Source organism: Humulus lupulus, chromosome 1 (genome assembly GCF_963169125.1).
Source record: "Humulus lupulus chromosome 1, drHumLupu1.1, whole genome shotgun sequence".
NCBI lineage: Eukaryota > Viridiplantae > Streptophyta > Magnoliopsida > Rosales > Cannabaceae > Humulus > Humulus lupulus.
The window spans coordinates 83494831-83639009 of record NC_084793.1 but is presented as its reverse complement, the minus strand read 5'-3'; the positions used below and the strand labels follow the sequence as shown (position 1 = coordinate 83639009).

General features: G+C 40.1%; 5 protein-coding genes and 2 non-coding genes across 10 annotated transcripts; 4 read left to right on the top strand and 3 right to left on the bottom strand.

Annotated features, from left to right (window-relative positions):
* Positions 1 to 53241: 53241 nt before the first annotated feature.
* On the bottom strand, positions 53242 to 53348 carry LOC133813307 (small nucleolar RNA R71). The gene has a single exon (XR_009884334.1). It is a non-coding gene; the product is annotated as a small nucleolar RNA R71 (small nucleolar RNA).
* A 1055-nt stretch (positions 53349 to 54403) lies between these two features.
* LOC133817516 (uncharacterized) lies at positions 54404 to 56482 on the top strand. The gene is made up of 4 exons (XM_062250063.1): positions 54404 to 54736; positions 54866 to 55510; positions 55748 to 55835; positions 55929 to 56482. Exons 1-4 carry the CDS (start codon positions 54404 to 54406, stop codon positions 56480 to 56482), a joined length of 1620 nt encoding a protein of 539 aa, XP_062106047.1.
* Positions 56483 to 74409: 17927 nt separating this feature from the next.
* On the bottom strand, positions 74410 to 75918 carry LOC133817500 (uncharacterized). Its single transcript, XM_062250043.1, has 2 exons — positions 75613 to 75918; positions 74410 to 75504 (listed from the first exon to the last, which is right to left on the bottom strand). The coding sequence occupies exons 1-2, from the start codon at positions 75916 to 75918 to the stop codon at positions 74410 to 74412; spliced, it is 1401 nt and encodes a 466-aa protein (XP_062106027.1).
* Positions 75902 to 76008, top strand: LOC133813066 (small nucleolar RNA R71). Its single transcript, XR_009884111.1, has one exon. It is a non-coding gene; the product is annotated as a small nucleolar RNA R71 (small nucleolar RNA).
* Positions 76009 to 91492: 15484 nt separating this feature from the next.
* On the bottom strand, positions 91493 to 102574 carry LOC133795342 (mitochondrial zinc maintenance protein 1, mitochondrial). Of its 3 annotated transcripts, none has more exons than XM_062232810.1 (3): positions 102229 to 102574; positions 101402 to 101503; positions 91493 to 91670 (listed from the first exon to the last, which is right to left on the bottom strand). In XM_062232810.1, exons 1-2 carry the CDS (start codon positions 102467 to 102469, stop codon positions 101430 to 101432), a joined length of 315 nt encoding a protein of 104 aa, XP_062088794.1. In that variant the 5' UTR covers positions 102470 to 102574; the 3' UTR covers positions 91493 to 91670; positions 101402 to 101429. The 3 variants fall into 3 exon arrangements, with proteins under 3 accessions (XP_062088794.1, XP_062088787.1, XP_062088781.1); XM_062232803.1 differs by lacking the exon at positions 91493 to 91670 and adding an exon at positions 101023 to 101213; XM_062232797.1 differs by lacking the exon at positions 91493 to 91670 and having other exon boundaries at positions 101023 to 101503; positions 102229 to 102572.
* Positions 102575 to 123934: 21360 nt separating this feature from the next.
* LOC133813210 (protein C2-DOMAIN ABA-RELATED 11-like) lies at positions 123935 to 126632 on the top strand. 2 transcript variants are annotated; one of them, XM_062246860.1, is made up of 4 exons: positions 123935 to 124111; positions 125459 to 125523; positions 126024 to 126216; positions 126556 to 126632. In XM_062246860.1, exons 1-4 carry the CDS (start codon positions 124090 to 124092, stop codon positions 126558 to 126560), a joined length of 285 nt encoding a protein of 94 aa, XP_062102844.1. In that variant the 5' UTR covers positions 123935 to 124089; the 3' UTR covers positions 126561 to 126632. The 2 variants fall into 2 exon arrangements, with proteins under 2 accessions (XP_062102844.1, XP_062102843.1); XM_062246859.1 differs by lacking the exon at positions 126556 to 126632 and having other exon boundaries at positions 126024 to 126314.
* A 299-nt stretch (positions 126633 to 126931) lies between these two features.
* Positions 126932 to 130360, top strand: LOC133817493 (acetyl-CoA acetyltransferase 1-like). The gene is made up of 5 exons (XM_062250034.1): positions 126932 to 127039; positions 127193 to 127225; positions 127561 to 127647; positions 130076 to 130174; positions 130260 to 130360. Exons 1-5 carry the CDS (start codon positions 126932 to 126934, stop codon positions 130338 to 130340), a joined length of 408 nt encoding a protein of 135 aa, XP_062106018.1. The 3' UTR covers positions 130341 to 130360.
* Positions 130361 to 144179: the final 13819 nt, after the last annotated feature.

Here is a 144179-nt window from a genome sequence, read left to right as displayed (position 1 = left end):
TAACACGTCAACTTTGCATAATCGAAACCACGAACCCTCATGTAACGCCCTAACTCCAGGGACCGTTACGGTGTGCCTTGTATACAGTGCTAAATTCGCTAATCGAGTTATTTGGCCAAAATCATGTAACTAAGTATGATTAGCGGTTTAGGGATTAAAATTTTTGGTTAAGATATAACGTTTCATTATAACATTTATTATATACATTGGGATCCCAAAAATATAATTTAAAGGTCTATTACAAGAAAATATTTACAACCAGCTGGTCTAAGCGGCAAAACAGGGTTTAACCCTAACTCCACTCCTTCAAACCTCGGTCGTGGCGGTCGAGCAGCTGCATATGTACACATCGACACCTAAGCTCTCCAACTCAAGGATGGTCCAGCTTTCTTTTGCCTTTACCTGCACCACATAGCACCCGTGAGCCGATGCCCAGCAAGAAAACTCAATATGCTCATGAACAGTAATAACATGTCATCAAATCATAAGGCACACGCCTAGCAGATATAGCCCTAATCAGGCAGGCAAAGTGATTCACATAATGATGGGTATCCAGGATAAAGAATCCTACCCTCCTGAGTGGACGACTATCAAGTCAATCTCAATCAGATAAGTGATTTATCACTGGTGGTTCCGGTAACCATACCGAGCTGATAGCCCTGAATAAAAGAGTGACAGTGGTACAAGTCACTAAGGTGGGTTCCATTCCCTTTATAAATAAGTGATCCTTTCACTAGCTTGAACATGATAGGTGCATGATGATTAGTCACCAACATAACCTTCCTCATGACCCTAGAGTCATAACTATGGAACACTATTCCCTATCCATGTGACAAGCAGTCACCTAGGCCTTAGGCCCTGGCTCTGAGTAACTAGTCCTAGACTAGCCAAGCGCTTATAATTTTCATCGACCTTCAGGTCGGTCCAGCATTAATACCCCATATGAGTCATTCAACGCTGATATCGATTAGATCTAATCTTCATTCGACCCTGCGTCCTCGATGCTTATGCCGTTTCTGACTCTCAGGTCAGTGATACGCGGCCAGTGCCGATTCTGAACAGTTGGTGCCACACACAAGCAAGCAATGCCACCAAACATATATCATATGTCAAATATCCGATTATAAGGCATTCAAAATGCTTACTTAACAACTGCTAGCATAATTAGGACCATGCATAAACACAGAGGCTCAAGCTCTGAACATTCTAATATTCAATAATCACAGCATGCCCTAATCACATGTTTCTCATGCAGCACATGCATCACATTTAATCACTTGACATGCCTCAATCATAACCATGCATGTCACATTTAATCAACCAACATGCATCAAGAATAACCATGCATATCAAATATACACAGGGTGCAGTTTTCTTACCTCAGATTCGAGCTAGAATGAATAAAAGAACGACCATTGAGAACGATCAACTTTTAGTCCTTTAGCAGTCACCTAGTCATAACCAAATACGGGACACCATCAATAAAAAAGATCAACATAGGTTTCCAAACCAATATCTAGCCTCCGGGACATCAATCCAAACTAATCCAAGTAGTAGGAACAATCCCGATGCCAAAAACTATGTTCCCGGGGCCAAAACGAACAAACGGGCTCAACCCTGCTCAAGGGCTGCGGCCCTAGCACCTTGGGCCGCGGCCCCCAGCAAAACCTGAAGCAAGGGCCGCGACGCCCAACATCAAGGACCGCGGTGCCCAGCAAGGGCAAAAACCTCCCACCTGCTTCATCGAGCTAGGGCCGCAGCCCTAACCCAAAGCCATCCCCAAACATGATTTTCAACATCCCAAAGCCTCCAAAATCATGCCTAAACATTACCAAATCATCAAATCAAAGTTCCCAAGCTTCCCAATGGTCCAAAACCATCAAAACCCAAGGCTCAATCGAACCAAAAACTCAACGATTCACAAAACCCAATTCTACGCTTAGAAACTCTAAAAGCTCAAAACTTAAACTTAGATTACCTTCGATTGGGTTGTTTTCTGTCAAATCCTTCGGTTAAGAAGCTTCTAATCTTTCCTAGGATCGCTATGTCTCAATCCTTGCTTGATTCCGACTCCTAGAACTCAAGATTTCTTCAAAAAGGCTTCGAACGGTAAAATGAACTAACAAAGGAGAGAGGAAATATTTTCTAACGTACGTTCTATCTGACAAGCTACTTCAAGCTTAAGTAACCTCAAATAAAACCTAGTGCTCGGGGTCCCGAAAACACCCCCGGGGACATTATAGTCAAAACTTCCAGAATTTCCTCCTGACCTCAAATACTCCCAATTTATCATCAAATAAACATTCTTATGACCCAATAATCGACCCCGTTATGACAAAACCGCTAACTCATAATATAAGACCGTCTCATGCCGAATAGCTCGAATATATCTCCATAATAATGAAATCTCATTCACAAATTACAATATGCACCCAAATATACAAATATGCCCTCAACAGGCCAAATTACCAAAATACCCTTATAATTGTAAATACACCCATATGCATGCATTTATCATCATATAATAATATAATTCACATAAACATGCATATAGTCATTTAATATCATAATAAATCAATTATGGTCCTCCCGGCCTCCTAATCAAGGCCCTAACCCTTATTAGGAAATTCGGGCCATTAGAACTATCCTCTCCTTATAGAAATTTCGTCCTCGAAATTTACTCAAATAGCCCGGAATAAGAATTCCGCACAACTGATCCCAGTTTCCTAGGTCATTCCTTCGAACTCACTGTTCCTGCAACATACCTTAACCCAAGGTACACTTTGTTTCTCAGAACCTTATTACTTCTGTTACAGTCTGAACTGGCTATTCCTTACCAGAACACTTAACCTTAACCTTCAGATTCTTATTACTTAACTTATGAGTTCCTTTAACCCATGTCCACTGCATGGAAGTACATAACACACTGTATACAACTGACAGTGCCAAAGATACGGCTGATCCAGAGTCAACCTAACCAGACCTATCCAGGATTCAACTGTCGAGATAATCTAGGGCTTAGCTTGCCCTAACTCCTCACCCCTTTCCATGGTGATACTTTAAAGAAGATACATTCTTCTACCTGGAATTCTACATTCATACTTTTTAATTCGGTAAAACTTTTCCATTTATTCTGAGAAGTGAGCATCCAAGCTTCAATCTCTAGCAATCTCATTAGTCCCCTGAACCACCTCAGGATTTAGATATACACTAACTCATTCATCTTATAAGATGTTCTTCCAATAATAATTGGATAACCCTCTCTCTCTGATTTACCACCAGTCTGAGAGTAGTAAACTGTACTGAATTTCCATCAGTATACTCATCGCCTTCTTAACCCTTCCAAAACCTGGAAGTCGCATTAGAGTCTTCATCTAATATGATAAACCTTGAGTTCCATGAAGGCGTTCTATCCCTCTCACAAAGAGATTTGAATACTGATCAGTTTTCCTTACTTATCCTTGCTGATAAAAGTGAGCTTACTTAGATAAACTGGTCCACAATGACCCAATGCCAATTCACGCTGACCCACTAACCTAGGCAATCCCACCGCGAAGCTCATCGCGATGTTCTCTTATTTCCATTATAAAGTACTTAAAGGATACCATGGCCTCACCGATTTCTAATACTCTTATCTGACCTGCTATCAGGCTAAGAACTTTACCACGCATCCCATTACATCCTTCTCCTTCTCAGGCCACTACTATAAAATTTTCATATCCGGTTACATTTCCATAGTGCCTAAATGAAGAGAATAAAAGAATAGATTGAGATTCATCCAGAATATCCTAGTTAATCTCAGTGTCCATCAGATTTCAAATCCGATCTTTGTACCACAATAAATTCATATATGACATTGCACAACTCTTAGCTAATCCAGTTAAGACTTTCCATTCAACCTTTCTTATCTGTGGTTCAATTAGTCATCTTTCCTTCTAATCCTTTCCGAAATGATAATCTCGAACATAAAACTGGCCACCTGGCCCACCAGAAACTCTACTCTAGTTCTGGTCAAATCCTTTAACAAACATATTGCTTAGGCAATTACTTTTCTCTATCACTGAGATGTCATAACAAACCACAAACTAATTTTGATCTGCAAGAAGACTTAGAACTCCTTCCCCAAGGCAGCTGAAATATCTTTACCACCCAAGGACAATCTTGTCCCTAAGGCATTCTTCAACCTTGGCAAATCTCCGCAGAGAAAATACCACAATACCATCGTCCAAGACGATCACAAATCCCATTCAAATAAACATTTAAATACTTTGTTCATCTAATTCACAAACACTTGGCATTAAACAATTTCCTAAATCATACTCATCACTCTCAGTGTTCTTATTTGATACAAACGAATTTTTTTTTCCTCTCTGATCTCTAATTGGTCCTAACCAGATCCAAGATTCACCTTAGAAAATTCCATCTTACTCACTAGCTGAACCTTTAATTCTTACATCCTCGCTGAGCCATTCAATATAGTGCCTTAAAACTGATTCTATCCCTGGCACTAATCTGATCACCATTCTATCTCTTTATATAAAAGAAACCCTGGCAAGCCCCCTGGACACATCCAGAAACTTACAGACTAATCCAGTCTGTCCTGATTTCACTGGCACAATCTAACTGGTATCCATCACACTAGCTAAGAGTTCTATGCATCTCCCTGCAATAAAACTCTAGCTCTCACTACAGATTTCATAAACATACAGAATCCGTGCACATTGCCAACTGCCACATGGCTTCCCACTCTGAAGCCCAAGAGTTACTATACTTTCCTTACCGTTTAAAATTGCCCCACTCTTGGCTAACCAATCCAAATCCAAAATCATACTAAGCTAGTCATAACTAGCTTTACCAAAACCATTGATGAGTTTTTTTTTTCTTATCATAACCCAACTCATCTCTTAAGACACCAATACAATATTGCCTTTCCATCACAACATAACCATGTGATCTATATATATATCATCTTTATTCCCTTTTCTATATGTAACAACATAGGAATAGCATGGCACCAAAGCCAAACAGCATAACTCAAAACTCAAAACTAGAAAACTGACCTGCCACCCCTGAGGAACTAGTCTCCGTCTCAAATTCTGGCTGCATCGGAATGAACACTCGAGCTGGAGTTGAGCTGTCCATCCCCTTTTTCTCACCCTTCCTTCACATTGGGCAATTCTTCTTACGATGTCCAAACATATTACATGAGAAACACGCCCTTGCTCGACATTCTCCTAGATGATGCTTCTTACACCGAGCGCATACTGGATATGTCTTCCGGCTTTCCTTTTCACTTGCTCCAATAAGTGGAGGTACCACTATTTGAGCTCTGTGCTCTCTAGCACTCTGCTACCCATCCTGATGTCCTGCGCTCTCAACAGCAAGATCCTTCCCTACCACCTGAGCATAGGTAGAAACTTCATGCACTGGGGAAACTCTAATCCCTTGAACTATTCTGGGATTCAACCCCTGTATAAACCTTTCCTTCCGAGCTACATCTGTGGGTAGCATGTCAAAGGAAAACTTGACCAACCCATCAAATTTATTAACATACTCGGCTACTGATGCCCTTCCTTGAACGAGATTCAGAAACTCGTTCATCTTAGTAGACTTAGCTACATCACAATAATACTTCTCATTAAACAACTGCCTGAATTATTTCCAGTCCATTATAGTTATGTCTCGTGTCTGGGATACTACCTCCCACCACGTCCGGGTATCATCCCACAATACATATGTTTCAAAGATCACCCTATCGTGACCCACTAGTCCCATACTATCAAGAATGGAACTGATCATGCCCATCCATTGCTCAGCTCTGAATGGATCTAGGCCTCCCTTGAAGACTGGAGGGTAATACTCCTGGAATCTTCCACAGAGAAATTCCCATCTATTCTCAATCCTAGGCTAAGCCAAAATTGATGCCACTCCTAGCATAGCAAAAGAAGAGGTCCTCCCCAGCAGGTTCTGCTGTTGCTTCAAACACCTAATCTCTTCCTCACGCCTCTGCAACCTTGATTGCAAATCTGTGATCATCTGCTGAAAATTCATAGGGGTAGATGAAGAACTGATACCCTGGCTGTAACCCCCAGCCTCTGTATAACCACCACTAGGCCTCATTATCTACCTTGGCTATAAACCTGTTGATTGAATCTGTAGTCAATAACTTGACCCATTAATCATGATGAGCATATCAAGAGCTTTCCCACAGGATCAATCTTACCACACCACAATCACAAACCACTTGCAGTGCTAAAACCATGCCCACGGCATTCATACATCAATCATAATCCCTGCTCTTCCAACATTCATACCATGCCTCCAACTCCAGCATGCAAATATCACAATTATATACTCGCAGAGCAGGTAATCATATAATCACAACCACATATATATATTCACGGAGCATATAATCATATAATCAAGAGTTTAGCCTGGCTCTTATCAGAATCTCATGCTCCCTAATACAATGTACAGGTAAAACATTTACATTCTATTTAAGCAGTTAAGCACATAACTACAAAAATAGTTACCATTCCCTGAGTGAAGCAATGTTCAGTGACGAGTGTACATACCCAGCTTGTCTTCAGGAACCATAAACCTTGGCTCGCTCTGATACCAAGTTGTAAAGCCCTAACTCCAGGGACCGTTATGGTGTGCCTTGTAAACAGTGCTAAACTCGCTAATCGAGTTATTTGGCCAAAATCGTGTAACTAAGTATGATTAGTAATTTAGGGATTAAAAATTTTGGTTAAGACATAACGTTTCATTAGAACATTTATTATATACATTGGGATCCCAAAAATATAATTTAAAGGTCTATTACAAGAAAATATTTACAACCAGCCGGTCTAAGCGGCAAAACAGGGTTTAACCCTAACTCCTCTCCTTAAAACCTCGGCCGTGGCGGTCGAGCAACTGCATATGTACACATCGACACCTAAGCTCTCCAACTCAAGGATGGTCCAACTTTCTTTTGCCTTTACCTGCACCACATAGCACCCGTGAGCCGAAGCCCAGCAAGAAAACTCAATATGCTCATGAACAGTAATAACATGTCATCAAATCATAAGGCACACGCCTAGCAGATATGGCTCTAATCAGGCAGGCAAAGTGATTCACATAATGATGGGTATCCAGGATAAAGAATCCTACCCTCCTGAGTGGAAGACTATCAAGTCAATCTCAATCAGATAAGTGATTTATCACTGGTGGTTCCGGTAACCATACCGGGCTGATAGCCCTGAATAAAAGAGTGACAGTGGTACAAGTCACTAAGGTGGGTTCCATTCCCTTTATAAATAAGTGATCCTTTCACTAGCTTGAACAGGATAGGTGCATGATGATTAGTCACCAACATAACCTTCCTCATGACCTTAGAGTCATAACTATGGAACACTATTCCCTAGCCATGTGACAAGCAGTCACCTAGGCCTTAGCCCCTGGCTCTGAGTAACTAGTCCTAGACTAGCCAAGCGCTTATAATTTTCATCGACCTTCAGGTCGGTCCAGCATTAATACCCCATATGAGTCATTCAACGCTGATATCGATTAGATCTAATCTTCATTCGGCCCTGCGTCCTCGATGCTTATGCCGTTTCTGACTCTCAGGTCAGTGATACGCGGCCAGTGCCGATTCTGAACAGTTGGTGCCACATACAAGCAAGCAATGCCACCAAACATATATCATATGTCAAATATCCGAATATAAGGCAGTCAGCATGCTTACTTAACAACTTCTAGCATAATTAGGACCATGCATAAACATAGAGGCTCAAGCTCTGAACATTCTCATATTCAATAATCATAGCATGCTCTAATCACATGTTTCTCGTGCAGCACATGCATCACATTTAATCACTTGACATGCCTCAATCATAACCATGCATGTCACATTTAATCAACCAACATGCATCAAGAATAACCATATATGTCACATATACACAGGGTGCAGTTTTCTTACCTTAAATTCAAGCTAGAATGAATAAAAGAACGACCCTTGAGAACGATCAACTTTTAGTCCTTTAGCGGTCACCTAGTGATAACCAAATATGGGACACCATCAATAAAAATGATCAACATAGGTTTCCAAACCAATATCTAGCCTCCGAGACATCATTCCAAACTAATCCAAGTAGTAGGAACAATCCCGAGGCCTAAAACTATGCTCCCGGGGCCAAAACGCACAAACGGGCTCTACCCTGCTCAAGGGCTGCGGCCCTAGCACCTCGGGCCGCGGTGCCCAGCAAGGGCAAAAATCTCCCACCTGCTTCATCGAGCTAGGGCCGCGACACCCAAGAACAGGGCCGCAGCCCCCCACCCAGAGCCATCCCCAAACACGATTTTCAACATCCCAAAGCCTCCAAAATCATGCCTAAACATTACCAAATCATCGAATCAAAGTTCCCAAGCTTCCCAATGGTCCAAATCCATCAAAACCCAAGGCTCAATGGAACTAAAAACTCAACGATTCACAAAACCCAATTCTAAGCTTAGAAACTCTAAAAACTCAAAACTTAAACTTAGATTACCTTCGATTGGGTTGTTTTCTGTCAAATCCTTTGGTTAAGAAGCTTCTAATATTTCCTAAGATCACTATGCCTTGATCCTCTCTTGATTCCGACTCCTAGAACTCAAGATTTCTTCAAAAAGGCTTTGAACGGTAAAATGAACTAACAAAGGAGAGAGGAAATATTTTCTAACATACGTTCTATCTGACAAGCTACTTCAAGATTAAGTAACATCAAATAAAACCTAGTGCTCGGGGTCCCGAAAACACCCCCGGGAACATTATAGTCAAAACTTCTAGAATTTCCTCCTGACCTCAAATACTCCCAATTTATCATCAAATAAACATTCTTATTACCCAATAATCGACCTCGTTATGACAAAACCGCTAACTCATAATATAAGATCGTATCATGTCGAATAGCTCGAATATATCTCCATAATAATGAAATCTCATTCATAAATTACAATATGCACCCAAATATACAATTATGCCCTCAACAGGCCAAATTACCAAAATACCCTTATAATTTTAAATACACCCATATGCATGCATCTATCATCATATAATAATGTAATTGACATAAACATGCATATAGTCATTTAATATCATAATAAATCAATTATGGCCCTCCCGGCCTCCTAATCTAGGTCCTAACCCTTATTAGGAAATTTGGGGCATCACACCTCGACAAATTAAGGTAGGTGATATATCGCCTATAGCGGGCAATATTATGAGTTAGCGGTTTTGACCGAAGCTAGAATCAATCCTCAATAGCTTGTACTTATTTTTGAACGATTTTGACCGAGTTCTGGGCATTTGTTGAGCGGAAAGTGCCATTTTTATTCATTCATTTATTTATTTTAATGGGAGTTAGTTTCACTCCTTGAACTCTATAAATGGGACCCTTCACTCAGTCACTTGCATCATCTTTCAACACTTCTCAGAGCCTCCAAACTGCCAATTTTGTTCTAAAGAGAAACACTAGGGTTTTGGGGTTAAGGCTTCTAAACCTAAGCTTTTCTAAACACTTGGGAAGTAAGATATAGTGTGATTTCAGTGTTTGTGGTATAGATCGAAGCTCTAGCTATCTAAGGTATTCTTAAACTTCAATGCTAATCTACTTATATTCTTCTTATTCTTTTCTTTTAGTTCAAATGCTAATTCGTTCTAATGACTTTTGGTTAGGTGCTTGATTTCTTTAAAACTTAAGATTTTTTGGTAAGTCTTTAATTTGATGGGTTAGATCTTCTCTTCATCTTCTTTTCTTTAGGAAACTTATGGTTTTTAATGTTTGGTTTTAGGAGTTTTCAATCCCGCACTTGTCTCAAATATCTCGATTTTGGAAAGGAAAATAAGTTAGATTTTATGTGATATGTGTTTGTATGTTTTTTTTTTTTATGTCTTTAGTCACTTGGGAAATATGGTTGCTTAGATAGCAAATCCTGAGATTTTTATTGTTATTGTAGACTATAGTTGTGTCTAAACCTACCTCTAAGATAATAGTTAAAATAAGAGGACTATAGCGGTTTTTATCACATACTACGATAATGAGTTAATGACCATTAATATTGAAGTCTATTTTATGTTTTATGTTTTAGTAGTTTGTCCTTATTGGGCATTAGGCACATTCTTTTTTATTTAGATTTTGCAGGAAAATGAACATGGAAGGCGGGACGGATCCGAGGCAGCTTTGGCTTGTGTATTGGGTGAGGAACTAAAGAAATGAACCGATGGGATCGATCGAGGATGACATTATTTATTTTTGAGTCTTTTGAATTATGTCTTTAAAATTTTTGCACTTAGTACTTTGAATATTTAAATAAGGTGTAGTTTTCTTTATTTTTTTTGTATGAACAATGGGATCTCGTATTCTATTTTACATTTGGATTTTCTATGTATTAATAATAAAGTTTGATTATTTTATGTATATATCCAAAAGATAGTAGTTATGTCCTACTAGTTTTAAAGGTTCGAGGTCTTTAAGTTAGTCGAGTCTTTACAGTTGGTACCAAAGCCATGGTTCATATGCATAAAGTTCTCCTTGATACATATGCAAAAGCTCTGGATCTAACTGCCAATGCAAGTATTTATGTTATGAATATTATATTTATGTTAAAACTATCATTTTAGTTAATGTGTTTTCAGTAAAAATGAATGGAGCCATGACTTATCAAGAAAAATGTGCATTTAAGACATTAAAAAGGATTAGAGAGCCAAATGATACAATAGGTGTGCTAGAACATATCACTCAAAGATTGGTCAGATTTCACAAAGAGATAGCTCACCTTCAAATCACTAGGCAAATTATGCTCAGAGCCATGGATCAATATGTCATAGTAATTAGGCTTTTTGGAGATATGTCTTTTGTAGTTTCAAATTTAAAAGAATTAGGGGAAGCTTTAGATAATGAGGATAACTTACCAGTAGCCATTACATATTATTTTCTTATACTTAGATCTACCTATAGGTTTGAGATGCAACTCACCAATTAATAAAAGAATAATATCTTAATAAATATTCCCTGTAGTATATTCGAGGCTTATGATAATGATGATTATGAGGAAATAACTGATGATATTTTAGATGAAGGATCAGATGTAGAAGACCCTGATTTTTAGAAATTTTTAGCTTAGTTATTATTAGTATTTTTATATTTATTTTGAATTATTATTGTAATAAGAAATTTTTTTCCAAATGAATAAAGTGATTATTATTTTGAATGGTATGTATGAAATTTGAATTATTTTTGAAATCATAATTAATTTTGAATAAATAAATAATGGCTGAGTTCGATGAGGGTGGATACAAATCAATGGATCGAGTTCTGTATTGAGAGTTTAGGGGGCCATAGTAGAGGGAACGATTTTACTGATCTCAATCCTCCCTCAATATGGTTAACTTCATAACAACGAAAAGTTTCAAGCTTGAGAATTAAGTCATATAGGGTGGTTAGAAACAGACTTAGGAAGTAATAAAGATGGCCTACTAGTCTAAGGATAGAAACACACCTTAATTTATAAAGATGAATTACATAAAATTTCATAAGAAATCATAACTAGTAGGTCTAAGTTATGTTTGCTTAGACTAAGTTTTTTCCTTAGAAACTATTAGGGTAAGTTCTTACGTGTTTCTCTCAACTATTAGAACTATGCCGATGATGTTGCTCTGAAGGTCTGCACTCACTAGCGGCAATGCCTCCAGCACCGTCAACTCAAGACCCCTCCAGTCCAAATTAGGGGAAGACCTGCTGCACTACTGCTGCTAATAGGAATGCACCACCTCTGGTTAACAACGATGTTGAAATTATCCAGTTATGACGACAAGTTGAAGAACTACAACAACAGCAATAGCAACCTTAGCTGCAGCCTCAGCCAGCGGCTCAAGCACCCTAGCCAGAGCAAAATGGAGGATATCCAAATGGAGACTATCCGAATGGAGGATATCAATACGGGGGGTGGCCGATGGAAAATTTCTCACCCTATTCAGCTCAATTCATGGAGCAAGTCTACGAGCATTTCTGAAATCAGCACTCTCCAAATTTTGAAGGGACAACCGACCCCTTTGAGGCTGAGGAGTGCCTCAGAAATGTTGAGCCAATTTGACGCACATGAATCCCGAAAACGCATATCGCATATCCTACGTTTCTTCTCTACTAAAATAGGATGCCAAAATCTAGTGGTATCTAGTGCAACAGTCTCATGATATCACCACCATGACATAGGCCAAATTTGTAGGGTTGTTTCACAAGAAGTACTATAATTCGGCAGTCATCGCTATAGGGGTAGAAGAATTTGTTAACCTGAAATAGGGAAAGTTGTCGATAGTCGAGTATGCCCGACAATTTGATCAGCTAGCAAAGTTCACACCAGAGTTAGTCCCGAACAACTACTTATGGGTAACCAAGCATTCCAGAGGGCTCATACCAAAGATCAAAATAGGGGTTAAGTTGGCAAACCCCGGAACCACTTCTTACGTTGATGTCCTGGAAATGGCTATAAAGGTGGAAAGGCTCTAGGGAAATGTTAGCAAGGATGAGGCGAGCAAGTTAGACCCCAAGCAGCAGAATCAAACTCATAATTTTTTTGTAGAAAAGGAAGTATCACGATAATAAGCAGATCGATGCTGATAAAAAAGCATGGACCAACAATGACAATAACAAGCCAGATTTTGTGGAATACCCCCAGTGCTCCAAGTTCCAGAAGAAACATACTAGGGAGTATCGTGCAAACAACAAGGGTTACTACAAGTGTGGCCAGGAAGGTAATCTGAAAAGAGAATGTCTGCAACTCAAAGCAGAAAACAAGAAAGGTAACAAGATGGTTCTAGCCAGAGTCTTCTCTTTCACCCAGGGAGAAGCCGAACCAGTAACAAGGTGGTTATAACATCCCCAAATTTCCTAATAAGGCTTAGGGCCTTGATTAGGGGGCCAGGATGACAATATATGGAATTATGTGCTTATTTGTTATATTTAATTGTAATTATGTGATTACGTGACTAGTTGTGCATGTTTAAAGGTATGAAATATGCATGTTGGCCCGCTTCTTATTAGAAGGGCAATTATGATAATTTGGCCCGTTGCGGGCATAATTATATATCTATGTCTGTATATGTGATATATGTGAGAGACCACATTATTTTGTGCGTTTATGTGGGTTACTCTGCACGAGGCGATCCTAGGGAGCAAGTTAGCAAGAAAGTCACAACTGGGCTCAATACTCGACTCAGGGCGAGTCAAGGGGTATTTTAGGTATTAGGCATTTAATTGGGTTATCGGGTTACGAAAATAAATAATTGGAGATATATTTGAAATTAGTGAGTTTAGGACGGAGTATTGGGTAATTTGACCATTTTTCCCTCGGGGACGATTTCGGTACCCCGAGCCTTTGAATTAGCTTAAGTCATTTAAGCCTAAGGAAACAAAAAGGAAACCTTCAGAAATACACTAAATTGACTCTTTCTCTCTCCATTCACTCTCTTCTTCTCAAAAGCTTCTTCAAGCTTGATATTGAAAAACTAAGGGGATTTGTGGCAATAAACTACATAATTGGAGGCTAAGGGGATTTGTGGCAATAAACTACATAAAAGAGAGTTCAAATGGTAACCATAAGGTAACCATTTGAACTCTCTTTTACAGTTGAATTTCTGTGTTTCCATGGCTGTTTTATTGTGTTCTTGAGGTGCTCTTGAATCATCTAGCTTATGAATTGAATTGGTGATTTAATGAGTTTTAGGACTGAATTTTTATTGGGTTTTATTGCTAGGAACATGTTAGAACTATTGTGGAAATTGAATTATTGCTTTGGAGTGAATTTGGGTTCGTATGGAGTGGATTTGGTTGCTGAAAATAGATGAATTCCTGGGTTCGAAGGGCCAAGTCGCAGCTGTGTTCTTGTGAAGTCGCGACTTTGCTTGAGCCCAGAGCCTTGGGGAAGCCTCTGCCTGGGGGGCGCACCACAACCCGTTAGGGCATTCGCGACCCGTGCCCCTTGACAGAGGGGAGGAGGTTTCTTATAGGAGGGGCACACCACGACCCTCAAGGCCAGGTCGCGGCCCGCCTGGGCATTTTGTCCTTGGGGAGTTTGTTTTAAAAGGGAACATTTTTCTTAGGGCTCGAGATCGATGCCACTACCCGATTTAGTGGAACTCGGGGTCCCAGAGGCTAGGACTCGGTCCGGAAGCCTTTATTCGATTGTTGTTGATGGAATTCCATTTTATGGTTGTGACTAGGTTACCGTTAGGGGCTCGGAACCGGGATCGTGCTCGAGGGTCGTTCTTATTTACGCTTACTCAAACCTGAGGTAAGAAAATTGTACCCAATACGTGTTATATGTGATTAGGGCTTGACCCGATTGTTATCAATTATTATGATTAGGGCTTGGGCCCCAAGAACATTTATATCTAAGATAATGCTTCATGCGCTGGTCGACACTTGCTTAAGTGTTCTATAATTGTTGTATGCGTTTAGTGGTTAGGGCATGAGGCCTCGTTAAATAAGTATGATTAATATCGTGAGAATGGTCATTCGATGGTGTTATGTGATTAACATGCTTGTGTGCTTATTTGTTGGGATATGCCTATCCATAACTGTTTCTGTATTATGGTCTGTATTCCTGGATCAGGGCTTGACTTATTAGTGAAGGATGGCAATAGCGTGCTACGTACTGGTTGAAAGGCTTAGGCCTGAACCAACAACGTATTATTACGTTATTCGACCCTATGGTCAATGAAACATTAAAGTGCTAGGTATGCTGGACTAGCTCTACGGCTAGTTACTCAAAGCTAAGGGCAAAGGCCCTAGGTGACTCTACAGTCACTTAGATAGGGCATAGGGCCCCAGGATTAACTCTATGGTCAATTGAATAGGGCAGCGGCCCCAAGTTGGTCCAATGACCATTTATCTGTAACTAAATGATGACATTTGGAGGTTTATATTCTTTGATTATGCACATGTTGAGTTTTCTTGTTGAGCTTTGGCTCACGGGTGCTTTGTGGTGCAGGTAAGGGGAAGGGAAAGCTTGACCATCCATGGGTTGGAGAGCTTCAGTGGTGGCGTGTACATATGCGGCTGCTCAAGCACCACGGCCGGGGACATCTCAGAGGAACTAGGGTTATAGCCATGTTTTGCTGCTTAGGCCAGCTGAATGTAATTTTGATGAATATTCACCTTTTTAAAAGCTGGTTGAAATGTTTTGGGATCCCATGTTTGTACGAAACTTTTTATATAAAAGTCAACGGTATTTTTGACCAAAATTTTTAACTCTAACCCTTGACATTAATCTGAGTTACACATTTTAAACCAAATGACTTGGTTAGCAAGTCTGACACAATTTTAAAGTACACAGTGTAACGGTTCTGGATTAGGAGGACGTTATAGTGGTCACATGCCAGCTTCCTATCCTCAATAATATATGTTCATTATTGTTTGATTTTGGAGAAACACACTCATATAACTCGTTAGGAATGATAGAGAAACTAGACAAACCTTGTGAAAGATTTAGAAATAGGTTTGTCACAAAACTACCTTCAAGAGAAATCATTCTATCATCACTGATAGTACGAGGAGTACTGATCCAAGTCGAGGACACAGAGCTAGAAGGAGGCCTGATAGAGCTAAAGATCAAGGATTTTGACATAATACTAGGCATGGACTGGCTAGCAAGACATGGCGCAACTATCGACTATCAATGCAAGCAAGTGACGTTCAAAACCCCCATAGGTGAGAAACTTAGGAATGATAGAGAAACTAGACAAACCTTGTGAAAGATTTAGAAATAGGTTTGTCACAAAACTACCTTCAAGAGAAATCATTCTATCATCACCGATAGTACGAGGAGTACTGATCCAAGTCGAGGACACGGAGCTAGAAGGAGACCTGATAGAGCTAAAGATCAAGGATTTTGACATAATACTAGGCATGGACTGGCTAGCAAGACATGGCGCAACTATCGACTATCAACGCAAGCAAGTGACGTTCAAAACCCCCGAGGGTGAGAAACTTAGGAATGATAGAGAAACTAGACAAACCTTGTGAAAGATTTAGAAATAGGTTTGTCACAAAACTACCTTCAAGAGAAATCATTCTATCATCACCGATAGTACGAGGAGTACTGATCCAAGTCGAGGACACGGAGCTAGAAGGAGACCTGATAGAGCTAAAGATCAAGGATTTTGACATAATACTAGGCATGGACTGGCTAGCAAGACATGGCGCAACTATCGACTATCAATGCAAGGAAGTGACGTTCAAAACCCCCGAGGGTGAGAAACTGTGTTTTATGGGCAAGGTTTCAGGACTACGGACACCACCTATCTCATCTCTCAAGGCCCAGAGGATGATAGAGAAAGGAGGTCAAGTATTCTTAGCAAGTGTCACGGATGCTGCACGGAAACACCATTAAAGGTTGGATACATCCACATTATAAAGGAATTTCCAGAGATATTTCCTGATGACTTACCAGGGTTACCCCCTAATAGTGAAATTGACTTCACAATCGAACTAGTACCAAAACAGAGCCTATCTCAAAGGCACCATAGCGAATGGCACCTGCAGAGCTCAAGGAGTTAAAAACACAATTACAAAAGCTCTTAGACTTGGGATTTATCAGACCAAGCCATTCACCATGGGGGTACCGATTCTATTTGTGAAGAAGAAGGATGGAAGCATGGAGATGTGTATTGATTACTGCGAGCTGAACAAGGTGAAAATTAAGAACAAGTACCCGCTACCCCGGATAGATGACTTATTTTATAAACTCCGAGGAGTGACATTATATTCAAAAATTGATCTATGGTCCGGTTATCACCAGCTCAAGGTAAAGGTAGAAGATATACCAAAGATGGCTTTTAGGACTCGATACAGACATTACGAGTTTCTTGTTATGCCTTTTGGTCTTACCAATGCTCCAACCACATTTATGGACTTAATGAACCGTGTCTTCAAGGATTACCTAGACAAATTCGTCATGGTATTCATTGATGATATATTGGTATACTCAAAGGACGAATTTGAGCACGAGGAACACTTAAGACTAACCATGCTGCGACTAAAGAAGCACCAAATTTATGCCAAGTTCAAGAAATGAAATTTTTTTGCTATCACAAGTGGCGTTCCTCGGGCACATAGTATCCGAGGAAGGAGTCGGAGTGGACCCAACTACGATGGAGGCTGTGAGGGATTCACCAAGACCAAAGAATGGGCTAGAGGTTAGAAGTTTTCTCGGGCTGGCAGGCTATTAACAAAGGTTTGTGGAAGGATTTTCTAAGATAGCCACTCCATTTACCAACCTGACCCGGAAATAGTAGAAGTTCAACTGGACGGATAAATGATAGGAAAGCTTCCAGTTGCTCAAAGACAAATTGTGTTCAGCATCAGTGCTTTGCGTACCAACATCCAACGACAAGTTTGTAGTATTCTGTGATGAATCCAAGCAAGGGTTAGCCTACGTGCTGATGCAAAATGACAAGGTGATAGCCTACACCTCAAGACAACTGAAGGAATATGAGCAACGCTATCCAACATACGATATGGAGTTGGTAGCCGTGGTTTTCACACTAAAAATCTGGCGTCACAATCTATATGGAGAACGATGTGAGATTTATACGGACCACAAAAGCCTAAAATATTTCTTCATGCAAAAGGAGCTCAACATGAGGTAGCGCAAGTGGTTGGAACTTGTTGACTGCCTTTTTCACAATCAACCATAAGAAGAGAGGTTAAAGAAACAAACAAATAGAACACAAGGATTTTTACGTGGTTCAGGTTATAAAAGAACGCTAGTCCACGAGTCTCTGGTATTAAAAGGTTTGGAAGCTTGTGAGGGCAAGCTTCAATGGAGTATTCTTAGGAAATGTTTAGGTTGCTCTGAGTACAAGGTCTTTTTCTCTCTAAAAAACCGAACCCTTTACAATGAGACTCCCAGCCCTATTTATAGAGGTTGGGGTCACTAATATTAATCGTAAGTAATTAATACACATTCTTCCCATTATTTGGGGATTAATACACTTCAATGCATTGAGCTGCATTGAATAGAGACCACGGCCCAAGCAAGATTTGCAGGGCCCACTGCAAAAAAGTACCTACTTTATGGGGAACATGCCCCTAGTATTGTTAGGGCATGCTGTAAGTGTCTCCATGTCAGACGGCGTAGTGGGAGTGCAAATTGTGGAGTTGTACACTCGACAACACTGTTGACGGATTGCCCATAAAGGTTGTTAGACGATCCTTTGGCTCTGCAAACCCGCATTTGCTGACAAGTCCCTATCTTAGGTTTGAGAACCAGAACCTTGGACCTGGAAGATGATTGGACGACGAGAGCCTTCGCCTTAATCGCCCGAGTTGTAGAACCACCGGCTCTGAGGACGAACCTTGGAAGTAATCTACTGAGGCACCTTCGGCCCACTAACGAAAGAAAAGTCTCACCTCGAAGGACCCTTGCTCCGACTAGGGGCCTCGAGTAGTAACATGCCCCGACGATGTCTACGAATGTCTGAGCCAGTCATTGGGGGTTGCCACGTGTAAGAGGTGAAAATACGGGCAACATTTTCCCCCCAAGTCTCCACTCACCCTTGGGCAGTGGAGACTTAACTTAAAGGTGATTTGAAAAAATGGAGGGAAAAAACGTTTGGGCTTTCCTCTGACATCACTCTGAAAAGAAAATCCACGTGTCAATGCCCCATTGTTGGGCCCATCAGTCCGTGCATTTAATTATGGGTCAACTCCGAGATCCCAAACGTCTACTTTGTACCTTAGTTGTCTTTTCCCAAAGATACAATGATTGCAATCTGCGCCTTTTGAACCCTAACTATTGGATCACCCTCCTGAACTTACTAGGGCGAGCCATTCGATGATCGTTGGGAAGTTTCTTCCCTCATAAGTTTTACTGGGTATAAAAGCTCAAGAAAACCATCTTCAGCCTCACACGATAACCATACAAAAATCAAAATCCTTCCCAGAACACTCTTCTCTCTCGCTTATCCTTCATCTTGAATCCTTCTCACCAGGAGCTCTGGAAGACTGGCGTGAATCGTCGTACTTATAGGTAGATGGTAAATAATACTTCAAGGTTAGGACTTACCTCAGCACTTACCTTCGCTTCATCTCGGGTAAGTACCTTTGACCCACTTTTCTGTTTTTGTGTGCTTGAGATTTTTTTATATATGTTTAGGAAAGCCAGTGGTATGGAATTTTGGAGTCTATTTTCAGTTTTCAGGAGTAATTTTAGGCACATTTTGAGATTAGACTTGTTCAAAATTTCCCTCAAAAGTCTTTATGTCAACTTTGCATTTTTGAGCCTGTGGCTGAAATCTGGGGATTTCCCAAATTCTGGTAAGTTCATCTCCCCCAGCTTGTCCTTAGGTGTCGGGGATACTCCGCATTTTCAAAATGTTTTCTTCTTCCCGAGCAGTGCCCCTAGAGTCATTCGTGTTTTGACCATCTTTCCTTCAGTTAGAATACTAATTGCTTGGTTTTTTGTCTCATATGTCCGAGGAACTCCAACAATTACACGAACACGAGTTTTATCTCTTCGACCGGAAAATCTCCGATATGGCCCGAGCATGAGATGTCTCTGAAGGCAATGTAAGGATGGGAATCCAAGAGCCAGTTGGGGAGCTAGTCGTTCTTCCCAACATCAAAGTAGCAGTGAGGCCCGAAATGCTCGAAGACCGGGGCCTAACAGTGGAGGAGGTTAACAGGGCCCCTATTCCACACCTTACCCAAAGATATGAGGGTGGTGCATTTGAAGCAGAGGATTACCACACTCTGCTTTCACACCTCGATTCCATCAAGGTGATCATGAGGTATTACTCAGTCAGAGACAAGTGCCCCAACCAGCTCTGTCAAGAGTCCGAGATGGCGCATTGTAGCGTCAACGGTCTTGGCGCTTGGAGCCAACCCATCTGATGGCAGGGGCTACCCTACCCCTCAAATAGTACTTCATGAATTCCTAAAGTTTTTGGGGATGTCCCCTTTCCAACTTTTCCCCAATGGCTACAGAGTGATCGCGGGGATGTACATTTTGTACTGGATGCAGAAATGGCTCGAGCCCTCGCCGACAGAGATCCTTTACTTCTACAGCTTCAGAACTACTCCTCGAATGAAATGCTCTAAGTGAGACGGGTACGTTGCCTCGTCACTCAACTATAAGGATCCTCACCACAACGAGAATCACTCTCGGTACTACAAGGATGCTTTCTACTTCACCGAAGGCTTCCCGACCCTGCTTCTTGACTTCGCCTAAGTGGGTGAGTGTCTTTCCGAACGCGCTATCCTTTACCTTACTAGGGATTTTTTGTATTCGATACTTAGTCAATTCTTTTCGAATAGGTCCTTTTCACCGAACCCAGTATGTCAAACTCTTCAAGGATCATCTCCAGGCAATGAGGGCTCTCCCCGACCGGGATTTGGACCTTAGAGTTCTGGTAACAGAAGCGAACCTCATTGGGTCGAGGCTTCTCAACGTAGAACAACAAATCAGCAACCTAGAGCTGACCAAGTACCGCCAGTCCAAAAATTCTCGGGAGTTGGCGTCCCGTCATATCAATTACATAGACAGGCTGGCCAAGAGGGCATTATAGAAATGGTTAGTGGATGAGAGGCTGGTGAACGTGTTGTAACGACCCAAATTCGCTAATAAGGCTTAAGGGCCTTGATTAGCGTGCCAGGTGGGCATGATGGGATTTATGTGTGACTTTGATGAGTTAAATACATGATTATGATTTAAAGCATGTTATATGACTATTTGTTTATCTGAGATGCATGACTATGTATATTAGTATGCATGTAGGCCCGGATCGTGTTAGAAGGGCATAATTGTAATTTTGGCCATGTTGGGCATAACTGTATTGATATGTGATAATTGTATTCTGTGAATTGTACCACGTGAGTGTGGTGTTATTATTGTGATGCACGTGCCGAGACGGTCCTAGAGAGAAAATTAACTTAAAAGTCACAACGGGATTTCTATACCCGGCTCGGGAGGAGCCTAGGGGTAATTCGAGGATTTTGTAACTTAGTTCTTGAGAGATTTTGGTGACTGGTAATTTGGTAACTTGTGTAACTGATTAGTAACCATAGAGAGTAACAGGTTTTGATGGTAGAATTGTAATGGATAGGAAATGACAAGTAAGCCCTTGAGGTTTAGTTAGGAAAGGATAGGCAAGGAGGGGTAAGATGGTCATTTGGCAAGGGGTTTAGAAAAATTGCAGCTGGGTTATATGGGGTGAACGGTTTGGCACTTATCCATTTTGGTGGTTTTGTTTAAAAATTAAGAAAAGGAAAGCTTGAAGGAGACCTAGGGCAAGAAGAAGAAGAAGGAGAAGAAGAGGAGTGAAGGAGCTGAAATTTGAGACTTAGGAGATGAATCAAGGATGCATAGGGTTGGATTCTTCATTCAAGGTAAGGATTCTAAGTAAATTTAAGGCTTGTTTCTGTTATGGTTTGAGGAATTTAAGCATGGTTTAAGTTTGGTTTTGGGTTTTATATTTTCTGAAGTTGAAAATCAAAGATGTGGATTTTGGGGATTTGATTCTGTGTTTGGGTTTCTTTGATTGTGTTTCTGAGTTGTTAAATGGTCTATGTGGGGTTTTGAATTGATTTTGGGGCTTAGGTGTGAGTTGGGGATGTTTTGGGAGTGTTTTGGATGATGAAATGCAGAGGGAAAACCCAGTTTTTCTGGGTTCGCGAAGGAGCGCCGCGGCCCTGTTCTTGGGCACCGCGGCGCGAGGCTGTTTTCAGTCAGGGGAGCTTTCTGACTTCGCTGGGCGCCGCGGCGCTACGCCTTTTTCAGGATGGGAAATTTTGCATTTTTGGGCATTTGTTCCAGGGGCTCGGGAGATGTTTCCGATGATTTGTTTTAGGAATTTGGGAGTCCTGAGAGTGTGGGATTGGTCCCGGGAAGTGGTTATGATTTGATTAGTATTAAAGGATGTTTCATGTGTGTTGTGACTAGGATATTGGAGAGGCTCGTGCTTGAGGACCGTGCTCGCGACTTTAGTGCATCGGGAGGCTCGGAATACAGGTAAGAAAACTATAACACCCGTAGGATAGGGCGTGGGCCCATAGTGTGATTGTGGGGCACGGCCCTATATTGCATGATTAGATGATTGCCGAGCATGGCCCTATATTGCATTACATGTTAGGGTGCGGATTTAAATGAATTGATATTTTTTTGAATGTTGTTTGATTTATGCTATATTTGATTATAGTGAAATGAACGGCTATGGCCGAGGGCGGCAAGGCCGAGAACGCCAGCAGGGCCGGAAGTAACACTTAGCACATGGGATGCTTATAGTCAGGGTAGGACCCAGAGGATAAATGTGAGATCCTTACGGTGAGGACCGAGACCCCAGGCTGTGGTAAGGGTTCTGGGGCGGCATGGCCGTGTTTGCTTAGTCTAATGATTGACTTGTTTATCTGTGGATTATCTGATATGATAAACTGTATAAATTGCATATGTTAGGTTCTGCATGAGTTTTCTTGCTGGGCTTCGGCTCACGGGTGCTCTGTGTTGCAGGTAAGGGCAATGACTGAGTCAACCAACCATGAGTACCGAGAGCGTGAAGCGACGCGTACATGTTTGGCCTGCCCGACTGCTTTGGTTGGGGGTTTGTTTGAAAATGGCTGTAATAATCTATGATTTTTAGAACTGATCAATTGTAAACTTATTTTAAGATGTAAATAGTTTTCAAACCTTATTTTGGGATCCCAAATGTTTAATACTAGAAGTTTTATTGAAACAACACATTTTTCTAAGATTACAGCCTTAAATTTTAATTAGTCACACTTTTGTTTCAAAACCTCGGTTAGCGAGTTCTTTGCACACTGTTTTGTCTTAAAACTCACTTAGTAACGGCTCTAAGGAAGTAGGGCATTACACGTGTGCACTGTAGAGGAGGCCCGAGAGGCATAAGAGGATCAGGAACTCGAGGAAGAGCTTCAGGCAGGGATGGAAGCTTCCCACCTTGACACAGGTAAATCACCTCTTACTCTGATTTATGTTTCCCGAGTAAGTGATAGGATAAGTCCCAAGCATGTTTGGGCTTCCCTAGCCCTCCTCCATTGTGGTTAAATCTCACATTGACGTTGGACTAGGGAAGAATTTCAGGATTATCTAGATCTAATAGACGTTTATCTCCACCGCCCGAGGAGGCAGTCCACTTCTCGGGGTTTCGTACCCCTAGACCGAGTGATGTTCTTCAACTCAAGCTGTTTTTGCCAATATGCTACCAACATTAGTTGTGAGGTCAGGAATAGGAAAATACACCCTCACTGTTTGCACCGAGGCTCAACTCACGGTGGGCCTCCGAGTAGCTCATGTTATTGCCTTATCCATTTGTGTAGAATGTACACTAACTATTTTATTTGTTCCTGCAGGTCACATGGGATTGGCGAACATTTTTCGATCTATGCTAAGGTTAGGAGCTCCCCCCAGCTCTTCGGCAGGAGAGGGGTCATCACATCCCCGGGAGCAACTCAAACCCTCTCCTCTGGCTAAGAAGCACAGAGTCTCCACTCCCCCTGTGGAGGTCCTTGCAGTCGACTTGCCCTCGGTGGTGGAGATCCCTTCCTCGCCCAGGTTAGACGAGGTGGCTCAAGAGCCAAGGCATGAGGAAACCCATAACTGGATCAAGGTTTGGTTCAAGATTTGGAGCAGGAGGCGGTGCCACCCCAGATCCATCTCCTCGTGTAACCCGAGAGGTATGAAGGGGCCTTTCTAGAGCAGTACGCGAAGATGCTTTAACACTTCAAGGCAAGGCTGGAAGAGGGCAACAAAGCTTTGCACGAGATGGCTGAGGCCCTTCGTCAACTCAAGCCACTCCGAGAGAGGCCCATCATCCCTCCAATTGGTTCAGCCGAGCTGGAGACTTTGTTCTCTACCAAGCTAGGGGAGATAATTGCTCCTCTCGCCATCGAGCTCCTCCAGGGGGTCAGCTCCACCATGTGTGAGTTGACCGCCCGAAGCTTCTCCGAACTCGGCGACCGTAACAAGGCTTCTCTCGTGGCCTCGTGTCGGTGTGCCTCTGTTCGGGTAAGCTAGTTGTTCCCGTGCTTGAATTCAACTTAACAAGGTTTTATCAGGCTAACACATTTATCTTTTCATTTTGTAGTCCGCCTTGGCCTGCCAGCGCCTGGGAGACATTATGATGGAGAGGTCGTATGCACTCCAGAAGTCCCAGGACAAAATTGTCTCTCTTAAGGAGAAAATGAAAGGCCCTCAGGAAGAACTTTCCAGGGTTAAAGCTACCCTCGAGGCCAAGCAAAAATACTCTCAAGAGCTTGAGAAATCCATCCAGAAGGCCTCCAAGGACATGCAGCAGGCCAAAGAGGAGACGAAGGCAGCCATTGAGGGCAACGATCCCAAGAGGAGGCTAAGAAGGCCACAGCTGAGGTCGCCCGAGTGTTCCTGGAGAACTCCCAACTTCAGGAGTAGGCTAAGGAGGATATCGAACAGACTGAGTTAGCAGAGTGGAAGGCCCTCCAAGCCATGGAGTTGAATATGTCTTCTCAGTGCCAGGTGGGGAAGCTTGAATGAGAAACTAAGACTATCATCGAGGATGCCTTCTATGTGGCTTGCTATCACAACCAAGACATGAGCTTGGACTTCACTAGGGAGCCTGAGAAGTATAGACTCCTCTTCAATGAGCACCTTCGAGCTACCCAAGCTGCCAATGTGACCCAAGTGGCTCCAACGACTGAGGTGACTTCACCTACCAAGGCCATTCAACCAATTGAGGTGACTCCAACAACCTAGGTAGGGGGTGGCTCGAGTGGGGATCTGATCATTGAATTGGTGGCGGAGGTTCCCGAAAACTGATTATAAGTTTTACACTTAGGCCAGTGTGCCATGAGCTTATTTGGGTATAGACAAACAATTGCTTGAGCCCCCGAGCATAGTTGTAATTATTTTCCCGTTTAAGAATTATGTAGCTTGCCTTGCTTTTTATTTGGTTTGGTTCTATGAATTCACCGTAACTTAAATTTCCACAAGAATAAGCACTCAAACAATTTTAAACACTTGGTTCTATAAATTCAACGTAACACGAATGTCACGAGAGCAAGAATTCAAATTGTTTTAAACACTTGGTTCTATAAATTCAACGTAACGCGAATGTCATGAGAACAAGAACCCAAACCGTTTTGAACACTTTGTTCTACGAATTCAACGTAACACGAATGTCACAAGAATAAGAACTCAAATCATTTTAAACACTTGGTCCTATAAATTCAACGTAACATGAATGTCACGAGAACAAGAACTCAAACCATTTTGAACACTTGGTTCTATGAATTCAACATAACACGAATGTCATGAGAACAAGAACTCAATTTTTTTTAAACACTTGGTTCTATAAATTAAACTTAACACGAATGTCACGAGAACAAGAACTCAAACAATTTTAAGCACTTGTTTCTATGAATTCAATGTAAAATGAATGTCATGGGAACAAGAACTCAAACAGTTTTATAGGTGGTTACCGCTTTTAGTCCCTTCTAGGCCCATAGTCCTAGAAGTCACTTTGACGTGAAATTTATCGTTGGTCCTCACTCGACATCCTATACCCCTGCAATCCAAAGATTCAAGTTTTCTGGGTCCTGATATGTGAAACCACCTGCCCCCTAATTATGCACTACTCGGGAGGTCGAATGGGGGTTTCAATACTTCTATCCGAGTGCATATCTCTTCAATTCCATACCATCTCACACCTCATCGGGAGGTGATGTTAACAAGACGCCCAGGTGTAGGCTACCTGGGTATCTGTCCATATCGCGCAGGCTAGGATTTGGTTATTACTCTTTGGGCACGCGCTGTCCTCGAGAGGTAACCTAAATTCTTAAGTCTATGTGATACTAGGTTTTCTAGATATAGGATATAGTGACATTAGGGGCACTTCAAAAGTCGACTAGCCAAGCTTCCCATGTCACAGATTTCTCGAGGCTAAGTATGGGGTACTCGGCCTTCCGTTCGCATCTCAAGAACAAGAGACTTGGGCAGAGCTCCTCGGGCTCGGTGTCCATGGGAGGTGACAATAGTCTATTCTCGCGCTACTTGGGTTATCTAGCTCCTAGGTGCTAAGCTTAGTTCTGTCTTGAATAAGCTGCCTTCTAGGCTAGACTTAACTAGTTTCCTAAGATTTTCTATTCTTGGGATAGCAATGCTAGGCTTACTCTTGACAATTGACAAGTTTCATTTCGTAGGTCATTCCTTGTGAGGCATAGTGCTGCCCTAACTCCATGCCCCCAAGTGATCGAAGACTAATCTGCGTTCACTTTTCCAGGCAAGCGGGTGCTCTTGCACAACATTAATAGAATATAAAGGAAACCAAGAACATAAGCAAAACAAATATATTTCTTATCATGTTTTATATACACGGTTTCCATTACATGTGCCTAAAGGCTACATGGGGTATTACAGAAATATACAATGTTTACTGCTCATATTACTAGTAATACCGACGAAGATGCTCGACATTCCAGGCATGAGGAATCAACTCCCCACTGAGTCAGGCTAATTTGTATGTTACAGGACATACAACACTCTCATCTTGGTATGGGCTCTCCCAGTTGGGTCCCAACACTCCTACACCGGGGTCTTAGGTGGCTAAGAAGACTCTTCGCAACACCAGATCTCTGACCCCAAATTTTCTATCTTTCACTTTGGAGTTGAAATATCTGGCCACCTTCTGCTGGTAGGATGCGACTCGCAGCTGAAAAGCTTCGCGTAGCTCCTCCAAGAGGTTCAGGGACTCCCGAAGTAAAGCATGGTTCGTGGTCGGATCATACGTATTCCATCGATGTGTGGAGATTTCTGCTTCAACTAGGAGCATAGCCTCATACCCGTAGGCCATCGAGAAGGGAGAATGGTTGGTGGAGGTCTGGGCAGTGGTGCAGAAGCTCCACAATGCTCTAGGGAGCTCCTTGAGCCAATCTCCTTTTGCCTGCACCAGCCTTTTCTTCAAAGTGGACTTGAGTTAACTACTTCCACTTGGCCATTGGCTTGCAGATGGGTCACAGAAGAGAAGCTCTTCATGAAGTCCATGAACACTTCACTATCGAACTACAATTCATTGTCGGATACTATCTTCCTCGGAAGCCCATTCCAGCAAACGATGTTTTTAATGACGAAACTGAAAAACTTTTTGGAGGTGATTGAAGCGAGGGGCTCAGCCTCAACGCACTTCGTGAAGTATTAAACGACCACTATGGAATATTTTACATCTCCCTTCCCTGTAGGCAGGGACCCAATAAGGTCGATGCCCCAGACAGCAAAAGGTCGTGGGCTGGTCATCTGCGTAAGCTCATTTGGAGGTGCTCAGGGGATATTGGTGAAGCGCTGGAACTTGTCGCATTTCTTGATGTAATCCATCGCATCTCCATTCACGGTGGGAAAAAATACCCTTGCCTTAAGATCTTCTTGGAGAGGCTCTGCCCCCTAGCATGATCTCCGCAGTAACCTTCGTGTACCTCTCATAGTATTAATCTGACTTCTTGTTTAGACACACACCGAAGAAAGGGCAAAGAATAACCTTGCCTGCAAAGCCTACTATCCATGATTATGTACCTAGATACTTTGTACAACAACTTCCGAGTTGCCTTCTTATCTTGGGGCAACTCCCCAGAGACAAGGTATTTAACTATTGGCTCCATCCACCCATTTTTGGGGTGTACTAACTACACCTTGTCCGGAGCCGAGATACTCAGAGACTCTAAGTATTCAATGGGGACCACATTGATTAATTCAGCACCATTGGTCGTGGCTATTTTAGCCAAGGCGTCCACACTGGAATCTTCAAAAGTTATGCAGCATTTCTTGAACCTTTGCCAAGTATGTTGCCATATTTGTTCCCCAGGCCTGGTACTCTTCGAGACAAGCTGGGAATCGCTACATATCTTGAGTCCTTCAGCCTTGATTAAGGCTTCGTACCCCACTTCATTGTTATAGGCACTAAATGCAAAGTGGAGGGCACTATGCACCCTATGCCCCTCGGGGGAAACCAAACTAAGTCCCGCCCCGGCACCATTTTCGTTCGAAGACCCATCCACAAACAACTTCCAAGTTGGTCCGACCACTGGGGTGTACTCAGTCCTCTCCAGATTCTTGGGGCACTCAGTAATGAAATCGATGAGTGCTTGACCTTTTATGGCAATCCTTGGATGATAGGTGATGTCAAACTAACTCAGCTCCACCGACCACTTCAAGAGCCTTCCCGACGACTCAGGCTTCTAAAGGACTTGTCTGAGGGGAAGATTTGTGAGGAACTTAATTGGATGCGCCTGGAAGTATGGTCTTAGCTTCCGAGAGGAAACAATTAAGCAAAAGGTTAACTTCTCCATCAGCGGGTACCTAGACTCTGCCCCAAGGAGTCTTTTGCTGACGTAATAGACGGGGTCCTGAACACTACTTTCTTTCCTTACCAATGCTGCACTAATGGCGTCTTCCGAAACAACCATATAGAGCAAGAGAGGTTCTCCGTCTAATGGTTGGGATAGGATTGGAGGGCTTGCCATGTGCGCCTTGAGTTGTTGGCACTCTGATCGCAAAAATATGATTCGCAATTGCACGCAATCGATTCAAGTAATATAGATAGTAAATAGAGTATCGTTCCCACAAAGACTATTGACCAATTAACAATAATTGTTCTTTAATTTCTATTTGGCAAAGAAAATTTAGATGAATAAATCTAATTATAAAAATATGAAATAATTGTGAACAAAATAACTAATCAAAAGATAAAAATCAATAATAAAAAGACCTAGGGTATTAACTTCATCAACTTTTCATTCTACTAATTTTATTAATTAGTTATAAATTTCTTTCTTCGTATTCTAATAGCAGGTTAACATAAATCGATTCCTATTCTTTTTCAAGATATAAGATCTCATCCTATATGCAGGTTTTCTACATCTTTGTGATAAACTTAAACATATAGCAGGCATTAAGTATAGAAACCTAATTACTACACAAGCCATACAAGTACTTTTGTCCAATATGTAACTTATGTCTATATAACGATAGCATATTCAATTCTAATCTTTCGAATTGTGAATCAAAATCATAAATCAAGCAAATATTGATCAGGTATTTACTAGCATTAAGCAAACATTATATAGATTAGAATCAAGAAGAAGAATCAATAGAACATCATAATAAAATTAAATAGAAATCCAAGTGACTACATTAAACCATAGATAAAAATGTTTAGTTCATATCAGACATGACTAAATCAACAAAATAATAATGTAGAAACATAAGATTAAAAAAAGTTGAAGAAGAAATAAAAAATATGAGAGTGCAGAAAAACTAATATCAGAATCAAAATTAATCTCTAAACTCGTAATTAAAATCTGACATAACCGTAATTAAATATTAAGTCTGAATTTATACTAAAAATAATGATGAATCCCTTATTTTTCATAGGCGAGTCGCGATTTGGCCTTTCCTAGGTCGCGGCCCGTATCTATTTTAAAGCCCTTCCAAGTCTGTGTAGGTCTTCAGGCACCGCGACTCAGGCACTATCAAGTCTCGGCCCGTGTCTTGATATCCATATGATTTAGCCTCTGACTTCCACTAGCGTCACGACTTATAAGAGCAAGTCGCAGCTCCAATTCCCTTCAGCAACTTTGTAGCTTCTGACTTGACTAGAGTCATGGCCCTTAAACCCATGCCGCGACTCTAATTCCATTCTTTCCCAATTTAAGCCTTTCAACCTCATTTCTTCATCAAAAACTGATTTTAACTCGTCCTTAGCACCGTTTTGAGTCGAACAACCACTAAAAGCTTCATTTTCCACCATTTTCTCTTCTTTGTACATTTTTCTCATGATTCAACGCACCAACCTACAACAAAGACAAACAAACTTACTCTTTATTTGCCCTCGAACAAAGGAATCAAAACAAACCTAGACTCTAACAACTAAGACATCGTCCACAACATGAATTGTTCCAACAACAACACATATGCCTCAAAATCATGAATGTTAATCATATAATTTTCATAAAATTATTCAACATTTTATTCAATCCAGAATTTCGACCAAAACACTCCATCAACACACTTTAATATACTAACATTTTTTATTACCAAGTCATGATCATTAAATAAACGAATTTGAAATTAATTATGCTGACCGAATTCTTTCCAATCAATCCATTAAAACCAAATAATTCCATAAGCTCACTTGCTATTCTCCATTAATATAAATCATGATATGCATAAGAATCAATAAGACTTGTATAAGCTTGTAATGATGGCTTAGGTCAAGGTAGATAAAAAAAAAAGTATTTTTTAAGCTTACTCTACTATAAGCACAAGACCAACAATCACCGAATTTACTCCCATAGTAATACAATCCCATAATCCCCTTTCTTGTTTTTATTTCGAGAGATGTAATTTTTTTTTTCAGATGATAGCTACACTCCCCCAAACTTGATTTTTTTATATATTCATATTGGGAGTGTAGCTTTTATTGAACTGTTTTTTTTCAAGATATATACTCTCTCTAATCTTTTGCACTATTCATTTTCTAATCCCACTATATTCACAAATAAACCCCATTACACATCAATCCCCATAATTTTTTTTCAATCATGTGCTCATAGTAAATTAGGGACGGATATATAACCAAATTTCAAGTATTAGGTTTAAATAGTGGTTTAGAACAAAAATACAATGTTAGGCTCAAAAGGGGTAAACAAACGATCAATTAATTTAAGGTTGGCAAGAAAAGCTCAAACGGTCCAAATGATAGCCTAAATCATATTCTTAAGCATACATGATATATTATTTCGCCTCAAATAACAAGTAAGCAAGTTCTAGAATTGTAGAAAATAATTTCCATTTTCCATTCATCATTCCACTAACCAATTTCAGCAAGCATAATCAATATCAAAAACATCAATTTAATCATCATGACAAGATATTCAACAAATGTTGTCTAAACTAAAATGAACTAAAGGAGTGTTCAATCAAGCACACAATTTTTTTTTTTCAGATTTCATTTTCTTTTAATTATACTCATAACATTCACTTTGTTCTCATTGGCACTTGTTGTTAGCCATCATTCATGTTGTTACTAAACACACTAAAACAAAACTCTACATTAAACAACTAACACAAACTAAACAAAAAAACACAAACAAAACAATAGAAAAATAAGCTCCCTCCCCCAAACTTAAGCTAAACATTGTCCCCAATGTTTAAAAATAAGTGAAGAAAGAAATCTTACCTGGTGGGAATCACTTCAAAAAGGTGGTGGATCTGGAAAAGGATGCCAAGGTGGTGGATAAGGAAAATACTGTTTGTCCGCCTCCTGATTTGACCACTGGTAAACCAACTCATTTTGTCTATCTGCTTGAGCTCGATGATAATCATGAAGCTCCCCCAAATAATTATGAGTGTGTTGGTTTTGCCGGATGATATATTCCAATCTTGCCAATTGCAGATCCGGTGGAGCCTCAAGTGCCAAATATGGAGGATATGCTCCTCTCCTCTCCACCTCAGCTGCATGTGATTCTTTTGCTTGAGCATTGGCATGGACGGGTTCATCGGCTGCATCTCTTTCTTCTTCAACTCGCACAGGTCGGGGCTGTGTTGCAGGTGGCTCCAACGAGGGGGCATTGAATTTAAACACTGAAGCGCGAGAAATGGGCCCCATTGACTTTCGATAAATATCACTTGGATCCTTAGGTACCTCCCACACTTCACATAGATTAGTAATCATTAATCCATGCCCCAAACCAGCAGTGGTAGTCAGTCGGCATAAATCCCGAATACTAGTGCAGATAACTCGTCCAATATCGACAAAGAGTCCGGTCATAATAACATAAAAAAGAAGACACTAATTACTTCCTACTTCAGATAAATGAGTGTTAGGCATAAGCCTCGTACTCACAAAGAGAGTCCAGGCCTTCGCCACCTGATTCATTTGATACCATCAAAAATGCTTTGGTTCTCCATTTTGCATTACAAAAGTAGCACTGGGAACGCCTAATGTTTCAGCCACTTCAACCCAATCAATCTCACTATTATAAGCCAATTGATAATATTCATCGTCTTCTTGCGAAAACATCGGTAATTGATATAAGGCATCAATATTATCAATATTACATTCCACCAAAACACCTCTCACAAAAACCTTCCTATAAACTGCTCTTGGGAAAATTTCATAAAACTCATAGACCATAGAACAATTAGCCTTTCGCTTTTTATCATCCACAAAAAGTTTCCAACGACAGCGTTGAATTTCAGCCCGAATGAGGTCATAAGTTTCTTGGAGATAAAGGTCATCTTGATATTCCATTCCTTTCTCTTGAATTACCAGATGCTGAGATAACCTATGATAATGATCAAAAGAATCCTTACTAGTAAAATGAGTGGGATCAAATTCCTAAGGAGGTGGTGGTGGGGACGGGGCTGGCTGAGGTTGGGGTGGTTGGCTGCGGGAAGTGGAAGTGGAAGGGATTGGCGCTTTTAGAAGAAGCAGCCCTAGTAGGTTGTTTTCAGGGACCCATAATCACACAATGTATCAAATATGACAACAAAATTTGGCAGCACTTCCACTAATTTATCATACATTCCACAACTGATTAACACCAAACCTTCCTCGAAGACTAGAGGATAATGCTTCTAAAGCCTTCCATACGGTAACTCTTATCTGTTTCACGTCCTCAGGTTAAACCAACACTGGTGCCCTTACTGTCAAGATATACGAAGCAGCGTTTCCCCGACCAAAACCGCTGTTTCAACCATCTAATCTCCTTATCCTAATCTAGCAGCCTTACTCGCATACCAACAAACATCTGCTGCGAATTCCAGGGGCAGATAGAGGGTTCCGACCCTAACTATCATCTGGAGCCCCCACTTCAACAATACCAGGTCCCATTAACCATCTTGAGTTCATACATTCTGAATTTTCTGCAATCACCGACTAAACCCCGCAGCCCTGATGTTAACATCCAGAACCATCCCACGGGCAGGTCCAAACAATCACAATAATCACACGCATAATAAGCATATCAAAGCTTTCTACCAAATCTACATTACTCATGCATTAATTATCAAATCCCATTACTACCAAATATATTCATACACATCATGCTTTCTATACTAACATGCAGATAAGACACATAGGTTTAACTTAAACAATTAACCACATATTCATGCCATTAGAAACCTACCCATGAGTCAAGCTTATCATTAGCGATGAGTGTAAACGCCCAACCAGTCTTCAAGAACCCTTAAACCTAGACCGCTCTAAAACCAATTATAACGCCCTGGATAACTAAGACCATTACACTTTGGGTTTAAAATAGTGCTTAACTTGCAAAGCAAGTCGTTTGAACTTAAATGTGTAATTACAGACTAAGTCAGGGTCAAGTAATAAAAGATTTGGTCAACAAAATGATTATTTTTCATAAAATATTAAGCTCATACATGGGGCCCAAAAATTAGTTTACAGATTGGTAAAAGATAAAGAGATACAATTAAGTCATCCTAAGCGGCAAAAATCGAGTTTAACCCTAGTTCCTCCCAAGCTACCCTGACCGTGGCGATCAAGCAGGCTGCATATGTACATACCACCCCTGAAGCTCTCCAACTCATGGATGGTCGAGCTATCAACCCCCTTACCTGCACCACGTTGCACCCATGAGCCAAGGCCCAGCAGGAAAACTTAAAACAACACGCACAACTAGGCAACAGTATAAAGACAATAAATATAATTAACCAAATTCAACTGATAATAGATTATAAGCAACAATCTCAATAGTAGCATTTAGTCAACCTTGACCCAACCAGTCCAATTGTTCAATAGAGTACAAGCATTAAGCTAAATAATGGAAAACACATATGTGAGCACCGCAAATTTGACATTATCCTGAAAGACCCAGGCCTCACGCAAGGCCTTCGCGAGATTGACCTGTCTCACCCCACGTGAGGGTCAAGCTCACTTCGCCTTGCTAACCTCACTGAAGGTCCTATGGAGCCACGCACCATCGTCTCGCGAAGCCTCACAGGTGTGCCCACCAGCTACGCGCGCATCTCGCTCCGTCTCGCGAGATCACCAAGGCGTGCCCACTCGCCGCGCCACCAAGGCCCCGCGAGGGGGTGTCTCGCACACCAGGGGCACACCACTAAGGGCCTCGAGAGGGAGGCCTCGTGCCACGGGAGCTGCGCCATCAAGGGGCCTTGCGAGGGAGGCCTCGCGTCAGGGGAGCCGCACCACCAAGGCCCCGCGAGGGGGTGTCTCGCGCACTAGGGGCGCACCACCAAGGGCCTCGCGAGGGAGGCATCTCGCCTTGAACACCCAGACATCAGGCGAAGCCACGTCATCTTGAGCCCCCAGGACCGTCTCGCACACCTATCACCTATGTCCGTGGGTGTCCTTGAGGTTCTTCGGGCATCTCGCGCCAAGGACCTGAGAGCCCCACCTCGCGCCATGACCCTTACATGCATCAAGTGTCTCACTCCCTATACCTCGATGCGGTATCTCTTACGAAGACCTATGGAGACCTTAATGCTTAGAGGCTCCAGTACGAGTCAAAAGGATAGTACTAGTACGATATTGTACGGGGTACGACCTGCAGGACCCCGTATGCTCGATCCAAATACTCATGCCAGACAAGTAGTGGGAGTAGTAGGAGAGAGGGCATGGTGTGTCTATGGCCAGATGTCAGAGTCGACACCACCACCACCTGCACCACTATGCCTGGCACCACTCCTCTGACATTCGTACGGATCAAGTAGTGGAGACATCCTCATGGCACCTAGCCATGTACTGGAACCAACACCACTACCCTTGATACCACTCTCCTGACGGTGTACTTGTGTACCACCTGGTCCCCTGGACCACAATGTATCCAGAACCATTAGAGCCCACTATAAAATGAACCCCACTTCCACATGGAAGGGGGTTGGAAAAAAACACTGTAGCATTACACCATAAGAAATACAAATTCAGTTCACCATTTTTCTTCTGTAAGTGTTCTTTTAGTTTCCAATTAGATCTTTAAAGTTTTTCTTTTGATAATGTCTACGTTTCTATTTTTCTAACATAACTTGGTTGACGAGTTCTCACCGTCAACAGTTTGGCGTCGTCTGTGGGAAGGATAGACTGCAAGTCACTGTTCTTCCATCGATTCCGATAGGAAAAAATGCCACGATGTTCGAAACGGTTGAGAGATCCGTGCGAGGTGGAAGTCCACCTTAACGGAGATCAAATAAAAGCCTTCGTGAGGGATCCCCCTCCACCTGCAAGCATGGAGACCCCAAGGGAGTCTGAGGCGCCTAGAGACAAAAGGGAGGCCTCATCCCCGGCTGTCCCACCTGAGGAGGATCGCCCAAGGTCGGCGACTGCCCCAGCAAGGGACGCCGACGAGTTCATGCCTCCAAAGCCACCACAGGTGCCAAACTCTGGTCGATAGGATCCAGGCCCGTCGAAGCACCGGGCTGACAAGCACCCTTGGGTCCACTCCGTCAGCTCAAGCTCGAAGTCTCAATTCTAAGAAGACGAGATACGAGAACTTCACCGCAAGAATCAGAGGCTAGAAACCACCTTGGAAAACATGCAAGAGGTGCTAAATGGGTTGTTGCAAGGGAGAACAAACGTGACACTACCTAAGTGCAAAGAGATAGACTAGAGGGAGGTAGAAACCACTGTCCCAGTAGATGACGAAAAGACGTGACTCTCCACTAGTAACACCCCCCGAAAAAAGCAACGCGAACATCCCGGACCACCGAAACAGCCCTAGAAGCCAGAGCTAAAGACCAATGCTGCCCTTTGCAATGATGACGAGGTCACCTCAAAGAGAGCACCCTCAGATTTACGAGATTTACGAGAGGAGCTCAACAAAAAGAGGGCGGATGAAAGGACCACACCCCCTATGGCGCCCCGAGAAGGCAAAGGAAAGGGGGATCTTAACCCGTCCGCTTTGAGAGACTCCCTAAGAAAGAGGAGGCAGGACTTGGACACAGAAATGAGGAGCCTGCGAAGCAAAATCATCACTGCCTCCGGAGGTCAAGCTTTTGAGGAAGAATTCGATCATGAGTCACCCTTCATCAGGGAGATCCAAGACATCCAGCTCCCAGCCAACTTTAAGGAGCCCCATATGACCCCCTATGAAGGAAGCACAGATCCAAAATACCGTCTGGACGCATTTAACGATCTGATGAAACTGAGGGGAATTAGTAGCGGGGCTAGATGCCACTGCTTCGCTGTCACATTGAAAGGACCTGTGTACAAATGGTTCAAAAGACTTAGACCGGGGTCCATCAGGTCCTAGCAATAGTTTTCCGATGAATTCCTCCAACAGCACCACGCCGTGCGGGACTACACGATGCCAGGCACCAGCCTTGCCAATGTGAAGCAAGGAGAAAACGAGAGTCTAAATTGCTACATTCATAGGTTCAATATGGAGGCAGCTAAAGTGGGAAGCTTGACCCGCTGAGAGCTGAAAATGGCCATCACAGCTGGAGTGCACCCAGGAAGCAAATTATGGGATAACATGCTCAAGAGGGAGGTCACGGACTTGGATGATTTCTACGAGCGGGTGCAAAAGTATATTCGCATGGAAGATGGTCACGAGAGCCTCAAGGCTAGAAAAGACAAAAATTCACCGAAGCCCTCAATCCGGGAGAACCAAGGCAATGCCAAGAAAAAGAGGGTCTATGAGGGGGCAAGGGATGATCGACCCCAAAAGCATCAGCGCTCTGACGAGTGTAGACAAGGCCCCTACACCTATTATACTGACCTCACTCATGCAAGAGAGCATATTTTCGTCACGAACGAAAATCAGGTCCCTTTCAAAAGGCCCCCGCCAATGGAAAAAGACCCCAATAAGTATTGCTAGTACCACAAAGATATAGGCCACACAACTGTGGAATGCAACCATTTGATGGTGGAGATCGAGGAGCTCATTCACAGGGGGCATTTGGGTAGATATGTGTGCAAGGAGAACCATAGACCAGAAGAAGGAGCATCCTCACCGCGGGCGCGAGAAGTAGCCCCAGAAGTGCAAGGAGAGGTCAGGACCATCTTTGGAAGACCAAGATTCGGGGGCGAAACAAGGAAGGGACAAGATAGATATGCCAGGGAGGCTAGGCGAAGTCCACCACTGTGCATCCTGAGTCTAGAGCAGCGCCCCCCAAAGATTTTTAAGGGTGAAAATGACTTAATAACTTTCACCGAAGAAGACGGTCTAGGTGTATACTTCCCCCACAATGACACCCTAGTGTTGACAGTCCAGCTTGCTAACATGAGAGTGCATCGGGTCTTGGTGGATAACGGAAGCTCTGTGGACATCTTGTATCGCCCAGCGCTGGAGAAGATGGGACTAAGCCTCCGTCACCTAAAGCCTTGCACTACGTCTTTGTATGGATTTACGGGAGATTCGATACAGCCCTTGGGGGCAATCGAGTTAGCCCTTACTATGGGAGAACAGCCCAGACAAACCACCATAATGGCAAACTTCGTTGTGGTAGATTGTGCCTCAACCTTCAATGCGGTATTAGGGAGACCTTCCCTAAGAGAATTGAAGGCGATAACTTCTGTATACCATTTAGCTATGAAATTCCCAACTCCCGGGGGAATAGCATGCATGAAAGGAGAGTAGAAGGAAGCGAGGGAATGCTATAACACATCCCTCCGCACAGCCACAAAGCCGACAACACCTATGGCGATGGTTGTGCATGAAGGCGCGAACCCAAGCGAGTTGGACCCACGAGTCATAGAAGAGCCCAGAGCTGAACCGGTAGAGGAATTGGAGGAAGTAACGATCATAAATGAGTTGTTGAGGAAGTTGAAAGTAGGAAAAAACCTTGCTGATGACATGAAGGAGAAAATAGTAAGTTCTTAAAAGCCAACCTCGATGTATTCGCCTGGAGTCATGAGGATATGGTAGGGATAGACCCAGCGGTCATGTGCCACCACCTGAACATCAACCCGAAAGCAAGGCCGGTGAGGCAGAAAATGAGAGCACTAGACCCAGAAAGATACGCAGCCCTAAAAGAGGAGGTTGACAAGCTGAAGGCGAACAGATTCATTCGAGAGGCATTTTACCCACTATGGGTGTCGAACCCAGTGCTGGTCCCGAAGCCCAATGGAAAATGGAGGACTTGTGTGGATTTTACCAGCCTCAACAAGGCCTGCCCTAAGGACAGCATCCCGCTCCCTAGGATAGACCAGTTGGTAGACGCCACAGCAGGACACGAGCTACTTAGCTTCATGGATGCATATTCAGTGTATAACCAAATACCCATGAACCCTGCTGACGAGGAGCACACTTCGTTCATAACAGACAAGGGGTTGTACTGCTATAAAGTGATGCCCTTTGGTTTAAAAAACGCAGGTGCCACTTACCAGAGGTTGGTGAAAAAAATGTTCACAAATCAAATAGGAAGGAACATGGAAGTGTACGTGGATGATATGCTGGTGAAGAAAAAAAAAGCGGAAGAGCTCACTAGCGACCTCATGGAGATGTTCAACACCCTTCGCAAGTACAGAATGAAGCTGAACCCACTCAAATGCACCTTCGGAGTTTCGTCAGGAAAATTCCTAGGTTTCATGGTGCATTCCTGAGGTATTGAGGCTAATCTTGAAAAAATCAAGGCCTTGCTGGAAATGAGCCTGCCACGGAGCAAAAAAGAGGTGCAGTGCCTGATGGGGAGAGTGGCAGCCCTCAATAGATTCATCTCCAGGTCTACTGACAAATGCCTCCCTTTTATCAACATCCTAAAAGGGAACAAAAAGTTCACTTGGGATGACGAATGCCAGGATGCCTTCACCAAGCTGAAGGATCACCCGCCGATAAGCCTAGAATGGCCACCAAGCCGTCTAGCCAAAAAGGGTCCTGAAAGAGACCCTTGCAAAAATAGTACTATGAATAATGACGAGAAGGACGCTTCTCGCAAAAAATAATAAGCGCGCGAAAAAATATATAAAAGGATTGCTAGAACCCAAGGGGTCAAAATATCCTTATAGAAATAGTCAAGGGGCACCAAAAAAGGACCCATTGAACCCTTTCACATGGGCTCCAAAGGACCTCTAGCCTAATAAATAAAAGAGGGGAACCTACCAAACCCCATCATACAGGCTCAAAAAGACCTCAAACACAGAGGAATAAGAGATGAATAACCGCATATGTATATATTAAAAAAGAGTCTTGGTAACATGGCAAGGTTCAAAAAAAAAAATTATTACAAGTACAACAAGGCTCAAATGAGCATACACCCACAGCGGGCTAACTGGCAAAGATTATGAAATAACGATCTCAGGGCCTCCTGCCCCGGGCATTCCACCCAGCTGCCCCAGCGACGGCATGCTCGCCAAAGGAGGAGAAATCGAAGTTTGGATCCTGCCTCCATACACCATAGAGGGCGCGCTCTATAGACCTATACTCAATGGCTTCCCTGTCCGCCTCTAAGGAGGCAACCCTCTCCTGCGACGCAGCTACATCAGCCTAGAAACCTCAAGTTCGACCTTTAGGGAAGTGACCCTCTCTTGCGACGCAACGGCTATAGCCTTGGCACCCTGGAGTTCGCCCTCTAGGCTGGTGACCCTTTCCTGCAGCATCATGGCCTTGAAAATCGCCTTCTTCTTCCTTTTTGACGAGGCAAAAAATTTCGCCCGAGCCTTTTTTAGCCTAGACATGGTTTCATCAAGCTCTCTCTCGAGCTCCTGGACCTGGGCCGTAAGACGGTCCCTCTCGGTACTCGACGCGGAAAGATTGTTAGCCGAGTCGGCAAACCGCTGAGCCACAATATAGGCCTACACAAGAAAGATAACAACAACAATGATAAGTAACAAAAAAAAAAAATAATAAGGCCGACACAAGATGCATGAACTCACCTAAGCAGTAGTTCGCGTCAGAGTCTCCCCAAGGTCCGATAGGGCGAAACTCCCAAGACCATTCCAATCAGCTTCGGGGAGGTCTGAGGCGATTTGGACGTACCGCCGCCCGTAAGAGGTCGCCATGCAACTCACCCAGGGCACCCCTTCCGAGTCAAGGGTACCTGGCTGGGTAAGGACAGATAACCCACTCGCCGAAATAGGAGGTGGCGCAGGAAAATTGGAATAATGACCCCCGGTAGATCAGGAGGGGGTGTAGGAAGATTGGGAAAGTAAGCCCCCGATGGACCGGGGTTGAGAGGAGCCTGAGGAAAAGCGTCAAAGTCTGCAGGGTTAGGGCAAACAAAATGCCCCAGTATGGCCTGTTGACCTTGGGATTGGGAAGCCATGTCTGGGTCGAAAGGGACAAAGGGAGGACATCCCTCGGGGGACGAGGATAGCTGGTAAGGTTGCCCGTATCCAAGGGAGACTCCCTCCGGCACATCCTCAGCCTCACCTTCACCCGGACAAGGCTCAGCCGAGGCAGCCTTCATCCTCTTAGACCCAGGAATAGTCCACAGCAACCTGGGATCTGAAACTGGGGACAACTTGTGAAGGTTAAGATTTTCCACAGTGAATAGGTACGCAACCTTTTTCACGGTGGGGTCAGCGTTGATAAGATCATTCACGGCGTTCGCTTCCGACCCAACAACCTCGGGTGTGGCGAACTGCTCTGCATGATCCACACCATTGTCGACACAAACATAAGTTATAAAATAATAAGTTTCAACAAAAAGAAAAAAGAGAAGAAAAAGTGGCTCGAGGTACTTACTGGGAGCGGAATGGAAGTGCTCGCGAACAGAAAGAGGGCCTTTCACGAAGAAAAAGTCCTGCTTCTAGGACCCCGGGTTGGACACTGCACCCTCTATCAAAGGGACTTCATTATTGGCTTTTTGCAGGTAATAAAAGCCCTTGGATTTGGGAGAGGGCATGAGATTGTACAGGAAGTGCACCTCTAGCGTCGTAGGAGCACGTTTGGCAAGTTCCGCAAACGCGATAAAGAGGCAGCTCAAGGTCAGCCAACTGTTGGGTGCCAGCTAAAGTGGAGCAAGGTCAAAGTAGTTGAGGACCGCAACGAAGAACAGGTGTAATGGGATGGTACTACCCGCCTTCAGGATATGCTCACTAAGGGCCACGAAGCCGGGACTAAGGCAGTCATCCCGACACTTGTCTGAAGGGGTGTATAAGGCATACTCCAGAGGAACACGGTAGTGCTTTACAATTCCCATCAGTTTATTTTCAGACACGTGGGACACCAAGGTGGATTCCAATAAAGGGGCATCGTCCTGTTCATTAATGGACACCTATCGTCGTCCTCCCTTCGCCATATCTGCAAAACCAAAAGAAAAAGGTGAGGAAGAGACAGAACACTTGACCCTCCATTTTCTTTTCCTAGCAAAAGTCTTCCACCGGGGCACCGGCTGCGGAAGCGCTAAGCTAGGGAAGATAAAAAATAAGGGCTGCAGAGAAGCAGAAGCGGCCCCATGACAGTCATCAAGCAAGGATGGGCTAGAAGGCTCAGGCAAAAGATGTCCCTCCATAAACTCCAACTCCACCTGCAAATCTAAAAGGGTCACCCTAAGGCTCGCTACATGGTCACTAAGGTCAGGAGGGAAAGGTGCTCCATCTCCCCTCAACACCGAGTCAATTTCGCTCTCTACCACCCAAATTTTAAGCCTAAGTTCAGCCATGTGCTCAAGATGACGAATACAGTCCTGCCTTAAGGTGTCATGGTCTTGGTAAGGGTTTTCCTCAGGGGACTCTGAGCCTAAAGACAAGTCAACAAACTCAACCCCCGGAGGAATGCCGAACAGACTGTCACTTTCCATGAGACCTCGTCCCGAAAGGAAAAAGGGTTCACGTATAAATGAGAGGATTGCTACAAAACACAAAGGAATGGGCTCAAAACTTCTAGGCACAAACACTCTAAATGACCCGCTACGGGGTGTGAATAAAGGGGCGTGCCTCAAGACTAACTCACGACAGGCTCAGGCCAAAGTACCCCATCCTGAGTGGTGCTAATGTGTACCCAATAAACATAAGGGAAAAAGAGAATATACCTCGACAAGAAAAAATGAGACGTTGTCGTGGTCAAAAGGAGGTTGGGGGCCAAAAGTACCGTCACGGTCAAAAAGAGCCAAACGGTCGAAAGTACGCGCCTGCAAAAATAAACAGAAAAGATGTGTTAGCCTCCAAATATATGAAGGGATATAGACATACCAAAAATTAGCTCAAATATATATATATATATATATATAAAAAAAGGGACAAAACTATATCAAAAGTGAGGTTGTGGGGGATTGAACCCCTTACCTCTTGAACGGAGCAAGGATCTAAATCCCACTAAGCTAAGGAGATGAAGTGTAAACAATAGGCTTGGCATGGGGGCCTATTTATAAGAATTTAAGAGAAGAGTCTACCAGAGCACCTAAAGGTCCTCTCCTAGACTGGGGGGCAAGTGTGCGCACCGCAAATTTGACATGATCCTGAAAGACCGAAGCCTCATGCAAGGCCTTCGCGAGATTAACTTGTCTCACCCCAAGAGAGGGTCAAGCTCACTTCACCTTGCTTACCTCACTGAAGGTCCTATGGAGCCACACACCATCGTCTCGCGAAGCCTCACAGGTGTACCCACAACTACGCATGCATCTCGCTCCATCTCGCGAGATCACCAAGGCGTGCCCACTCGCCGCGCCACCAAGGCCCCGCGAGGGGGTGTCTCGCCCACCAGGGGTGCACCACTAAGGGCCTCGCGAGGGAGGCCTCACACCACGGGAGCTGCGCCATCAAGGGGCCTCGCGAGGGAGGCCTCACGCTAGGGGAGCCGCGCCATCAAGGGGCCTCACGAGGGAGGTATCACACACCAGGGGCGCACCACTAAGGGCCTCGCGACGGAGGCCTCATGCCAGGGGAGTCACGCCATCAAGGGGCCTCGCGAGGGACGTCTCGCACACCAGGGGTGCACCACCAAGGGCCTCACGAGGGAGGCCTCGCTCCAGGGGAGTCATGCCATCAAGGGGCCTCGCGAGGGAGGCCTCGCGTCAGGGGAGCCGCACTACCAAGGCCACGCGAGGCGGTGTCTCCCACACCAGGGGCGCACCACCAAGGGCCTCGCGAGGGAGGCCTTGCGCCAGGGGAGCCGTGCCACCAAGGGCCTCGCAAGGGAGGCATCTCGCCTTGCACACCCAGACATCTGGCGAGGCCACGTCATCTCGAGCCCCCAGGACCATCTCGCAGACCTATCACCTTTATCCGTGGGTGGCCTTGAGATGCTTCGGGCATCTCGCGTCAAGGACCCGAGAGCCCCACCTCACGCCACGACCCTTACACGCATCAAGTGTCTCACTCCCTATACCTCGATGCGGTATCTCTTACAAAGATCTATGGAGACCCCAATGCTTAAAGGCTCCAGTACGAGTCCAAAGGATCGTACTAGTACGATATTGTACGAGGTACGACCTGCAGGACCTCGTATGCCCGATCCAAATACTCATGCCAGACAAGTAGTGGGAGTACTAGGAGAGAGGGCATGGCCTGTGTATCTATGGTCAGATGTCAGAGTCGACACCACCACCACCTGCACCACTATGCCTGGCACCACTCCTCTGACATTCGTGCGGATCAAGTAGTGGAGACATCCTCATGGTACCTGGTCATGTATTGGAGCCAACACCACTACCCCTAATACCACTCTCCTGACAGTGTACTTGTGTACCTCCTGGTCCCCTGGACCACAATGTATCCAGGACCATTAGAGCCCACTATAAAATGAACCCCACTTCCACATGGAAGGGGGTTGGAAAAAACACTGTAGCATTACACCATAAGAAATACAAATTCAGTTCACCATTTTTCTTCTGCAAGTGTTCTTTTAATTTCCAATTAGATCTTTAAAGTTTTTCTTTTGATAATGTCTACGTTTCTATTTGTCTAACTTAACTTGGTTGACGAGTTCTCATCGTCAACAACATATATTCTCAACCATACATTTCAATCAGTAATACAAATATTCAAGATCAGCACCCTTAGGCCAAGCCCTCTGTTTGCTCAGCTGACCCCGGCTCGCTTAGGCCGAGTCCTCTAATTATTTAGCTTACCTCGGCTTGCATTGGCCGAGCTGCGTCCAGAACGCTTATTATTAGCCCCGACACCCTCAGGTCGTACTTTCATATCCCATATAACAGACATATATCTCACATAATGCATATATTCAATTACAGGGAATCTCAGTCCCAACAACAACCACATGGGTGCAGTTTTCTTACCTCGGATCCCGAGAAACAAGCGTGTAGTGGCCTCGAGCATGATCCTTAATTCCTGAGCCCTTGCGGTAAAAACCTAGTCACACTGCGATAATGAATAACCATAAGATTCTAAACCATTTAAAAAATCTGGATTTAAATACTAGCCTCCAGGACCTCAATTTCTACTAAACCGGGATGTAGAAATGGTCCCAAATGCTTAATTTTGATTCCCCAAGCCTCCCCAAGCTTAAAAACAACCCTAGACCAAAACTTCCTAGGCGGGTCGTGACTTGGCCCTAAGGGTCGTGGCATGTCACGGGCCGCCAACTTCGATACTCGAATTGACGGAACGTGCGACACTTGTTAGCGCTCTTAGCTAGCAAGTCAGCCTAGAATTCACACTTGTGGCAAGAAAACTCAATGGTAAGCCACGTTACAAGTCTCACACAAGTAAGGAAGCGGGAGCAAGCACAAGTCAAGCTATCCAGAGACAACATCCCACACAACAATCAGAGCATACAACACAGTCAAGTGGTACGCAATGGCCCAACGAAGGTAACAAACAAACAACACATAGACCGTAAAGAAAGCATACACAAAGGGACATGCCAAAGCATCATTTTCTTCATATAAGGCCTTGATAGGGCAAGGGAGTACACAGCTTAAGCCCCTATCTGCTGGTGGCCATGGTGCTTCCTTAAGTCACCAGGTCACCTCCCCCTAAGGAGCTTTCTAAGGAAATGAAGTCTTCCCAAGAACATATATGATTTTTGTCTGGGAGACATATGCATAATTACAAAAGTGCCATCCCCTACCCATGAGGTTACTTGGTGCAAGACTTGACTAATGATCAAGCACCAAGGCATGCTCATATATACTAAATGGCCCCCTGGAGGTGTGTCATGATGCAGCACGTCACACTCTCCCTCACTTAAATCTTCGGCGTCCTCAACAAACCTGCCCCTTGCTGATCTTCAATCTTCTGCTTATGCTTGTGCAAGTCCTCCGCCCTTTCCCAGCAAATTTCTTCATCTCCGAGCCCTTTCCACTTCACCAGAAACTATTTCTTCTTCTTTCTGTCCACGACCACGGTCCTCTCTGCTAGGATTTCTTCAGGTTGTATGCTACTTCGTGGCTTGACACTGACTCATTCTCTGGTAGATTGGTTGCGCGCTAGATCTTCTGGATCTTCGTGATACGGCTTGAGGTTGCTGACGTGCAAGACCGGGTGTATCTTCATCCATTCTGGTAAGCTGACTTTGTAGGAGGTCAGGCCTACTTTCGAGATGACTGGAACAGGACCCTCGTATTTGCGGACGAGTCCGATGTCCTTATTCCCTCGGAATCTCAGTTGTTCGGGCCTTAGCTTGATCATCACTAAGTTGCTTGCTTTGAATTCCAGCGGTCGTCTCTTCTGATCTGCCCACTTCTTCATTCTCTTTGAAGCCTTCTCCAGATAGGCTCGGGCAATCTCGGTGGTTTTCTTCCAGTCTTTTGTGAAATTAAAGGCTCTCGGATTTCTTCCTCGATACTCATCCATTGTGTGGGGTAACAGTGGTTGCTGACTGTTAACAACTTCAAGAGCGCTCTTGTTTGACGAAGAGCTCTTCTGAGAGTTGAAAGAAAATTGATCTATGTCTAGTAGTTGTGGAAAATTCTTTTGGTTGGTACTAATGAAATGCTGCAAGTACTCTTCCAACATCCCATTGAATCTTTCAGTCAGTCAGTCTGTCTGAGGATGGTAGCTCGAGGAAATATTTATTTGTGACCTCAAAAGGTTGAATAACTCGGACCAAAAGGTCCTTGTGAATCTTCCATCACGGTCACTAACTATATTTTGGGGTACTCCCTAATACTTAACTACATACTTGAAGAAAAGTCTCGTTGTCTCTTCTGTCGAGCAATATTTTGACACCGGTACGAAGGTTGCATACTTTGAAAATCTGTCCATGATCACCAAGATCGCACTCAAGTATCCTATCTTCGGTAAACTAGTAATGTAGTAAAGCGAAACACTCCCATGGTCAGCTTGGGACTAACAAAGGTTCCAACAACCCTGGCGTCTTGTGTCTCTCCACTTTGTCTTGCTAGCAGGTGAGACAGGTCTGGGTATACTCCATGATATCGTCGCGCATTTGTGGCCACTAGTACCCCTGCTTCAATAGGGCATGAGTTCTCTGCCACCCTAGATGACCCGCCCACAAGGTGTCGTGACACTCACTCATTAGTGTCCTCCGCTAATCTCCCGTCTTTGGAACATATAAGCGGCCACCCTTGGCCCACAAAAGATCGTCTTCTACCCAAAATTGGTGAGTCTTCCCCTCTTTTGCGAGATTCATGATGGTCTTCACCATCGGGTCTTTCACCAGGTTCTCCTTAATGCGCTCTCGGAGTGGAGTAGTCACCATGCTAGAAGACATATTTGCTAGCAATTTTAGAGACGCTGACTCAGCTTTGTGACTCAGGGCATGAGCTGCCTGGTTTAGACAGCCCACCTTGTGTTCGAAATGAAAGTCGAATTCTGCTATGAACTTCTGCCATCGTGCTTGTTTAGGGGTAAGCTTTGGCTGGGTGAGGAAATGACTCACCGCGACATTATCTGTTTTCACCACAAACTTCGACCCCAACAAGTAATGCCTCCACACTCGTAGACAATAAATTACTGCGAGAAGCTCCTTCTCTTGTGCAGTGTACCGCCTCTCTACCTCCGTGAGTTTGCGGCTTTCATAAGCTACGGGTTGGCCCTCTTGTACAAGTACCCCTCCCAAAGCATAATCAGACGCGTCTGTCAGCACTTCGAAGGGCCTACCAACATCTGGTAAGGCGAGGACAGGATCTCGCATCATGGCTTCCTTCAGACTCTTAAATGCTTCAACACACCTATCGGTCCACGTCCAAGTCACACCCTTCTTCAACAACTCGGTCAAGGGTGCTGCCCTTCTTGAATAACCCTCCACAAATCTTCGATAATAGTTGGCTAAACCAAGGAAATAGCGTAATTCCTTCAAGTTGGTGGGGGCCTTCCATTCTTGAATGGCCCGCACCTTCTCTAGATCCATGCGGATCCAACCAAGTTCTACTATGTTGCCTAGGAACTTGATTCTCTCTTGTGCGAAGGAGCACTTTTCTCGTTTCACATAGAGTTGGTTCTCTCTCAATTTCTGAAATACTTGAGATAAGTGTCGTTGATGTTCTTCTATTGTGGAGTTATAGACCACAATGTTATCCAAGTAGACTACCACAAACTTGTCTAGGTATTCCTGGAAAACTTGGTTCATCAACGTACAGAATGTGGCTGGTGCGTTTGTCAACCCAAACGGCATGACTCGGAACTCGAATGCTCCATATCGAGTCACACACGTTGTCTTTGGCTTGTCCGCTTCTACTATCCGCACTTGATAGTAGCTTAATCTTAAGTCCAGTTTCGTAAAGAATTTCGCTCCACTCAACTGGTCAAATAAGTCGGCGATCAAGGGGATGGGGTACGTATTACGTACTGTCACCTTATTGAGAGCCCGATAATCAATACATAGTCTCAAGCTCCTGTCGTGCTTCTTCTAAAATAGCACGGGCGCACCAAATGGTGCCTTCGATGGTCTGATGAAGCTTGCCTCTAGTAATTCCTTCAACTGCTTCCTTAGTTCTGCTAGTTCAAGGGGTGCCATCCTATAAGCCGCCTTTGCAGGTGGTTTGGCTCCCGGCACTAGCTCAATCTGGTGATCAATCCCTCTTCTAGGTGGTGAGGCTCTGGGGAGTTGATCCGGCATAACATCCCCATACTTCTTCAAGACCATTCAAATTTCTAATGGGATGACTTCATCCACCGTATCCTCGTATACTGTGGGTAGGATATTATACGTGGGCTCTTGTCTTCTCACTCCCTTTTTCAATTGTAAGGCTGACAGCAACTTGGTTTCTAGGGGCTGCTCTACTTTAGCAGGCACCACTGCAGGTGTCTCCCCCATTATGAGTAAGCTTCCCGTAGCTAGGATGGGAATGGCTCCCTTTTCCGTAAGGAAGTCCATACCCAATATCACATCAAAGTCGTCCATTCGCACGACCACCAAGTCAGTCTGCCCCTCCCACGAGCCGATCTTCATGTTCACCTTTTTAGCCACGCCGGTTGTGGCCAAGGCTTCTAAGTTAATCGCTTTCATGCGGCCATGGTCCTTGTCCCATTTCAGTCCCAGACGTTTAGCTTCGATCTCTAAAATGAAGTTGTGAGTGGTGCCCATGTCGATCATCACACTTCCGACCATTTTACCGTTTAGAGTGGCCTCCACAATCATTAGCCCCTTTCCAAGGGTCTTCTTCACTTTCGCACCGTGTTTCTTGAGAGCATTCAGCATCCGGAGGGCACCCATGTGCGTATACTCCTCCTCCTCTTCTTCGTTGGTTTGTTCCCCTTGGGAAAATGATGCATGGAGGGCACTCATCTTGGATTTGTGAGGACACTCTGCCGACTTATGAAGTTCGGTACAGATCCAACATGTAAGAGGCTTCTTGAACAAGGGGTACTACCTTTGCTAGGAGAGTTAGACTCCACACTCCTTTTCTCTCCACCCCAACTTTTTCTCTGCCAAGACTTCCCAAACTTTTTACTCCCAACATTACTTCCACTAGTCTACGTATTGGTCTTCTTGCATTGAATGTTCCTTGATGAGTAATCAGTCAGCCGTTCGGTAGCAGCTTGAGCAGTGGCTAGGTCAGCCACTCGCTGAAATAGGAAGGGAAGATTGGATTGGTTTATCGAGGTGTTCAAGTTCCGGTTGGTATAGACACTATTGCTGGATTGTATGATATGCCAACGTATGAACGAGAGGAGCATGAATATCATCAATGGGCTCATGGGGATGATATTAATTGGGTCGAGGTGGCATAAACTTTAAGTATACCAGGAGCCTAGTTTACCGTTGTTGGTGGTGTTCTGAAATATCTTTGGCGCTATGAATAGAATCATGTGGCGCGGGCTTGGGTGCACTTTGTGAGTGCAAGGCTAATGCCGACTACTCATATGTCGGATATCAACAAAGAGAGGTTGTTGTTGGTTTATGCCATTATGACTGGCATGACAATTGATGTAGGCCAAGTCGTTAGGAAGAGTATGAAGGATATCAGTATATGCCGAACATATGGAGTGGTTATGTTTGGAAGTGATGTCGTTCGGAAGCCTATGTCGGCAATTTCTAAAAATAGGGAGATGGGTTATGAACTACCTTCCTTAGAAGCACCACCACCTCGGCAGCGTGCTGTTGATAAAAGACCACGATTAGATAATGTTGACGAAGAGGATAATGAAGCAGATGTGGAGGGTACGATTCCGGAGGAGCATGCGCAAGAGGTACCAGTTGTACAGCCGCCTGTTCAACCTGCAGCTGGTACTTTTGATCCCTATATGTAGCTGATGCAGAATCAATTCCAGTATTTGGTTCAATAGAACAATTATCAGATTGCGCAGCATCAGCATATGCAGCAATACTTGGCACAGCAAAGTGAGTATCAAATTGCTCACGTGGACCAGCTAAATGCATTGGTAAATCAGTGGTCTCTCCGGAATGATGAAGATGTGGCTCCATTTCCTTTACCATCTCAATTTGTCCTGTATCAACCGCCGCCGCCTCCACCATTTTAAAAGTCTATGGTAAGTCTCTTTTCCTTTACTTTTATTTTATTTTATTTTATATTCAAAAGAAAAAAAAACACAACAACATATCAAACATTGGGGACAATGTTTAGGTTCAGTTTGGGGGAAGAGATTTATTGTTGTTTGTCGTGTCTGTGCTGTTTTGTTTTGGTTTTAGTTGTGTTAGTGGTGTTTTGTTTAGGGTGTGAGTTGAATCAAGTTACCAATGATTAGCCAATGATAATATGATTGAGTGATGAACTGTGTAAGTTGAATGGGAATAAAACTAAAAAAAATCCGTGTGCTTGGTTGAATATTTTGTTCTATTTTTCTTAAACACTTAAATAATTGAGAGCTTAATTATGATTTTGATAAATTTTATGTGATGGAATAAAATTTATGCTTGCTAAGTTTGAAATAGGAATGGAAGATTGGATTGGTTTATCCTAGAACTTGTTTGCTTGCTTTTTGAGGCGAAATCTTAGATCATGCATGCTTAGAAAAATGATTTAGGCATTTTTTTTTTGGACCGTTTGAGCCTTTCAAGCCAACCTTGATATGTTTAATCCTTAGTTACCCATTGTTGAGCCTAAATTGACCTTTTTATTGATTGACATTTGCTTTGAGCTAATAACTTGAAAACCTAACTATTATTTTGTCTTTCCCTTGCGTGTACCATGAACATATGAAAGATAATTGGGATTGATTTGTAATAGGGGGGGGGGGGGGGGTTATGTATGACAAGTTGTGTCAACAATGGAGAAAATACATCTTGAGAGAAAGAAGAGAAAAGTAGAAAAAGAAAGCAAGAAAAAGAAAAAAAAAATTCAATGATGAGATAACATTACACTCCAATTGTATTATCAAGGAATAAGTTTGGGGGAGTGTAATGTTATATATAAAAAAAAAGGGGGGGGGGGGGGGGAAGAAGAAAATTTTTGTTTATGCAATTTCTCTCAAAATGATAAGATATTGAGAACAATTAGATTGGACTTGTGATTTGTATTCAATGTAGAGTTGGTTGGTTAATGTTCATAGTATATGTTGAGCTTAAATGACTTTCTCATCAACCTTTGCCTAAGCCATTCAGTTATAAGCTTGAAAAGACCTATTGATTTCTGAGCATGTTTTGTCTACATTAATGGAGATTAGCAAGCTTATGGAATATTATTTGGTTGTTCGATTGGAATGGAAACTTAGTGAGCATAAAGGAATTCAATTACATATTATTTGTTAATCATGATTTTGAGAGCTGTTATTTTTATTGTTTAATTGAATGGAATGAATGTTTCAACTGAAATTCTGGATTACAAGTCGAGTTCCTTGAAGATTATATAAGTGAGTTATTTATCATAGCTTGAGGCTTAGTATTGTTGTTGTCTTGATTCAAAATGTGTGTGTGTGTTTTTGTTATTCGTTGAGTTGTTTGTTTTGGTTTACTCGAGGACGAGTAAGAGTCAAGTTTGGGGGAATTTGATGAGTCTGTTTTTAGCATAGTTTTTAACATGTGTTTAGGGTAAGTTTGAGTCATTTTGGTGGAGTGTTATGCGACATTATGCTTGTTTTGGTATGTTCGCAGGAAATAGGAGAAGAAAACGTGAAGTTTGGGAAATGACTGAAAAATCAGCTTAAATTGGGAAATTTATGCTAAATGTTGACAAAAAGGAAGTTGAAGACTCATTTGTGGAGATAATTGTTTGTTTTGGAGTGTGGAAACAAGTTTTTGGAAGAATTAGAGGGGCCGCGGCGCTTGAATGAAGAGTTGCGGCGCAAGGAAAAAGCAGAGAGGGCCATTTTCTGGAATTTTGAAGGGCCGCAGCGCATGAGGGAAGGGCCGCGGCGCTCGCTGAAGTCAGAGAGGGGGCTGCGCTTGAACAAAGAGGCGCGCCATGGCGCTTGGATGCTAGGGCCACGGCGCGTGTGGCTGTACGTGGCATAATTGTTAGATATTTTAGGGTTCTTTTTAAATACTTTTTAAGAGTTAATTAGGGTATGCTATTCATTATTAGAGGTGTAGAGAAGTCATTAGAGGCAGAGGAGAACATTGAAGACCTAGAGTTTGATTTCTTATTTTCTTCTGTAATCTCTTTACTGGAGTTTATGTTTATATTTAATTTGATTGATTTCATTATGTCTGCTTTGAACTAATCTTGTTATTAGGGTTTTAGTGGATTCTTCTTGAAACTTTTGATCTCTTAATGAAATTTTCCTGAATTTCTTTCTTCTGCTGTGGATTATTTATCGTATGCTTAATGCTTGTGAATGTTTGATCATCATTTACATGTTTATATGATTTTAACATATACTCTGAAAAGAGAAGGATAATTATGCTATAGGTAAATAATCACAATTTTATATTAGACGAATGTACTTTTATGAATTGTGTAGTTTAGGGATTATGTGTTTAAAGCCTGCAATATATTGATTTACCACAGAGATGTAGGAAATAGTATATTGTAGAGAATTATAGATCCTAACAAGACTATAATATATACTTGTAATATGCTACCATAATAGAATTAAGAAATATTGAGAATTGGTTAGAACTCATAAGTGGATGGTTGATGAAACTAAAGCCCTAACTTTTGCATCTATTGAATTATATCAAATTTCATCTCTGCATTTTTTTAAGTGCTTAGTAGTTTTCTTAATTTTTAGTAATAATTATTTTATTTATCAATCTGAAATTATTATTTAAATCAATTAGAATTAGAGGTTAATTATTGGTAATTAATAGCAGTCTTCGTGGGATCGACACTTTACTTATCATATATTACTTGATTCGACCGCGTATACTTGCATGTTACTTTTTGACGATCAAGTTTTTGGCACCGTTGCCGGGGACTGTTTTTATTAATATCAATAAGTTAATTTTTTTTTCTAATTTGATTTTTTTTTTATCATTTATTCGGATCAAAGTTCTCTTGTGTTTCAGGACTTGTTGGTATATGCGAAGCAATAGACAAAAACAGATTATACCAATAGACCGGGAAATTGAAAGAACGTGCAGATAGAACCGGAAAATAAAAAGGAAATTGGAATTCACCATGGCTGACAATTTGGGAAATGGTGCTAATAATGGTCTAGGGGCTGCTGAGGTTCCAAGGGAGCAACGAGCACGAACATTAAGAGATTATGTACTTCCTACTGTTACAGAAGTGCATTCATGCATTAGACCTCCAACCATTGCTGCCAACAACTTTGAGATTAAGCTAGCCATCCTTCAGATGGTTCAAACAACTGTTCAGTTTGGAGGTAAGCCGGCGGAGGACCCTAATTTACACATAGCTAATTTTCTGGAGTTATGTGCAACGTTCAAGATGAATGGGGTGAGTGATGATGCTATAAGACTAAGGCTATTCCCATTTTCACTGTGGGATAGGGCGAAAAGCTGGCTGATATCCTTACAAGTGAATTCGATCACTACATGGGAGGAGTTAGCTCAGAAATTCCTTGCCAAGTTCTTTCCTCCAGCAAAGGTTGCAAAGTTAAGGGGTGAGATTAATAATTTTTATCAGTTGGATGGAGAGTCACTGTATGATTCTTGGGAGCACTTTAAAGAGTTGTTAAGGAAGTGTCCACACCATGGAATAGAAAAGTGGATGTTGGTGCATAATTTTTATAATGGGTTGAATGGGACGACAAGAACAATTATAGATGCTGCTGCGGGAGGCGCCTTTATGAGTAAAAGTGCTAATGAGGCATATGAGCTATTAGAGGAGATGGCGATGAATAATTATCAAAGGCCAACTGAAAGGGGACAGCCAAAGAAGGTGGCTAGAATGATGGAATTGGATGCTATAACCATGCTTACAGCTCAAGTAGCAGCCTTGACGAAGCAATTACAAAAGACTACACTTCCATCTCAAGCTATGCAAGTTCAAAACCTTTGTGAAGTGTGTGGTACAACCCATCAACCAAACCAATGCCCTGCTATAGACATGAATAACATGCCCATGGAAGAAGTCCAAGCCATAGGAAATTACCAAAGACAGCCTAATAATCCCAATTCCATGACCTACAACCCAGCTTGGAAGAACCATCCCAACTTTTCCTGGTCTAACAACCCAAACACCCTCAAACCTTATCCTCCACCTCAGCCACCATATCAACCTACCCAAAATAGGCCACCTTATCCACATCAATATGCACATCAAAAGCCCTCCACCGGGCTATTATCAACCACAAAATAGACCACCTCCCCAAATGCCAATGAAACCAGCTGAAACCCAACCTGCTGTGCTTAACCAATTCATGACTGAAACTAAGGCATCCATAAGAAGTTTGGAGACTCAAATAGGGCAATTGGCTACTTTAATGACTAATAGAGCTCAAGGAAATTTGCCTAGCACTACAGAAGTTAATCCTAAAGAACAGTGCCAAGCTATTACTTTGAGGAGTGGAACGAGATATGAAGGGCTAAAGAAGAGTCAGTCAGAAGAAGAAGAGAAGAAGTTGGATGATAAAAAGGTTACTGAAGGCCTTAAGGAAGAAGAGGAGACCCCACCTGTAAATATTGAGCATCATGTTAGAGTTCCATATCCACAAAGACTTCGCAAGCATAATTTAGATAAGTAGTTTGCAAATTTTTTAGAGGTGTTCAAGAAGCTACACATAAATATACCATTCGCAGAAGCATTAGAACAGATGCCTAGCTATGTAAAGTTTATGAAGGAGATTCTGTCTAATAAGAGAAAGATGGGTGATTACGAAACAGTGGCATTAACAGAAGAATGTAGTGCGATTTTGCAAAGAAAGCTTCCTCAAAAGTTAAGAGATCCTGGGAGTTTTACCATTCCATGCACTATTGGGGAGTTTGAATGTAAGCATGCACTTTGTGATTTGGGGGCGAGTATTAATTTAATGCCGTTGTCGGTATTCCGGAGGCTTGGTTTGGGGGAAGCTAGGCCAACTACAGTAACATTACAGTTGGCTGATAGATCTGTGAAGCATCCACGTGGTATTATAGAAGATGTATTGGTAAAGGTGGATAAGTTTATTTTTCCAGCTGATTTTATAGTTCTTGATATGGAGGTGGATGAGAATGTTCCTATTATATTAGGGAGACCATTTTTAGCAACTGGGCAAGCATTAATAGATGTGTAAAAGGGAGAGTTGAAGCTGAGAGTTCAAGGGGAGGAAGTAGTATTTAATGTGTTTAAGGCTATGACTTATCCTAAAGCAAGTGATAGTTGTTTCTCAGTTGATGTGGTCGAAGAAGTAGTAGAAAGAAAAAAATTAAGAGAGGATCCTCTTGAGTTAAGTCTTACAATTGATGATGTAGATGGTGAGGAGAATGAAGAGGTGATGAGTTATTTAAAGTGGATAAAATCAGCTGAGCCGTGGAAGCATAAGAAATTTGAAGAATTGGGTGCAGGACCAGACAGACCATTACCATCGATTCAGAAGCCACCTGTTTTAGAATTGAAGGTTTTACCGGACCATCTCCGCTATGCTTATCTTGGGGAAAAAGAGACTCTTCCGGTTATAGTCTCATCATTTCTTTCGGAGGTTGAGGAGGAGAAGTTGTTGAGGGTTTTACGAACTCATAAAACTGCTATAGGGTGGACTCTGGCTGATATAAGAGGAATTAGCCCATCAACAGTTATGCATAGAATTCTTATGGAAGATGAGACGAAACCGACTATTGATGCTCAAAGAAGTCTTAATCCAACAATGAAGGAAGTGGTGAGGAAAGAGATTTTGAAGTGGTTGGATGCTGGAGTGATTTACCCTATTTCTGATAGTGCTTGGGTAAGTCCAGTGCAAGTAGTACCGACAAAGGGGGGTATGACGGTGGTCAAGAATTAAAGCAATGAACTGATTCCAACTAGGACTGTGACGGGTTGGAGAATATGTATTGATTATCGGAAGTTGAATAAGGCAACGAGGAAATATCATTTTCCTTTGCCTTTCATTGATCAAATGTTGGATAGATTGGCGGGGCATAATTACTATTGTTTTCTAGACAGGTACTCGGGCTATCACCAGATCGTAATTGCACCGGAGGATCAAGAAAAGACAACGTTTACATGTCCTTATGGGACTTTTGCTTTTCGAAGGATGCCATTCGGGTTATGTAATGCACCAGCCACGTTTTAACAGTGTATGATGGCAATATTCTCTGACATGGTTGAAAAGGGGATTGAAATTTTTATGGATGATTTTTCAGTATATGGGTCGTCTTTTGACACTTGTTTGACTAATTTGGAGATGGTGTTGAGAAGGTGTGAGGAGTCTCATTTGGTGCTTAATTGGGAAAAGTGCCACTTTATGGTTAATGAAGGAATTGTATTGGGGCACAAAATTTCTAAGAAAGGAATTGAAGTGGATCGGGCCAAGATTTCTACTATAGAGAATTTGCCACCTCCAATTTCAGTTAAGGGAGTGAGGAGTTTCTTGGGCCATGCGGGGTTTTATCGGAGATTTATCAAAGACTTCTCTAAGATCTCAAAGTCGTTGTCTACCTTGTTGATGAATGGGGTTCCTTTTGATTTTAATGATGATTTTTTGATTGCTTTCAAGACTCTCAAGGAGAAGCTCATTTCAGCGCCGATAGTATGTACACCTAATTGGGACCTTCCATTTGAGCTTATGTGCGACGCTAGTGATTATGCGGTTGGAGCGGTTCTTGGGCAGCGAGTGGACAAGGTATTTCGAACTATATACTATGCTAGTCAAACTTTAAATGATGCTCAACTAAATTATGCAACAACAGAAAAATAACTTCTAGCCATAGTTTATGCTTTCGATAAATTCCGTCCATATTTGATCGGAAATAAGGTGGTAGTCTATACGGATCATTCGGAAATAAAGTATCTTATGACTAAGAAAGACTCCAAGCCTCGTCTTATTCGGTGGATTTTGTTATTACAAGAATTTGATGTCGAAATTAAGGATAAGAAAGGTACTGAGAATTTGGTGGCTGATCATTTGTCCCGTTTAGAGGTTGGGGAAAATTCTCTTAATAAAGAAGTTCAGATTAATGATGCTTTTCCAGATGAGCAGCTGTTCGAAGTGAATGTTGGCAAGGAGGTTCCATGGTTTGCGGATTATGTTAATTATTTGGCTGCTAAGGTTATACCCCCTGAGATGACAAGGCAACAATTAAAGAAATTTTATTCGGAGGTGAAGCGTTATTATTGGGAGGAGCCTATTCTGTATAAGCATTGCCTAGATCAAGTTATTCGAAGATGTGTGCCCGAAGAGGAGATGTTGTCAATCTTAACTCACTGTCATAGTTTGCATTGTGGCGGTCATTTTGGAGGAACAAGAACAGCTGCGAAGGTTTTGCAAAGTGGGTTTTACTGGCCTACATTATTTAAGGATGCTAATGATTTTGTCAAAAGTTGTGACCGTTGTCAACGGACTGGGAACATATCAAGAAGAGATCAAATACCGATGACTGGTAGTTTGGAAGTTGAGCTATTTGACGTATGGGGGATAGACTTTATGGGACCTTTCCCATCATCGTATAATAACAAATATATTTTTCTTGCGGTGGATTATGTTTCTAAATGGGTAGAAGCCGTAGCAACTCCTACTTGTGATGGGAAGGAAGTTATTAAGTTCCTTCATAAAAATATCTTTACTCGATTTGGTACTCGAAGAGCTATTATTAGTGATCGAGGAAGTCATTTTTGTAATAAGTGGTTCACTGCTCTTTGTGCTCGCTATGGTGTTCACTATCGAAAGGCGTTATTCTACCACCCAATTACAAATGGCCAAGCTGAAGTATCGAATAGAGAAATAAAAGGTATTTTGGAAAAAACAGTAAATACTTCGAGGAAGGATTGGTCGAAGAAGCTTGATGATTCACTTTGGGCTTATCGCACGGCATTTAAAACTCCGATTGGTATGTCACCATATCGATTGGTGTTTGGTAAGGCTTGTCATCTACTGGTGGAACTGGAGCATAGAGCTTATTGGGCTGTGAAAAAGTTAAATGTTGATCTCTTCATGGCGGGGCAGAATAGGCTTATGGAGTTAAATGAACTTGAGGAATCCTGAAATGAAGCCTATGAGAATGCGAAGATATATAAGGAGAAGTCGAAGGCTTTTCATGATAAGAGAATATTAAGGAAGGATTTTCAACTAGGGGATAAAATTTTGCTCTTTAATTCTAGGCTTAAACTTTTTCCTGGTAAACTGAAGTCGCGATGGTCTGGACCATACACGGTAGTCTTCTCACTTCCTTATGGAGCAGTACAAGTTCATAGTGAAAAGACGGGAGATTTTAAGGTGAACGGTCAGAGATTGAAGCATTACTTGGAGGGTCCGGTGGAGACATGTAGGTTTGTGGTCGAGTTGGAACTGATTCGATCTAAAACTAAAGCAGCATCCAGCTAAATGACGTTAACAACAACGCTCTTAGGAGGCATTCCTATGTTTATTTTTAATTTTTAGTTCAGTTAGTTTGTAAAAAGTATGAACAATTTTTAGTTTTTATTTTTTTAGTTGTGGTTGGACTTATTATTTGTTTTTTAGTTTTTAGTATTTTTGAATGTAATAGAACCGTGGAAATCGTGAAAACTATAAAAAAATTAAAAAATTAAAAAGAATGAAGATTTTGCAGTCTGAAGAGAGGGTTGCGGCGCATGCAACAAGAGTCGCGACCCTTGACGAGAAATAGAGAAGGTGGCTCGGGTTGGAGGAGCGCGCCGCAGCGCATATGGGAAGGGCCGCGGCGCTTGGAAATTTCCCAGAAACAAGAATTTGGGGCGCGCCGCAGCGCTTGGAGGAGCGTGTCGCGGCGCGTATGGGGGTCCGAGGCTTAAAGAGGGTTTCCCTCTTTCATTTTGGTCATTCTCTTCATTTTGAAAAAAATTCCAACAAAAATTTCTCTCCATTTTCTCTCTAATTTCCTCTCTTTTTCCCAGAAATTGCTTCTTAATCTCCCTCTTACATCTTCAATCCACATACAAATTCCTCCAAATATTTCTTTTTCCTTCCCATTTCTTATTCTGATTTTGAAATCCCTAATCCCCAAAAATTCTTCAAACCCTTATTTCCAAATTTTATCAATTGGAGTGGTGCTTTTAGGATTACTTGGTGCATTTGAAGGGTTCAAGAGGCATTTATCATTGGTAAGTAAGCGTTTCTCCAAATCTTCAATTTTTTTTTTGGTGATTTCTTTATATAGAAGGCATTGTGAAGGGATTTTTTATTGAAGATTATAGTGGGGATAGTGAAGTATTGTAGTGAGTTGGTTTGCTTTATTTGAGAAACATTTGGAATTTGGGGAATATTGAAAAAACAGGGGAGGTGCTATCCAATTTATTGCAGTATATTATGGGACCTAAAAGAAATCATTCTAGGGCATCTTCTTCTAGAAACACCAATAGACCATCTTCTTCTAGGCCATCTACTTCGAAGGAACCTGAACCACCCCCAGAATATGATGTTACAAAATTCGTAAGTAAGGCCGCTTTTGAGCGATATACAAGGATACGTAAGAGGAAGGACATAAGTGAGTGGGGTTTTGAGTATACGGAATCACCATGTGGAATCTCGACTTATGAAGAAATTAGGGGAGAAATTCAAAGAACTGGTTGGGCCATGTTATGCAGAGGATGTTAGTCATGCAAACTTTACAGTGATGTTAGAATTTTATGCAAATTATGTGGAGATGAGGAATACAAAAGTATTTGTTCGAGGTGTTCAAGTTCCGGTTGGTATAGACACTATTGCTGGATTGTATGATATGCCAACGTATGAATGAGAGGAGGATGAATATCATCAATGGGCTCATGGGGATGATATAAATTGGGTCGAGGTGGCAGAAACTTTAAGTATACCAGGAGCCCAGTTTACCGCTGTTGGTGGTGTTCCGAAATATCTTTGGCGCTATGAATTGAATCATGTGGCGCGGGCTTGGGTGCACTTTGTGAGTGAAAGGCTAATACCGACTACTCATATGTCGGATATCAACAAGGAGAGGTTGTTGTTGGTTTATGCCATTATGATTGGCATGACAATTGATGTACGCCGAGTCGTTAGGAAGAGTATGAAGGATATCAGTATGTTAACCACTACGGGAGGATTAGGTCATGGCTCCTTAATCACAGATTTATGCCGAACATATGGAGTGGTTATGTTTGGAAGTGATGTCGTTCGGAAGCCTATGTCGGCAATTTCTAAAAATAGGGTGATGGGTTATGAACTACCTTCCTTAGAAGCACCACCACCTCGGCAGCGTGCTGTTGATAAAAGACCACGATTAGATGATGTTGACGAAGAGGATAATGAAGCAGATGTGGAGGGTACGATTCCGGAGGAGCATGCGCAAGAGGTACCAGTAGTACAGCTGCCTGTTCAACCTGCAGCTGGTACTTTTGATCCCTATATGTAGCTGATGCAGAATCAATTCCAGTATTTGGTTCAACAGAACAATTATCAGATTGCGCAGCATCAGCATATGCAGCAATACTTGGCGTAGCAAAGTGAGTATCAAATTGCTCACGTGGACCAGCCAAATGCATTGGTAAATCAGTGGTCTCTCCAGAACGATGAAGATGTGGCTCCATTTCCTTTACCATCTCAATTTGTCCTGTATCAACCGCCGTCGCCGTCGCCGCCTCCACCATTTTAAATGTCTATGGTAAGTCTCTTTTCCTTTACTTTTATTTTGTTTTATTTTGTTTTCAAAAGAAAAAAAAAAACACAACAACATATCAAACATTGGGGACAATGTTTAGGTTCAGTTTGGGGGAAGAGTTTTATTGTTGTTTGTCGTGTCTGTGTTGTTTTGTTTTGGTTTTAGTTGTGTTAGTTGTGTTAGTCGTGTTTTGTTTAGGGTGTGAGTTGAATCAAGTTACCAATGATTAGCCAATGATAATATGATTGAGTGATGAACTGTGTAAGTTGAGTGGGAATAAAACTAAAAAAAATATGTGTGCTTGGTTGAATATTTTGTTTTATTTTTCTTAAACACTTAAATAATTGAGAGCTTAATTATGATTTTGATATATTTTATGTGATGGAATAAATTTCATGCTTGCTAAGTTTGAAATAGGAAGGGAAGATTGGATTGGTTTATCCTAGAACTTGTTTGCTTGCTTTTTGAGGCGAAATCTTAGATCATGCATGCTTAGAAAAATTATTTAGGCAATTTTTTTTTGGACCGTTTGAGCCTTTCAAGCCAACCTTGATATGTTTAATCCTTAGTTACCCATTGTTGAGCCTAAATTGACCCTTTTATTGATTGACATTTTCTTTGAGCTAATAACTTGAAAACCTAACTATTATTTTGTCTTTCCCTTGCGTGTACCATGAACATATGAATGATAATTGGGATTGATTTGTAATATGGGGGGGGTTATGTATGACAAGTTGTGTCAACAATGGAGAAAATACATCTTGAGAGAAAGAAGAGAAAAGTACAAAAAGAAAGCAAGAAAAAGAAAAAAAAATTCAATGATGAGATAACATTACACTCCAAATTGTATTATCAAGGAATAAGTTTGGCGGAGTGTAATGTTATATATATAAAAAAAAAAAAAAAAAAAGGGCAGAAGAAAATTGTTGTTTATGCAATTTCTCTCAAAATGATAAGATATTGAGAATAGTGGGATTGGACTTGTGATTTGTATTCAATGTAGAGTTGGTTGGTTAGTGTTCATGGTATATGCTGAGCTTAAATGACTTTCTCATCCACCTTTGCCTAAGCCATTCAGTTATAAGTTTGAAAAGACCTTTTGATTTCTCAGCATGTTTTGTCTACATTAGTGGAGATTAACAAGTATAGCAAGCTTATGGGATATTATTTGGTTGTTGGATTGGAATGGAAACTCAGTGAGCATAAAGGAATTCAATTACATATTATTTGTTAATCATGATTTTGAGAGCTGTTATTTTTATTGTTTAATTGAATGGAATTAATGTTTCAACTGAAATTCTGGATTACAAGTCGAGTTCCTTGAAGATTATATAAGTGAGTTATTTATCATAGCTTGAGGCTTAGCATTGTTGTTGGCTTGATTCAAAATGTGTGTGTGTGTTTTTGTTATTCGTTGAGTTGTTTGTTTTGGTTTACTCGAGGACGAGTAAGAGTCAAGTTTGGGGGAATTTGATGAGTCTGTTTTTAGCATAGTTTTTAACATGTGTTTAGGGTAAGTTTGAGTCATTTTGGTGGAGTGTTATACGACATTATGCTTGTTTTGGTATGTTCGCAGGAAATAGGAGAAGAAAACGTGAAGTTTGGGAAATGACTGAAAAATCAGCTTAAATTGGGAAATTTATGCTAAATGTTGACAAAAAGGAAGTTGAAGACTCATTTGTGGAGATAATTGTTTGTTTTGGAGTGTGGAAACAAGTTTTTGGAAGAATTAGAGGGGCCGCGGCGCTTGAATGAAGAGTTGCGGCGCAAGGAAAAAGCAGAGAGGGCCATTTTCTGGAATTTTGAAGGGCCGCAGCGCATGAGGGAAGGGCCGCGACGCTCGCTGAAGTCAGAGAGGGGGCTGCGCTTGAACAAAGAGGCGTGCCATGGCGCTTGGATCTAGGGTCACGGCGCGTGTGGCTGTACGTGGCATAATTGTTAGATATTTTAGGGTTCTTTTTAAATACGTTTTAAGAGTTAATTAGGGTATGCTATTCATTATTAGAGGTGTAGAGAAGTCATTAGAGGCAGAAGAGAACATTGAAGACCTATAGTTCGATTTCTTATTTTCTTCTGTAATCTCTTTACTGGAGTTTATGTTTATATTTAATTTGATTGATTTCATTATGTCTGCTTTGACCTAATCTTGTTATTAGGGTTTTAGTGGATTCTTCTTGAAACTTTTGATCTCTTAATGAAATTTTCTTGAATTTCTTTCTTCTGCTGTGGATTATTTATCGTATGCTTAATGCTTGTGAATGTTTGATCATCATTTACATGTTTATATTATTTTAACCTATACTCTGAAAAGAGAAGGATAATTATGCTATAGGTAAATAATCACAATTTTATATTAGACGAAAGTACTTTTATGAATTGTGTAGTTTAGAGATTATGTGTTTAAAGCCTGCTGTGGATGCTCAAAATTCAGCACCGGTAAAGAACCCACATCTAATGCCTAAGGTCTCCGGAAGGTCCAAGGCAACCATGTTTGAAGTCCATTTGAACCCTCAAATTATTGCTCAAAATGACCCTGCTCAAATTGACCAAAACGACCCAAGCGTCCCGCGCACGCTGCCCGCGCGCACGCCGCCTCGCGCCCGCGCGCCCCGCGCGCCTCGCCCCCTGCGCGCCTCGCGCGCCTCTCGCCCGCGCACCCGCGCGCCCGCGCACCCGCGCGCCCGCGCGCCCCCGCACGCCCCCGCGCTCCCGCGCGCCCGCGCGCCCGCGCGCCCCCGCGCGCCCGCGCGCCCCGCGCGCCCCTCGCGACCGCGCGCCCCTCGCGCCCGCGCGCCCCGCGCGCCTCGCGCGCCCCGTGCGCACATGGGCCTCTCGCCCGCACGCACCAAGGGCTCGCAGTAAGGTCACCTCACCTCGCCCCCAAAGGCCTCGCCCAAGGGCCACGTGTGCCTCGCTTCGCTCACCGGCCACGTCAAAGGCCTCAAGAGACATAGCCTCCACTAAAAACCGTTCGGCCATGTATCAGGGGCCTCGTAGTATGGGGGATGCAAAGTGATGGTTTCACAAGATAAGCCCCTCATCTCATTTGTAGGCGTGATGCCTCATCACATACGCAGCAGGCCCCGTTGAAGAAGCCTTATCTCTCTTCCTGAGCTTCCCTACACTTAGTAGGACGTGGAATAACCATTGGGTACATGGTACCCGTACGTGTACGGGTGCATGACGCACAACCATGGGGAGGACAGGAGCATGACCCTGACACCTGTACCACGCAGGTAGTGGAGGTACGGATCAGTTCAGAGAGTGGAGGCACTACATGCACGCCTCTGACTATGTACCAGGCTGACACTATGATCCTCTGCTCCACCACTCTTCCCACACCACTGCCACCTGTGCTATTACCCTGACAGTGTACTTTTGTACTATTTTGTCTCACGGGACCACCATGTATAAGGGGCCATTAGAGCCCAGCTATAAAAGGGGCTTGACCCCTCAGAATGGGGGGTTGGAAAATTCATTGTAAGGAGAGGCTATTGAGAAATATACCAGGACTTGGTCCATCATTTATCTGTGTTCACTTTTCCTTAAAGTTTATTCTTAGTTCTTATATAAACATCACCTAACTTACCTTTGAGTTTTCCGATCTAATTTCGTTGACCAGATTTCACCGTCAACAGTTTGGCGCCGTCTGTGGGAAGAACAAGCATCAAGCCAGTGTTCTTCCATCACTTCCAAAAAAGAAAGATGCTAAGACGTTCAAAACGCCTATGGCAAATACAAGAGGTTGAGGCTCACCGAGACGAAGTAGAGCGAAGGGCCTCCAAGAAAGACGCCCCTCCGCCCGGGCATGGAGGTGGGCCGGAAGAACCTCTTCCCCCAGGGGAGGAGAGGGAAGCATCGTCCCCAGCTATCCAGCCCAACGGAGGTCACTCAGAGCCACTAGTGTATCCACTTAATCGGCCCCAGTTGACCCCACGCTCAGGCCACCAGGACCTTGGTCCCTCGACGCACTGGCTAGGCAAGGGTCCCGGGGTACGCCCGGTAAGTTCCTACTCAAGGACGCGCTTCTACAAGGGCGAGATTCACGAGTTGCGTAAAAAGACTCAAAGGCTGGAAACCATGATAGAGAACATGCAGGAGGTTTTAAATGACCTACTGCAAGGGAAGTCAAGCATACCCCTCCCTAAGCGTAAAGGGAGGGAGTATGAAAAAGGGGAAAGAACTGTCCCCGTAGACGATGGGGGAACCAAACTTTCCACCAGTAAAAAGTACCAGGAGGGACCTAGGCCAATGAAATGTCCCCAGGAGCCAAGGCGGAGGGAAGATGATGGTCGTAGGAACGAGGCCGAAGTCCCCTCGAAAGAAGCACCCCCTGGCCTAAGAAAAGAGCCCCATGGAGAGAGGTCAGAAGTAAGAGACGTACCGCCCGCGGTTCCCCCGAGGGACACAACCAAGGCAAGGGATCAGCCCGAGAACACGCAAAACTCCTTATGCAAAAAGAGGAGGGGACTAGACACCAAAATGCGAAGCCCTCGGGGCAAGATCACCACTGCACTTGGGGGGTACATGGATGATGAAGAATTTGACCGTGAGTCACCCTTCACAAGGGAGATTCAGGTTGAGCGAATGCCCACTGGCTTCAGAGAGCCTCGCATGACTCCGTACGAGGGTACTACTGACCCTAAATATCATTTAGACTCCTTCAATAGTATGATGAGGTTAAGGGGGGTCAATAACAGGGCAAAGTGTCATTGCTTCGTCGTTACGCTTAAAGGAGTGGCGTATAAGTGGTTCAAGAGGCTAAGGCCAGGAACAATCAAATCATGGCAACAATTCTCTGATGAATTTCTCCAACAACACCATGCGGCCCGTGATTATGTCATGCCAACTACCAGCCTCGCTAACATAAAACAAGGCGAGAATGAAAGTCTGAAGGACTACATCCATAGGTTCAGTATAGAAGCTACAAAGGTGAGAGGTTTAACCAAAGCGGAGCACAAGATGGCTATTACAGCCGGAGTTCGTCCAGAAAGCAAGTTGTGGGGTAGCATGCTCAAAAGAGAAGTTTCGAATTTGGAAGACTTCTTCGAAAGAGCACAGAAGTACATACGTGTGGAAGAGGGCCATAAGAACTTCTATGTGGAAGAAAGCGAACCTTCCTTCAGTTGCCCTACTACCAATACGTCTGAAGATTCCATATAGAAGGGGGCGTCGTGCTAGAGGGGTCGCTAACCAAGCTTGAGATTGAACGAAGACCATCTAGCCATGAAAAGTCCCGACCCGAGGGGAGATCACCTCAAAAATTCAAAAAGGGTCTCCAAAGTAGACGCTTGCAAAAAGGGTCTCCAAAGTAGACGCTTGCAAAAAGGGTCTCCAAAGTAGACGCCTGGAAAAAGGGTCTCCAAAGTAGACACTTGCAAAAAGGGTCTCCAAAGTAAATGCCTGCAAAAAAGGTCTCCAAAGTAGACGCCTACAAAAAGGGTCTCAAAGAAGACGCTTGCAAAAAGGGTCTCAAAGAAGACGCTTGCAAAAATAGTACTATGCCTAATGACGAGAAGGACGCTTCTCGCAAGATATAATAAGCGCGCGCAAAAACATATAAAAGGATAACTAGAACCCAAGGGGTCAATATATCCTTATAGATACGATCAAGGTCCACCAAAGAGAGACCTATCGAACCACCTTTCGCATGGCCTCCAAAGGACCTCGAGCATGACAAATATATAAAAAAAAAAAAAAAAATCTCCAGTGCATGGTTAAAATACAAGACTAAAGGTCGCTTAGTCACATTATCAGGCTCTGACATGTAAGTCTTGTGAAACCGGAAGATTGTCCCAAGGAAAGCATCACCTTACGAGCCGTGAAGTATGGCCTAGCTAGGCTAAGAGGCCAAGCTACGCATCACGAGAGGACAGGTGCACGAGGCCCTCCCATGGCGAGGCCCCGCTTATCTTGACGCTAAGAGATGTCGAGGGCACCAGAGCTGTGAATGTAGGAATTCTTCTTTTATGAATTCCATCCAAGAGAGCAACACTCGCTACGCGAGGCTCACGACTGGCCTCCTACGCGCATCGTCTTTATGCGAGACATCGCGCCCTGCCTCCAAGTGATCGCATGGGGTGCGGCCTCGCTAAACTTCTCGTGTCCGGCATGCATAGACTCACGCATCCGAACATAGATCCCAAAGGGTCGCCTAGCATTGCGAGACATCCTAAGGGCCCTGAGTTCGGCACCCTGGAGTTCGGCTGCTAGGCTGGTGACCTATTCCAGCAACATCGTGGCCTTGGCAATTGCCCTCTCCTACTTTTTCGATGAGGAAGAAATTTTCGCCAAGGCCCTTTCTAACATAGACCTGGTTTCAGCAAGCTCCTAGACCCGAACCGCAAGACGGTCCCTCTCGGCATTAGACATGGAAAGGATATGAGCTGAGTCGGCAAATCGCTGAGCCACAGTATAGGCCTCGCATGGAGATATAAGAATTAAAGAGAATAGTCTACCAGAGCACCTAAAGGTCCTCTCCTAGACTGGGGGGCAAGTGTGGATGCTCAAAATTCAGCACCGGTAAAGAACCCACATCTAATGCCTAAGGTCTCCGGAAGGTCCAAGGCAACCATGTTTGAAGTCCATTTGAACCCTCAAATTATTGCTCAAAATGACCCTGCTCAAATTGACCAAAACGACCCAAGCGTCCCGCGCACGCTGCCCGCGCGCGCACCCCGCGCGCACGCCGCCTCGCATCCGCGCGCCCGCGCACGCTGCCCGCGCGCGCACCCCGCGCGCACGCCGCCTCGCGCCCGCGCGCCCCGCGAGCCCCGCGCGCCTCGCGCCTCGCGCCCGCGCGCCCCGCACGCCCCGCGTGCCCCGCGCGCCCCTCGCCCGCGCGCCCCTCGCCCGCGCGCCCCGCGCGCCCCGCGCGCCTCGCGCCCCGTGCGCACATGGGCCTCGCGCCCGCGCGCACCAAGGGCTCGCAGTAAGGTCTCCTCACCTCGCCCCCAAAGGCCTCGCCCAAGGGCCACGTGTGCCTCGCTTCGCTCACCGGCCACGTCAAAGGCCTCAAGAGACATAGCCTCCACTAAAAACCGTTCGGCCATGTATCAGGGGCCTCGTAGTATGGGGGATGCAAAGTGATGGTTTCACAAGATAAGCCCCTTATCTCATTTGTAGGCGTGATGCCTCATCACATACGCAGCAGGCCCCGTTGAAGAAGCCTTATCTCTCTTCCTGAGCTTCCCTACACTTAGTAGGACGTGGAATAACCATTGGGTACATGGTACCCGTACGTGTACGGGTGCATGACGCACAACCATGGGGAGGACAGGAGCATGACCCTGACACCTGTACCACGCAGGTAGTGGAGGTACGGATCAGTCCAGAGAGTGGAGGCACTACATGCACGCCTCTGACTATGTACCAGGCTGACACTATGATCCTCTGCTCCACCACTCTTCCCACACCACTGCCACCTGTGCTATTACCCTGACAGTGTACTTTTGTACTATTTTGTCTCACGGGACCACCATGTATAAGGGGCCATTATAGCCCAGCTATAAAAGGGGCTTGACCCCTCAGAATGGGGGGTTGGAAAAATTCATTGTAAGGAGAGGCTATTGAGAAATATACCAGGACTTGCTCCATCATTTATCTGTGTTCACTTTTCCTTAAAGTTTATTCTTAGTTCTTATATAAACATCACCTAACTTACCTTTGAGTTTTCCGATCTAATTTCGTTGACGAGATTTCACTGTCAACACCTGCAATATATTGATTTACCACAGAGATGTAGGAAATTGTATATTGTAAAGAATTATAGATCCTAACAAGACTATAATATATAATTGTAATCTTCTACCACAATAGAATTAAGAAATATTGAGAATTGGTTAGAACTCATAAGTGGATGGTTGATGAAACTAAAGCCCTAACTTTTGCATTTATTGAATTAAATCAAATTTTATCTCTGCATTTTTTTAAGTGCTTAGTAGTTTTCTTAATCTTTAGTAATAATTATTTTATTTATCAATCTGAAATTATTATTTAAATCAATTAGAATTAGAGGTTAATTATTGGTACTTAATAGCAGTCTTCGTGGGATCGACACTTTACTTATCATATATTACTTGATTAGACTGCGTATACCTGCGTGTTACTTTTGGCGATCAGCAATAAGTAATTTCGAGAATTTCTCTTTCTCGATCCTTGGCTGGTGATAACCAGATCGAAGACTGATTCCTGAGAACATTGTCCTATCTTGCATCTGGCCAATTGAACCCTTCATTCTCAACAGGTGATGTCAATGTGTCCCACAATACGATGCTTCGTTTGATCCATCCTTAAATCAAATATTTTCTTCAACTGAACCATTAATTCTTTCTTCTAGGCTAATATCATTCTTCATGATATCTCTGATACCGAGTCTATCCATACCCAAAGCTCGTAGTGTACCCAACATTTCTTTGTGCACCCATCTGAAACCTTACTGGCTACTCCAGTTTCCATTCAGTCTAACTGATATATTCGAGGTGTTATCTACCCCAACGTCCAGGCATCTCGAAGATGCAACCGGGTCCTTCCCTTCCAAATCTAGACATTATTACCATCTCTTGTAATCCATGATTGCCCCATATTTAATAGATTAGCCGCTACTCAGGATCATATCAAAACTCTCACTTGACGAGCTTAATCACTTTTACAATAAACCTTTTACCACTTGTATTCCAATTCTTCTCTTGAAAGTTACCAACTCTTTCTCAACAGGCGCTAATATCTCAGGCCCTGTTGTACAAAAACCTTGAGGCATGTACTTCATATCTAAATCTTTTCTGGGAGATACACAGCACCAAACTCTTCTAGCTCATTATATAACAAAGAACAAGGACTAACTAGTCAACCGGTCGCCTCCGAGGGACTAGCCTCGGGCTCTGATTGTAACAAGGCAGACCAGTCCTCCCTTCTCCAATCCAAGGCAATCCACCCTAACATTCTTAATTATTACATGTATAAAACATGCCTTCACTTAGCGTCCTCCCATGTGCCATCTCCTGCATCTGGCGTATACTAAATAAATTTATCAGGCCTCATCACTGCCCTGGCGACTAACCTGTAAACTATAACCCTTCCTGTCAAAACTAGGAGTAGTATAACTATCAAGGGTCCTTCTTTTCTGGTTAATGGGCATCAACCCTTACTTAATCCCGCAAATGGGAATTAAGTAATACGACTTTCACACTTTATATCTTATCTCCCATATCTTTAATAACAAGGTCATCCCTACTGTCCAAGCATAGATGAAAATCTCATGCACTGGAGCGACCCTGGTGCTCTAGGCCATCCTAGAGTTCAGTCTTTAAATAAATCGTTCCTTCCGGCCTACATCCGCTGGTACCAAACCCTTAAGTGGTTTAACCAACCCACCAAATTCATCAACATACTCTGTCGTTGTCCTGCCATTCTGAACTGGGTTCATAAACTCATTAGTCTTTGCAGTTCAAACTGCATCACAGTAGTCTCTTTTATCAAATCATTGTCTGAATTCCTCCCAACCCATCATGACAACATTCCGGGTCTAGGGTACTATTTCCCACCACATCAAGGCATCCTCCTACTGCATGCGCATGGCGTAACTACTCTATCATGGCCTACCATTCTCTTATCATCAAGGACGGAGTTAATCATGCCCATCTACTGATCAGTTCCTAAGCAAACCCAAACCTTCCTTGAAGACCAGAGGATAGTGCTTCTAAAGCCTTCCGTATGGTAAGTCTTATCTGTTCCAGTCCTCGAGTTAAACCAACACTGGTGCCCTTACTGTCAAGATATACGAAGCAGCGTTTCCCTGACCAAACCCGTTGTTTCAACCATCTAATCTCTTTATCCTAATCTAGCAGCCTTACTCACATACCAACAAACATCTGCTGCGAATTACAGGGGCAGATGGAAGGTTCCGACCCTAACTATCATCTGCAGCCCCCACTCCAACAATACCAGGTCCAATTAACCATCTTGAGTTCATACATTCTGAATTAGTCTGCTTTCACCGACTAAGCCCCTCAGTCCTGATGTTCATATCCAGAATCATCCCACGGGCAAGTCCAAACAATTACAATAATCACTATCCCATGGGAAGGTCCAAACAATCACAATAATCACACACAAAATAAGTATATCAAAGCACCAATCTACATTACTCATGCATTAATTATCAAATCCCATTACTACCACATATATTCATACACATCATGCTTTCTATACTAACATGCAGATAAGACACATAGTTTCAATTTAAACAATTAACCACATATTCATGTCATTAGATACCTACCCGTGAGTTGAGCTTATCTTTAGCGACGAGTGTACACGCCCAGCCAGTCTTTAGGAACCCTTAATCCTAGACCACTCTGATACCAAGTTGTAACGCCCTAGATAACCAAGACTGTTACATTGTGTATTTAAAATAGTGCTTAACTTGCTAAGCAAGTCGTTTTAACTTAAATGTGTAATTAAAGACTAAGTCAAGGTCAAGTAATAAAAGATTTTGTCAACAAAATGATTATTTTTCATTAAAGTGTTAAGTTCGTACACGGGTCCCAAAAATAAGTTTATAGATTGGTAAAAGATAAACAAATACAATTTAGCCGTCTTAAGCGGCAAAAACAGGGTTTAACCCTAGTTCCTCCAAAGGTACCCCGACCGTGGTGATTGAGCAGGCTGCATATGTACACACCACCCCTGAAGCTCTCTAACTCATGGCTAGTTAAGCTATCAACTCCCTTACCTACACCACGTTGCACCCGTGAGCCAAGGCCCAGCAAGAAAACTTAAAACAACATGCACAACTAGGCAACAGTATAAAGACAATAAATATAATTCACCAAATTCAACTGATAATAGATTATAGGCAACAATCTCAACAGTAGCATTTAGTCAACCTTGACCCAACCTGTCCAATTGTTCAATAGAGTACATGAATTAAGCTAAACAACGACAAACACATATATTCTCAAGCATACATTTCAATCAATAATACAAATATTCAGGGTCGGTGCCCTTAGGTTGAGCCCTCTGTTTACTCAGCTGGCCCCGGCTTGCTTAGGCCGAGTCCTCTAATTATTTACCTGACCCTGGATCGCATTGGCTGAGCTGCATCCAAAACGGTTATTATCATCCCCGACACCATTAGTTCATACTTTCATATCCCATCTAACAGACATATATCTCATAGAATGCATATATTCAATTACAGGGAATCTCAGTCCCAACAACAATCACATGGGTGCAATTTTCTTACCTCGTATCCCGAGCAACAAGCGTATAGCAGCCCCGTGCACGATCCTTAAATCCTGAGCCCTTGTGGTAAAAACCTAGTCACACTGCGATAATGGATAACCATAAGATTCTAAATAATTGAAAAACTCTGGATTCAAATACTAGCCTCTAGGACCTCGATTTCTACTAAAACGAGTAGTAGAAATCATCCCGAGCACTTAAGTTTGATTCCCTAAGCCTCCCCAAGCTTAAAAACAACCCTAGACCAAAACTTCCTAGGCAGGCCGCGGCCTGGCCCTAAGGTTCGTAGTGCGCCTCAAGTCAGAGGCACGACCTCTTGTATCAGGGGGAGGCGGGCCGCGACTTACCCCTTAGAGTCATGGCGAGCCCTACAATCAGTAGCCCTCCTAGGGCCATCTGGGGAATGTGGGTCGTGGCACCCATGAACTGGGTCGCGACGCCCTCCCGTGAACCCAAAATCCCTTGGTTTTTCCAGCATTTTTCCTCAGCCATATCCTCAAAATTCAAACTCAACCTTCAACCAAACTCCGAATTAAGTCTAAAGTCTTTATTCTTATAGCCTAACCATTATAATTAATTTATAAACAATTTCCTTACATCATCAAACACCCAAAACAAGTCGAAACCCATAATTTATCAAGACCCTCCCCTTTGACACTTAAAACTCATAAACTCTCATAACAACAACTGAATTTAAACCCTTACCTTGAAGATGCAGATAGTGTCCCTGAGCTACACCTCTGAATCCTAGCTTTAGTTTCCCAATCCTCAAGCTTAATTCTTCAAGTTCCCTTCCAAAACTCAGAACCCTTTCTAAGCATAAGAGAGGGAGAGAAAAACGTGTATAGGGGAGATAGAGAGTTCTGGGGGTATCTTATGGGTTCTGGCTGCTTCCTAACCTTACTGAGCTTATCCTTTAACTAAAAAAGACCAAATTTCCCTTGATATTAACTCAGCCTCCTATTTGCCCTTAAGGGAAAAATGGTCATTTCCCACCCCCTCCCCCGGTTTCGCGCTAATTCATCGAGTTATCCTACCAATTACCAATTGATCCCGTCATGCCCAACTAATTACCCATTATTCAATAAAGCCCAAATATACATTAAACTTCCCAAAATATCCCTAGGCTCGCCCCGAGCCGAGTACTAAACCCCGTTGTGACTATTCCGCCAATCCACTCACTAGGACTGCCTCAAGACGTATACTGCAAATATATCCACATAATAATGTGGTCTCTATCATTTACACACATATAATCAAATTTATGCCCACAATGGGCCAATATTATAAATATGCTCTTACGAACAAGAATTGGCCCACATGCATATTTAATACTCATAAACATGCATATAATCATACTCACATTATCATATATGTCATGCTTGCCACATAGTCACGCATTTAATCAGTTAATCAACATACAAATCCCTTTATGCCTTCCAAGCACTGTAATCCAGGAACTGAGCCTTAATAGTAAATTTAGGATGTTACAAACCCCCTTAACAGACACCGAAGGAGGTAAGTTTTCTATTGTCGAGATCTTGGCCCTGTCTACCTCAATTCCATGGCGTGAAACTTTGTGGCCCAAGACTATGCCTTCTGTCACCATAAAGTGACATTTCTCCCAATTTAATATTAAATTTGACCCCTCACATATTTTCAAAACCCTTTCCAAATTAGCCAAATATCCATCGAAAGAAGGCCCAAAGACTGAAAAGTCATCCATAAAAAATTTCAATACCTTTTTCCACCATGCATGAGAATATAGACATCATACGTCTCTGAAAGGTTGCTGGAACATTACATAATCCAAATGGCATTCTCCGAAATGCAAATGTTCCATAAGGGCATGTGAAGGTAGTCTTTTCTTGAGCCTCCGGTGCGATGGGAATTTGATGGTATCCCGAATACACCATCCAAGAAATAGTAATAAGGATGTCTACCAACCTATCTAACATCTGATCTAAAAAAGGCAAAGGAAAATGGTCTTTTTTGGTGGCCTTATTTAGTTTACGGTAGTCAAAACAAATTCTCCACCCGTTACTGTACGAGTTGGAATTAGTTCCTTATTATCATTCTTAACCACCATCATGCCACCCTTCTTCGGGACTACCTAGACAGGACTAACCCATGCACTATCAAATATTGGGTAAATTACCCATGTATCCAACCATTTAAGAATTTCTTTCCTTACCACTTCTTTCATTAAAGGATTAAGCCGCCTTTGAGCATCAATACTAGGTTTACTATCCTCCTCCATTAATATACGATGCATCATTGTTGAAGGATTGATACCATTTATATCTACCAAATTCCACCCAATTGCTAGTTTGTGAGCCCTCAACACCCTAAGAAGTTTCTCTTCTTCAATCACAGATAATGAAGTTGAAATAATAACTGGGAGAGTGTCATTCTTACCCAAATAAGCGTACTTAAGATGATCTAGTAAAGTTTTTAACTCAAGAACTGGTGGTTTCTTGATAGATGGAAGAGGTCTCTCAGGCACTTGCCCTAATTCCTTATATTTCTTTGTATAAATTTACCCTGATGAGTTCAGCCACTTAACATATTCATTGGCTTCAGTACCAGCACGCTCTTTAGGACTTGCAACAAAACTCAACTCAAGTTGATCTTCAATAGACTGGACCCTTTTATCTTGTTACTTCAATACACTAATACTAAAACAATTGTCACAAGCTGAAGGATATTTCAAAACTTTAAAAACATTAAAAACAACCTCATCACCTTGTACTCTGAGCCTTAACTTACCCTTCTGGACGTTGATCAATGCTTGCCCCGTAGCTAAAAATGGTCATCCCAATATAATAGGCACGTCCTCATCTTCCTCCATATCTAATACAATAAAATCCGCTGGAAAAATAAACTTATCTACCTTTACTATAACGTCCTCTATAATACCTCTGGAGTGTGTTACTGGACAGTCAGCCAGTTGAAGAGTAACAGTTGTGGGTCTAGCTTCCCCCAAACCAAGCCTTTTAAAAACAGACAATGACATTAAATTAATTCTTGCACCCAAATCAAATAAAGCTCTCTCACAATGAAAGTTCCCAATGGTGCAAGGTATAGTGAAAATGCCCGGATCTCTTAACTTTTGAGGAAGCTTCTTTTGAATAATGGCACTACACTCTTCAATTAATGCAATGGTTTCATAATCCTCTATTTTTCTCTTATTATACAATATCTCTTTCATAAACTTCACATAACTAGGCATTTTTTCTAAAGCCTCTGCAAAAGGAATGTTAATGTGAAGTTTCTTAAATACCTCAAGAATTTTGGAGAATATTTTGTCAAGATTGGCCTTCCAAAACCATTGAGGATAAGGAATCTTTGGTGTAGGCTCGATGTGTTTTGGCTTCTCTTTCTTTGGAAGATCTTCAGTAACCTCATCTTGTGCTGGACTAGTAACATGTTGATCCTCTATCTTCTTCCCCTTGTTATCCATTGTAGGTCCATCATACTTAGTCCCACTCCTCAGAGTGACAGCTTGACATTGCTCTTTCGGATTTACCTCTGTGGAACTAGGAAAATTCCCTTGTTGTCTACTAGAAAGCAGTTTAGCCAATTGACCCATTTGTGTCTCCAAATTCCTGATTGAAGACCTTGTCTCTGTCATGAATTGATTTATTTGGTATGGATGCATTGTTGGTGAGTTCATTGGAGGATGTGGTGGTGGATGAGATGGGCGTGGGTTTGGATCATAATAAGGCCTAGAATGTAGTCCATAAGTCAGTTGATGAGGGGGTTGTTGAGGTGAGTATTGTGGATACTGTGGTTGTAACCCTTTATTATTTTTCCGAGACAGGTTATGGTGATTTTTCCACACAGGAGTATATGAATTTGAGTAGGTGTTCGGTGTAGGTCTTGAAAAGTTACCAATAACCAGTGCCTATTCCAAAGGCATATTATTTACATTTGTTGAGCAACTAGCTGTGCTTGAGCATTGTTCATAAGAATGTGATCTCCCACAAATCTCACAACTCATGACATTTTGTACTTGCATTGCTTGTGCGATGAGGTTATTCTGCTGCAATTGCTTGGTTAGAGATGCCACTCGAGCGGTCAATAAAGCAATAGGATCAACCTCTAAGACTCTTACCACCTTCTTATTCTCACGCTCAGTAGACCAATTATAGTTATCCATGACCAACTCTTCCAATAATTCATAAGTTTCATTAGCTCTTTTTCTCATAAACACTTCTACTGATGTTGCATCTATAATTGCCCTTGTATCCCCCCCCCCCCCAAACCATTGTAAAATGTATGAACCAGCAACCACTTCTCTACTCCATGATGTGGGCATTTCCTTTGCAACTCTTTAAAACGTTCCCATGCATCATATAAAGACTCCCCATCCAGTTGATGGAAGTTATTGAATCTCTCCTCTTATGCGGGCTGACTTCAAAGGAGGAAAATATTTACCAAGGAATTTCTGAGCCAAGTCTTCCCAAGTAATTATAGAGTTTGCTTGGAATGAATTCAACCAACTCTTAGCTCTCTCTCTTAATGAAAACGGGAATAATCTTAATATTACAGCACCGTTACTCACCCCGTTCATTTTGAATGTCGCACAAAGCTCTGAAAAATTTGTGATGTGGAGATTTGGATCCTCATTTGGTAATCCCTCGAATTGTACACAATTTTGTACCATTTGAATAATTGAGGGTTTTATCTCAAAATTATTCGCCTCAACAGTAGTAGGACGACTACTTGAATGTATCCTTGTAACAGTAGGGAGTACATAGTTTCTCAATGGCAAATCGACTTTAGCTACATTACCTTGATTTGCATTGTTTTTCACAACGTTATTTGAGTTCTCAGCCATGGTAAAATCCAATATTTTATTTATCTTGCAGTTTTCTTTGCACGTTCTCTCAATTTCAAGATCTATCAGTATGAGCGTCTTTTGTCTACTTCCCCACATATACCAATGATTCCTGAAACACAATACAACCTCGATCTGAATAAGTGTAAAATATAAAAACCAAATTAGAACAAGCAAAAATTAATTTTGATATTGGAAATTAAGTCCCCGACAACAGCGCCAAAAACTTGATCGCAAAAATATGATGCCCAAGTGCATGCAATCGATTTAAGTAATATAGATAATAAATAAATTATTGTTCCCACAAAGATTATTAACCAATTAACAATAATTGTTCTTTAATTTCTATTTGGAAAACAAAATTTAGATGAATAAATATAATTATAAAAATATTAAATAACTGTGAATACAATAACTAATCAAAAGATAAAAATCAATAATAAAAAGACCTAGGGTATTAACTTCATCAACTTTTCATTCTACTAATTTTATTAATCAGTTCTAAATTTCTTTCTTCCTATTCTAATAGCAGGTTAACATAAATCGATTCCTATTCTTTTTAAAGATATAAGATCTCATCCTATATGCAGGTTTTTCTACATCTCTGTGACAAACTTAAACATATAGCAGGCATTAAGTTTAGAAACCTAATTACTACACAAGCCATACAGGTACTTTCGTCCAATATGTAACCTATGTCTATATAACGATAGCATATTCAATTCTAATCTTTCGAATTTGAATCAAAATCATAAATCAAGCAAATATTGATAAGGTATTTACTAACATTAAACAAACATGATATATATTAGAATCAAGAAGAAGAATCAATAGAACATCATAATAAAATTAAATATAAATCCAAGTGAGTACATTAAACCCTAGATAAAAATGTGTAGTTCATATCAGACATGACTAAATCAACAAAATAATAATGTAGAAACATAAGATTCAAAGACTTGAAGAAGAAATAAAAAAAAAATATGAGAGTGCAGAAAAACTAATCTCAGAATCAAAATTAATCTCTAAACTCGTAATTAAAATCTTACCTAACCGTAATTAAATATTAAGTCTGAATTTATACTAAAAAAAAATCACGAATCCCTTATTTTTCATAGGCAGGCCGGGACTTGACCTTTCATAGGTCGCAGCCCGTGTCTATTTTAAGGTTGTTCCAAGTCTGCGTAGGTCTTCAGGCGTCGCAACTCAAGCACTATCAAGTCGCGGCCCGTGTCTTGATGTCCTCCTGATTTTAGCCTCTGACTTCCACTAGCGCCGGCACTCTAACCCTTCAGCAACCTTGTAGCTTCTGACTTGACTAGAGTCGCGACCCTTAAACCCATGCCGCGACTCTAGTTCCATTCTTTCCCAATTTAAGCCTTTCAACCTCATTCCTTCATCAAAAACTAATTTTAACTTGTCCTTAGCACCGTTTTGAGTTGAACAACCACCAAAAGCTTCATTTTCCCACCATTTTCTCTTCTTTTTTTACATTTTTCTCATGATTCAACGCATAAACCTACAACAAAGACAAACAAAATTGTAATCTTGCACAAAACAAACATAAAGACTCAAGATTACCACAAAAACAGATTCTAAAATGATACTAAAATGAAGTCTCACACTCTTCTGTCCATTCAAACCTCTGACTTTCTCAGAGAGCATTGAAGAAAGGGATGCATTTGTCTATTACCTTGGAGACAAATCGGCTCAAAGCTGCAATCCTCCCTGTCAGGCTTTGAACGTCTTTATGTTTTTTGGGATATGGAATTTCGATTAGGGCCTTGATCTTCTCGGGGTTTGCCTCAATCCTTTGAGCAGTGACAATGAAGCCTAGGAACTTGCCGGAGGCAACCCCAAATGTACACTTTTGGGGGTTGAGCTTTATCTCGAACCGACAGAGCATCACAAAGATCTCAGTCAGGTCGTCCACGTGGTCTGGAGCAGTCCTGGACTTGCCCAGCATATCATCCACATAAACCTCCATGTTTCAACCCAACTTGTTTTTTAACATCTTGTTAACCAGCCTATGGTAGGTGGCACCAGCATTTTTCAACCCAAAAGGCATCACAATGTAACAATAGACACCCTTGTCAGTTCGAAAGGTAGTGTGCTCCTGATCGGCGATGTGCATGGATATTTGGTTATATCCCGAGTATGTGTCCATGAATGACAGCAACTTGTAACTAGAGATGGCGTCAACCATCTAGTCTATCTTGGGGAGCGGAAAGCAGTCCTTTGGACAAACCTCATTAAGGTCCAGAAATCGATGCATGTCCTCCAAGTGTCATTTGTCTTTGGCACGAGGACAGGATTGGACAGCCACCTAGGGTATTAGGCTTCTTAGGTAAACCCATTGGAGAGGAGCTTGTCCACTTCAGCCTTGAAAGCCTATTTTCGAGTTTGATCAAACGTCTGTTATTTCTACTGGACGGGAGCAAAGGTAGGATCGACATTCAAAGCATGGCATATGATATTTGGATCAATACCAGTCATGTCAGAATGTGACCATGCGAACACATCTTGGTTTCCTCAGAGGAAGCCTACCAATGCCTCTCGGACTTCCGTTTTTAAGCTTCCCTTAACTTTTACTTTCCTGTTGGGGTTGGAGGTATTAAGAACTACCTCATCCACGTCCTCTTGAACCCCTGGGTCTAACTCGTCGGTCCTCGACTCTTGGAAAGCTTGTATTTTTGAGGCCTCAAACTTCTTGGGACCTTCCCCCCTTACCATCATCACTGGAGCCTTGAGGGAGACGTTGTAACACTGTCTTGCCTCTTTCTGGTCACCACAGACTGTACTAATACCTGCATCCATTGGGAATTTCATGCATAGATTATTGATGGAGGTGACGTCCCTAAACTCCACTAGTGTCGGTCGTCCCAAGATGGTGTTGTAGGCTGAGGAACAGTCCACAACCACAAAGGTTCAGTAATTGAAGGCTTGGCGAGGTACCTCTCCAAGCGTCACAGAGAGCTTTACTGCCCCATCAAGATGAGGGATTCTCCTAAGAATCTGTAGAGCGTCAAGGCGCAAAGGGACAAGTCTATCGTGGTCAGCCCTATCTTCTCGAAGGCTGACTTAAACAAGATGTTCACCGAACTCCTGTTGTCTACTAGAATTTGTGCCACCATTTTGTTGGAGATTTGGCTCTCAATCACCAACAGGTCGTGATGTGGGAAATTGTAGCGTCCCAAATTCGCTAATAAGGCTTAGGTCCTTGATTAGCGTGCCTAGAGGGCAATAAGTAGTTTATCATGTTAATATGTGAATTTGATGAGTATGTGATTAGAAATGCATGTTTAGGTGAATTAAATATGCATGTGGGCCCCGTTTGGTTATTAGGGGCATATTTGTAATTTAGCTCGCTAAGAGCGTAAATGTAATTATTGTGATATATTTGTGATAAATCTGTGATGCACGATCTGAGACACTCCTAGGGAGCGGTTTAGCTAGAAAGTCACAACGAGGTCGAATACCCGACTTGGGGCGAGTCGAGAGGTATTTCGGGCATTAGACATTTTATGGGGTTATTCGGTTATGGAAATAAATATTTGGAGATATATTTGAAGTTAGAACGTTTAGGAGGGAATATTGGGGAAATTTACCATTTTTCCCTCGGGGACGTTTTTGGTACCCCAAGCCTTGGAGGTAACTTAAATGACTTAGGATAAGTAAAACAAAATCACGGAAGCATTCAGAAACTAAGGAACCGAGCCAAACTTCTTCTCTCTCTCTTTCTCTAAGCCATATCAAGGGGAAACTTTGAGGAGATTAAGCTAGGAAATTCATAACTCAAGGCTGGAGCGTGGGAGGATTGAAGCTTGGAACTCAGGGGATTAACTCAGGGACTTAATTAGGTTCAAAGGTAAGCTCTAAAATTTGATGATCAACTGAATTTTTGCTGAGTTTTGGTTAGGAATATAGGTTCATGCATATGAACTAAGTTTTGAATTTCTCTTGGGTGTTTGGGTGTGCTTTGGGATTAGTTTTGTTAGGTTTTTTTGCTGAGACTATAGTAGAGCTTCTGTGATGATTAACTTGAATTGTTGGGTTGATTTTGGGGTAAATTGCCTTGGTTTTAGTCGTGAAAATGGACGATTTTTCTGGGTTCGGAAGGTCGGTCCGCGACATTGTTCTTGCTGAGCCACTGCCCTCTAGAACACTTAGGAGGCCAGGAAGAAGGGCGGGTCACGGCACACCCTAGCTTGGGTCGCGGCACGCATGCCCTGTTTTGGGGGTTGGGGTTTCTAGTTGAGGCGGGCCACGACATGGGTTCTTGGGGCCGCGGCATGGGTTCTTGGACCATAAGGCGGCAAGAGGTTTAGTTCTTACTACCTGACTGGTCGTATTAATCATTGTTTCAGCAAGGTATAAGTGATAAGAATGAATCCAGGACAAACAGATATGTCAGCTAGCCAGAGTGATCAAGGCCAGAATAATAACAATCAGGGTCAAGAGAATGACCAAGGACAGATTCCACAGCCAGCTCCTGTAAACTGGCAGTAGTTATTTAATGTTCTGCAGGCTACAGTGTTGAGACAAGGAGAAGAGCTTCATCTCCTAAGACAATAGCAAGCACCTGCAGTGGCTAGTGTATCAGAGGCACCTCCTGTGTCGGTGCCAGCAGCTGGGCAGCTGCCCGAGGTTGGAAACAAATGGGAGCCTCTTTACGAAAGGTTCAAGAAGCAGCAACCTCCATTTTTTTAGGGCAGTGCAGATCCTGCCAAGGCAGAGCAGTGGATGAGTATGATTACCATCATCCTAGATTTCATGAGGGTGGCTGGTAACGAGAGGGTGGCCTGTGCCACTTATATGTTTCGGGAGGATGCTCGAATTTGGTGGGAGTTTATTACCCAGACCAAGAATGTTAATGCCCTGAGTCGGGAAGAGTTTCAGACTCTGTTCAACGAGAAATATTATAATGATGCCATCAGGGCAGCAAAGGCAGAGGAATTCATTAGGCTACTTCAGGGAAGTTTGTCAGTCACTGAGTATGCCTTAAGGTTTGATTGTTTGGCAAAATTTTCCATGGAGCTGGTGCCCACTGATGGGACAAGAAGAGAGAGATTTCTTCAGGGGCTTCAGCCCAGATTAGCCCGTGATGTACGTATTACCACTGTGGCTGGGGATACTACCTATGCAAAGGTGGTTGAGAAGGCACTCATAGCAGAGAGTGCAGAGAACAAGATCTGGTGAGACAGTATAGCCAGAAAAGAATTCAGGAGGATAGGTCCTCCATTTGTGGGTTCTGGTAGGGGTATAGGCCCCAGTGATCAGAAAAAAAAGGTTCCTGACACCTTCCCAGTTCCAGGTTCTGATAGGCAGCCCCGTGGTATTTCAATGGGTCGTCCAGGTGGTAGTGAAGCTTGGAAGACTCGTCCTGAATGCCCTAGATGTAAGAGGCATCATTTGGGAGATTGTAGGGCAAAGGCCTGCTACTTGTGTGGAGCAGTAGGTCATTTTAAGAAGGATTTCCCTAAGGCAAGAAAAGAAGAACCCAGAAAAGCGGACAGCTCGGCCCCAGCTCGAGTGTTCGCATTGACACAAGCAAAAGCTGAGGCTTCTCCCTCAGTTGTTACAGGTCAGCTTCTTAGTGCTGGAACCCCCTTATAATGTATTGATTGATTCTGGTTCTACACATTCCATTGTTGCTAGTAGTATTATTGATAGACTGTGTGGACCCTGTGATTTTTATGTTGTGGGGTTTGGAACTTTGTTACCCACTAGGGAGTTAGTGGTATCCAAAAGATGGGTCAGATCTTTGCCAGTGATAGTGGAAGGGAGAGAGTTGTCAGTGGATTTGATAGAGTTATTATGACTGACTTCGACATGATATTGGGTATGGATTGGTTGGCAAAGTATGGGGCAACTATTGATTGCAGAAGGAAGATGGTCACCTTTGAGCCTGAAGGTGAGGATCCTTTTGTGTTTGTTGGTACTATGCATGGACCTCACATACCTATGATTTCTGTATTGAGGGCTAGGGATCTATTGCAAGGAGGTTGTGTTGGATTCTTAGCCAATGTGGTTGATACCACTCAGGTCGTGCCAGTGAGGCCAAAAGAGACCAGACTTGTTTGTGAATTTCTGGATGTATTTCCAGAAGATTTGCCAAGGTTGCCACAGCATAGAGAGATAGAGTTTGTGATAGAACTGGCACCAGGGATGGAGCCAGTGTCTAGAGAACCTTACAAAATGGCCCAGCTGAGTTGACGGAGTTCAAAGTACAGTTGCAAGAACTGTTGGATTTGGGTTTTATCAGACCTAGTTTCTCACCTTGGGGTGCGCCAGTTCTGTTTGTAAAGAAGAAGGATGGTTCTCTGAGGATGTGCATTGATTACAGAGAACTGAATAAGTTGACAATTAAGAATAAGTATCCTTTGCCAAGGATAGATGATTTGTTTGATCAGTTGCAAGGTAAGAAGGTATTTTCAAAGATCGACCTTCGTTCTAGTTATCATCAGTTGAGGGTCAAGAAGGGAGACATATCAAAGACTGCTTTTCGTACCAGGTATGGGAATTATGAGTTCTTAGTTATGTATTTTGGATTGACTAATGCCCCTGCTGCTTTTATGGAGCAGATGAACATAGTGTTCAAGGATTATCTAGACCAGTTTGTGATCGTCTTCATCAATGATATTCTGGTATATTCTCAGTTTGAGTCAGAGCATGAGCAACATCTGAGGTTGGTTTTACAGAGGCTGAGGGAACACAAATTGTTTGCCAAATTCAAGAAGTGTGAGTTCTGGTGATCTCAAGTATCCTTTCTTGGGCACATTGTCAGTAATGAGCAGATTAAGGTAGATCCAACAAAGATTGAAGCAGTCAGAGATTGACCAAGGCCAAAGAATGCTTCTAAGGTTAGAAGTTTCCTTGGATTGGCAGGTTATTATAGGCGTTTCATGGAAGGTTTCTCAAAAATAGCTACTGCATTGACTGAGCTGACACGCAATAATCCGAAATTTGCGTGGTCAGATAAATATGAGAACAGCTTCCAGGAACTGAAGCAGAGATTGATTACAGCTCCGATTCTGAGTCTTCTGACAGATCCGGAGAAGTTTGTGATTTATTGCAATACTTCTCATTAGGGTTTGGGCTGTGTTCTAATACAATCAAAAAAGGTAATTGCTTATGCTTCTCGTTAGTTGAAGGAGTATGAAAAGAGATATCCCACTCATGATTTAGAGTTGGAGGCTATGGTTTTTTCTTTAAAGATATGGAGGCATTATCTTTATGGAGAGAAGTGTGAGATCTATACAGACCACAAGAGCCTGAAATACTTCTTCACTCAGAAAGATTTGAATATGAGACAAAGGCGTTGGCTAGAGTTAGTAAAAGATTATGATTGTGAGATTTTGTATCATCCAAGAAAATCCAACGTGGTAGCTGATGCTTTAAGCCAGAAGGGTCCGGGACAGATTTATGGTGCGAGATTGATAGCCAGAGAGTTAGCAGATGATATGACCAGAGCTGGTATAGAGTTGCTGGTGGGCCAGTTGGAAAATATTACGCTACAGTCTACACTGTTAGAGAGAATCAAGGAGGGTCAGTTGAGTGATCCACAACTGATCAAGATCAGAGAGGATGTTTTGGCTGGAGCATCCAGAGATTATATAGTGTCTGAGTTAGGCTTGTTGAGATACAAGGGGCAAATATGTGTTCCGCTAGACACTATTTGAGGTGAGAGATTCTGGACGAATCTCATACTACACCTTACTCTTTGCATCCAGGCACCACGAAGATGAATCAAGATGTGAGATTGTTGTATTGGTGGCTGGGGATGAAGAGAGATGTAGTAGAGTATGTGGCTAAGTGCTTGACATGTTAGCAGGTCAAGGCTGAGCATCAGAGGCTGGCAGGATTATTGCAGCCTCTGGATATCCCAGAGTGGAAGTGGGAGGACATCATGATGGATTTCGTGGTGGGCTTACCCAAGACTGTTGGTCAGCATGATTCTATATGGGTGATAGTGGATCATGTTGGGTTTTATGCCCTTAATAAAACCATTTTTCTTATGTAACACGTTATTATTATCAATAAAAGAAGTAGAAATCATTTTGTTTATTCAATTGAATTGTTCGCTTGTTTTATTACATGTTTATTCAATTAATACAAACATTCATAAAATCCTGAACATATGGATAGTTACAATTATGGTGACTAGGTCACAGTGGATTATAGTTGTAATTATATGTTCAAAAGAACAAGTCCTAGATTAGATCAGTGCATTGGATTTTCACTGATTAGGAAATCTACGATATGATCTACTTACACATTAGGAGTGTGATGTCTTGTCCAAGGCATTGACCAAGTAGATATGATCGGATGTATTTGGTTACATCGGACTAGGACCGATATTGATTATTGATTGATAAATAAGTATCGTTGTTATCGAATCTAATCAATATCACAACGTTGACCATAGGTTAAGTCGATCTTAATTCTGAGTGATAATATTCTGCTAATTATATTATTTAAATCTTTTGACTTGTTCGTTACCAGCTTACCCTACGGTCTAGCCCATACTTACATCTTGGAGATTTAGTAATGAAATTGAGTGGGAGTATTATTCATAGATATGAAATCTATAACTTCTGTATGAGAAGTGAAAAGATGATTTCCTTAATTGCTTTGTTCAAAAGGTTAAATGATTGAGATCTCATTTCTGTGATTAAGTTCACGGAAATATCATTTATAAGGAACTTAGTGGGAGTTAAGGATAAAATACTGATGAGGGGTAAAACTGTAATTTTCACCCAGCTTGTTAGTAAGTCATTGATAGAGGATTGACTAACTGTAATGGTTATAACAATGGATAACGTATTTATGGTTTGGAAAATACGTTCTATGAATTCAAGAGTTCAATTCCAAGTCTATAGTGGAGTCACGAGGAATTAATAAGGTAGTGAAATTATTCGTAAATAAATTCACGGTAACTTATTGGAGCTTGATTTCATGGATCCATGATCCCCGCATCACCTTTGAGTAAATCATCTAGAATGTCTCAATAATTGATTTAATTATCAATTAGGATTTTTTTTTTAAAGTTGACTAGGTCAATTTTGGAAAATTTATAGAGATATAAGATTTAGAGAATAAAAGAGAATATTTTGGTAAATTTATTAATATTGATAAATTGGTGTCAATATAAATAAATAAAAATTAAATCAAGTTTCAAATTATAATTAGTTAATTTGAATAAGAATTTAGTTAATTAATTAAAATAAATAAATAAATAAAAGGTTTTGAATTTAGGCCCAATTGAGATTTAAATTCAAAATAAAAGTATTGGGCCCAAGTCCATTTGTGGGAGCCCAAGGCTTTTATCTTTTTGTTTATTATTTTAATTAATTCAAAATTTAAATAAAGCCCATTAAGTTGTCTATATAAGGAATATGATATCTAGGGTTTTCAAAGGTCAGTCTCAGTTGATTTATTGGGTAAGTGAAAACCTAGACACTCTAATCCTTTCTTAGCCACTTTCTCTTCTTCTTTTCTAGATCTCTTTCTCATGTGTTGAGAACCAGCCCACACTAGTTCTAGATTGATCAAAGGCTTGGTGAGGAAGACTGTGTTGCTGATCTAGTTCAATCTCTTGATAATACTCTGCTACAGAAAGGAATCAAGAGTTAGAGAGATTGAAGGAAGGATTTGTTCCAGTTCCGCTGCGTATTCGTAAGTTTCTACATCATTGTGTTTATGTTAATTTACGAATCTAATGTTCTTATGTATGTCGTGTTATTCTATGTTTCTATTATGTGTTTGGAAAAATAAAAGGAAGCATGCATCTAGATTTAAATTTTAAGATCCTACAGATCACTACACCAAGTCAGCTCACTTCTTGCCAGTGAGGACTACATATACAGTTGATCAGTATGCAGATATCTATGTGAGAGAGAACGTGCGCCTCCATTGAGCGCCTAGGTTGATTGTGTTAGATCGGGACCCTACTTTTACTTCCAAGTTCTAGGGGAGTTTACAGAAGGCCATAGGAACTTAGTTGAAGTTCAGTACTACTGAGAAGATGATCCAAATATTGGAAGACATGCTGCGAGAATGTGTGCTGGACTTTGGTGGATCTTGGAGTAAGTATCTACCATTGATAGAGGTTTCCTACAACAACAGTTATCAGTCTACCATTGGAGTTGCACCTTATGAGATGTTGTATGGTAGGAAGTACAGATCTCCCATTCATTGGGATGAGACAGGTGAAAGGAGATACTTAGGTCCTGAGGCAGTTCAGAGGACCAGTGAAGCCATTGAAAAGATTAGAGCTTGGATGCTTACTTCTCAAAGTAGGCAGAAAAGTTATGCAGATCCCAAGCGTAGGAACGTGGAGTTCCAAGTGGGAGACTATGTATTCCTTAGAGTCTCGCCATTGAAAGGGGTGAGAAGGTGTGGAAAGAAAGGCAAGCTGAGCCCTATATTTATAAGTCCATTTGAGATCCTGGAGAGGGTTGGTCAAGTAGCTTATAGATTAGCTTTGCCTCTGGCATTGTCAGCCGTGCATAACGTGTTTCAGGTTTCAGCTCTTCAGAGGTATGTACTTGATGTGAATCATATTTTGAGCTATGAAGATCTGGAGCTTGAGGCATATCTCTCCTTTGAGGAGCAGCTAGTCCAGATTCTTGACAGAAAGGATAAGGTCCTCAGGAATAAGACAATACCTTTGGTTAAGGTGTTGTGGAGGAATAGCAAGGTCGAGGAAGCGACCTGGGAGCTGGAGTCAGATATGCAGAATCAGTATCCCGAGCTGTTTAGATAAATTTCGAGGACGAAATTTCTGTAAGGAGGGGATAATTGTAATGCTCTGAAATCCCTAATGCGGTTTAGTGGCTGGATTAGTAGGCCGGGAGGGCCATAATTGTTTAATTATGCCATTAAATGATTATATGCATGTGTTATGTGAATTATATTATAATATGATGTTAAATGCATGCATGTGGGTCCACATTTCATTATAAGGGTGTTTTAGTAATTTGGCCCGTTGAGGGCGTAATTGTATATTTGTATGCATGTCGGTGACCTATTGTTGAGACCACATTATAATGTGGATTTGTTCGAGCTATTCGGCATGAGACGATCTTGGAATATTAATTAGTGGTGTAGTCATAACAGGTGTAAGTTCGAGGCTCGGGGTAAGTCTCGGGGTGATTTTAATGATTAGAGCGTTGCCAGGAATTGAAGGGTAACAGGATATGAATTATTGGTGTTTAAGAATATCGAGAATAGCGGGAATTGGAGAGCGTTAATTATGATTAACGAAATAGGTGGAAAATGTCAATTTTTCCCTAGGGAGCCTTTAGAAATCCTTAATTGACCTAGGGGTATTTTGGTCTTTTCACCCCTAGGATAGATATAAGCCATTGAAGGTTGTAGAAAGAAGAGGAAAACAGAGCAACTTCAAGAGCTTCTCTCGTACCTGTTTTTGGTCATTTTCCCTTTGGATTTTTGAGCCTAACTTGAGGATTCAAGCTTGGGAAGTAAGTCTTGAGAGCTTGGGAGTGTGTTCCACCATTGAAGAGCATCATAATCTGAGCTTGAGGTAAGTTTCTAGCCATTAAATTCCCTGGTTTGTTCTGTTTTAGCTTTGGTTTTCAGTTGGGATTTATAGGTTGGATAATTTGTTTTGTTGGGAGTTCTTGGCTAGGGTTCTTGTGGTTTTGATGCTTAGGGTATGTGAGGATGGTTTTTGGGTTCTTTTGGCATCAAAAATGAGGTTTGGAAGCATTAGAATCAGGTTGGAATTGAAGGAGTCGAAGGAAGAGATTTCAGGGGAGATTCTGGCTGGGTGTAGTGCTACAGCGCCCACCAGAGGGCGCTATAGCGCTACACAGGGTTCTGTTGGGCGGTTTAGGGTTCTGAGTATAGCACTAGGGCGCTATTGAGCAGCACTATAGCGCTACTCTGTTCCTCCAGAATCCCGTTTTGCGTGTTTTTAAGGATTTTTGGCTCGGGGTTTCAATCCTTCAGGCCCAGGATCGAATCTACTCACCGTGAGGGTACGTTTCGAGGTCTCGAGAGTGGGGTTTAGGTCAAGACCCTTTCATTGTTGATTTTCATTAATGGAGGTTATAATTGATTATGATTAGGTAACCGCTAAGGAATCAAAAGGTCGATCGTTCTCAGGAGTTGTTCTTGTTCTATTTCTCGCTCGAACCAGAGGTAAGAGAACTGCACCCTATATGTGACATGCATGATTATTCATGAAGCATGTTGAATGTGTAAATGTGGACATGGGTTAATTATTGAATGCTTAGCAAATCTTGCTCATTTGTGTATGGCACTGACTCATTAGTCAGAATTGGCAAAGGTGTCAATATCAATTGCGAAGCTGTGACTCATTAGTCAAGTTCGGCAATGGTACTGGGCACTAGTCACACAGTGCTGACTCATAAGTCAGGGACGGCCTTAGCGTGATCAATGCAAGCCAACAAAGATTAGATCTACTCGACATCTGCATTGAATGACTCAAAAGATCATTAATGCCGGACCGACCTCAAGTTCGATGAATCCTACAAGCGCTTGTCTAGCCAAAGGCTAGTCACTTAGAGCCACGGTGACTATTTAGTCACATGGCTGTGGGTGTTGAGCCCGTGAGACTTACCCACCAGTCTCTCATCTGTAAGCTAGTGACTTACGCATCAGTCACTCATCTGTTAAGTTAAAGACTTACCCATCAGTCTCTCATTTGTTTAAACTAGTGACTTGCTTGTCAGTCACCCAATATTGTTTACCAGAACCTCAAGTGTTAAATCACTCATCTGTTAAGAGCTATAAGTTCTGTATGATTATTATGATCATCAATTGATATTATATTTTTGCTATATTGTGTTTTCTTGCTGGGCTTAGGCTCATGGGTGCTATGTGTTGCAGGTAAAGGGAAAGAAAAGCTCACCCAGCCTTGAGTGGATAGCTTAGGTGGTGATGTGTACATATGCGGCCGCTTGACCACCACGGGCAAGGAGTTCTCATAGGAACTAGGGGGTTTACCCTATTTTTGCCGCTTAGGTCGGCGGGTTGTAAATTTAAACAGTAATGACCATTTTGAGTTGTAAATAACTTGTAAATGTTTTTTATGGGCCCATGAATAGTTTTATGTATTAAATAAAATATATCCTTTCCTTTTGATTGGTTTTCCACCTTAGCCTGTTAATAACACTATAAGCACATTTTTAACCAAAGGACTCGGGTAGCGAGTTAAATTTCTGGTTCACTGTAACTGTTCTGGGGTAACCAGGGCGTTACAATTTTCTCACCCTTAACTCCACCATCATCACCACCAGATTCTCCCACCCATCTGCTCTTATCTTGTAAAGATCGCCCTAATTCTATTTTTTTTTATAAAAAAATCACTCAACTCATAGTTAATAGAAAAATACCACTTAAAGGGAAAACTCAGTGGGACCTTGATAAAACAGGCAATTTTGGGCCCAATGGTTGAAAAAAAAAAGTGTCTTTATGCAATATTTAGAAATAAAATAAAAGTTTAAGTCTCACTGACGTAATTGAAATAAAAATCATAACATAGGTTCTTTTATTCTTAGCGCTCATATTGATCGTTGTTCGTTCATAGGACACCCCACGCCATATATACTAAGACGTCTGTTAGGGTCATTTTAGGTTTGCTTTAGAGATCGTTTTAGGTTGTATTTTAAGTTATTTAGGATTGTTTAGTGCAGATTTACGCTTGTTTTCTTCTTGTTTCAGGTTTTAATGGTCAAGTACATAATATGGAGTGAAATGAGAAGAAACATGTTAAATATGATGAATAAGATGGATTTAGTGTTGATTGTGGAGTTTCAAGACATTATGTGTGGAAAATACTACATTAAAGATGCTCAACACACGTCGTTTATGTTCTATAACGCAAGTCTGAGATTTTAAGCCACATTTTTACCAGGATTTATTCACTTTCTGGAAACACTTTTAGAAATAGATGTTTTAGATATTTCTCTTAGCTTTCCATAGCTTTTTGAATCATTCAGTTCAGAGTTATATTGAAGGATTTATGATCAAAATACGATGAGCAGACACTGTAGGCTATTCAAAACGAGTTCAGTTTTATTCTGCGCAAAGTAGCGTCCCAGCGCTAAAAACCACTGCCCCAGCGTGGCCGAGAAACAGAGTGCATGTTTTGATGTGGGTTATAGCGCCTAGGCGCTACATTTTAGCGCCCCAGCACCATCAATTTTGCAGAAACGTGTTTTGAGACTTATTTACAGTGCCCCAGCGCTAAGATCCGTATGAAAACGCAATTTAAGGGAATTTTAAGGGATAATCTTGTCTTTTCATGCAAAAATGAATTAGGGTCTATAAAAGCTTCTTTAATGACGTTTTTAGAAGGGGATGTCAGATTAAGCAATAAGGAGGCTAGAGAAGAAACAAAAAAAACCTAGAGTTCTTTTCTTTTTCTTTTTCTTTTTCTTTATCTTTTTATCTATCTTATGTTAAATTCTAGGTTTGTGTTTGATTTAGTCATGTTTATAAACTAAATTTCTGTTTAGGTTTTCTAGTTGACTCTCTTGAAACTCTATTATGATCTAATGCATTTATTTATTTCTTTTTCATCTGAAATCTATTCAGTTTGTGTTTATTGTGTATGTAATTGACTGTGCACCTTTTACATACAATTTATGAATTTGAATCAAAATCTAAAAAGTGAGATTTAAATATGCTAAAATTGAATAGACATAGATTTCAATTTAGAACGAGAGTATCAAATTGGTTTATGTGATTTAGGGTTGTATTCATTGCTTCCTGCTGTTTGAATTGACCATAGAAATATAGGGAATTCACATTAGGTCGAGTTTTCTATTTCTTAACTCGAATAGTTAACACTTTTGCATGCCTATCATTTCAGTGAGAAGATTTTTAGTAGTAATTGAATTAAAGAATAATAGAGTGGATAGTAGAGAAGATTAGGATTCCTAATTGTTTCATAATGAATTTAATCCTTGTGTTCTTGTTATTATTTGATTTATGCAATTTTCATTTATTTCTGTTTTCTTGTTTTTAAATTTCACAAATCCAATTTTGATTAGCCAAATAGAAACTAGAAATTAATTATTTGGTAATTGATAAATCAGTCTTCGTGAGACGATACTCATTCTTATTGAGATTTATTACAAATTGCGATTACGTATACTTGCATAGCTATAAAATTCGCAACAACATCGGAACTCCCCACATCACTGTGCGTGTCAAGGAGAAACCTTATTGCTTACCTGAAAAGGGACAATAAGTGGGGTGAGCTAAAAGCCCAGTAAAGAAGTACAAAAATGCAATAATATCAAAGAAAACACAAGAAGCACATGCATCGTAAATCAGGGCAATACATAACATCATTATACTCATAGTTTATAATCATAAATGTAATCATAGTCATACATCACATTCACACATCATAAACATACTCTTTGTGATCATGGCACCTCTGTTGTCCATGTCACATCTTGAGGTAACCAGAATAATATAGGCTGGTAAGACCTCCTCTATGAGGTAAACATGATCTCAGGTACTTGAATGACCTCGGCGCTTCTGCCCTTTGAGTTACGTCATATCCTTCGTAACTCATTTGTTGTGTCACGTTCAGCACACTAGCAACCCTTTTCTTTTCATTCATCATAGAAGCACATGTAACACAATTCACATCAAAGCATAAAAATTACATATTTCATAACACTTGTCTAATCATACCAGATCAAACATAGAATTTCACTTTTCATAACACTTGGCTCATCACGACATATCAAAACATAGAACTTCCATTTCCATATCACTTTATTTCTTGCAACATAACAAGTCATACCTTTCATAACATAAAACATAGAAAATTTTATCTAACTTCCTTACCTCAGCTCTAAACAAAGTAAAAGTGTGAAAACGTCACAACGAGCCTATAATCATAATCAAACGTTCGTCTTTAAAATCACGTAACAATACTCATGCCCAACATACATACCTCACGTGTGCATGCACACGTGGCACTACAATTACAAACATACAATTATTCCACATAAAATCATAAGAGAATAATGTTAAATCTACCCGTCAATCTTTCATGGTTACAATATAAAAATCACATGTTTGAATAATAGGCATATTTTTTTCATTATTCATGTTGTGGTAATTGATTTAAGAATTTAAAATATACAAGTATTACCAAATATATATTTTATAACCAATGTGATCCAGAGATAATTTTTCTGTCATTTTAATGGGACTTTTAAACCAATTAAACACATGCAGTCTTTTTATGTATTTTATGAAAGAAAATATGGTGGATATTTCAAGCATGTGATTTTAATTAAATAAAACAGTTACTGGAATTTTGTTTGGTTATTAGGAGAAAATGTCTTATAAATGAAATGAGTAAAACAAGTGTATCAAATTCAGTTATTTGATACACATACATAGCTTAAGATGTAAGTTATTTGATACACTTGTTTTACTCATTTCATTTATAAGACATTTTCTCCTAATAACCAAAAAAAATAAAATTCCAGCAACTATTTCATTTAATTAAAATCACATACTTGAATTATCTACCATATTTTCTTTCATAAAATACATAAAAAGACTGCATGTTTTAATTAGTTTAAAAGTCCTATTAAAATGATAGAAAAATTATCTCTTGATCACATTGGTTATAAAATATTAATTTGGCAATACTTGTATATTTTAAACTCCTAAATCAATTACCATAACATGAATAATGAAAAAAATAGCAAGTAATACTCATGTAAAAATTCATCTTAATCATGTTTGTACCATTCCCTAGCATGTTTCTACCATCTCATGCATTCCAAAAACAAAACTTAGAATCAAAACCATATATACAAAACCAAATCAATATTTGCAAGGAACTTAATACCAATTTCAAATCTCAAAAAAATAACCTAACATGTTTCTAAGAATATAAGTGACATCAAATCATAAAAAAAAAAATGAATCAAACATGCTATAAAAATATCCCTAGGCCGAAAATCTTTATAGCCAAAAATCAACCAAACTTTTTTTTTATGTTTAAAATATAAAAGACAATCATCATCATATATTAGTAGATCAAAAACCAAAACCCTTACATTTTCCTATGATTACTGATGTCAACATGAAATTTTAATAACAAATAAATAAAAAATAACCCGACATGCAAAAAGGACCCCTAGGCCGAAACATACATCAAATAATTCTAACATGCTTTCTAAGAACAAGATCATCCAAGATACAACAACATCATCAGTGACCATCACATCACCTAATCAAAACAACAACTTACCATCATCAACATATATTGACCAATCCATCAAATATTACAAAGCCATAACCAAGAATAAATCCATCCAACAACATAGATTGAGAGAAATCCATTACCTTCCTTGGTAGAAATCAAAGACTCAAAAATAGCCACAACTTTTGATTACCCTAGGGTCTCAAAACCCAACAAGAAAGAAAAACAAAGCAACAACAAGGAAGACAAAAGATTTAGCAACAAGAAAATGAAAAGAAAAATGGAATAAAGGGTTGAATCACTAAGAACACACAAGAACACGAACCTAGCTTGAACTCTCCGTCTCCTTCTTCTTCCTTCCCTTCACGTGCTCTCTCTCTCTCTCCATTGGTCACACACCAAAATGAGGCTCTCAAGAGCACTCTATCCCTTATGAAAAGAAACCCTAGAAACTATTCATCAATCAATGGAAAAAAGGTAAGTTCCTCTTTTAATTCTCCTTTATTATTGATTTTTATTAAATTAAAAGATTATAAGACAATTAATAGGAAATATGTCAACAATTCTCCTTACCCAAAATAGCTAAAGAAATCTAATTTAACTAAATTTCAAAACTAAATAGGGAAAAGAAATCTCTCCCTTTCCCATTCTCTTCCTGCGCCACCCCCCCCCCCCCTCTCAATTTCCCTTTCTTTTTATTATCTTAAATAAATAAAATAAAAAAAGGAAATTATGTATAGGAAAAACTATTGCATGCTCACCATGCAACCATGCACATGCACACACACAATTGCTCAAGTGCATCTCTACTAATCATGCACCTTGGTGCATACAACCAAAACTCATGAACTTACAAATTTAAAATATTTAAATAAAACAATTAACCAATTTAAATTCACATGATTTCTACCACGCAATTCAAACAATTAAAATAAATTTCTAACACTCAACAATTAATAAAATAAAACACAAAATTAATTAAAATAAAAAATTGGTGCGCTACATATCTATTCACAATGTCAGGCCCACCGAGACTCTGATCGACCAGTGTTGCTGACATCGAGTCACGGCATGTCCTCGCACCGGAAGGAAACAACAACACTAGGCCCACCGATACATGTAAACCTGCATCGAAGAAACCCAAAAAGCCCTCACAAGACACGAAGAAGAAGAAGAAAGCTTTGTCCGATTCTGCGTTGCAATGTGTCAAGGTTTCGACGATCTTGATGCGACAACAAGGGGTCGACCGCCACCATTCACTGCTCAATTCATCTATGAATGTGTCTTTTTCGTCTTAAAATAAATACATATTAAAGAGAGTAGTAAAATTTTACAGTATTTTTTACTAAAATCCTCTGCCCCAGGTTGTTGTTGTCCCTTCACTATCGCATCAATAAAAAATGGACACGTGTCCTCTCTTTTCTGTACTCCTGTGAATTATTTCTCTGTTAGCTTTGTGTCTTCACAACGTTTCCTTCAAATACTAATATTTAAAATAATAAACATCTAAATTATTTTATAATAAAACTATGATGTGTGTCAGAGTAATAATTTAGTGAATCCGCATCCAATGGTCCCCATTGGTCCTTGTGCTCCTCGCCATCTGAGACAGTCAACCATGCTATGTTCCTCTGCAGACGCGCAAAGTAGGTTTGGCGCTTATCTAGCTTCCACATTGATTCACAGGCTGCCCGCTCATCCTCTTGTCGTGACTATATACTTCATGCTTATGAGCACATGCCAAACATGTTTTAAGGCTTTCTGAGTATACTATGGTGTATATGGTCCAAAAGAAATGCTAAACTACATTACAGAACTCCCAAGCCAGCAAATATTATACTTGACTTTGCTTCCTCATACTTAGATGAATATCAAAAGGCCCGTGCTGTATCACCTCCTCCACGTCAACGACCGAGGTCGCCCACCTTGGAACCATCTTCTAGACCCCTTCAACATTGGCTGGCTCCTCCCTCAGAAAGATTGAAGTTAAAAATAGATGCAACCTCTAATTCAACTGAGCAACTTGTTGGCATTAGTGTTGGGTGTTGTGGTGGCTGCTTTGTTGAAGCCTCCACTGGTTGCTACAAACTAGAAGAAATGGCTTTTAGACTTGAGTTTACAGTGGCTTTTAGACTTGCAATTCCAGGTGCATTTTATTGAAACATAATTTCTTTTGGTTGTTGAGGGAGCAATCTACTCACCATCATAGGACAGCTTTTCATTCTCTTTTTTTTTTTTTTGAAAGAAAGGAAGAGATTTATTCAATCAAACTAAACCAACCAGTACACACTGCAAAAAGCAGCTACCAAACAGTTACAAGTTGTTTAAAGACAACATTACAATTTTTTCTTTAGCATTCAGCTTTGAATTATAAAGTTGAGCTCTAATTTGGACAATTTTCTTCACTTGGTCACTAATAGAACCAACCGACCCACAAATATTTTAAAAAACGCACCGATTCCTATTACACCAGATCAGATAGATCACTGCAGCAACTGTGACCACATTCAGCTCCTCAACAAGGCCTTTCAAAGGCTTCGGGTCCATATTTTGCAAATCAGCCAAGCTCTTCAGCCAAACCAACCAACCAAACCAACTCATAATCTCATCTATATCTTTCCTTGAAAAGGTACAGCAAAAGAAAAGATGAGAGTGTTGGTGATGGAGTATCTCACTAGGTTGCTTTCTCAAGCCTCTCTCTCTAAGGGCTTCGGGTTTCATCCAATGTGCAAATCTCTCAACCTTGTTAATCTGTGTTTTGCGGATGACCTTATCCTTTTTTGTAAAGGAAATGGTACCTCTTTGAAGCTTGTACTTGAGGCTTTTGATGAGTTTGGTGCTGCCACAGGGTTATCAGCCAATGCTTCCAAATCTTCAATTTACTTTGGTGGAATAAAAAATGAAACAAAATATGATTTGCTTAGACTTTCAAAGATTGATGAAGGGTCTTTCCCCTTGAAGTATTTGGGAGTCAATCTTCGACCAACCAAATGGAAAGCTTCGGATTGTGAAGGAATTCTTAGCAAATTTCGAAAGAATTTGCATGGTTGGTCTTCTCGGCACCTGTCTTTTGCTGGACGGTATCAACTCATTCATTCTATTTTGCTGGGTATCCGAAACTATTGGATGGGAATCTTCATTCTTCCTCAGAAAATCACTACGCTTATAGATAAAATGTGTCGAGATTTTCTTTGGGTTGTAATGGGAATAGAAGTAAACTTCACTTTTGTTCTTCGGAGCATGTTTGCTTGCCAAAGGACCATGGTGGTTTGGGCTTTCGAGAAGGAAAGAAGTGGAACATTGCAATGATGTCTAAGTACATTTGGGTTGTTTCAACTAAACAAGATAGCTTGTGGGTTCGTTGGGTTAATGCTATCTATATGAAGAATGTGGACTTCTGGTTTGTAACTCCAATTCCGGATGCAAGTTGGTATTTCAAAAAGATGTTAAAGCTTAGAGGTTGCATTGATAAACAAGCTCTTTTGGAGGCTGGTTCGTCAGGAAGATTCAAAGTGAAAAAATTCTATCTCTCTCTTATAAGTCATGAAAAAGTTAAGTACCATAAGATGGTTTGGCATAGATGCACAATCCAGAAGCACAGATTTATTTTCTGGCAAGCTATAAACTGTCATCTCTTGACTCGAGATTTAATTGGGAAGATTATGCCTATAGACTCCCTTCTTTGTCCGGTTTGTGAGCTTTTCATTCTCTCTTGGCTGATATTAAACATCTTGTATCTAATTTCTCACGAGCATAAATCTCACATGTTCGGGGATCTGCTAACACTGAAGTTGATTTATTATTTAAGTATGACCTTATAGTGGATACTGAATGTTCACTCATGATTGTTATGTAATTTTTTTAAAAATTCATATAACCGTTCTTTTCTAAAAATAAAATGAAAAAGAAACTAGTAATACTTCTATCATCATTGCAATTATAAGAAATTAGAAAATATACAATTCAATTTTATAATGGTGCCAGATTTTAAATTTTTCTACGATATATATATTAGATACAAATAACGTGCAATATACACGTTTGTTTAGTTTTATTTATAAAATTTATTAATTATTTTTATTAAATTTATATTAATGTTATATAAATTTCAAATAAATATCCGTTTTTAATTAAATAATTTATTTATTTTTGGTTAAATTTATGTTGGTTCTAGTTTTTGAATTTGAGAGTGACAACAAGAGATTATATATTATATGTTTAATGTAATATTAAATATTATACGTGGATTTTAAATTTAAGTTTATTGCTAGTTTTTTTTAAACAATTTGTTGCTAATTGACACTAGATTATATTATATGTTTAGTATGATATTATTTTAATAAGTGAGTTTAAGTTTAATTAAATTTTATTTAAGTTATAAAAAGTATGCTTTTATTATTTTCAAATTATTATCATTGTAAAATATCTCAAAAATATCATATTTTAATTTGTATCTTAAAAATATCTTATTTTAATTTGTTTAATTATTTATTATTTTAAATAATTATCATTGTAAAATATCTCAAAAATATCCTATTTTAATTTTTTTTAATTATTTATTTTATTTTATTTAAATTAAAGTATTTATAAACTACCTTTAAATATAAGAATATTTTGTTAAAGTTAACATTAAAAAAATAAAAAACTATTAAAACTAAGAATTTTCGTTATCTACATACTTAGTATATAGAATATATATATATATACTAGGTAAAAATAACGTGCAATGCACGTTTGCTTAGTTTTAAAGTTATAAACATGCTTATTCAAACATGTATTTATTTTTATTATTTTTTTATTATCATATAAATTTTAAATAAATAAACAATATCATAAAAATAAATAAAATATGTTTAATATAATGTACGACATAAATATATTAAAAAATTATGGCAAAACATTGTCTGTAATTTTAATAAAAATCGATTCATTTTTTTTTCAATATATAATAGAATGAATTACAGCTCTATAGTATATACAAATATTTATATCAATAATCTCTACATATATGACATATAAACACAACATTGACATGTATATATTTATATGGCTACATGCATCAACTATTTTTAGTTTCTAATGTAACTCGCAATGTCCTTTGGTGAATTTGATGAAGAAATAAAGCTTCAATCACTTGATAAAAAAAAATAAACTATCACACAAATTTATAAGATAAAAAAATGATATGTATGACTTTATTATTTTTTAAATAAATATGATTTAATTATTTAAATTATCATAAAATATCTTTAAAATATCTAATTTTAATTAATTAATTTTTGTTTAAGTTTATGTTTGTTTTAGTTTTTTAATTTGGAAGTGACAACAAGAGATTATATTATATGTTTAATATAATATTAATATTATACATGAATTTTAAATTTAACTTTGTTGCTATTTTTTTTATAAAGAAGTTTGTTTCTAGTTGATAGTAGATTATATTATGTTATATGTTTAATATGATATTATTCTAATACGTGAAGTTTAAGTTTAATTAAATTTTATTTAAGTTATAAATGTATGATTTGTATTATTTTTAAATAATTGTCATTGTAAAATATCTAAAAACATATCTTATTTTAATTTGTTTAATTAATTATTTATTTAATTTGATTTAAATTAAAATCATGATTACAATCTACAGTTAAATATAAGAATATTCGGTTAAATATAAGAATATTTCATTAAAGTTAACATTAAAAAAAATAAAATACCGTTAAAACTAAGAATCTCCGTTATTTACACACTTATTATATAGAAGAGATATATAATTTGCAAAAATAAAAAATAGAAAGAAAAACTTAACTATTGAAAATTAAAATTAAAGTACAATAAAATAAAAATAGAAAGCACACTTGTCAAAAAATAAATCATACAACCGTAGTGAAAATATTATTTTATCAAAAATAAACCAATACATCCAATGAAAAATTAAAATATAAAGTTTTATTCAAACAAAAAAAAATGTAAGTATTTCCTTATATTACATGGTAAATAGGGTCCAAATGCTCAAATACATCATAAAGAAATTATACATTTTTAATGAATTATCCATTCGTTTAAGTTTAGAAAAAAAGCTATATATTTATAAATCCATTTAATAATATTTGAAGCATAAATCATAATATTTTAGTATATATATAAAATAACAAATAAATATAAAATGATAATCAATGCCAAAATTATTATTGTGTTTTAACATAGTAAAATATTTAGAACAAACAATTAATCTGTAACTCAAATCATTGTAAAATGAAAATTGAATCATATTCATGAATTGTTAGTTAAGAGTTTCAAGAACTTTATCAGTAACTAAAGTTCTTTTTAGGACCATTGCCCCAAAAAAAAAGTAATGAATTAATATTTTTTTTTCATATATACATAGTTTATTTAAATTAGATATCCTTTGTTCTTTATTTTAATCATAAGATTGATGTTAATAAAATAAAACATTATTAGAAAATTATCATCAATCTTATTTTTGTTTTTATCCATTTCAAAAAGAAAAATCTTACTTGAAAAAGGAAAAAAAAAAACAACATGAAAAAAATTGAGTTAAATTTTCTAACTTAATAAAATAAAATATTTAATTCTATCAATCAACACATCAAATTATTGTAAAAAAATATATTATAAGATGTGTGATAGAAACTCACCTGTATTAACGTGTCCTACAAAATATAAAAAAAGAATTTTATATTTTTTTTGTGATAAAAATAATTTTATATCAAGCATATGAAAAGTTTCATGGAAATATGGAATGTTCCCTTTTTAACAGCATTTGTGTATTTGTTGCTTAATGCTTATTTCTTTTAAGTTTCTTTAAGTTATGTTAGGAAAAAGTAGAATTAGATTTAAGTTATGTTTGGAAATTAAAATTAGATTAAATTGGTTTGGATTTATATATTATGTGATTTCCTTATGAAATTATAGAAAATATTGAAAAAAATAATAATTTAGCAACCCAAATAAGAACTTAATTCTATATAAAAAAAAATTTAAAAAAACTTATGATAATTTTATCACATCCAATCTCAGTATATATTTTCTCTTATATTTTTCAGTCAATTTTAATCATACTTTCCAAAATTAACTTAAACTATTGTTTTTTCAGCTTTCCGTAGATTCAAGTTTTTCCTTAAATATGATGGAATAGCCAAAATCTTTCTTCACACTGTAGAGCAAAATACAGAATGGGAGAATGCATCATTTCATGCTTCTGCACTATAAAGTTGAGTGATACTACCATAGAAGTGTATTGAAAAGATTGGTAGGGCACGGCAAGAAAAAGCAAAATAACAGAAAATCACAAAATCAGCAAACATAAGAAGATGAACAAACAGATATAATGGACTTAGAAACCAGTCTGTGGAGCCTTTTGTTTTACTCGTGCATTTTCTGCAGTGCGTTTATTTGAGATTGCACCAAAAACAAATGTATGACAAATGGTGAGAATTGCGGGCATAGTTCAACAAGCAGCAACTATCAAACATTCCCTTATACAGTGATCGCATTATTTCACCTAATTCTTTAAGTGCTACACAAAATTTAAAACGTCAAATTAGTAATTTCATAACTTATATGGTTCTCCTATATTCAATATTTCCTTGAAAGGGGTGATAAGAAATTCGAACAAGAATCATATGACCAGAGAGCTAACTCTTGCTAGAAACAAAATGGAATTACATAAAATCCGAGTCCTTCAGACACTCCTAAAGTTCATACCTCCAGTCAGCGTTCATTGCCATTTTCCTCAAGACTTCCTAAGGAGTTCTTCGGAAGGAACCTCCAATGTTGCTCCTGCATGTTCTTTATCCGGTTTTACAGCTGTGGCAATCAACATTGGAAGCTAGAATTAGATCATATTATATACCTTATATCCAAGAGCTTTCGAGCCCAAGTTGAAAGAATCTAGTGGGCAATGATATTCATGTTCATATCTCAATTATTCATAAAATTTAAGGCTATTACCCACATATCGTTATCAAAGATTGCAACTTTTCACATTGCACACACGGGAATTGTAGATAAAGCATCTCCTATTTCTAAGATTGATACTACTCCCACAAAGAAATATATATATTAAAAAAAAACTTTAGCAGGAATTCAATGCAAGAAATTGATTTTACGACAAAAACCAGACAATGAAAATTCAAACAATAAATACCCAAGTGGGGATTTGGATCCATCTACATAACCACGAGAACAAAAAAATCCCAAGTGGTCAAAGCTGCAACTAATAAATTTCTAGAGAATACGAGCTTTTGTACGTTCGTAAACAGAACATTGAATCGATTTTTCACACTACCAAAAATTAGACATATAAAAGCAGAATCCCAGGGTTTTTTTTATTTCCCTCGGGTGCCTTGATCCCTCTGACTAGGCTGAAACTGTAGTCAAATAAGTCCCAAAATGGATCTGGTTTCAGGAGGAAAAAAAGCCCAAGGAGGCATTTTCACGAGCATGTAAGATGCAATCAGTGGAAAAACTTGATTGAACCAAGATCCCGAAATTGGATATGCAATTCAGAACTTCAGAAGGGAAAGACTTACCGTAACCGCCGCTAGAGTTGAGCTTGGCTTGGACTATCATGTTGGTAATGAAATGAGAGGCCTCTTGTGCCTCTCCCAGTAGTTTCTGAATATCGGCCTCTGACGTCACTTGCCGATTGTCTTCAAATTTCCGCCGAACTTCGACAGCCGACTCTTTCAGCATGAAAGCATCGCCGGCGAAGGTTTTTCTGGTGGCTCTGAGCAGAGCTCTGTAGGCGTTCAGTGCCTCAACTCTAGCCATCCCTCTCCGCTACACCTCCCCGCCTTCTCAATTCTCCCACTCTTTTGTTGGGCAAATATTCTCGCCCGCCTTAAACTCTGCGTTTTGTAATTTCTCCTAAGTGTTATTGTTTAAGAAGGTAAATTTGAATTTACGTCCTTCAAGGGGCATTCTATTGAAAATATAAAGACGGAGTGTTTGGAGTAGGATAAGCCTTTTTACTTTATGGGTATAATATGATTTTGTTTTAGTGACCTAAATCAATTATTATTCCAATATTTTTATGGTATATTCATTATAGTCATATTAAATTTCCTACAAAATTTTGATAAATTTTAGATTATTTATGGTGCTAAAATTAAAGTTCAAATAATCTGTTTTACAAGTGTATAAAAATATACAAATACGTGTGCAACAGTTAAATCCTAACTTTGGCATCGTAATTATCGAGAATTTTCTTAAATTTTTTAGGAGACATGCTATAACTATATTGAACATCATCATAAAAAAAATTAAAAAAACTAAGATCATAATTGATTTACGTTCCTAAAACAAGGTCGTCATGTGTGCCTTATAGTAGATTTTTCGAGAAAGTGTATCATTAATGCCATAATTTTAAAAATATGCTTAAAAATTCTCTCTTCTCTTTCTCTCCTCTTTTTTTCTCTCAAACCCTATACCTGAATCACCTCACACCAATTTTTGTTCATATTTCATAATGTTATCCCTAAAATTTTAGTTCGATGACGTGGCAATCAGAAGTGACAAGTGGCATATTAATGGTCAAGAAGTAGGTTGACCAAGGGAAGTGCAAATGTTAGAAAAGGACCCGCGGATTTGTGATATCACTGGTCGGAAGAACATTGGCTAAGAAGATGGTTGTACTTGGTCAGGAAGGGCGTTATTTGCTCGACCAGGAAAGAATTTAACTGGTCAGGGAGAGTTTCACCCGACCAGTTACATCAGAAGGGGGTTTCACCTGACCAGTTACATCAGAAAAGGGGTTTCATCCGACCAGTTACATTAGAAAAGGGGTTTCACTCGACCAGCTACATCATAAAGAGGGTTCACCCGACCAGATTCATCATAAAGGGGTTGCACCCGACCAGCTACATCATAAAGAGGTTTCACTTGACCGAGCGGACAAGTATATGAAATTGGATGATGCAATCAAGAAAGAGGAGAAGGGCATAAACAATCTGGGTGCATCAGTTGACCCTCCTAAGAATGGTGGAAAGAAACGTAGAAATAACGGATCTGACTGCCATTAAGAAAAAAAGGCTAAGTCGGGTCCAAACGACAAGCCGACCAAGTATGAGCCTCGATTCACTAATTACACCACTCTCTCGGCCAGCTGGGTAGAAATATATTTCGCGAGTCATTAGGAGGTTCCCTACCGGAAGTTGCCACCCATCAGGAAAGAGATGAGTAAGAGAGACATGAATAAGTTTTGTCGTTTCCATGGAGATTATGGTCACGACATGAATGAATGCAATCACCTCAAGGACAAGATAGAATTTCTTATCCGGCCGGGCAAGTTGAAAAAGTACCAGGCAGAAAAACCCCAAGGAGAAAGAAGCAACAACAATCCTGGGTTCAAACGATTACGATCCCCACCCTTGCAACCCGAGCCTGTGGACTTTACCTTAGACATTATATGTGGAGGTCCACACTTGGTTGGGGATAGTAACAAAGCAAGGGAGAGATATGCCTAGACACTTCGACATGAGTTGGATGCAACATCAGAAGTCATGACTGTTGAGTAGCGACCTTCAAAGAATCCTCGATACGAGAAGTGAGTCCTTACTTTTACAGAGGATGATGCTAGACATGTGAGGTATCCTCATAATGACCCCCTCATCATTACAGTCCAAATTGAAAACATGAAGGTGAAGAGGTGCATGGTTGATACGGGAAGCTTGGTGGACATTATCTACAAGTCGTCTTTTGAAATGATGAAGTTGTCTATCAATGACTTGCAGCCATGCTCTAAAGTTATTTACGGGTTCACTAAAGAAGGATTATCACCGGCCGGAACAATCAAATTACCGGTCACAGTAGGAGATGCTCCTAGGCACGAGACAGTCATGACAGAATTTTGATAATAGATTGCTCATCGGAGTACAATGTTGTGATTGGTCGACCACTACTCATGGCTCTACACGCGTCGGTGTCTATATGGCACCTTGTTGACCCTCGATTTGATCAATTGACACAGAGTCAAATGCTTGATGTGAATGAAGGTGTTGAAATAGATCTAATGGAAAAAACAGTAAACGACACAACAGATTATAGTGGTTCGGCCCCACGAATTGATAATGACCTACGTCCACTTAAGCTACTATTGATATTAATTCTCAAAGGGGTGATCAAAGAACTAGGGTTCTCTGAGTTCCACAGACTTGAGAGAGATGAATAATACAATCGTAAGATGATCGCTCTAATTCTCTTGTAAAGTATAAACTTAAATCAGCCAAAAATCCCTTCTTTGAGCTATTTCTCTCTATTTATAGGCTCAAGGAGGATTACATGAATTAGTTACATATATTCTTTCCTAAACAATCGGATCATCACGGATCATGGGAGATAATCTCGAATATGATTACAATTGTACAAAATCATCTCAAAATATATGGAGTATACGACCAGGCTGGTCGTATATAAAATTCAAATGTTGCGTCAGGGGAATCTCACTAGTCGATGGTCGAACAGAACTTCTGCCAGGTGTCAGCCACGTGTTAAAAATGTCTGCCACATCACCCATGCTTGCTTTTTGGATAACATTTACCCCCAAGTTTATTTATTACGACCAACAATAAATGAACTTTAAGGAAAATGACTCTTCGATTACCCCACCAAATCTGTCAGAGTAGTTCGCGCCTTCTTGGAAAAAGTGACCTACCCCTGTCTAATCATGCATTTTTGGTTCCCAAGCAATCCATTGATGGCTATCCCTCTTCCCCATGCTTTGAAAAGAGGAAAATTATGATTACCTCTTTTTTCATGCCACAGACGAAATATATAGCCTCCCCAGAGCTTCGTTTTTCTTTTTACGCAAGCTATTTTTCTATCAAGAAACCCTAAGTCAGAACTCCTACTCTCCTTGAAGATCATCTTTCGACGTTCCAAGAACCAGCCGTTCGTTCGCTTACGCTCGGAATTTCTTCAAAGCTTCATAATCTTCGCTTCGGTAAGTTTCATAACTTTTCTACTCTTTATTTTTGTTGTGCATGCCGACGTAAGTTAGCTTTTAGGTTCTGATATTGTCTGCGTTCTTGGGTTGAGATGCATGAAAATAGGGGATTTATCGAGTGATGCTAGATAGGATGGTGTATCTTTGCCATTTAGGAGTTATGAATCAATTTGATAGTCGAGATCATAAATTTAGGACGTAAAATCGAAGTAAAAATTCGATTTTTATGCTAGTTGAAAAATTGAGTTTTTCCCGCCCTTAATGAAGTTGAAAAAGCTTTTTCAGAAAAAACTTTTTACTTTCACCTTTTGATCTGTTTTTCAAATTGTTCGCATGAGAAAATTAGTTTTTTGCTAGAATGTTGTTGTATAAAAGTTTGACTTTTATACACGACCAACGTTATTCTAACCAACTTTCTAGACTGTCCATCCTCACCTCCCCATTTTTCTGTCTGCATATTTTAATGCTAGATTTGTGGGGAGGTGAGAGGTCGATCAAAGATGATCTTCTTGCGCAACTGATTGAAGGCAAAGAACAGCCTGCCCAGCGCATTCACGAGATTCCTTTCTCTAGACTCTCTCCTTCTAGACCTCAACCATCTTCAGCCAGAATCGGTCATGTCAAATCCACTACCCAAAAGAAAAAATTTGAACACACTCCAAACCCTCCAGCTCAGTCTGATTCGCAGGCTGGGGTTCCCTCGACCAGTGGTCGAGAAAACATTGTCCCACACCCCCTTATCCAGGTTAGGGCTCGCCCTCGGCATTAAACTCTTCCTGATGTCGAGTGGTATCTTTCTCCACTTAGCCAAGTAACCTCCAGGATGCTTGCCAATTACCTCAGGAAGTATCCCTTCACTGGGGTGACTCTCAAGATCCTTACTGCGGATCAGAGGGCTAATTTTCCTGGAGGCGTTTATAGCGCCTGGTCGAGGTATCACATAGAGGCGGGGGCTACCCTTCCTCTTCATCCATTATTTCAAGGGGTGGCGAGCTACTTTGGCGTCGCCCCTTTCCAAATCACACCCAACGGATATAGGATGTTTGCTGCACTCTATATCCTTTATAAACATAAAAATTGCCCAGAGCCTAACCCCCATGAGGTCAATTATCTCTTTGACCTTAAATCCAACCCCCAACAGTCTGGTACGAGGTTCTTTCATTTTTGTCACCAGGAGACCACCCGAACCTTTCTGAGTGAAACCACCCACATCTCCAACATGGGGAAATACAGTCAGGAGTACTTCCTCACGTCTGACATGGTTGCGAATCACCTGGCCTTCGCTCGAGGAGGTAAATGCCTTTTTCCACTGGTCGCTGTTTTTACTCAGCAAATTTCTTTGTATTTTTCTGAAATATTTTGTGCTTTTCAGGCCCATGGTTATGACCAGACCCAACACCAGACATGGTGTCGAGGTCCGCCATGCTGGTCAGAATGACAGATGCTGAGAAGAGCGTCAAGTCTCTGGTCACCGAGGCTAATTTGAGGCTGTTTGGCCTCCTGGTCCCTCACCAGAATATGAGGGAACCTGCGGCGGTAAGTGCCATTGCCGAGGGAAATCCCGAGCAGCAATCACCAGCGTCTCCTCCTCGACGGAGACCGACTGGGGTTACAATCAGGGAACCCACTGGCACTCCCTCAGCAGAAAGGTCTTCTGCCCCTCAAGGGAAGGGAAAACAAAAGGCAGTCGAGACTGTCGTAGATTTAGACGAGTCTTCCGAAGAAAACGGTACTGTTTTTTCACTCTCAGATAACTTGCCAATTCCCTGTCATTTATTTGACAGGTACGGCAATTTTACATATACTCCAAATTTAGGGCCAGACTTCTTCATGCCAGAGAGTGAGTGTATGACTAGTAAAGTCAATAGTGTAGCGACAAGTAGTAATAGCTCGAGTATTGGACTTTGTAATTTTCTTTATCTCTTTTCTGATGTGCCCTAACTTGTCATCCATTTTTGGCTAACTGTCTACATATTTGTTTCTTTTGCAGATATGGCCTCTGCAAAGATTTTCGACTTATACAACACTCAGGAGGAGGAAGAGGTTCCTTTGGCCCGAAGGAGGAAATCAGCCAGGAAACACGACGTTGAGTCGAGCCAAGTACCTCTGGCCAAGAAGAATCGAGCAACCGATCCTTCAAAGGATGGGCCCTCTGGCCAACCGTGTACCCAACCTTTTGCTCCTGCTGAGAAGGAAGTCCCTCCTCCTCCCGCTGCCACAAATCCTTCACCTACGGCTCCAACCGAACAGGCCCAGCAAGTCGATCTCCCTGGGGCCAAACTATCGAGTTGCTTCCTACGGTCAGCTAAGGATCGCCTCGCCCATATCCTTAAGCATGACCGCTATAGAGAGGCCATGGCTGAAGCTGAAACCATGGGGGTTAACCAGATCCTCAATAGGGCCCTTAATGAAGTGGCCAGTGTAAGCACTGTTTTTCCTCTTTTGTGATCATGGTCTTGAACTTTCCTTTTTTGACGTTGGCCTAACTCTTATTCTTTGATTGTAGGCCATGCTAACCATGACTGCTGCTCGTGCCCGCATGGGTGCAAGCATCGAGCAGTCCCAAGCGAAGCTTACTGAGGAGCTTCAAGCCACGGAGGCTAGGCACGCTGGGGAGCTGGAGGTGGTGACCCAGCAGAAGGATTCCTTGGCTGCGGAGCTGGCAGAAAAGCAAGCCTCTCTAAAAAATGCCAGAAAGCAAAGGGATGAATATCAAGATGTTAGCCGAACCCACTGGCGTGAAGTCAAAAGACTTAAGGAGGAGAATCTTGCTAAGGACACGAGCATTCCTGTCCTCAAGAGCCAGGTGGAGCAGCTCAAGCTTACAAATGCCAAAGATCTGGATAGGTACAAGAATGCAACACTTCGATGTTTATACGATTTCTGGAAACACAATCAAAGTGCCAATTTCAACTACCTTCCAAAGGACGCCAGGAAGGCTGAGCTGGCTCGCTGTACTGCTCGGTTGGTTGCTGAAGAAAGGGCTAGGATTCCTGCCTCCCCAGACATTCCGCTGGCCGCCGGAGTGGAGGGTGCTGATAATGAAGCCGCCAACCAGGACCCTCCTCAAGATCCTTCGCCTCCTCAAGCTTCATAATTTATTTATTCTTTTTTAACCATACGACCTACGGGTCGTGATGTAAAGACTATGATTTTTCTTTGGTTTTGCTGCATAGGCAGCTTATTTTACTTTTACTTTTAAACAATTACATCCAAGCAGTACTGCTTGCAGTGTAAATAATTCCCTTTGATATTATAATATTTCTGCTTTATTATAACATCTGTTCGCATGACCGAACTTAGCATAGTACTTTGGCTTGATTTAACAAAATATAAATTTTGAAAAATACTTTAGGTACCGTAGCATGCTTTCACTTATTTTGTTCATGTGTTTACATACCTCTTGGTATGTTTTGCTATCGATGTGCCTTATATGCTCCCCAAGTGACTGAGGAGCTTTAGGTCCTTGGTCACTTGCCTTGACCACGACCTTTACGAACATTACTGCTCGGTATAAAATGCAAAACTTATAATACAGCAAAACAACACACGTAATGAACAAACACTTGTAAAAATTACAAAGTTTGGCAAGAACGACTGGCTGCGCACAGTCCCTTATAATTCTCGTATTTAAATGGACTAAACATGTCTTTACGAGTGATCTTTAAAAGATCTTACACTTATAAGCGATCAGTCATATAACATGACTAACCCTTTTTCAAAACTTGTAAAAAGTCAAAATTAATACAAGCCCATCCTTTAAGAAGGACTATTTATTGATAATACTTGTGCAAGTGTTCTCCATTCCAATAGCACGGAACGAGATCTCCATTTAAGCGTGCAAGTTTGTATGTGCCTGGATGAAGGACTTCTTCAATCTGGTAAGGTCCTTCCCAGTTTGGTCCGAGTAATCCAGCAGCCGGGTCGCAGGTATTTAAGAAAACTCTTCGAAGTACTAAGTATCCGACGTTGAACTTTCTTTCTTTTACTTTAGAGTTAAAATACCGAGCGAATTTTTGCTGGTACGCAGTTACTCGGAGTTGGGCTTTCTCTCGTTTCTCCAACAATTGGCTATTTTGGTCTTGGTCGTATGTGATTCTTCGATGTGAGGGCGGATCTAACTTGACTGGCAACATAGCTTCATACCAGTATGCTAAGGAAAACAGGGTATGACCTGTTGCTGTTCGATTAGAAGTTCTATATGACCAGAGTACTTCAGGCAGCTGTTCTAGCCATGCTCTTTTAGCTTCCTCTAGCCTTTTCTTCAAGGTATCCTTCAAGGTCTTATTTACCACTTCGACTTGCCCATTTTCTTGTGGATGCGCAACTGAAGAAAAGCTCTTGATGATTCCATGCCTCTCGCAGAAGTCTGTGAATAGGTCGCTGTCAAACTGGGTGCCGTTGTCTGAGACAATCTTCCAGGGCAATCCATATTGACAAAAAATGTTCTTGATGACAAAGTCAAGCACTTTCTTTGTCGTTATGGTAGCGAGTGGCTCAGCTTCGGCCCACTTGGTGAAGTAGTCGACTGCTACAACTGCGTATTTTACTCCACCTTATCCTGTTGGCAAGGACCCGATTAAGTCTATACCCCATACTGCGAAGGGCCACAGACTTTGCATCTACTTTAACTCATTAGGAGCTGCGCGTGGGATCTTGGAAAACCTCTGACACTTATCACACTTTCGTACAAACTCCATCGAGTCTTCATTCATGGTCGGCCAGAAATAACCCTGCCTCAGAATCTTCTTTGATAAGCTCTACCCCCTAGCGTGATCTCCACAGAAGCCTTCATGTACCTCCTTCATCAGTTCTTTAGCCTTTTCTGGCGTAACACACCTGAGCAGTGGCATGGAGTATCCTCTTTGGTATAGAACACCATCGACCAGTATGTACCTAGCAGCCTGTCTTTGAAGAGTCCTGGCTTTGTTTCTATCTGCTGGTAGCACACCACTCGTGAGATACTCCTAGTATGGTGCCATCCATGTATCTTCTAACGGGACCTCCATAATGGTTTCATCTGCTCGTATGCTTGGCTCGCGTAGCCGCTCAACTAGCATTATATTTAAAGTGTATGCATCCTTCGCACTCGTGAGTTTGGCTAAGGCATCTGCGTTTGAATTATGATCTTGAGGTATTTGCTAGAGGGTATATTTCTCAAATTGTGCCAACAGATCTTTGGTTTTGTTCAGATCGGCCACCATTTTCAGACCTCGTGCTTGATACTCCCCTAAGACTTGATTCACTACCAGCTGTGAATCACTGTATACATCCAGCACTTTTATGCTCATGTCTTTGGCCAACCTTAACCCAGCGAGTATGGCTTCATACTCGGCTTCGTTGTTTGAAGCAGTGAAATCAAATCTAATTGCGCAGTGAAATCGATGCCCCTCTGGCGTTATCAATATCACTCCTGCTCCTGCGTGAGATTCGTTGGACGATCCGTCAGTGAAAAGCTTCCACGGAGGAGCTACGCCTTGAGGCTCAGGCACACTAGGCTTTTCGCTCTGTTCGATGTCTGGGAGTTTAGTAAATTCAGGGATGAAGTCAGCCAAGACTTGTCCTTTTATTGCTGCTCGCAATGAGTATGTTATATCGAACTGCCCAAGTTCGACTGCCCATTTCAACAAATGACCAGCAGCATCTGGCTTTTGTAGAACTTGCCGGATGGGCTGATCAGTTAAGACTATGATGGGATGGGCTTGGAAGTAAGGACGTAACTTCCTTGATGCCAAAATTAAGCAATAGGCTAATCTATCGATGGGAGGATATCTCAATTCGGCCCCGATTAACCTCTTGCTTACATAATACACTGCCTTTTGTACGCCTTCTTCTTCTCTTACTAGCACCGCACTAGCAGCATATTCGGTGATCGCTATGTAAATGAACAAAGTTTCTCCATCTATAGGCTTTGATAAGATAGGAGGCTGTGCCATGTGGGATTTTAAGGCTTTGAAAGCCTGTTCACAGTCTCCAGTCCACTCGAACTTCTTGTTGCCCCTAAGTAGATTAAAGAAAGGGGCTCATTTATCCGTCGATTTTGAAATAAACCTACTGAGTGCGGCAATCCTTCCAGTCAAACTTTACACATCTTTGATTTTTACTGGCGATTTCATATCGATCAGGGCTTTGATCTTTTCGGGATTGGCTTCGATTCCCCTCGAATTGACAATGAAACCCAAAAATTTCCCTGATCCTACTCCGAAGGAACACTTGAGAGGATTTAGCTTCATTTGATACTTATTCAACAAAATTGAAAAACACTTGTAAATCCTTCACATGTCCTTCTGCCTTTTTCGACTTTACCAGCATGTCATCCACGTATACCTCCATGTTTACTCCGATCAATTCCTTAAACATGTGGTTAACTAGTTGCTGGTAAGTCGCACCAGCATTTTTCAGTCTGAAGGGCATTACTTTATAACAGTATAACCCTGTATTGGTCCGGAAGCTAGTGTGATCCTTGTTAGGGGGATGCATACTGCTCTGATTGTATCCTGAGTATGCATCTATGAAAGAGAGGATCTCATGTCCTACAGTTGCATCGACCAGCTAGTCGATCCTTGGGAGTGGGAAGCAATCCTTTGGGCAGGCTTTATTAAGGTCTGTGAAATCCACACAGGTTCACCATTTGCCGTTAGGCTTGGGAACTAGTACTGGATTAGAGACCCACGATGGATAAAACGCCACCCTGATGAACCCATTCTCTTTTAGTTTTTTAACTTCTTCTTTTAAGGCTTTCGATCTGTCTTTATCGAGCAGCCTTCATTTCTGTTGCACGGGTGGAAAGCTTTTCTCAACGTTCAGGACATGGCTGATGATTGCAGGATCTATCCCAACCATGTCTTTATGTGACCAGGCGAAAACTTCCTGGTTCTTCCTTAAAAATTCCACCAGTGCGTGCTTTATTCTTGCTTCCAAATTTTTGTCGACCTTTACAACTCTGGTTGGAAACTCTTCGTCAAGCTGGACCTCCTCAAGGTCCTCGACAGGTCCAACATCTTCATCAAAATCCCCAAAGCAAGGATCTAAGTCTCTATCCTCACTTTGGGCAACACCCTATTTGGTGACTTCATCACCTGATTGGGCTTGTATATCAATGGCCATCTGCAACCTTTCTGGGGGAGCGCTCCTCAACATTCCCTTCTTGGCCTTAGTAATTGAGGCATTATATCACTCCCTTGCTTCCCTCTGATTTCCCAACATGTGTCCTACCCCTGCGTCTATTGGGAATTTCATGGCCAGGTGCCATATTGAGGTGACGACCCAAAGGTCCACCAGTATGGGTCTTCCGATTACAACATTGTAAGCCAAAGGACAATCGACTACTATGAAAGTAGTGAGTAATGTCCTAGTAACGGGTGCTATACCTGCTATTACCGAAAGTCTGATTGACCCTGTTGGAGTGAGTCCCTCACCAGAGAAACTGTAAATTGTTTGGTTACAGGGCTCCAAGTCCTTGACGGACAACTTCATCCGTTCCAATGAAGATTTATACAGGATGTTAGCTGAACTTCCTGTATCGACCAACACTCTCTTTACCATCATGTTGGAAATTTGAACATCCACGACCAGCGGATCGGAATGTGGGAACTGGACATGCTGGGCGTCGCTATCAGAGAAGGTTATTTCACCGTCCTCTGACCGAGCCTTCTTTGATGCCCGGTCCTCCACAGTCATCATCTCGATGTCCTGGTCGTGGCGTAGGGTCCGAGCATATCGTTCCCTTGCCTTTCCGCTGTTTCCCGCAAGGTGCGGGCCGCCGCAGATGGTGAGTAAAGTGCCAGCTATGGGATCAGGCTGCAAAGGTGGCGAGCGTTGGCATGCAGGCGCCTGCTCGTTGCCACCTGGAGCCTCTCATTGGGAAGTCCCCGAGGCCCGTACGTATCTCCTTCAGTGTCCTCGTCTAATAAGGAACTCGATTTCATCTTTCAGCTGGTTGCACTCGTTCGTATTGTGTCCGTAGTCGTTATGAAAACGACAGAACTTGGTGGTATCCCTTTTCAAAATATCCTTTTGAATGGCAGCGGGTCCTTTGTAAGGCACACTGGAACTCGTTGCCTGATACACCTCTGCTCGAGACTCGACAGGGGCAGTGTAGTTAGTGAACCGTGGCTCATAACAGTTTCCCTTAGCACGCTTATTGTCGGAGGTAGAAGGTTCATTATGGGGTCTCTTCCCCCCATTTTTGCCGTTGCCGTTCTCGTTGCCTTTACCGTTGCCGGTTGGTTTTGACCAATTGGCGGCTTTGGCGGGGTCTTTAGTCCCCTTATCTTTGCTTGGGGTCTTTCCCTCGTTGGCAATGGCATCTTTGAGCTTGATGTATATATCAGCTCGATCCAAGAATTCTTGGGTAGTCTTAAACCCCATGCTTCATGAGGCTACTTTACAGAGGAGTACGACGCCTAACTCCTGCAGTTAGGGCCATCATTTTGCCTTCGTCTCCCACTGTTTTGGCTCTAGCGGCTGCTCGCATAAAGCGCTGGACGTAATCTTTCAGTGGTTCTCCTTCTTGCTTGTGTATCTCAACCAGCTGGTTTGCCTCAGTTGGATGCACACGACCTGCATAGAATTGTCCGTAAAACTCCTTTATGAACATCTCCCAAGATACAATACTTGCAGGAGGGAATTTAAAAAACCACTCCTGTGTAGCATCAGAAAGTGTTGCAGGGAAGATCCTGCACCGAGCGTCTTCGGACACCTTCTGAATGTCCATCTGTATCTCAAATTTGTTGACATGAGATGCCGGGTCACCATACCCATCAAAGTTCAGAAGTGTGGGCATCTTAAACTTACTGGGAGTCTCTGCCACAGCTATGCTCTGAACGAAAGGAGTGCCTCTTCTCCTGTTGTACTCGATGTGAGACGTTCTTCCCCCGACCAGCTGTTGCACTGCTTGGTTCAGGGCATCTATCTGGGCTTACACGGCTTCAAGAATCGTTGGGGCCTCTGCTGCCGGGGGAATGTACTCGTCATGTCATTCCCGGCGGTCATTGAGTACATCCCTTAAGTCTTCGTCTCTTCGCCATTGCTTGCTTGCTCCGAGCTGGTTAAAGACGTTGTTTTTTCTGGGCTGCCCCCCAGTGTTACATCTCGCTTATTGGTCTTCTCTAGGTGGTGGGCTTCTGCCCCCACCTCTCTCTTCATTTCTCTGACCGGCATTCCCTCTGCCTGAGTCGGCCTCATTGTAACCATGGCCATCTCTCAACCTCAATTGGCTATGGTGGGACCGACTGTCCCCTCGGTTGGCTCCTCGGGCTGGAACTTCCCAAGCGTTAGGGGGAGGCCTGTGCTGGTCGGTAGGTCCCCGTACATTATCATGCCGTGGGGGGCCCTGACCGTAGAGCTTATCTCTGAGTTCCTTCTGTTGCCAGAAGGACGCTGTCCCCTGCTCGGTGGGTTCGGCTCTTCACCCCCATGGTGTCTAGGACTACGGGGCTGCTGCCTGGCCCTATTCTGCCTTGGCTGCGGGGGATTGCCTCGACCAGCCAGGGATGGAGGTTGCATCTCAGGATCCCTTGGTGGGACATCATCCTGAGGCATTGGTCGCTACTCGGGTCTTTGAGGGCTCGTTGGCTGGATCAGAGGGCTAGGATTGGGACCCCTTTGAGGTGGCCCATTCGAGGGTTGATTAGGTTGTGAGGCAGGTGCAGCCTGATTCCTAGCCAACTGCAGGGCTGCTTCGAGGGCTTCCATGGCCTCCCTCTGACGATAGTCCATCTCCGCCTGTCTTTCACTCAACTCTTGGCGCTGACGCTCTTTCTCTTGCTGCTGTCGCGCCATAATCTCCGCGGCACTTTCTTGACTGGCCCTCAGATTGGCCAATTCATCTTGCAATACCCCCAGGGTATTTATTAGCGTTTCGTAGTCCAATTCCTCCTCATCAAATTCCAAGTGTGGCTTATTTTCAGCCATGTTCAGAGGAGGAGGTTGAGATGGTGCAGCGCCAGCCGCCTGCCCAGTCTTCTTTGTTGTTTTTGCCATTAATGCTTCAACAACCTCATCTCAAGCTCTCAATGAAAGCATCAGAATGTTTACCATCGATTTGGTCAACTGACACGAAGTCAAATTCTTGATGTGAATGAAGGTGTTGAAATAGATCTAATGGAAAAAACAGTAAATGACACAACAGATTATAGTGGTTTGGCCCCATGAATTGGTAATGACCTACGTCCACTTAAGCTACTATTGATATTAATTCTCAAAGGGGTGATCAAAGAACTAGGGTTCTCTGAGTTCCATAGGCCTGAGAGAGATGAATAATACAAACGTAAGATAATCGCTCTAATTCTCTTGTAAAGTATAAACTTAAATCAGCCAAAAGTCCCTTCCTTGAGCTATTTCTCTCTATTTATAGGCTCAAGGAGGATTACACGAATTAGTTACAGATATTATTTCCTAAATAATTGGATCATCATGGATCATGGGAGATAATCTCGGATATGATTACAATTGTACAAAATTATCTCAAAATATATGGAGTATACGACCAGGCTGGTCGTATATAAAATTCAAATGTTGCGTCAGGGGAATCTCACTGGTCGATGGTCGAACAGAACTTCTGCTAGGTGTCAGCCACATGTTAAAAACGTCTGCCACGTCACCCATGCCTGCTTTTTGGATAACACACCTTACTATTAAATTCCCAACTAGTGCTGGCATGGGATGTATCCAAGGAAACCAAAGGGAAGCTAGGGAGTGTTACAATGTTTCAGTGGTCAAGGCATAGAGGGGAATCAATGAGAATAACTTGATTGTGTGTGGAGAGTGAGAAGAAGTGGAGGAGATGGATGTCAACCAACATGACGTTGTGAACTTTACTGACCAGGGAGGTATTGCAGATTTTACCAACCAGGGAGGTAATGAAGAGTTGACCGACCAGGCATAGAACAATCTTTGGATTTTAGTGAAGAAAAACGAGAAAATGCAAGCTTGGGAGTTGATGCCCATCAACAAAAGGTGGCCCACTATTTTAATTCCAGAGTGAAATATCGAAAGTTCCAGGTCGGAGATTTGGTCCTTAGAAAGGTGTTCATCAAAGACGCAACATCTGGAGTGCTAGGACCAAATTGGGAAGGACCATATCAGATTGAGCAAGTCATACCACCCAACACTCACAAAATTTCTCAGTTTAATGGTGAGCTGATCAGAAACTACTGGAATGGCGAGCACCTGAGGAAACATTATCAATAAATACCACTTACAGAATGGTAGCTTGAATTCAAGTGTTTTACTTGTTATTCAAGTTTGTTTATGAGCGGGTAATTTGTTGACCAGCCATTTATTTTTTAACAATTTTTGTTTGTTTGAGACTCGTTATTAGCCACGTTTTGTCCTTTATAATTTACGAGTAATAAAAGAGATCACGCACAACATGGTCAAATCTTGCTACAAATTATACATATGTGTTGATTATTATTTTTTTACTTGAATAGTGTTCAACTGGTCAGTACAAATTGGGCAGTGTTCAACTGACCGGTATTCACCTGGACGAGCAAACTGACAGTATTTAATTGGTCGGGTATTCTAGCAGTGTTCAATTGCTCGGATGTTTTCTTTTATATTCGATGTGTTTCACGAGTAATAGCTGCTCGAACAGATTCCATCAAGTAGCATGTGACCAAGGATCTTTCAACCCTCGATCACTTTGGGGGACATGGGGTATACTGGTATATAATTTAACACAGGCAATAAGAGCACGAGTTAAGATATTTGTTTTTAGGCTGACTTGTAAATTTTCGAAGTTAAAAAAGGCCATTAAGCTAACTTGTTTGACAAAGCTTAAGTAACTTGGAATTTTTCAAAATTTCAAGTTAGAAGCAGATATTCATGTGAAAATAAACATTATGCTCATAAAATGTTAAAGCAATAAGAGTGTGAGAAAGTATACTTAGTAGGGACTTATGAAATGTTTATAATTTCTAAGTTAGAAAACTAAGTACTCATGCGAAAATATATATGGCATAAATCAGAGTGATTTTACTATTCACAAAAAATTATAAATGTTTAAAGTCTAAAAAGAATTAAAATGTTTTAAGTTAAAAAGAAAAGTATAGTATAAATGCCAACAACTCGGTCATACGAGCAAACTATCAAAGTTGGTAAGGAGCAATTGTCTCAACAAAAGTATAAGAAAAACAAGTAAACTACTGGCCAGATACAAAGTTTTTATTGATCAAGTAGGAGGCTCCCTGGTCGGCTAAGCATGTTTACTGGTCGGGTAAACTAATCCCTGGCTAGTCAACATCATCATCAACATTTGGAACCTCCTCTGGTCGGAATAATAGAGCAGGAGAGGTAGGCACAACACCAGCTGGAATGGCTGCCTCCTCGGCGGCCTTGGCTTCACATTTGGCAATCTGTTCTGCCCTTGCCTCTTCAGAGAGAAAGTTGAGGTTAAGAGGCTTTTTTAGCTTCCATATCTGATAGAAGCAGTTGAAGCAGATCTCTTCATAACGAGATAGATTAGCTTCCTTGTCTTGTTTCAACTCTTCATTCTCATGAGTCATTTTCTCAAGCTAGTCAGTCAATTTTTTGTTGGCCTGGATCTACTTATAATTTTCATTAGCCAACTCCCTCAGAGATCTACCCCGATCGGCAATTATTTTCTCCGCCTGCTTAGTCTTTGCTTGGATATCTTTCTCAGATTTAGTTAGAGTTTCAATCTTTGCCTGGGATTCCACCAATTGATCATTCAAGACCTTGACTAGCTCCTTATAGTCATTTGCTCGGCGTTGAGCATGACTAACAGTGATGAGTCCTTGGAGTAAATAACCAGAAAAGTATTCTGAATAAGAACAATCAATAAGAAAGTGAGTGTTTATGATAAGATGCTTACACTCATAATTTGAGCAAGGCCTTTGTGGAGGACAATTTCAACGCTTTGCCGGGGTAGAGTCTAAAGGTCTGAGTTGTCGTTGAGTGGTGGAGAGTATAGTCTAGTAACTCTTTGTCATACTCACCAGCAATGCAAAGAGGCTTGCTTAAGTAGGTTGAACGGGTAGTTTGTAGGCTGGCAGAAGAAGGAATTGATGGAGGAGTCAAACGTGGGATAGTGACTGACTGATCAGATTGTCTCCCCTGGTTAGGTGGTGTAGTCCTCATGACCTTGCTTGGAGGATTCAAGCTGATACTTTCACCAATTTTCCTTTTTTGGGTAGATGGAGTGTTGAGTTGCTTGAACATGGTTGGATATGCATAAAAATAAAGCAAAAACCTGGTTAGTGGAAACAATAAATGAACATAGGTGAAAAACAAAATTCTACAGACTTTTATCACAATCATTCTCAAAATGTAATTATGGTTACTATTAGTAAAACCTGAGTTTAGAATTTCATCGAAAATCTCTTCCTCGTCTTCCAACGATGAGTTGTCTTCTCTAAGGAGCTCAATGCTTTTGCCTTTGCCAGGCTTGGTAGGGAAGGCGGGTCGGTGAGGGTTTTCAAGAAGAGGCTCTCTAATGATAAGACCACTTGGTTGGCGTTGCTGAGGAGATGGTTCAGGAGAAAACTTGTCAGTCACTACTTCGATATCGACATTAGACTGATTAGTCATATCTGCTTCATCAGTTGTGCTGCCCACAACAATATCTTGGTTGTTTTGTAACAACCGCACCAATTGGAGATTCTCCAAGGTTACCAACTTCTCAACACCTTTCTCCTCAATGGGAATGTTAGCGAGATCTACTGCCAGGGAATGCATTTCCCTGGTTGGGAGAGGTTGATCAAAAGGGTTTGCATGTGTAAAAGCTAGGTTGTTTGCTTTAATGTCTGGAGTAAGAAAGTATTACGTATAATACTTTCCAAGATTCGATTTATGGGCAATACCATGAAGATACTTAAACTCTTTCTGCCTATGAAACAGGTGGAAAAAACTTGTATTCTTGTGGCTGGGGTTGGTCCTAAAATCTAACAAATAGGGTACCTCATGAGGGGTAGGTGGGTTCCAGCCCTGGAAGTGGTAGAGAATGTAAAGAGTAGACAGGGCTTGTACTCCATTTGAAGCAATCTAGAAGGGAGAAACATTAAAGTAATCCGCTATTGACCTAAAGAAAGGATGCAAAGGGATAGTAGCTCCTGCATAAATGTGATACCTAGACCAGGCACAATATGATCCACCAGGATTATTATCTCTCTGGTGTGGGTGTGGACGTATCACATTCACTCCTTCAAGCCCCAAAGTCTGAATGTGTTTATCGAGCATTTTGGAGTTTAGCTTAGAAGCCTTAGCTACGAACCATGAAGGCATGCGATCTTCTTCTTTCCTCGGTTTGAGTGTAGTAGTTTGTTGGATTTTTGTAGCAAAAGTCTGGGTAACCTTTCTCTTGGGTTTACTAGCTTTTCGAGCTTGGCAAGGAGTCTTTGAAGAGGCTTCAGTCTCAACTTCTTCTAATAAATTTTATCCCACAAAGGGCACTTGTTCCACCACCTTTTGCGTTGCTCTACGAGCTACTTAGGGATCTTGTTCCTGAGGGAGTCGATAGGACTTTTTCACCATCGGTTGGTGCTGATGTTGCTGCTTAAGGAACTGATCTTCGTGAAGGAAGTATAAAGTTGATCGTGGAAGGATTTTCTTGAGACGATGAAGACGGTCTTCCAGAGTTCATTTGCTTGGAGATTTGGAAGAAGAATCGCTACTCGGAAGGGTATCACTTGAAGCGGGAGATGAGGAATTGGAGTCTGTTTGGTTGTCACCTCCCCTGTAGTTGAAATGATTCATCTACAAAATATACAGGGAGGTGAGTAAACCAATCAGAAAATGAATGCAAAGGAAAAATATTTAGTGCCCAGTGAAAAAAAAAAAGTCTGAAGTGAAAACATTTTACTGCCCAGATAAAAATGTATGTGTGCCATAGTGATAATTTGATACAGTTCACAAAGAAAAAAAATTACTGTCATACGGCACATTCCAAGGCCAACCCGATCGGGTGTTGTATGTTTTGTGCTCAGGTGGTGTTTGGGTTCCCAAAGATGGGTACATACTTGAGTGGCTAAGCATGTGACCGAGCAGATGAAGGGACACCAAGGAACCAAGGCATCTTAAGCAGGTAAGTGTGTGACCGAGCGAAACAGTGAGAAAAGTTTGATCGGGGCCAATGTGAATTCGATTGACTTATGTCACCCGAGCACAGTACGGTACACTCGATTGGTGCCAACATGAATCGGGGTTACCCAAATTGTCTAAGACCGACCAGTTAGGCACAGGTTCTGACTAGCCAAGGCAAACCTGATCTGCCACAAACACAATTCCAAGCAGCTCATGCGTGTTCCAAAGAGTGATCACGTGTTCCAAACAGCCAAGGAACCCGATCAGAGCAAGCCAGTCCGAGTGGAAGAATGTCTATTTGATCGGTCACACACACAAATTCGAATAGTGATTTTGTTTTTTTTTTTTTAAATTTCACTCGGCAAGCACAAGTTTACTAAAAAACGTGGGGCACAAACACGTTTTCCTATTCATGGAGCACAACAACAAGATCAAAGGGGGAATTTTAAGGGTTTCAAGAAGTTTCAAGAAAACTTCCAAGTTCATACAAACCCATGAACCCGAATATGCAATGGAGGATGGGAAACTATTTTTTCTTCAAAATTTCATGAAACTGAAAGTGAAATTGGTTAGCCCAAAAGCACTATCCTACAAATATTCATCACAAAATTCCAAGGAGAGCATATCAAAAGTGGGTTTCGACATTCACCTATCCTAATCAATATTTGGGTAGAATTTTAAAGGACAAAATGCTTAAAAATAAAGCCAAAGGAGGAAGAACTTACCCAAATGTAAGGGAAAACACTTGATTTCTTGAAGAAGCCTTTGATATGCTTGAAGGAAGTGAAGCAACTTGGAGCTTTGGAGGAGAATCGGCCAAGACAAGAGGAATTTATTTTTATGATGTGTTTGTTGCTTGTGAGGGATAGGCATGTGTGGGCATATTTAAATGGAAAGGAGGAAATTTTTAATTACCCTAAAAACTCTTAGTATTCTCTTTCCCATAATTGGGAACTAATAAGTGTCAATGTCATGGCTTGAAAAGTTCAAACGTGGGTTTACTTGAAAAGACGGGAGAACATATAAGGTAATTTTTTGGAATTTTGGGACACATAAAATATTAAAGCTACTGGTGAGTCACCACATGGAGGAAACAATTAGGATATTCTCTAAATTTCTGATTGGCTATTCAATTTTCGGAGATTTAACTGGTTAGGCTTTTATTATTTGTGAAAGTTACTGATCGGGCAGAAGCTTTTGGACGACCTCAATAACATTTAGCTAGAGAAAATGTTTATCATACAAGTAAATCATATAATAAAGGGAAAATGTTATCCCTAAAATTTCAGTTCAATGACGTGGCAGTTTGAAGTGACAAGTGGCAATGCATGGTCGTCAAGTGGCATATTAATGGTCAAGAAGTAGGTTGACCAAGGGAAATGCAAAGGTTAGAAAAGGACCCGCGGAGTTGTGATATCATTGGTTGGAAGAACATTGGCTGAGAAGATGGTTGTACCTGGTAAGGAAGTTATTTGCTCTACCAGGAAAGAATTTAACTAGCCAGGGAGTGTTTCACCCGACCAATTACATCAGAAGGGGGTTTCACCCGACCAATTACATGAAAAAAGGGGTTTCACCTGACTAGCTACAACATAAAGAGGGTTCACCCGACCAGATTCATCATAAAGGGGTTTCACCCGACCAACTACATCATAAAGAGGTTTCACCCGACCAGATTCATCATAAGAAAGATTAGCCGACCAACTATGTTAGATTGAGGAGTGTAGTCGACCGGATGTGTTAGAATCTCAGGGGTTAACTGCCCATTGATTTTTTTAAAGAACCTTAATAACGACTTTAGCCATAATCACCTGTACTACTGCGAGAATATCTCAAACATCCTGAAGTAATAGCCATATCATTATATTTTAAATTTGTTTATTAGTTAGAGTTGGTTAATAAAACTAGATATTCCCTCAATTCGGGGGATCTTTCGTGTACGATCCATGAGCCTATAAATAAAGAGCTTAAGACATCATTTTGGGGGACTTTTGGAATCCTTCTTTTGGAGACTCTTACGTGGGGATTCTTGGGGATATTTTCTGAGAGAGCTTAGAGAGAGAAAGTTGGTATTCTTTAGAGAGAGAAACTTTGTACTTTCCTAGTTACACTTAAGAAACTCAGTTGACTCAGCTTCATCTAATCTTGAGTGTAGGCTTCATATATCACAACTCCAAGTGGCACTACAACAAAACCCCCTTTCAATAACACATCATTATAATACCACTAAAAAAGCATTATAGTATATATAAAGTAAATGAGTAAAGTAACAAGTGGCAAATGAAAAAAAAAGTGGCAAATTTTCCTTCTCATTTTCCCTATCTCGGACCGAACCAGTCTTCATCTCTTTCTCTCTCTATCTCATTTTCCCCTATATTCATACAAAATATTCTGATCGACGACAATGGTTGCCAACCGCCTTGCTCCATCGTTCGAACCCCCAACTTGGATCATCAGGCTCTTCCAACATTTTCCTCTGAAGAAGATGAGGATATTATTAAATCAGTAGTGGAGGGTAAGGTGTCGTCCTAATCGCTAGAGTCCAAGATCGGAGACTGTAAGAGAGCTGCCGCGATTCGACGTGAGGCGCTTCAGAGGACGGCAGTGCTGCAAAATGCCTGTTGGGTACGTCCAGATTCCGGTGGGGATCACGGGTCCATTGTTGCTCGATGGGTTCGAGTATTAGGTGCCGATGGCGACTACGGAGGGTTGTTTGATTGCGAGTACAAATAGAGGTTGCAAGGCTATCCATTTGTCTGGTGGGGCTACCTGCGTGTTGTTGAGGGACGGCATGACCAGAGCATCGGTTGTGAGGCTTAATTCCGCCAAGAGAGCTTCCGAGTTGAAGTTCTTCTTGGAGGACCCTGAAAATTTTGAGACACTTTCCATCATCTTTAACAGGTTAGTCTATGCTTCATAAATATCATATGTATATATGTAAAGTTTTATCTATTGTTTGTGGTTTTGGTGATTGAAATTTTAACACGGAGATCGATATCATGTTTTTTTTTTCTTTCTCTAATTTAATATAAATTTGAGTAATAAAGCATGAAGCTGAATCTGAGGATCCGAAAGTATTAAAAGTAAATAAATAAAGAAAGAAAGAATAGAAAAATCATGTAAAGGCTGAATCTTTAGTCAATATACAGCCGTGAAGTTTCTTTCAAATGTTAGATTCATCGAATAGTAATGAATATTAGATTCGAACCATTTGTCTTATTGGGTTTTGGTCATCGTCTCCAGGTCTAGTAGATTTGCTAGGCTCTAGGGTATTCAGTGCGCGATTGCTGGAAAGAATGTGTATATCAGATTTACCTGCAGCACGGGAGACGCCATAGGGATGAACATGGTTTCAAAAGGAGTTTAGAATGTTCTTGATTTCCTTCAAAACGACTTTGATGACATGGATGTTATTGGCATATCTGGTTAGTTTTTTTTTTTGGATTATTATATTTATATTTTTAGACCATTTAGTCACTTTTCTTTCTTGTGAACTTGTCAAATTTTTCTTCAACCTGAGTTGTTGCTGCTGTTCCTTTTTTCAGTTATGTGCAGTAATACACCCCCTATATTCATATACCTTGAAGATGAACTCAAGGAAAATAAAACATTTAAATAATCAAATAATGAAATAGTTTAATTTGGCAATAAGTTTCAAGACAATTATTTTATTTGATTGCTATTTTGGCTTGTATCCATTCATTTATTAGAGAATTGAACTGTGTCTTTTATTTTATTAGATAAAATAGAAGCGAATAGAATATCTGAGTAGTATCTGCTCAAGCTTTTATTTATTAGGCTAACTTTTAATGTACTAAGGAATGCTTATGTAGAAAATTTTATTTATTAGATTCAGCATGCCTATTTACTTGAAATAGAAAAATTAATATGAAAAACTTAATGTAAAGTTAAAAAAGAGTTGAGGTTCAGTCAATCATTTTGTTTACAAGAGAGCATAAACATTTATTTTTGTAATGGGTTTTGTGGATTAAGTTGGGATCAGATTGTATACTAGTTTTTTGTAATGAATCCACTTATGCTTGTTTGTTTTTATTGAATAGCCGTTACCACTAGTTTTCTGAGGCCATAATTTTATAAATTAAAGGGTGAAAAGTGAAAGCTTTCCAATAAGATAACAATATATGTATATATTGTTAGACAATATAATATTACATGATTAGTTTTCTGTTTCTAGTTTGTTAGTTTTGTTAGCTTCAGTTGTATTCAGTTAGACTGTTACAACTTCCATCTATTTCTATGTTGTGTATTGCTATCGTTGTAAAGTTCTATATATAAATAAGATTTGCCTGAGTCTCAAAATCTTCTTTAGAGCTACTTTTTCTCCATTTACATTCTTGAATTAACTGTTATCACCCTATGCTAATTTTCCTGGTTTGCTTTGCTTTTATCTTATCCACCCATGGACATTTTGAGTTTTTGAGTTTTTTCAACTTTTTTTTTATCGAAAAAAGGAGTATATTAAAAACACATAAACAAATTACAATTGCCAAATTTGAAACACCACCAAACTTACAACAAACTCAAAACAGAGACTAAAATACAAGCCAAATCATAAACTCCTAACCAACTCAGCAATTGATTTCTTAGCCAAACACTATTGACTCAAATAGCCAAAAAATCTAGCTTTCAAACTCAAACTTAAACTTATCATTGCACCAGATGCCATAAAAGGCCACCCTCCAATCAAATAAGAAGTGCTTTTTTAGGTTCCCCATATAAACATATACATATATTAGTCTTTATATATCTAGAACAATCCAGCTGGAATGAAGAGCTGACTTTCTCCCTCAAAGAACCTAATGGAGTTTTGAATTTGGTAAGTTCCCAAGATTTTGAATTTGTAGCTATCCAAATCTGCCACATAGTTTCAATTTCAAGATATAATTTAGTTTGGCACTCATCTCTGCTATGTTAAATCCTAAAATTGTATTTTGTTTAGCCATTCTGAAGTTGCATATTGTTCAAGTCTTTACATAACTATGTTTTAGATGGACGTCAATTGTGTACAAACTTATTTTGCTTGCGTTCATTAGTCTGAACTTGAAGTATTACAACTTTCTAATTGATAGCACAACTCCAAAACCTTTATTTATTGTCCCTATATTCTTTTCTCACTGAATATGGGAGCTTCAGCTCTAACTTGTGAGTTTATGTAGCAAATGTTTCACCTTTTCCTTCCTTAAGCCAATTATTGGCTTTTGGCCTTTATCAATAGTTTCAGTTTGCATCTATTTTTTTAATCTTCTTCTCATGTATTCCTTTGAAGACATAATTAAGACTAGTATGTTATATGACCAAAGTTCTTTCTCCCCTTAGGAAGTGTTTGATAAAGACCTCTTGAAGACAGATGACAAAATGGGACAGGCACAACTCAGCCTTCGACCACTTGTCTCTGCTGCTAGACTCAGGCAGATTCTGCAGAACTTCAATGGCGAGACGGTGTTAAGGAAGGTTGTCCCAGATAGTGACAACTGTTTGGTCAGAGAAAGCTCCATCACTTGTGTCAATGGTAATGTTGAGAAAGCTCCATATTTCTTCTCTAGTTGTGAATGTTTCTTGCTTGCTCATTTGGAAAGCAGTTTTGTTCCATAATTAGAAGTATCTACCAGTGCAATTTATTGGCTTGATTGCTTCTAGGGTGCTAGGATTTTCTGAGGTCCATTTAAAAAAAAAAAAATATATGGATGTGGGTTATCTTGATACTAAATGGTATATACTAAATTTTGTGAACTTGTATAATTATTAATATTTATTTCATAGTAAGGTTTTCTAGTTAAAAGTAGATTTTAAGTCAGATTTTTCAATACTTGCTTCAGTACTTTTAATTTGTTTTTGTCTCTCTTCATAGTTTGATGCTGCAAAATTAAGAAAGCTAAGACCAAGTTTCAAGTAGAACGAGGGCTCTATTACTGCTGGCAATGCTTCAATCATAAGGTTCCCACCTCTCTCTTTTCCCCCGCCGCCAATGCTGAAAAAAATTTATTAACTTAGTGTGGTAATGCAATCAGATATATTGTTTCCTATGCCTTCTATTTAGAGGCTTGTACTATCTAAATACTCATTTACTTTCTTGTACATTTAAGCAACTGGAGTGCAACACTTATTGTAGTTTATGCTACAACAAAACTGGTTTATTTTCTGTGGGCAGCCTTTTTCTTATTTTTATGTGTGTGTGACTAGGGTTTCAGATTTTAACTTGCCTTAATATGGTTTGGTTTTTTATCATGAATAATGATGGTGCAGCTGCATTAGTCCTAGTGAGTGGAGAGAAGGCACTTCAACTTGGATTGCAAGTAATTGCAAAGATTAAGGGCTATCCTGATGCAGCTCAGGTACTCCAATGAATTGGCTTCCTAGTTCTATTTTACTGTTGCTGAAACATAGCTCAAAGAAGATTATCTTCACTGGCACCTGAATTCTTTACAACTGCTCCAGCCCTTGTGATACCAAAAGCTATTTCAAATGCTAGTTTATATGCTTCTCAGATTGATTACTATGAAATAAATGAAGCGTTTTCTGTAAGATTTTAGTACTTGTAATCCCTATACTGTTCCTGATTTAGTAAGCATTTTTTTTCATTCATTTATATTTGTCCATCTTCTCTCTAGGTTGTAGCTCTAGCCAATCAAAAGCTGCTTGGTCTTAATCCTTTGAGTTTGGAGAAAACTAGATAATTTCTTTCAAGTTGATTTATTCTTAAGTCTGAAATGTATGCTATTTTAAATGTGATCACTCTTCCATTTTCTGCAATTTGTATAGTCATTCATCTGTCCACAATGCATTTCAGCTTTGCTCCATTTTTTCACTATCCTTATCTACATTTTTTTACTCTTCCAATTTCCAAATATCTCAGGAAAGCCTTAACGTACATGGTGAGGCTGTATCATTGGGACACCCATTAGGATGCAGTGGAGCTCGTATCTTGGTCACATTGTTAGGGGTAATCTATAAGCTTCCCTTCTCTTGCAATGCATTCCTAGTTTGACATTCTAATATCATTTATATTGTTCTCTGGTTTTGTTTACATGTTTTCTTAATGATCTAAAGTCATAGTTCGTGGTCATATCTAAGCTTATGCTTTCTACATATACTCATGTGAAGTGATCTCGTGTTTGTCATTTATTCTTTTAAATTTCTGTTGAGAGTTTAGCTGTGGAATAAAAGAGACATTGGTAACTATGCTCTCTCTGATATATTTTACTTGGAATTTTTGAAATAAGAATAATGTTGTTGCAAGTATTGAGACATAAAAAGGGAAAGTACGGGGTTGGTGCCATATAATGATATTAATATAAAGAAGACGTCACACAAAGGTTCAACTTATTCAATTTCAATACAAAGAGCAGAGTACTTCAAGCCGGCTTGACCAAGTACTCCTCTTAAATTAAAATTTTAAGTTATCTTTGTTTGAGATCAAGTTTTTTGATAGACTATTCTTATAATTGTGTTAATAGTAAATTACACTGATAGTTGTTTTTCAGAGGATGAAAAGTTCTCTAAAAATCTTGACAAAGGAAAACCAAAGAGAATGGCATATACCTCATTCTATAATACAATAGTTTTTAGAGATTAGACTTTAAGAAAGAGAGAACTAGCTTTGTGAGAGAGTTTCTTCAGGACTTCTATTATGTGTGAACTGTTATAATTTGAGTGTGATAGTTCTTCTCAACTGTGTATAGGGTGTAATCTCAGATTGTTGATGCTTAATAAAGACTTATGGTGTAATCTCAGATTCTTGTGCATTATTACATTTGATTCTTCTTACTGTGTTACTGTTATTCTTATGAGCTAGTTTTGCTAATATATGTTTGCCTAAAGTTGACAAGCAAATAATAGTATAAATATATTATATAGTAATAGTATACATATAAATATATATATTATATAGTAATAGTAATAGTATAAATATATAATAAACTCTTTTTTTTTTGTATTTTATAGTAATAGTATTGAATGGTTGGAGTTAGATATCATTAATAATTAATATACATTTATGAATAATATGATTTTTAGCTATTATGCTTTTTAGTTATTCGCTGAGTGATTTTCTTATTACTTTACACAGGTTGTTCATGAGGAATTTGGTATTCTTGAAGGTTTAATGACAACTGTCCGTGCAACTACAGGTTTGTTTTGCACTTTATTTGTTTCTATAATAGGAGAATAGTTTACAAGTTGGTTACTTGACTCTTGTTTCTAATGTTCATCAACACAAAAGACTGTTGATGGCCCATCAATGAAGGATTGGAGAGGAGGCCGTGGAGCTGGACAAAATATCATTCCTAGTTCTACTGGTGCTGCAAAGGTAGTGAAATCTAAATTCATAGGGAAATCTAAAAACAATGCTGTTATATATGAATTTCTAACAAAACAAAAGACTAGGAATCACAGTATTTTTAAAGTGTACTAGGAAGAGGGCATACAAAAGATGTAAGCCAATCTTTTTTGTTTTGTTTTTTTTGGGTAGTGATCTTCTTTTTATTGTTTTTTCTCATGTACAGTACAATCTTTCCAAAGTTTCTTTTTGCTTCTTTCACTTTAACTTTGTTTGCCTTCCATGAAGATTGGGCGAAAAAAGGTCTAGTTGAAGCAGCAAAGAGAAGCTGGTAAAAGGTCAATCCCCTAATTTTTGTTGTGTTATTTGAATTTATGTCTTTCTATTTTTAGTAAAACCTGTAAGTAGTTGACAATTAGTTTGATTCGGGTTAGGATTAACAGTAACTTAACTCAATCTGGTTATTATTCTTGACCACTTTCACATCAACATAATAATGCCAAAAACTTCCCCCTTTCATACAAAAAAAATAGAGAATAGAACTAATACAACAAAAAAACATAAATATATACATATAGATATATATACAGCTTGGTTCATAGAGAGAGAATGTTGAGAGAGTGAGCCAACTAGCCTAACAAAATTTCTATATATAACATAAAAACTGAATCAACTACACACACATACAAAAAATGCTTGTAAATATACAGTAGCATATGTAGACAAGCTTTTAGATTTAGTTCTTTTCATTGCCTCATTTTGTTGGAACTTTTTAAGTCTTGGTCAACACTATCATAACATCTATAAGTGTAAATAGACTTCTTAACAAAACATTCTATAGCCATTAAACTTTTGGTTTGAGCAAGTGTTGATGGGCTGTACTTGAAGCATATATAATATCTATTTTTGGCAAGCCATTATGTTGCTATTGCCAAGTGACACAATTATCTTGCCATATTTTACATTTCAGGTTCTCAATGAAGCTTATTATCATTCATGTATTTTCTCAATATATGTACGCTCTTCAGTGTTTCTGGCTTGTAAGTGAATTTACTTGCACTTGATTCTTAAATTTTATTTTATTCTGTTTTAGCTACATGATTTTGATACGTGCATTGCAAAAAATGAAGAAGCTATTCAAATTGATCCTCACTTTGCTGAGTGTTATGGAAACATGGCAAATGCTTGGAAGGTAATCTTTAGTATCTTTTATGGTTCCACTGTCAAGTATTTAGCCTGCAAGCATCTAATAGACAGTTATTATGTTTCTGCTGCAGGAGAAGGGCAACATTGATGTTGCAATCCGCTACTATTTAATTGCTATCGAGGTTTGTTACAGCCATCAATTTAGTCCATAAGTGGGGTTTTTTTTGTGATGTGTTTGTAATATATACTTTTTGAGTTCAAATTATATTTTCTATTTTTGGCTTACAGTTATTAGTTAACTCCTAATATATTCTTTCCACTGGTGGGGGTGTTTATGTTAATTAAAAGTGTTAATAATCAATTGTTTAGCTGATGTAAGTTGGTGCTTGCTTAAATTATTACTTTAGTGCTGATAAATTCCAGTGAAACTTAACCAACATGGCTAGAGCAAACACTCCAACTAGGTTGTTTTGAAGTATCAGGTTCCTCTGTACTCCAATATCAATGGAACTGCTTTATTATAATTACATTATTATATCAATTTAAATTTATTATTTTGTACGAGTTTGCTCAAACCGTGTACTATTTTTCTTCTATATGTGGTTTTTATTACATGAAAAATAATATTTTTGAAAGGTTAATATTCTCCAAAGGTTTGTTGTAAGAGACATTCTTTGTTGATGACACTGTGAAGTTGACATAGATGTTATGCATCAGGGAATTCCTGAACAGACAAATGTTCCACCAGTTGCCCAAGTTCCTGCTGAGGCAGCAGCAAACTCCCCAGCAATCATTCCTCCAGTGCAAGCTTCACAACCTGCTGCTGCACCTGCTGTTGTCCCTAATGCAAATCCATTGGATCTCTTCTCACAGGTAGCTATTGTTCTACCTCTTAACTTTTGAATTCTCCCCTCAGATAGATGCTCCTTTGAAGTTTGAATTGTATTTTATGATCAGCTAATTAATAAAAAATATTACTATTCTTGAATCAGGGCCTACCAAATGTGGGTGCAAATGCTGGTGCTGGAAATTTGTATTTTCTTTGAAACAGTCAACAGGTACTTGATTTTTTTTCCATTCTTTTTTTCTCTGATCCATATGGAGCTTTACTCTTTTTTATTGCTGTAGTCATGGTTGAATTTTTTTTCTCTAACTTTCATTGTAGTTCCAAGCATTGCGAGCTATGGTGCAAGCAAACCCTCAAATTCAGCAGGTTAGGCTTCTCATAAAGAAACAAAATGCCTGTTGATAGCTTGGTCATTTTGGTGGTAGACGGACACTAAATAGTATTCATGCTACACTTATTGTTTTGCAACCTATGCTTCAAGAGCTAGGGAAACAAAATCCACATCTTGTGCATCTCATACAAGAGCCTCAGGCTGACTTTTTGCCCCTGATAAATGAACTTGTTGAGGGAGGAGAAGGGTGAGATGAATGCAGTTTTTTTTTTTATTATTTATCAGTTTTTGTTATCTACTTGACACATGCTAATTTTTCATTTTTATTATACAATCAGGAACGTTCTGAGCCTGATGGCTTCAGCCATGCCACAGGCTATGACTGTAACTCCTGAGGAGCGGGTAGCCATTGAACGTGTATGTTTCTAATCTTTGTTTAACCTCTGTGTAGTACCTCTCTTGTTTGTGCTTTTATCCAAGAGCCAAGACAGCTACTCAAGAACATTTATTGCATTTTTTTTATTCTTAAACATATAATTTAGACGGTTGAAACCTTTACTGCACTGTTTTATAGTTAATTTTATTATAATGTTTCAGTCAGTTCTATGTATCAACAACCATTTAGATCAATCACATTTTAGGACCAAAATAAATAAATAAATAGTCAATTGAACAGAGGGAAAAACTCTAGTGATGGTTAATAATATAGAAGTGGCTGTTAGACAAAATAGTGCGAAAGACTTGGCACTTGATCATGCTATACATCTGTTGCTCGCTGGTATGTTTGCCAAGTGTATGTGTATTGGTTCTGGTTCAGTTTTCTCACCACAATCACTTGAGTAGACAATGAGGGACTGCTTTTGAGTACTGCCCTTGGGGTATGTTCATTTCTTCATTTATTGATTCTTTATGTTATTTTTCTTCTATTTCTTATTTTAAAGTGTTATTTGTTTCATTTGGAAAAACAGGGGAGGCAGTATTTCTGGGTTTTCAGCACTACATTTTGGCCCTTGGAACTGCAGTGATGATCCCTTCTTTCCTTGTTCCTTACATGGGTGGTACTGATGTGAGCTCATTTTTTCATAAAAGACCAATATTTCTTTTTAAGCAAGAAATTAATATAGTTTGTGAGCGGATCCTTTAATGTTTCCTCATACTAATTTTGCTCATCCTCTTTTCTTTACTAAAGTGATAAAGTCAAGTTTTTGGAGTTGTTTATGTATCAAAGTTGAAACTTTGTTAATGATTTTATGAACCATCTTTGAAAAATAAAATTTCATCAGGGTGATAAAGTCAGAGTAGTACAGACTCTACTGTTTGTTGAAGGTGTAACGTCCTACGTTTTTGGGTACCTTTAAACGACTCGGGTCGGGATTTTTCCCCCGGGTTAAGAATATTATTTTAAATAATATTATATTTTGTTTGTAAGTATTCCATGAGTTATTGCTAGCCAAAATATGAATTTTGTGATTTTAAAAGTCAAGATAAGACTTTCGGTCCTGGACCGACACAAAAACCCTGATCGGGTAAAAATCTCGGAAAATAAAATGAAAAATCATGGCAATTATATTTTGGGCATAAAATACATTCATAAAAGTTAAAGTTTGGTCAAAAATAATAAACCTAAAAGAAAATGGAAATTTTAGGGCATTTTGTGTTAAATGCCTAATTTTACCGAAATGGGGAATTTTATTCCATGAATGGACCTTAGGTTAAATTTTACTATGTGATTAATTAAATTAAATGTGAGAGACATTTAATTTAATTAATTAATGTTAAGTTTGGTGATTAAAACTTAATAAGAGTGAAAAAAGGTGTCAAAAGCCAATTTGGACTTTTCTTCTTATGAAACCTTTATTAACCTTTAAAAAAAAAAAAAAAATGATCATATATGGCAAAGGGGTGGCCGGCCATGTGGTGTTTTAGAGTGGTGTGAACCCAAATTTTTATAAAATTTAAATCCCATTTAATTAAGAAGTCAAGTGGGCAAGTGGGAGGAAAACACTTGAGTGTTTTTGAGATAAATTAGATAGTATATAACTCTTCCATCCCTCCCCAACCGACCACACCACTCTCTCTCATTCACTCATCTGATTTTTGAAGACCTCTCAAAGTGTTCTCTCCATTTTTCAAGCCCAAGAACACCAAGGAAACTTTGAGGCTAAGTCTTGGTCTAGGAAGTATTTTCCCCAAGGTAAACCTTCACTAATCTAGGCTTTTGTAAAGTTTTAAGCTTAGAGTTTCAAATAGCTAATTAACTATGTTGTTGAGGGAAGTTGGTTAGGGTTTTTGAAAGGTTTTGGAGGAGCCAAAGCTAATAGGAAGGTCCAAACCTTAAGCAAGAACACCAAAGAGGTAAAAAGTTTACTTTTGATGATTTTGTTGTAGGGTTTTTAGTTTTAAGCATTATTTTGTATATCTAATGCTTAAAGTTTCTTGTTGGTGATGTAATAAGGTTATGGTAGTTGTTTAATAATTTTTATGATGCATGTGTATTGATTTTTGAAAATGGGAACCAAAACCCCCAAGGGTTTTGTAGGATACCCTAAAACAAAACATGTTTTAAGCTGTGACTTCCAAGGGGTCAAGTAGCCACTGTATATTGTTTTTGTAAAATTAAATTGTACTGTGATGTTTTTGAGATTGAGTACATAAAATTGAGCTTTTGAAACACTAAAAAATGTTTAGAAATGAGTAAGTTATGCTATTTCAAAGTTTAGGTAAAAAAATTGTTTTTTCGTATTCTTATTTTCGGAACCAAGTTTGGACAGCCACTGTATAGGGAAAATGAACCCAGTTTTTTCTAAAATTTTGTGGACATATTTCTGGCATAACCTATTAGTCCACTGTAAAATTTGGTAAGAAAATATTAAACGGTTTGAAAGTTATTAACTGTCAAAGTTTGGAAAAAATAAGGACTTGAAAATAAGGTCATTTTTTACCTCATTGTTGGAAAATGATTTCACCAATCAAAAATGCTCATTTTGACCTAAGATTTTACAAAGACCTAAATGGCAAAACAAAAATGGAATTGGGAAATTTTGGTAACAATTGGGTTAGTAAATTTCAAGATATGAACTAACGAAGTATGTAGTTAAAAATGTGAAAATTAAGTTTTTCACACTTAGTGTAAAAATGAGATTTTGGAACATAAGGTAAAAAGTAAAATTTTGCTTATTTCAAGATATAAATTGGTAAGTCTTGAAATCATATTTTCACTAAAATTATCTCTTTGAGTTTAAATGAATTATTTTTATTAAAGAGTTTTTATTCTTTCTAAAAATAAGAGATTTAATTTATTAATAGTTAATAAATTAAAAGAGGGTTTAAAACCCTATATTTTGAGAAAATAATTAAATAAATTATTTTCCTAGTAAGTAAAATTGATTAATTGCTTTTGGAAAATTAATTAGTCAAGATGAGAAATTTATAACGGTTTTCCTAATTAAGACAAATTAGGCAATTTTCTTAAAACGGTTTTTAGATATTAAAACCTTAAGAAAAATAAAAGGAAAATTTAAAGAGTTTATTTTCTTTAAAAATAATTAAGGAATTTATTTGTATTTTCTGGATATAATACCGGCTAAAATCTTACATATTTTAACCGACTAGTCGAAAGTGCGGGTTAATAGCGATACCTTGAAAGAGTAAGATTTTTAGCGGGTTGTGGGGAAATACCATTGTGATACCCGAGCCTAGGTATCGAGACCTTAGGATAGGTCTCCCCGAGACTTAGGGTTTAGTCTCGAATATTTTGTATAACTTTCCTTAATAGGTTTAAAACCAAATAAGGATTGTAAATCCTTACAAATGACTTTTATTAAAATGACCAAACTGCCCAAAATAATAATAAGGAATTATTAGTGCTATAATTAATCCGAGTATACTGTATGGATAACTACAGTATTGGCTAAGCGTAACTGGACTGAACGTTGGAGGGTGAAAACCTGCTGAACGCTAAGGACTCCAAGTAAGTCAACTTATATTGTATGGCTGCAACATGAAATGATTATTGTCTTGTATGTTAGTATAGGGATACATGCATATATATAGGCTGTCATAGAAAGTTGCTTAGAGACGTTAGTCTAGTGAGTGCTGATTTAGAAAATATGAACGGTAGAAGTTTGTCATATCCTAGACGGTTGATCCCCGTCACACTGCTTGATTTTATTTATGTCCGGTTCATTACCGCGACGAGTGGCCATGAGATGAGGATAAGCTGGTTAAACCTAGGGGCGCCAAGATAAATGGGACCTAGGGGCCCTCATGCTTACTTAATCATTGGACGGTTAGAATTCGAGCAAGTGCTCTGATAAGTTATTCCCGGATAGCAGCCGTGAATATTGGCCATTCCGTGAGAGTGCCTAGAGATACTAGGGGTTGCTAAGTTTGAGTGAGGTTGAACACCCTAGGGGCAGCTGCTCACCAGCACCACTGATTAACATAGAAGTCTCCGTAAAACCGTGTAAATTGGATTACACTCTTGAATAAGTAGCGATGCCCTAGGTAACACGATAGTTACCCTTGATGAGAATATTTATTGGCTAGATCTTAGTGTGGAGACTCGGTTCTCTTTTACAGATTAGCAATTATGTTGGAGGGCGCGTTACGCATGAATTGTTAGAAACTGTCGAGCGTTGGTCTCGAATTATGTTGTGATATAATATATCTGCTTGCTCTGGGATTTTCTGAGTGCAGGGATATAATTGTTGATAAGATATAGTTGTGATATAATATATCTGCTTGTTCTGGGATTTTTCTGAGTGCAGGATTTTTATCTAGTTACGAATTAATTTATCATTGGTTATCAGACATGACCATAAGTTTGCCAGGACGCTTTAGCGTTCTTGAAATTGATTGTGTAGGGTCCGGATGGGTCCGGAACCCTAATTCTCTACATGCTTTGTTTGAAAGTTGATCTTACTAAGCGTTTTCGCTTACCTAGTTGTTTCATGTTGTAGGTAAGAGCAAGGGCAAGGCAGAGCAGTGAGCGCTGGAGTCTTCCTTGCAAATGTACATGTGGACCGACCTTTTGGGAAGCCTTTTTATTTTTGGAAATGTTGTGTAATTTTCCTAAACTAGGCTCACTCTAATCTTTATAAAACATGTTTGTAACTAAATGTTAAGTATGGCCATACGACTTTTTTAAAAGTTTTTTTTTCTATGGGTTTTTGAGACATTTTGTTAAATGAAAACATTTATATTTCCGCATTATCGAGTCTTGAAAATCCGGGTCGTTACAGAAGGAATTAACACACTTCTTCAAACTCTCTTTGGAACCAGACTGCCTACTGTTATTGGAGAGTCTTATGCATTCATGGTCTCTATTATTTCTATCATTCATGATTCATCATTGGCTAGTATTGAGGACCCTCACATCGTAAGTGCAACCCTTCTATTCTTGAATAAGGAATTTCCTTTTCCTTGATATCACTAAAGCATTCTTTTTATGGTATGACTTCTTTACTATCTATGTGTTGTAAGGAAGCTTACTTTTCTTATACATTTTTCTAGAGATTTCTCAACACCATGAGAGCAGTCCAAGGTGCTTTGATAGTAGCATCAAGCATACAGATTATCCTATGGTATAGTCAAATTTGGGCCATCTGTTCCTGGTAAGATTTATCTATCTTGGAATTAGAGGTAGTTGATTCAGGTATAATGCTGAAACCTGAAAACAACAGTATAATAGCTTGTGATTCTTGCTATTCAAATGGTTCTTTAGAGGGAATAAAAATTGGATGGTTCCTATTCCAAGGGGGAAAACAATGATTCCTTTGTTTTTAAGTGTCAAGTGCAGTACCAATCTTTCAAAATCCTGATATTTCTATGCAATTTATGGTATTGAACTTGGTTTGGTCACATTTTTAGTCTTACTGAACCATTTTCTCTAGTTCAGACATGATATGGACTAGTCCTTTATGAATGCTGAATGGAAATTTGATCATATGGTCCCCATGCATTTTTCTGTTGAAATATGTTTTACTGTACATTGGCTTTAAGGTCTGTTAACTATTTTTTGCACTTTGGAATTGGCACAAATGGGAATCTTCAATTTGTTGTGTTTTGATTATTTAAAAATTTGCCAAGAGTTTCTTTTCTTGATAGGCTTGTTTGATTTTTCTATAAATTTTTTGGTTTACCTTGTTCTTTCTATTGATATTTTTTTTTCTTTATGCTCTAGGCGGTATGTTTTGCTTTAATGGGCATTGGCAGCTCATTTCATGCTCAAGAAACTACTGCGAGTGGGTAATTGGAGAGTCGAGTGTGGTAAATACTGTTCTTTTCCTGTGTACTGTGTTATGTTTGGGGTCATTTGGGACATGTTACTTTCTGATTCTTTTGAGATCTGCATGTAAAAGCCTCAACTTATCTGTTTGCATACATTTGTTGAAAACATCAGGTTCTGGCCTTCGGGTACTGTGTGACTTCAGGCCATCAACTATAGAGGTTAACATAACAATAAAGCTTTTACTTGTGTTGCTTTTCTCGATAGTGGAGTTTTGTTGTCTCAGTTCACGTTTTGGTGGCATGATAGACATGGAATCTGTCGAGGACGTGGCTAATATTTCTAATGTGTCTGGGATTACTACCCATTCTTTGCAACTGTATAGTCATTGTTGACCACTGGACCGTCTCCCTACAACTGTACAGTCATTGCAACTGTTGTTTATTTCTTTGTGTTGAAAGTAGCAACTTTTAACTATGTTGAATATTTAAGACTCCTTGAATACTTAAAGAACATTTTGTTGTTGATGACAGTGTTGAATGTTTTAAACTAATTTGTGGATTGTTAATACAATGTTGAATGTTCTTACTTTTTGTTATTTGAAAATCAAGTTCATTTGATGATACTAGTATATATTAGAAAGCTAATTTTAATTATATAAAAAAATTAAAATATAATAGAATAAATTAGTGTTATGTAAATAAAATATATAATGAGAATTTAAACTTTTCTAAATATTAAAATAATACAAAAATTGTGTTATAATATCTATTACAATAACACTTTTTATGCAAAGATTTGTGTTATGCAAACTTCATTATATAACACAAATAATGTGTTATACTAAAGTGTAGTACAACAGAAAAAATGTGTTATACTAAAGCATAGTATAACACAAAAATTGTGTTATACTAAAGTGTAGTATAACACAAAAAAAGTGTTATACTAAAGTGTAGTATAACACAAATTTATAAGTATTGAAATGTGTTATATAATCGACTATAAATAACATAATTAAACACTTATCTATATATTAAAATAACACAGAAATTGTGTTATCGTTGACAGTATAATAACACATCTGTATAACAATGATAAAGTGTTATGTAAACTACCCTGACCTACGATAACATAGTCGGTCTTAACACATCAGAAAGTGTTATGGTATGTTTTGATAACACATTTTCGGTGTTATTAAAAGCATTTTTTCTTGTAGTGTGGATTGGGCTATTACCAACAAATTGGGGTTGAACCACTATAAAATTATTTGTGTCGTTATTTTCTATTCAAGGCTTACTGCCATTTTGACGTCTACTCGTCGTTGGCCAAAATCGTGGTCAACACATTCCCTTCTAACATAGTAGAAAGATTCGAATATTTAATCGAAAACTCAAATAGTCAATTAAATAAACCTAAGCAAATTCCAAATTTTATTGTTGTTGGATGAGAAAATCTATAAGTAAGTAGCTTGTGATCTTGTGTAGTGATTAGTGTAGATTTAAGCACATATTTATACATTTTGATTAGTTTTGAGGTATTTTCATGATTTTTTTTATATTTTAGTTTTAAATCTTATTCTTTTCTGTGTAATTTGCATAAAGAATTTAATAGAATTGAACGGTATTTTTAAGGGAAAATACCAGTTTGACCCTTGTATTTTTTCCAAATACATGATCGGGCCTTGTGTTTTGTTAAATGACAATTCAGACCATGTGTTTTACAAAATAGATCACAATAGTACCTTATACTCAATTTTGGTTAAAAAAAATTCAAATATAATATTTCATTGTCTGCTCATCGACCACTTTCTCCGCTTCTCTGAACTCATCGCATCACTAACGACCCGAGAATGGATCTTATAATTGAAAGTATTTTGACCAAAATCGGGTCTAGGATACTATTTCGATCCATTTTGTAAGCACACAGGGTCTAAATTGTCATTTAACAAAACACAGGGGTCGAACGAGTATTCGGGAAAAACATAGAGAACAAAATAGTATTTTTTCTATTTTTAATGTTCATGATAAATATCTTAAAATTTGATGAATATCGATGGTATTGGATGGAATATCAATGCAAACACATTGTTTATCTTGATACATTTCGATACTCTTGTTGGTTTTTATTGATAAAATCAGAGATTATACGCAGCGGAACAACAATCAAAATTGTTAATTTAACCCCACAAGATTTCTAGATCTACTTCTTTACATACATATATATATTGAATCAAAGAGATGAATAGAAAAATTACCTCAAGACCTTCCTGTTGGGGTTTTATGCCCTAATTAAAAGCCAAATTCTTTGTAATCTCATTTTATTATCAATAAAATAATAGAAATCATTTTTTGACTTGGTCAATCACTTTGCTCACATGTTTGATTTTCATGATTATTTGTTTAATACAAACTTCTATTAAATCCCCAGCATATCGCTAATCTTATTTATAGTGATGTAATCATAGTGGAATATAAATATGATTATATTTTCAAAATAAGTTAGTCCTAAGATTAGTCAGTGCACCGGATTTACACTGACTTGCCAATCTACGATATGATCTACTTACACATTACAGTGTTATGTTATTTCCAGAACATTAGCAAAGTAGATAAGATCAGATGTATTTGTTACATTGGACAGGAACGCTATTGATAGTTGATAAGATAAGTAAACATACCGTTATTATCTATTCTAGTCATATCATATAGTTGACCATAGGTTAATTCAATCTCAATTCTCAGTGGTTAGTATTCTAAATGATTGTTATTTGAGTTCTTGGACTTGTTCGTTACCAGCTTACCCTACGGACTAGCCCATAATTACATCTTAGGAACTCGATAGTATAATTGAGTGGGAGTGTTAATCATAGATATGAACATCTATAGCTTTTGATGAAGAAGTGAAACGATGGTTTCCTTTTAGTTTGTTTCAAGGTGTTAAATTATAGAGATCTCATTTCAGTAATTAAATTAGTTTACTAAAATATCATTTACAAGGAACTAAGTGTCTTAAGGATAAAATACAATGAGGGGTAAAACGGTATTTTAGTCCTATCTCATTGTAGACTGTCTATAGAGGATTGAGTGACAATTATGGTTGTAACAATGGATAATTAATAGCATGTCTATATTTGTTATAGAGAGTTCTATGAATTCAAGAGTGCAATTCCGAGTCTATAGTGGAGTCATGAGGAATTAATAAGTTAGTAAATTTATTTGTTAGATTTATGAAAACTTATTGGAGCTTGATTTCATAGGCCCATGGTCCCCATTGTACCTTGGATAAAATCATCTAGATAGTCTCAATTAATTGATTTAATAATCAATTAGAATTATCAAAGTTGACCAGGTCAATTTTGGATAGTTTCACAGAGTTGTGTAATTTTAAGAAGAAAAGATAAATTATGGCAGATTTATTAATTAAGATAAATTGGTATCTAAATTAATAAATAAGTTTAAATCAAGGTTCAAATTATAAATAATTAATTTGATGAGAGATTTAAATAATTATTTAATTAATTAAATCAATAGAAAATAATGTAGGCCTTGATTTTAAGTCCAATAGGCTTATAATCAAATGGGAAATTTCACGGGCCTAAAGCCCATGATAATTTCGACCTAGGGCTTTAAAATGGCTATTATTTTATTGATTTTTTTAATTAAATTAAATGGCATAATTGAGTCTATAAAAGGAGTGCTTAGAGAAAAGTCAAAACATAAGTTTAATCAATGGATTTCTGATAGTTTTAGATTCTCTCTAAACACAAGTCCTTTTCTAAGACTCTTTGATTATTTTCTCTTCTTCTTCTCTCTGTCTATCTCATGTGTTGAGAATTTCCCACACTAGTCTAGGTGATTCTAAGGATACATTGGAAGGCTGTGAAGAAAATAGAAGACCAGTTCAGTTTCTTGATAATACTCTGCGATAGAGAGGATACAAGAGTTAGAGAAATTGAAGGAAGGACTCTTTAATTCCGCTGTGTATACTGTAAGTATTCTATTCTTTGTTTCTCTTTGAATTAAATTTTAGAAACATGTTTTAGGCTATCTCGTATTAACCTGTTTAATATTAGATATACATGAAAATAAATATAGATCATGTATAAGCTAATATTCTGCGACCTAACAAACCCTTCGCTCTTAATAATGATTTATTCAAAGTAGTTAAACCTAGGACCAATAAACGTCAAAAGATAGATAACGATAATATGACGTATTTATGGCAGTTGAGACTAGGTCACATTGGCTATGATAGGATTCAAAGACTTACAAAGGACGGACCTTTGAGGGAACTCACCTTAGGGGAATTACCTGTTTGTGAATCTTGTCTAGAAGGCAAACTAACCAAGCATCCCTTCTCTGCAAAGGGTGATAGGGCCAAAGAACCACTTGGTCTTGTGCATTCAGATGTTTGTGGACCTTTGAATGTACAAGCCAGGGGTGGTTTTGAGTATTTCATTACTTTCATTGACGACTACTCTAGATACTCATGTCTATACCTAATGCATAGGAAATCTAAAACATTTTCAAAATTTCAGGAATTCCTAGCAATGGCTCAAAACCAATTAGGTAAAACATTAAAGATCTTGCGATCTGATAGGGGTGGAGAATATTTGGATATGCAGTTCCAAGATCATTTAACTAAACTTGGAGATTTTATCACAACTTACTGCCCCAGGTACTCTGCAACAAAATGGTGTAGCGGAACGCCGGAACAGAACTTTATTGGAAATGGTTAGATGCATGCTTAGTTACTCAACTTTACCAACTTCATTCTGGGGACATGCAATTGAAACCGCGAACAACATTCTCAATGTCGTGTCGTCTAAATCAATCCTTAAAACACCTTTAGAACACTAGAATGGTCGTGAACCTAGTTTACACCATTATAGAATCTGGGGGTGTCCTGCTCACGTCCTGAGGAAAAAGGAGGGAAAGCTAGAACCGTGAACTAAAGTTTGCATGTTTGTTGGCAATCCTAAAGGTACTCGGGGTGCAATTTTCTATAGTCATTCAGAAAAGAAAGTGTTTACTTCTACAAATGCTACTTTTCTGAAAAATGACTATGTCCAGAACTTTAAACCTCGCAGCAAAGTAGTTTTAGAGGAGATGGTTAAAGAATTGACTCCAACCAATGTTCCATCATCATCAACACGAGTTGATGATGAAATTTCCACTCTTCACGTCCAACCGACACAAGTCGATTTAAATGAAGAAAGTACCACTGTTCCTAAGCAAATAGTCACGGAGCCTCGTCATAGTGGGAGGGTTTCTAGGAACCCATTTTGCTATGGTTTGGATCGTGAAACCAATATGGTTGTTGGTGACACTAGTAATGATGATCCATTGTCTTTCAAACAGGCAATGGCTAGCCCTGAAAAGGAACTATGGCTCGAAGCCATGAAATAGGAAATGGAGTCCATGTACTCAAATTTCGTCTGGGATCTTGTGGAACCACCTAGTGACTTTAGGGTCATTGGGTGCAAGTGGATCTACAAGAAGAAACGAGGTTTTGATGGAAATATCGAGACTTATAAAGCTCAATTAGTGGCAAAGGGTTATACCCAAAGAAAAGATGTGGACTATGAGGAAACTTTTAGTCCGGTAGCCATGCTCAAATCCATTCGCATCCTCCTATCCATAGCAGCCACTCTCCACTATGAGATCTGGCAAATGGACGTCAAGACAACTTTTCTTAATGGAAAGCTTGACAAAGTCATTTATATGGATCAACCATAAGGATTTAAAGTATCTGGACAAGAAGGAAAAGTTTGCAAGTTGAATAGGTCCATCTATGGACTTAAGCAAGCTTCCCGTTCTTGGAATCTTAGGTTTGATGAAATAATCAAAACCTATGGCTTTGAAAAAAATATTGATGAGCCCTGTGTTTTCCAACTGAAGGCAAATCAAATAGTGGTATTCCTGGTTCTTTATGTAGATGATATCTTACTTAATGGAAACAATGTTAAGAAATTATCAGATGTGAAGAATTGGCTGAGCTCTCAATTCTAGATGAAGGATTTGGGTGAGGCAAGTTATGTTCTAGGTATCCAGATCATCGGGGATAGAAAGAACAGACTCTTAGCTCTATCTCAAGCAGCTTACATAGATAAAGTGCTTGAACGTTTCTCAATGACAAATTCAAGGAAAGGGCGTCTACCGTCCCACCATGGAATTCATCTTTCATAGAAGCAGTCTCTCTAGACTCCTGAAGAGGAAGATGCAATGAGAAAAGTTCCTTACACATCTACAATTGGAAGTCTGATGTATGCCATGTTGTGTATTAGAATAGATATATGCTATGCAGTGGGAGTAGTAAGTAGGTATCAGTCAAACCCAGGACCGGAACATTGGATAGCAGTTAAGCATATCCTGAAGTATTTGAGATGGACTAGGGATTATATGTTAGTCTACAAGGGTGGTGTTCTGAACCCTGTAGGCTACACCGATTCAGATTTTCAGACTGATGTCGATGATAGGAAGTCTACTTCTGGAATGGTGTTTACTCTTGGAGGTGGAGCTGTGATTTGGAGAAGCGTAAAGCAGTCTACAATCTCAGATTCCACCATGGAGGCTGAGTACATAGCCACATCAGAAGCAACTAAGGAAATAGTCTGGCTAAAGAAGTTCTATTCAAATCTTGGT

Bases quoted from the DNA above. Each gene is read 5' to 3' on its own strand.
- LOC133795342 (XM_062232810.1), bottom strand. From the start codon at position 102,469: ATGGCTAGAGTTGAGGCACTGAACGCCTACAGAGCTCTGCTCAGAGCC. The intron at 101,504-102,228 runs GTAAGTCTTTCC...TGATTGCCACAG, and splicing joins CAACTCTAGCGGCGGTTACG to CTGTAAAACCGGATAAAGAA.
- LOC133817500 (XM_062250043.1), bottom strand. From the start codon at position 75,918: ATGCCCACATCATGGAGTAGAGAAGTGGTTGCTGGTTCATACATTTTA. The intron at 75,505-75,612 runs GTACAAAATGTC...CCTTTGGAATAG, and splicing joins TCATCGCACAAGCAATGCAA to GCACTGGTTATTGGTAACTT.
- LOC133817516 (XM_062250063.1), top strand. From the start codon at position 54,404: ATGCCTAGCTATGTAAAGTTTATGAAGGAGATTCTGTCTAATAAGAGA. The intron at 55,511-55,747 runs GTAAGTCCAGTG...GGCTATCACCAG, and splicing joins CTATTTCTGATAGTGCTTGG to ATCGTAATTGCACCGGAGGA. The intron at 55,836-55,928 runs GTAATGCACCAG...ATGATTTTTCAG, and splicing joins AAGGATGCCATTCGGGTTAT to TATATGGGTCGTCTTTTGAC.
- LOC133813210 (XM_062246859.1), top strand. From the start codon at position 124,090: ATGGATGTTATTGGCATATCTG. The intron at 124,112-125,458 runs GTTAGTTTTTTT...TTATATATCTAG, and splicing joins GGATGTTATTGGCATATCTG to AACAATCCAGCTGGAATGAA. The intron at 125,524-126,023 runs GTAAGTTCCCAA...TTCTCCCCTTAG, and splicing joins CTAATGGAGTTTTGAATTTG to GAAGTGTTTGATAAAGACCT.
- LOC133817493 (XM_062250034.1), top strand. From the start codon at position 126,932: ATGAATAATGATGGTGCAGCTGCATTAGTCCTAGTGAGTGGAGAGAAG. The intron at 127,648-130,075 runs GTAATCTATAAG...ATTCTGTTTTAG, and splicing joins TCTTGGTCACATTGTTAGGG to CTACATGATTTTGATACGTG. The intron at 130,175-130,259 runs GTAATCTTTAGT...TTTCTGCTGCAG, and splicing joins ACATGGCAAATGCTTGGAAG to GAGAAGGGCAACATTGATGT.